Source organism: Oreochromis niloticus, linkage group LG7 (genome assembly GCF_001858045.2).
Source record: "Oreochromis niloticus isolate F11D_XX linkage group LG7, O_niloticus_UMD_NMBU, whole genome shotgun sequence".
Classification (NCBI taxonomy): domain Eukaryota; kingdom Metazoa; phylum Chordata; class Actinopteri; order Cichliformes; family Cichlidae; genus Oreochromis; species Oreochromis niloticus.
In genome coordinates this window covers 31173869-31312087 of record NC_031972.2, presented here as the reverse complement: position 1 = coordinate 31312087, position 138219 = coordinate 31173869, and the positions used below count along the sequence as shown (strand labels likewise).

The 138219-nt window shown below is 39.9% G+C and overlaps 3 protein-coding genes and 2 long non-coding RNA genes across 10 annotated transcripts; 1 reads left to right on the top strand and 4 right to left on the bottom strand.

Moving 5' to 3' along the window:
* Positions 1–23299: 23299 nt before the first annotated feature.
* Positions 23300–23944, bottom strand: pmchl (pro-melanin-concentrating hormone, like). The gene has a single exon (XM_003440085.4). It carries the CDS (start codon positions 23849–23851, stop codon positions 23441–23443), a length of 411 nt encoding a protein of 136 aa, XP_003440133.1. The 5' UTR covers positions 23852–23944; the 3' UTR covers positions 23300–23440.
* A 4327-nt stretch (positions 23945–28271) lies between these two features.
* LOC102076588 (uncharacterized) lies at positions 28272–34070 on the bottom strand. Its single transcript, XR_001223921.3, has 2 exons — positions 28491–34070; positions 28272–28415 (listed from the first exon to the last, which is right to left on the bottom strand). It is a non-coding gene; the product is annotated as an uncharacterized LOC102076588 (long non-coding RNA).
* A 3509-nt stretch (positions 34071–37579) lies between these two features.
* LOC112841770 (uncharacterized) lies at positions 37580–39496 on the bottom strand. The gene is made up of 3 exons (XR_003220864.1): positions 39365–39496; positions 38429–38638; positions 37580–37765 (listed from the first exon to the last, which is right to left on the bottom strand). It is a non-coding gene; the product is annotated as an uncharacterized LOC112841770 (long non-coding RNA).
* Positions 39454–49351, top strand: spag8 (sperm associated antigen 8). Of its 6 annotated transcripts, XR_003220863.1 has the most exons (8): positions 39476–39608; positions 40560–40684; positions 40906–40951; positions 42569–42762; positions 42921–43035; positions 43316–43378; positions 43839–44000; positions 48278–49351. XR_003220863.1 is itself a non-coding variant. In XM_013268529.3 (7 exons), exons 2-7 carry the CDS (start codon positions 40618–40620, stop codon positions 43944–43946), a joined length of 474 nt encoding a protein of 157 aa, XP_013123983.1. In that variant the 5' UTR covers positions 39470–39608; positions 40560–40617; the 3' UTR covers positions 43947–49351. The 6 variants fall into 6 exon arrangements, 5 of the variants coding, with proteins under 5 accessions (XP_003440134.1, XP_013123983.1, XP_013123982.1 ...); XM_013268529.3 differs by having other exon boundaries at positions 39470–39608; positions 42688–42762; positions 43839–49351; XM_013268528.3 differs by having other exon boundaries at positions 40609–40684; positions 42688–42762; positions 43839–49351.
* Positions 49352–49547: 196 nt separating this feature from the next.
* npr2 (natriuretic peptide receptor 2) lies at positions 49548–136614 on the bottom strand. Its single transcript, XM_005470440.4, has 22 exons — positions 135562–136614; positions 121253–121428; positions 117757–117870; positions 117401–117536; positions 115719–115813; positions 110579–110714; positions 108234–108318; positions 96439–96559; positions 93412–93486; positions 92434–92511; positions 88833–88937; positions 84077–84148; positions 83175–83334; positions 82925–83080; positions 75067–75235; positions 65369–65515; positions 64558–64681; positions 58349–58417; positions 57930–58104; positions 55023–55121; positions 51847–51938; positions 49548–49990 (listed from the first exon to the last, which is right to left on the bottom strand). Exons 1-22 carry the CDS (start codon positions 136256–136258, stop codon positions 49928–49930), a joined length of 3144 nt encoding a protein of 1047 aa, XP_005470497.1. The 5' UTR covers positions 136259–136614; the 3' UTR covers positions 49548–49927.
* Positions 136615–138219: the final 1605 nt, after the last annotated feature.

Below are 138219 nucleotides of genomic sequence, written 5' to 3'. Positions count from 1 at the left end.
TAAGAGTCTGTTTGTTTGTATTCCTGTGCTTCATATCTCTTTTGCCTTTTTGGTTGTAATTTTTCTTTTTGTCATAGTTAATTTCATAATTTTGCTTCCACATTTGGCTTTGTAAGACTGCAATATAGGTATAATGTGAGCATCATTTACCTGGAAGACCGGGGTACAAACACAGTTTGATGGAAAGACTGTAAAGCTTTACACCATCTCACTCACACTTGTTAGTTTTCTTCAGCCCAGTACTGACAGGCTGTCAGTAAGGTCCAGGAGAATTCAGAGCCTTCTGAATGTCAGCACCACTGTATGAGCTGTGAAAGAGGCTGAAGTGGAGGATGGCCTAAATAATTTCAGTATTTTTCAGAGTATTTTCCATGAGTCGCATTGATGAGCTATCGGCTTGACTTAAAATGCATTCCCACTAATTTCCTACTTGCTATATTCTGAGCTCAAGAAACCCTTGAAAAGAAGAATTTCACTTAAGCAATAAGATCAAAATACACGCAATACCCTGCTGCTAATCAAAATTTTAAAGCACATGCAATAAGCCGTGTGTGCTTTCACTCTAGTGTGAGGTATTTAAGCTCTCCTGCTGGTCTGCCTCTGTCTCATTTCTGGGAAGTTCAGCTTGTAGTGCACGCAGGAAAAACACTAAAACACAGTGGAAAAGCAACACAGCCAGCAACAGAGTCAAGGGAGGCAAAAGGAGATGCCAAAAGTCATCTTTCTTTCTCTCCCCTTCTCTGTCTCCTTGTCACTCTTTTCGTCTCTCACCCTTCATAAGGCCTGGAAAGGTCTTCAAACAGCTGGCACCAGCTAACATCTGGTATGTCACTGCTTGGATGTCTGTGGGATACTTAAGCAGAGGTGTGGGATGGATAGAGTGCCGGTTCACCCCTAATTTTGAGGCCCCTTAAATTTAAAATGTCTCCATGAATTTTGAGTAATACCTAATAAATAACGGAGTCTGTGGCTGCCATACTTAAAGACCTAACTCTTAAATATCTGAACTATTAAAAATGGAAAAGGTCCAAGGGCCTGAATTTCATTTTATTAGAAATTTGGAATAATTTCACTTTTATGTTCATCTTTTTCCTTAGGCCAAATGGTAAAATGCATAACTTCCGCTGCTTCACTACAGAGGCTTTAGGAAACCAAGTTGAACCTGTTTTAGACAGGAATGGAAACTTCTGAAACGAGCACAAGCCAGTTCAGCTCATTGTCTAGACTTATAAGCAACTGCACCACACAGAAGCCCAGACGTCCTTCAGAGGAAGCCCATTTCTGGCGGTTGTACGCACTATTTCAATCTTTTTGTCCACACTTAATCTTTCACTGCTCACAGCTGGTAGCTATAGCTGATGGTAGAACTGAAATCAAAAGCTTTACCTTAACGCTCAGCCTTCTCTATGCCACAACAGACTAGTTCTGTATTGCACCAATGCCAGCCTGCTGTGCCCTTCTTTCCTCACTTGTGAGCAAGCCATATGTAATTGAACCACTGTTCTTAAGGTAGCAACTGGTCCCCAAACTCAAGTGGAAACTCTTTCTTTTCAAGATGAGAACCATGGACTTGGATTTAGAGGGTAATTATCATCCTCATCACATCACCTTTGGCTGCAAACAGGCCCAGTGCAATAAAGAGGCTATCGCTCAATCTTCAATGACAACATCTTGATTTATGCTCAAAAATCCAGGTTAGGAAAATCCTAGAAAGTTGGTTCAGTTCATTTGGACATTGCGATCTTAGTGGAAGAAATGGTTAATTGTTACGCAACGGTGCTAGTGTTGGTCATTATGCAACTCTTCTTTTTATGTGGTTGAGGAAACCTGGAGTTTCAACATTCAAATGAGCAGAATCAACTTTCTGGCTCAATGACCTCCTGCAGGTCCACGAAATACTGAAACCACCAAATGTCCACCTTTGTTGTACCGTTCATGTCACATACTAATTACATCATGGGACACTCAGCCCCATTGCTATGACGATGACTACGCACATTAGGTGGTACTCAAATGTAATGGAAAACAAGTTGATCCAAGTCGAGTTGTGGCGAGCCGTGGCGAGTCAATCCGAGTAGGTACCAATGGAAAAGAGGCTTAACGGCAAAAACAAAACAAAACACTGCCCTTCTCTCTTCAGTGGTCCCCATTAGGGATGGGTACCGGTGTCCGGTGCCATGTTCTGACATAAACGGTAGTAACCAGACTGAAAAGCAGCGCACATTTCGGTGCTTTATTTCGGTGCTTTTTTTTCCTGAGCCAATTCTAGCCAATCATTTTACATTTCCGAGGATAGTAGGCGGGGCCAGGTACGTACGTTCTTTTAGAGCAGAGCTACAGATTAAAAATGCCCAAGGCGAAGCGATCGAAAGTCTGGCTGTACTTCACAGCAAAAGATGCAAACTCAGCAGCCTGCAACAAGTGCTTTAAGCTGATACTGTGATACTGTCAAAGGAGGTAACACCTCAAATCTGATGAAACAGCTGGCGACGCATAGCATTTTTTTTTAAAGCCGAGAAATGCGCCGTGTTTGATAGCTTGCTGCGAGACCTCACACCGTGCACATCTACTGCGGGTGTGGTGCCTGTTATCGGACCCGGAGTTAGCAACATCCCCCAAAACCCCGAAGAGTAGAGTCCTGGCCCCTAGCCCTGCCAGTGTAGCAGAAATGATGACGGATGATGATGGCAGCAGCAGCCGTTCTCCTCTGGGTGAGTAGCTTCATGTTGTTCGTGTGTAATTAACGTTGAGTACGCTAACCACATTATTACATGCCACACCGTTTAAGCACCAGCACCGTTTCAAAAGTACCGGTTTGGCACCGGTATCGGATAAAACCTAAACGATACCCATCCCTAGTCCCCATATTGGGAAAAGATCATCTGCACCATGCTAATCCTTACTGGCTAATTAGCTAGCTATCAGTAAACAATCATGATAAGATGCTGTGATCTTATTTGCTGTTTGTGAGCAATTTGCCATTTTTGATTTCAGGTGTGTATTTGTGACAGAAGTGCACTAACAGAACCGAGACACATCATCAAATAAAAGTGAATCCAAGTGAAATTTACCACTAGTATATGTATGTATATGTACACAGTGAAAAGGTATTATAACATCTGCAATAGCTAACAGAACTTTGTATCAAGGCACCGGCATGTTTGTGAGTTTGTCCTAACTGATAACTGTCACTGGGGGACATGTCACAAACAGCTGGTCTGTGGGCTACTCTTGTACATGTTTGTGCTGTTACTGGTCCTTCACGCTATGTCACCAAACACCGACACAAGTACAGTACTGTGAATTCCACTTAGGAACGTCTCAGGTATTGCAGAGAAAACCTATGGGCATCTATATAAAAGCATAATTCTTTTACCTACCGTTTAACATCCAGCATCTAAGAGCACACAGTACACAGTTTTTTCATGTAGTTCTTCATGTTCTGTCATCTCTTCCTACTGTCTTAGTGAGAATACAACCATGTTTCCCCACTCTAAGATTTTCCAAAACCCTCCTCTTTCCGCGCTCATCTCTTAAGGATGCATTTAAGGAGCTTGAAAAACCTCAATCATTGGAACAATTTCTGTGTAATGGGGGGAGAAAGGAGCCAACACAAACCAAAATTGTTCCTGTAAACATGCTATACAGATCTGTTGTGGTGAAGAGAGAAATGAGCGTGAAAGCGAAGCTGTCGATTTACCAGTTGATCTATGTTCCTACCCTCACCTGTGTCCACGAGCTTCAGGTAGACTAAAAGAATGAGAATGCAGATACAAGTGTTAGAAATGAGCTTCCTCTGAAGGGTGGCCAGGCTCAGCCTTAAAAAAAGTGTGTCCTTTGGGAGGGTCTCAGAGTAGAGTCACTACTCTTCCATATCAAAAGGAGCCAGTTGAAATTGTTCAAGCAACTGACCAGGATGCCTCTTATGAGCCTGCTAGAGAAGGACTTACAGCCATGCCCCACCACTACGATGCTCAAGGGCAGACCCGGTGCATATTGGAGAGATTATATCTCTCAGCTGGCTTGGGAACCTTGGTTTATGGGTGGATGGATGGTGCAGTAGCCAACTGAACAACAATTAACAAGGTGGATAAAAGCTAATCAGATTCAGTTAAGATGTGACGCTCATTATTTAAAGTAAATGACAGGATTTCAGCTGAAACTGTCATCAGAGAGCCCTTTGGCGCCATATGTCATGTAACCAGTGACCAAACTATTACATCTATCCAATCAGGGAACAAAGAATTGAGCAGGAGCAAATTAGATTTCAATATCAGGTTTCATTCACCAAGAACCAGTGACTAGCAGTTATGCATGTTTATGACTTGAGACAGATGGTAGAGCAGATGTGCACTTTAAAATCAAAAGTATGTAATTTTCCAAATAATAAATCATTATGTGAGTTCCTTTTTGTGTCCCATTTTTCTTATATAATATAATATTTTAGTTTATAGGGTTGGAGGTCTGCAGTGTGTGGCCTGAGTCACTTCCTTCTGGCCTCAATTGATTTTGCTGCACTGGTGGGTAATATTCAGACTAATGGGTGACCTTGCCTCACTCTGGAGTCTCCGTGGTCTCACCAGCCATGATCCTTTCTGCTCTCACCCTGCACATGGGGGTGGGGGCACTTCCTCCTCAGGGGTTAATAAAGGGTAGAAGAAGAAAGCTCTTCTACTTTCATCCGCCATTACCTAAGCACCTCATCACACAAAATCATTAAGGAAGTTGTTTTTAATTCATTCTTTGATGTCAGTCAGGACTGAGAGAGAATTAAATTAACTTATTAACTTAATTTGTAATTTTAGGTAGTTATCATACCTAAAAATCCTGCAGAGAAAAGCAGTAATTATATTTCACCATATTTAATTACCAAGTTTTTCAATGTTATGGCTTAAAAAGAAAAAGAAACCCTTATCTCTATCTCTACTTTCAAGATTAAGCTTAAAACTTTCCTTTTTGCTAAAGCATATAGTTAGGGTTGGACCAGGTGACCCTGAATCCTCCCTTAGTTGTGCTGCAATAGACGTAGGCTGCCGGGGATTCCCATGATGCATTGAGTTTTTCCTTTCCAGTCACCTTTCTCACTCACTATGTGTTAATAGACCTCTCTGCATTGAATCATATCTGTTATTAACCTCTGTCTCTCTTCCACAGCATGTCTTTCATCCTGTTTTCCTTCTCTCACCCCAACCGGTCGCCGCAGATGGCCGCCCCTCCCTGAGCCTGGTTCTGCCGGAGGTTTCTTCCTGTTAAAAGGGAGTTTTTCCTTCCCACTGTCGCCAAAGTGCTTTCTCATAGGGGGTCATTTGATTGTTGGGTTTTTCTCTGTACCTATGAAGTGCCTTGAGGTGACTTTTGTTGTGATTTGGCACTATATAAATAAAATTGAATTGAATTGAATTCCGAGGGAGACTGGGGACATTAAGTCCGAATGGACCATGTTCAGCGTCTCCATCGCTGAAGCTGCTGCAGTGAGCTGCGGCCGCAAGGTGGTTGGTGCCTGCCGTGGTGGTAACCCCCGAACCAAATGGTGGACACCAGAGGTGAAGGGAGCCACCAGGCTGAAGAAGGAGTCCTATCGGGCTTGGTTAGCCTGTGGGACTCCGGAGGCAGCCGACAGGTATCGACAGGCCAAGTGGAATGCGGCTCGGGCAGTGGCTGAAGCAAAAACTCGGGTGTGGGAGGAGTTCGGAGAGGCCATGGAAAAAGACTTTCGGACTGCCTCGAAGAGATTCTGGCAAACCGTCAGGCGTCTCAGGAGGGGAAAGCGGTGCTCTACCTGCACTGTGTATAGTGCTGGCGGAGCGCTGCTGACGTCGACTGAGAAAATTGTCAGGCGGTGGAAGGAATACTTCGAGGACCTCCTTAATCCCACTGACACGTCTTCTGAGGAGGAAGCAGAGTCTGGGGATGAGGGGAATGACCCGCCAATTTCCGGGGGCGAGGTCACTGAGGCAGTTAAACAACTCCTTGGTGGCAGAGCCCCTGGTGTTGATGAGGTCTGCCCCGAGTTCCTGAAGGCTCTGGATGTTGTAGGGCTGTCCTGGTTGACACGCCTCTACAATGTTGCGTGGAGATCAGGGGCAGTACCCCTGGACTGGCAGACCGGGGTGGTGGTCCCCATCTTTAAGAAGGGAGACCGGAGGGTGTGTTCCAACTACAGGGGGATCACACTCCTCAGCCTCCCTGGGAAAGTCTATGCCAGGGTGCTGGAAAGGAGAGTTCGTCCGCTAGTCGAACCTCGGATACAGGAGGAACAATGCGGTTTTCGTCCTGGTCGTGGAACACTGGACCAGCTCTTTATCCTCTCAAGGATACTTGAGGGTGCATGGGAGTTTGCCCAACCAGTCTACATGTGTTTTGTGGACCTGGAGAAGGCATTCGACCGTGTCCCTCGGGGTGTCCTGTGGGAGGTGTTGCGGGAGTATGGGGTGTCTGGCCCATTGCTACGGGCCATTCGATCCCTATACAACCTTTGCAAGAGTTTGGTTCGCATTGCCGGCAATAAGTCGGACTCGTTCCCGGTGGGTGATGGGCTCCGCCAGGGCTGCCCTTTGTCACCGGTTCTGTTCATAATTTTTATGGACAGGATTTCTAGGCGCAGCCAAGTGGCGGAGGGCTTTCACTTCGGTGGCCTCAGAATCTCATCTCTGCTTTTTGCGGATGATGTGGTTCTGTTGGCTTCATCAGGTGAGGGCCTCCAGCTCGCACTGGAACGGTTCGCAGCCGAGTGTGAAGCAGCGGGAATGAGGATCAGCACCTCCAAATCTGAGGCCATGGTTCTCAGCCGGAAAAGGGTGGAGTGCCCACTCCGGGTCGGGGATGAGTTCCTGCCCCAAGTGGAGGAGTTCAAGTATCTCGGGGTCTTGTTCGCGAGTGATGGGAGAAGGGAGCCGGAGATTGACAGACGGATTGGTGCTGCGGCTGCAGTGATGCGGACGCTGCACTGGTCCGTCGTGGTGAAGAGGGAGCTGAGTGTAAAAGCGAAGCTCTCAATTTACCGGTCGATCTACGTCCCTACCCTCACCTATGGCCACAAGCTGTGGGTAGTGACCGAAAGAACAAGATCGCGGATACAAGCAGCAGAAATGAGCTTCCTCCGAAGGGTGGCTGGCCTCTCCCTTAGAGATAGGGTGAGAAGTTCGGCCATCCGGGAGGGGCTCAGAGTAGAGCCGCTGCTCCTCCACATCGAAAGGAGCCAGTTGAGGTGGTTCGGGCATCTGACAAGGATGCCTCCTGGGCGCCTCCTGGGTGAGGTGTTCCGGGCATGTCCCACCGGGAGGAGGCCCCGGGGCAGATCCAGGACACGCTGGAGAGATTATATCTCTCGGCTGGCCTGGGAACGCCTTGGTGTTCCCCCGGATAAGCTGGAGGAGGTGGCTGGGGAGAGGGAGGTCTGGGCTTCTCTGCTTAGGCTGCTGCCCCCGCGACCCGGCCTCGCATAAAGCGGATGAAGATGGATGGATGGATGGATGGATGGATGGATGAATTGAATTGAATTTAGAGAAGATGTTGTCTTACTGTCTGTTCGCAATCACTGCGAACAGACAGTGCCCAAATTATTTGTTAATCAAAAACTATTGGATTTAAAATCAAGGACACATAAATTTAATTACTTTGTTGCAATAATCTGATAATTATTCCTTAATTCTGTGTGGGGGAAAACACCAGACAAAATCTACTCTGTGGTGGCCAATCCATGTATGAAAATGATGTCTCATGATTTCTGACAGATTCTTTCCTGGCATTGTCGTCTTGGAATTACGCCTGGGCCATCAGAGAAAATCCACTGATTGGAAAAACCTGGTCATTCAATGTATTCAGGAGTCAGCTGACTTCATTTTTGGGGCACATAACGTTGCTGAACCAAGATCTGACCAACTGAAGAAGCCCCAGATCATAACACAACCCTCAGAGGCTTGTATAGTAGGAACTAGGCATTCAATTCAATTCAATTCAATTCAATTCACTTTTATTTATATAGCGCCAAATCACAACAACAGTCAGCTCAAGGAGGTTTATATTGTAAGGTAGACCCTACAATAATACATACAGAGAAAAACCCAACAATCATATGACCTCCTATGAGCAAGCACTTTGGCGACAGTGGGAAGGAAAAACTCCCTTTTAACAGGAAGAAACCTCCGGCAGAACCAGGCTCAGGGAGGGGCGGCCATCTGCCGCCACCGGTTGGGGTGAGAGAAGGAAAACAGGATAAAGACATGCTGTGGAAGAGAGACAGAGATTAATAACAAGTACGATTCAATGTAGAGAGGTCTATTAACACATAGTGAGTGAGAAAGGTGACTGAAAAGGAAAAACTCAATGCATTATGGGAATCCCCCAGCAGTCTACACCTATTGCAGCATAACTAAGGGAGGATTCAGGGTCACCTGGTCCAGCCCTAACTATATGCTTTAGCAAAAAGGAAAGTTTTAAGCCTAATCTTGAAAGTAGAGATAGTGTCTGTCTCCCGAATCCAAACTGGAAGCTGGTTCCACAGAAGAGGGGCCTGAAAACTGAAGGCTCTCCCTCCCATTGTACTTTTAAATACTCTAGGAACAACAAGTAGGCCTGCAGTGCGAGAGCGAAGTGCTCTAATAGGGTGATATGGTACTACAAGGTCATTAAGATGAGATTGGGCCTGATTATTTAAGACCTTGCATGTGAGGAGCAGGATTTTGAATTCAATTCTGTATTTAACAGGAAGCCAATGAAGGGAAGAGAATACTGGAGAAATATGCTCTCTCTTTCTAGTCCCTGTCAGGACTCTTGTTAAATTACGCATGACGGGTATCTAAGCTTGGTCTTACCCTGATGTCCAGCAGAGTAAATCTGGACTCCTCAGACCAGTCCTGCGGTTACCCACCACAACCTAACGCCTTCTTATAGGTCCTTGTAACCTATCATGTTACAAAATGGTATTTTGGAGATGTGCTATGGAGTAAAGGGTAAACCTGTCTAGTCTGTTTATTTAGATAGCATATTTTAAGATTTAACACTTTTAAGATTATACTTTTCCTTTAGTTAGGTCTGGATCAGGTCAGGTGACACAGGTAGATAAAGATAAAATATGTTATTTGACATTTGTATGCATACAGTGGGTCTGGGGACAAGGGAAATCTTGCTCAGAACTTAGAGTCAAAGTCAAATAAATACAAATATAAATACAGTGATTTGAATTAAAATTAGTTAGAACCTGAAAAAGCTATTTGGGAAAGGTAAGATTTCAGTTGGACTTTATATACTGTTGGTGTGGTAGATGAGGAGGGAGTCAATTCTAGTGTTTGGAATAGAAATTGAGAACACCCATTTGGCAGTACAAGCCAATTTGAAAGTTAGTACTACTAAAACCTGCTGATCACCAGACTTAAAAGAGCAGCATGGGGCATAAGATTGAAGAAGATATGACAAAAAACCTGGAGCACACCACCGTTGCAAGCACTTATATGTGAGCAAAATATTTCCAAATGCATCCTGTACTTCACGGGAAGCCAGTACAACAGTTTTAAGAACTGTGTACCAGTCAGGAGTCTAGTAGCAGCATTTTGAATGAACCTCAATTGTGATATATCTAGTGAATTGCAGTAATAAAGAAATCTGAATGTAACAAAAGCATCAATGACCTTCTCTTGGTCACTGGCAGAAAGAAATGGTTAGTCTTAATTGAAAAAAGCTGGCATTAACAGCTGATTTGTTCTGTGAGCCAAATTTAAGTAAAGAATCACAGAAAAAGTCTGTAAAAATGTGGCGAGAAATAGCCCTAACCAAGCGTCACAAGCTGACGGGTTGGTTTACGAGGTGCAGAAACAGGAATTTATTTGACAAATGTTAGAAAAATATTCTGAAATAGTTTTAAAGACCATTTTGCACCATTACACAAAACCCAAATAACCAAGTAATACTTTCAGTTTAACACTGCATCCCAGTACCCATTTCCAAGGAGGTTATTTTACCATTTAATTTACATTGAATTTCTGCACTATTGCCCTCATGCTTCATCTTTTTACAAGGAGCCAAGATAAACTAATTAACTCCAAGTTCTAGGACTGTTTCTTGCATATCTTGCATGTTTAAGCTGTGGGTTACAGTTTAATCCAGCTTTATAAGAATGCTGGACAAAATATCTTGTGGGCAAACATAAACAAATTAAAAACACTGTAGTGGCAATTTGGTAAAACAATGCAGAGATTTGTATCCTGACAGCCCAGACAGAATAATCACTTTGCCAAAAATGAGTTCCAGATGTTCATTGTTTTTTTCCATGGTACCCCATTGAGGGTGAACGCCATTTGTTGTAAACTGTGCAAAACGAGCACCGTTGAACAAACAAAAATGTGCAGAAACCAAACACAGATGACTTATTTCCTGCTATAATTAGTCTTCATGAGCTCGCCTCCTTTCACTGCCTCAGCTGTTCCAGCCGTCCCTGTCAGTGGCAGGCCTGCCGCAGCTTGAATGGTCTCTCTGTCCAGAACATTAGCACGTTAAAACCATCCCTGCTTTCCTCTGTAAGCTTAAAACGCCACTTATTCTGCTTTGTACATCAGAGAGCCCCAGCAGGACAGGAGCCAGAAGGTGCTGCAGGCATGCAAACTGATTCACTTTAGATTCCAGCGGTTGCAATGGTTTTCAGCATCACTTTAAGTGCTTTGTTTAGTGCTTCATTTTATAATGACTAAAAATATGCTTTTTTTTTATTCAACCTGGTGGAAACAATTTTAAAGGAATGTAAAAATTGTGTTTGTGTGTGGTCTAATCTGCACATTTTTTTCTCAGGAGTCTTAAGCATTCATCTTGCGTTCCTGAATTAACCTGCCAAGAGGACTTTCTCACAAAAACTAGTCATGCAAATATAATATTATGGCATATGTTGCACTCTTTATAAAAGCTAACAGCGGGTGTGATTCCCCCGTAAAGCATAATCAAGAATTTATTTAAATGCACTTCTAACCGAATCTCTCATTTCTGAAAAGTGGTCATTTAGAAATTCAAACTCCCATTTTCTCTGAAACAAAATAGTTTCTCTCTTTTAAACATAACAAATATTATTTGTTGTGTTCTCATCCTGTGTAACAAGATGGACACCAGCAGGCCTCCAGGCTTCGTAGCGGTCGGTGAGGGATTTCCTGTCCACTCCTAGATGCTGATCATTTTTTCCGTCTTCCTCTGCCATGATTTTGTTTTGAAGTTCTGCTGTGAGGGCCCAGGACTCACAGGCATATACAGCTGTGTTCAGAAGTTTAAGACCCAGCAATGCATTTTTGTCCTCCGCCAGGAATACGAGTCTGAAACAGCTATGTCAAACACCATTTATGCAATCTATATCACTCCTGCTGTACTGATGCCACATTTCTGGGCTGGGCTAATGGTGCACATGGACTTTCTTTTCAAAATGACGGAAATTGCAGCTTCCATTAACTTCGATTGAGGATTTCGGGAAATGCACAGTAATTTTACCCCTTGCACAACCAAACTTCTATTCAGTGTCCTAGTCGACAACAGGACTTACTACCTCACATTTTCACTCAGTGCCCATTCTTCAGGAAGCAGAGACGAGGATGAAGCAGAAAGGATTTTATTCAGAACTGTGGACGGGGAGTCGGTGTTCTTAAAGAAGAATTTAATGTAGAGCTCTGACGATTTTAGGCATTATGACATCTAGAAGAGCAAGAAAATCTTCAGTTGAATTCACACACACACACAAACACACAAATTCTTTTTAGGATGAAACATGAAATCAGGAAAGCGCTGCCCACAACCACGCTCAGAAGGCACGCATGATTTAGATAACCTAATATCTGAATCTGCAGTTGTTTAAAAATGGCTCCAAGAGAACATCCTGCAAATCTGCAGTTCTCCTTCTTAGAGCTTCACTGAGTTCTTTGACTTTCCCATCATTCTACCAGTCAATCCAGTGAGTGCTGTTAAACAAATCTTTTTCAGAGAAACTACCAGTTGTAGTCAGTTATAACCATGAACTATATGTTAACTGGCCTCACAAAGTTAAAAGATACTGTAGAATTTTCAGCACCACTTTGTCTGAATGTATACTTTGGACCATGTGTGGACAATCCAAAATAAATTCAAACGTGCACCCAGTTCTTGTTTTTTAAAGTCATTAAAGACGTTTGCTATACAATCATTCCACCCTGGAAAAATAAATAATTATAAGCCCAAAATGACCATGACTTTCATGGGTTTGATGACTGTATGCAAACTTCTAACCACAACTATAAGAGGAGTTTACCAGTGCCATCAGTGCACCTAATAATCTCACCTTTCCATATAACTGTACCAACCCTTTCTCATTTATGGTGGATCCCAGTATCCGATTTCTGGCCCTGAACTGTGATGTCGTTCTGTCCTGCTGGTCTTTATCACCAGATCCATCCTAAAGCTGTTGTCCCTGGCAAATAGCATCTTCCCTTTGCATGGACACTGTGCTTATTGTTTCCACATGGCTCACGTAGATGTGCCCAGATACAGTGTGTTTAATTATCTGGACATTTTTTTTGTGATTAATCAGTGTAAACCAGTGAGGGGGGCAGTTCACAGCATCTATTCTCCATTCACAGTCCCACTACAGTAAACCCAGGAAATGTTCTGGCTTTCATCAAGTCACCACTTTGGTTTTAAGTGTTTGTGGTGCCAGTTCAATTTGATCCTTTATAGTACTTGATATACACTTTATTACTTTCCTGTAGCTGCACCCCCAATAAATGGGGACTCACTCACACTTTAGCTTTCTGTTTAAATCTATCACACTTCTGTCAAAGCAGTCTGTAAAGTCTGTTTTTAAAGGTACTATCTGAATAACATTTTTATAAGTTTATGTAACTTCACAGACATAAGTAGATGTCTGTGAAATTGAATTTATTCTGCCGTGCACCTTCTTTTAATCTCCACCAAGCATAAAAATTGACTCTACATTGTGAGTTCATTCTGTAGATCTTTATTTAAAAGCCCACTCAAGAAGTATCACCCCTCTAACCCCCTTTAAATGTCCAGAAGCGACCTACGAGTCTTGTTTTCCTAAAAAAAAAATGTGGGAAAAATGGGGCAGAGCATCTAGCAGACAGCCAAGCTGTGTGTGCAACACTTTGGTAAGTCCAAGACAGTATAAAACGGATAGCTAACCTTTCTCCTGCTGCTCTTTGGCTATTAATAGGGACATTCTTCCGGAAGAAACGACAAGCAAGGCAGGCAAGCTTTACAATGCCTGCCTGCAGAGGATACAATGTGCCTTTTAATCTCTAAGTTAACCATAGAGCCCAGACTTTATTATGAAGTGCAATACAAAAACTCAGCAGGAAGCTGTCAATAATTAACAGCCTTGATAATCACTCCTGTTGTGTTGTGTTACGCAGTAATTAGACTTTTAATGTCAATTTTGTTTTCTCATTATTGCTATTGTCACTGTACTGTACCCAGACCAGAAACAAAGAGAACATTTTCTCACATCACTTCTTTAAAAAAGAATTTTCTGATACATAAACTACAACTCTGAAGAAAACATGTGCCTTTACATTTTCCGCTTTTTAACTACAACACAGCAACATGTATATTTTCTTTTTTTCCTGGTCACAGTGATTATTTTAAGATATGGTAAGCGGTCTGCTGTACTCCACTGGCAATACTGTAAGCTGTATGCCTTCTCAGTCTCAAAGCAGCTAATCTCTATGGCATGGTACATACATAATATACATAATATATAAGACTTGAAACTAGTAACTGAGTCCATAAATTCATCAGGCCATTGAACAGCTAGGCAGCAAGGCTGTTTTCCTCTAAAAAAAAAACCCCAAACCTTTTTGCAACCAGAATAGTCGCCCCCTGCTGGCTATCTAAAAAAAAGTGCAGCTTTAAAACAAGTAAAGATGTGCAGTTTAACAACCTAATATTGCTAATAAAAATAATCTGCATTCTTTCTAATGGCTAGCAGGATTGCAAAGAGAAGAACAGACATCTTTGAGAAAATGTAATACTCACTTTAATGCTTCATGATGACTTCACCTCTACGGTGCAACACATCTGTCCAGCAGAGAATGATCTGTTATCAGTTTATTTTAACTCTGCACTCACACAACATTTAACACCAACCGAAACACATTATTGCACCGCACTGTTTACTACCTTTCACACTGTTATACTACTGCACTTTAATGTTGTCTAATATGTGCTATTCTGCTTTTAGTGAGACATTTTGTTCTGTTTTTTACTTGTTTTGTTTTCCTAAGTCTCTTTTCAAAAAACTCTTTTAAACCTGCTTTTGGGTAACTTTTTGTTTTAATGCTTTAGCACATTGTTTTTGTAAAATTTTACTTTAATTTACACTTATTTAACTTTATTGTACTTATGTCAATTTCAGATTGCAGGTTTTTACGTTATTGGGATATTTGTTAGATACATACTAGATGTTTGAGATATATGCCGTTCTACCTATTTAAACTATTTGTTATGTTTCTCATATGTTTCTTAATTGTATACGTGTGAAACTCTGCAATTTGTATCTTAATTTTCTATCAGCTTTAGCAGAAAAATTATCAAGTACAGGATAAATGCAGTTTTTTGTATCTTTATCTAATAACAACAAATGCCTACTTCTCACCTGATTTCTGAGGTCAGTAAAAACTGTTTTAGATCTTGCTAAATACAACATGATGTATTCCTAATGGAATACAGCAGCAGCAGACCAGACTGGGTACCACTCCTGACAGGAAGAACAGGAAACTAAGGCTACACCAGAGTCCTGACTTCTGCTGCAGTATTCAGATGGAAGGGTCAGAATTTGACGTAAACAACATGAAAGCATGGATCCATCCTGCCTTGTATCAATGGTTCAGGTTGGCTCCAGCAAGCTCCAGTTCCAGCTAGCACACCTGTCTCCCATCTACTCATTTCCCAGGATTCAAAAGGCCAGATGAAACCTCCACTCTATGCCAGATTGTTGTCACCTTTGTGGCGCTAATCGCTGTGAGCTATTTACTTTAGTATTTCCAGTGATTTGACTTCTCCTTCTCGTCTTCTCTCCTAGTACTCTTTCCACCGTGTTCTCTGGTTAGATCTGGAACAGAATCTGCAAACCAAGAAAGTCCTTGTGTAGTAGAAATAAGGATTCAAAATATGAAAGAATAATCTCAATTTGATACTCACCTGGAAACAGCACTAACCTCCTCTCTCTCTCCAGCAGTCCTCCATCGTTCCCCTGCTTGGTTTCTGTGTTATAATATTCATCAGAGTGAAACTTAGTCCTGAGTACATTTACACACCACAGCCTACCTGAGTATTGTTGTTCTCCATGTGTATCCTTTTATGGCCACAGTGTACCCCTCAGCTGGTTGGCACCAGCAATGAATGAATGAAGAGGCCTGAGAGCAGACCCAGGAGGTGCGGAGATGCTGGAGAGACTGAGTCTTTCAGATGGCTTGGGAACACCCGAGAACACATACACACACACACACACACACACACACACACACACACATAGTAGGTTGAATTAAAACAATTTATGACCAACTACTGTTTTAAAAAACTGCTCAGGCTTTTGTATAACAGTTTCCAGATGTTTCTCCCCACAGTCATGTGTAAAACAAAACACCTTCCCATAAAACATTTATCTGCATTACGTACTCTTAAGGGGTATGAAAATGCCAAAAGTCTACCCTTGTAATTTGTCATAATTTCAAAGGGCATGACTTTTGTTCATTTAAAGCCAAGGACTTGAAATATTATGTCATATATTTTATGGATGCACACTGTGGTCAGTATTTAAAGCTACAGGAAATAGTTTATTTAGTACAGTCTGCTAATCTTCTCCTACTGTGGAGATCTTTACGTCAAGAACTCCTCAAATAATCTAAAACCATTACATAAGTGTAGTCAGTGACCAGATATGGAAGGTTTTACTCCTTTAATGTTTCAAACTGTGCCCTGAATAGCTTATTATAGTTTCTAATGTACCACAGTTTGCTAATTTGTGGCCAGTCACTTCGTCAGAGCTAGCATTGCATTTCTCACGTGCTACATTTCTGCTTATGCCTTCAGCCTAATTGTTTTTCCAACCAGAAGCTTATTCCCAAATACCAAAAAGGTGCAGATATTCCCAGAAACACATCCTTCTTTCTGCTGACTCACTCTCTATTTTGTGAGGAATGCTCTGCTGTTGTGACCCACAACAATCAACCAGCAAAAATTGCTTTTCAGAGCGCTGTAAGTCTGACTCACAAGTTTCCACTTACATGACACTTGCATTTTGAAATAATTCACACTGTGAACATGCATGAACTCCCACACAAACATATTAATGTTCTCCACTGACAATGCTTTAAGCAAGTTATGCTTTACCCTGTGTGGTCTAATGATGGATTTGGTTACATTGCTTACAGTTCCTACAGACCCCTTTCTGATTTCTAATTTTTCTGCATATTTTTCAGACTTAACGTTTCAGATCATGAAATTAATTTAATATTAGTCAAAGATAACCTGAGTAAATACAAAATGCAGTTTGTAAATGATAATCTCATTTAATAAGGGGGAAAAGCAATCCAACCCTATCTGCCCTCTGTGATATACCTATGTAACCCTGTATGACCCATTAATCCATGAAATAACTGTGATTAACCACATTTTTTGGAAAGCTGATAACTGCCAGACCTGTTGAATCAAGAAATCACTTAAATAGAACCTGTCTGATAAAGTGAAGCCTAAAAAAAAAGACCTCAAAAAGGAGCAAAGAAGCAGCCAAGGAACAAAGTCATTGAGCTTTACAAAGCAAAATCTTTGTAAAGCTTTAAGACTCGAGCAAACCAAGGTGTGAGCAATTATCTGGAGAGATGGGCTAAAATGGCATCAATAGAGACTTCCAACGAGAAAGCCACTGCTGACCAAAAAGAACACGAAAGGAGGTCTCACATTTGCCAGTAAACATCTTGATGATCCCAAAAACTTTTGGGAAAACATTCTGTGGACTGACGAGACAAAAGCTGAACTTTTAAGAAGGTTCGAGCCCTGTTACATCCAGTGGCAGTCCTAGCCTGTTTGGCGCCCTGGGCGAACACCCCTTCTGGCGCCCCCCCCCCCCCCACACACACACACACACGAAGAGAGAGTATGCATAGTATGGAAACGGCTACTAAACAGGCATCATAATTCGTCATACAATCAGAACAGGACAAATCAACAATTGACACTGACTAATTAATATTATATTATTGTATATATTGTTTGGAGTTTAGTCTGTTACTGTTACTATTTTTACCATTTCTTCTTGGAGGAACTGTAACCCACGTAATTTCCTTAGGGAATAAGAAAGTATTCTGATTCTTAATGTTTTAGGATGCATGACCTGCCATTATCCAATGACACATCTGCTTACCTGTATCTTTTGCTCGTTTCTCCTTGTAGGAGCCATAATTAAATGTATTGAATTTTAATGATCACTGGGTTTTCATTTGTTTGGTTGCTATGGTGATGTGTAACGGGAGTCACGTGGGTGGTAGGGTGACATTAAGAGGGCGTTGTCAGTCTGTCATTCACTGGTTTGATTTTGACGGAGCAGGGCTGGGTAGCCGTAGTTTTTGTTGACTGCAGCACAACGAGTTTCTCCTTGTTGCATTAGAGCCTGTGATGTTTTAAGAGTTTGAATCGCGAACCGATCACATTGCTCTGTAAACTTTTCAAGCACTTTAATAAACAAGCAAGCAATTCCACCTCTCGCTACACTCCTCCTCTTCTTTTCTCTTTTTTTTAAACTTTAAAAACGGGTTGTGTGTGAGACTTTAAATCAACAAAATATAAAATATACATTTTAAATTGTTATTGATCCCTTTACCCCGAGTCCTAAAGTGTATATTTATTTTTTTTACTCTTAAATATTTATTGTTCGTTTACTTGCACTGCTGTAACTGGAGCCTCGTCGTCTCGTCTCTCTATATACTGAACTGCATGTAGTGGAGATGACAATAAAGTTTACTTTGACTTCAGCAGCGAGCAGGCGCACCGAGGGCTCTCGTGCTCACTTTTCGCGTATAGAAAATTTTGAAAAAACATCGGTGCAAATTATAAGTCTGTATCATGATGTCTGGTGTTTTCGTGTTTGTTGGTTTGTTTTTATTTTGTTTTATTTTGCGAGTTGTTAATTTTTGCTGCTCCAGCCAGCCAGAGAATCCCCCGCCGCCCCGCCCTCTCCTCCCTGTCCCGCAAGCAGCAGGCGCACCTCGCAAACGGAGGGCGCCCTTACTCCCAGCAAATGGGCGATAGAAAACCGATCGGTGCTGACATTCCCAATATGCGCTGGCATGATGTCGGGGCAGCATGAGTACGAGCAATCTTTTTTTTTTGCCGATGCCCGTGATGCCGCCCCCCACCACGATGCCACACCGGGCAACCGCCCGTGTCGCCCGTATCTAAAACCGCTACTGGTTACATCTGACATAACACTAACAGGGTATTTCATAAAAAGAATATCATAATAATAGTCAAACATGGCAGTGGTACTGTTATGGTCTGGCTGTTTTGCCAGTTTAGGACTTAATGTAGTTGATGGAACTATGAATTCTGCTCTCTAACTTATGGTTTGCATTCTACAGTCCTCCAGAAAAATCCGGATTAAATCAGGATTTGTATGTGTAAAAAGAATTTGTGTGTGTGTGTAAAAAAGAATTGTATTTGTAAAAAGAATTTGTGTGTGTGTGTAAAAAAGATTTGTATGTGTAAAAAGAATTTGTGTGTGTGTAAAAAAGATTTGTAAGTGTAAAAAGAATTTGTGTGTGTGTAAAAAAGATTTGTAAGTGTAAAAAGAATTTGTGTGTGTGTACAAAAGATTTGTATGTGTAAAAAGAATTTGTGTGTGCGTAAAAAAGATTTGTGTGTGGACTTAGCCAAAAAATATATGTGAAACTCTGCACTCAAGTTTCAAGTTACAAGTACGAATTTTGACCCTATTTTTCTTCCTTTCATCTGATTGGCCAATGTCATGTCAATCACAAATTTAACTATCCAATCAGAGAATAGATGGGTTTGGCTATTGGGGGGGTGCTTTATGGAGCTTCAGGTCCTTGAAGGGAATAAATGCCCTTTTACACGCCAGCCCAGCGTTTTCCTTCATCACCACGAAGGAAAACAGTGTGTGGTGGTGCGAGTGTTGTGATCTTTGTGTCACAGGTTTACGTGCTTAATACAGGGACCTCCAGAGCCTTTTCAACAGCGCTGAGGACCTCGGGGGGGATATTGTGGAAATGACAGTCTTCACTAGTGGGGATAGTTACAAAGCTTTTTTTGTTATGAATTAGCATACATGTTTTTACTGAACATTTGAAGAACCAGCAAAAAAAACCCAGAAACTCTTGTAGAGGACATAAAGTCAGAGATAGAAACGACAAGGAGCAGATGCATCTAGTACAGGTAGAGCTGCTGCAAAAACCCACAGAGCTCAGCAGCCAGCGCAACAAATTCTGGATCCTTGGCTTTTAGTTAGCATTAGCAGCACATGCTGCGTCCGATGTGAAAGGACCTTTATGCTCCGCACTGTGACTCAGCAATGGTCCCGGGTCAGCCCTGACTTTGTGTTAAACTAATCCTAAAGTAATAATGGTATTTCTAACCACTGATATAACTCAACTTTATCCTTTCAACAGCTACTGAAAGTTAGGGGACCTAGCTTCAATCGGATATTTATATAGAGATCCTCCAGCTTCAAACTGTATTACCCTTCAAGGACCTGCAGTTCAAAAAGCGCCCCTCCGACAGCCAAACCCATCTATTCTCTGATTGGATAGTTAAATTTGTGATTGACATGACATTGGCCAATCAGATGAAAGGAAGAAAAATAGGGTCAAAATTCGTACTTGTAACTTGAAACTTGAGTGCAGAGTTTCACACGTATTTTTTGGCTAAGTCCACACACAAATCTTTTTTACACACACACACAAATTCTTTTTACACATACAAATCTTTTTTTACACACACAAATTCTTTTTACACATACAAATCCTGATTTACAAGTACAAAACTGATTTACAAGTACAAAATATTTATGACCACAATTTGAGCCCATAGATTTCATCCATACCCGGCGAGTAGCATAAGAACGTGGGAGGTCACCTTTCAACGTTCCTCAGGAATGCCTCGGGACTTGACAAATCGTCACTATATTACGCCTCGGGAGTGAGAATGGGCTGACAATACGCACCACGGAAAATCACCAAACAAGCATAGAGATCAGTTGGTGACTCCCTGACAACGACTGGTGATTAGGGGAAAATATGTATTCCCCACATGTTTGGCAGTGGTTTGTCGAGGTTTCTGGCTCTCCTTGGCCGAAATTGTTTACAAAGTAGGTGCTATATCAAAAAACCTCCAAGTGATTGCCAACATGAAATAGTTTTAATTCATGTTGTTTCCCAGCAGCCAGAGCCTGATCTTTAACAGGTAAAAAAGACAGTTATGAGCAGGTAGGCTTGTAAAATTCTAGCCTCCATTTCCACCTGGTTTTAAACTTTGCTATGTGTTGTCACTTTGTGTTCAAACTTAAGCACTAAAAGAAAAGATGCCCTCGTTATTGTAGTCTATGTATCATTTTCCCAGCAACTGCAATTAAGAATTGCAACTGCAATTAATCCAGTAACTACTCTGAACTGGTCAAGGAATACTCCTTTTCCCATGTAGGGAACCAGTGTTTCCCAGATTGGTACAGACTGGTCTTAGACAAGTGTCAGCCAACTCAGACAAGTTAATGTCATTAAACTAATTAAACTGAAGTTCTGGCAAAGCTTTAAAGTTGCATATTGGAGGGGTTTTTTTTTTTATGATTGTTGAATAAATTCCAAAAGTCAATTAAAGTTTTCTCCACTATGACCCTTGAGTAACATTATCAACCCCCAAAGTCAATATTTAATAATAATTAGGTAATATTTTACTATCTCCTTTGTATGTTGAAGAGTTTCTTCTGGATTTTTTTTGTTTTATTTTTGTTCCCAATTTCCAAAACTTCCCACCTCATTAACAAATTATTCCTTCCACAGATTTTCAGCATGATTCAGTTTGAATGGACTTTGTTGCTGCTGATTGACTCAAAAATATATACACTTGGGATTTCTAGTCTAGACACTCCAGTCATTTAAATAATTACATACTGATGACAGCACTTTCTTGAAAATTGTAGGTCAAATAACCCACGTTTGCTGTTTCTGGCAGATGCAGAACTGTTTCACAACAACAGGACTTGCTGCTGACCCATAAGGTTTAATCTGTTTATTGTCTCATGCTGTTTTTCCTGTGATTAAATCTATCTTCTTCTTTAGTATTTTCTCAAACATGGACCACAACTGCTGTATAATCACCCAAACCATCTGCATTGAAAAATTAGGAATCCTGACTCCAACTTATTGCAATTTGTTAGTTGAGGGCAGATGTGCAGAATGTACCTGCAATGCTCTGGCATTATTATGGTGCACACCTTATGCTCCTGTACCCAAGAGCATACATTGATTCTGCAGGCAGCCAGCCAATAACCCACGTAAGGCTGCAGTCATTTACTAGTATCCAGGACGTGAGGTAACAAGCTCTTCTGTGAAAATCTGCATTTAATTTTATAAGGAAGGGTAATTCCCTGGGGATTTGTGACTTGACCAAGCAAGTCACTGGAATTAACAAAGGATTTCCTCCCATTGCAGATGTTTTACTGCAACTCCTTAGTTACTTGAATTTCCTGGAAAGACCTTTGAAGAAAAGAAGGTTACACCATTTCACTGGGTGTGTAAACCAATTTTCACACTCAATGTGACCCGGTGTTTTACTTTATGTGGGACTGAACTTCATTTTCACTTGGTGGAAGAGCTACCTATTAACAGGAAAAGACCTCCAGCAGTACTTTAGCCAAATAGTGCTGCTCCGATTAAAACCCTGGATTCTGAGTTTGAGTGTGTTTAACTTTTAAGTTACATATATGACATATTTCAGACTAAATCTCAGCACCCACACTCAGTTTGTTGTTTTTTTATGTGGTCAGCCTAATTAAATAATACTTTAAGCTGCTTTCTAAGTCCTCTGGATGCCAAACTGAGCCCATGTGAGAATGTCCAAGATATATACCAAGTCAGAAGATGGAGTGTATCCCTCCTCACAGTGAAGCCTTTGCCAAAGCCAAAGACAGTATTTCCAGAGGTGAGAATGTTTCTCACACGGTGCTTTGAAGATGTAGCATTTTGGCAAACTTGAAGGCTAAATTTAAATGGTAAATGGCCTGTATTTGTATAGCGCTTTACTAGTCCCTAAGGACCCCAAAGCGCTTTATATATCTAGTCATCCACACACACATTCACACACTGGTGATGGCAAGCTACATTGTAGCCACAGCCACCCTGGGGTGCACTGACAGAGGCAAGGCTGCCAGACACTGGCGCCACCGGGCCCTCTGACCACCACCAGTAGGCAACGGGTGAAGTGTCTTGCCCAAGGACACAATAACCGAGACTGTCCAAGCCAGGGCTCGAACCAGCAACCTTCCGATTACAAGGCGAGCTCCCAACTCTTGAGCCACGATCGCCCTAAATTTAATAATAAATTTAGCTTATTACAAAAACTGGAAAGTCCCAACGATAAACTTAACTGCAAACATCAACCGGTCATAGCAGATGGCTGCCCCTCTCTGAGTCTGGTTCTGCTCCCACTTAAAGGGAGTTCTTCCTCCTCACTGTGACCAACTGCTTACTCATAGGGCTAAATCACTGGGCTTCTTCTTCTGGTATTGTAAGGCCTTTACCTTATATTATGAAGGTAAAGATCCTACAATTGAGATGGCTCTTGTTGTGAACTGGTGATGACAATTACCTAGCTGAATATCCTCTATCTCTACATACACAGAGTATTATCTGGAATTTTTTTGAAAGAATTTATGTTTATCTGCCTGTATATTCAGTCTTATTTGTTGCATGATGAGCTTAACAACTCTGGACTGTTGCAGTTATCGCCTCTCTATCCTTGATGCATTATAACCTTGTGATACAATCCAGTCTTGCATCCAAAGTTTGAGACTGTTTTAAGTTTGTTCTAGTGGATAAAAGAAGCCTATTTTTTAAAAACAAATTTCTTCTTGCTGGAATCTGATTGTGAGGTTACGCCTCTCACATTATACAACATTTTTTCAAACACGACTAGACATAGAGAAAAGACGGTCAGTCAGCGGTTATTGAAAATTAAAAAGTCTGATAGATATGAATAAATCTGAACAAAAATCTTTAACCTTCACCATCTCAGTTTTTTGTCAAGAACAGTTAACAAACATATAAAAGACATAAGGTAGAATTAAATTGTTTTTATTTTCAGATCTCCAGTGATTTTTCTATAGATACACACATTTTTGGATTAGTTTGCAACTCAGTGTAAGGTGACTTGATAGCTATCCTCTGTTTGGACTCCTTGAGGAGAAGAGCAAACTGTCCTACACCTCCCAGCATGGCCGATACACTCGTCCCACCATGCACCTCATGGTGTCCCTCCTGAGGATGGGGATGGTCAGGTCCTGTCCGACATCTTTGTGCTCGACGACCTGGTTGTTTTCGTCGACTCTCCGCTTGTAGAGGGGTAGCCCGTTGTGCACCACCCGCAGGTCCCTCCACAGGTTTGCATCAGCGGCGATGACGATTACCCTCGGAGCTCTGGATTTGGTCGTGGAGGACAGCTCTGCATCGCCTAGGCTTTTTTCCGTGGCCTCATCGTTCAGCAGGGAGGTAAAAGCATCCTGCTCCAAGGAGCCGTCTTCAGCCTTGGCCATGGGTAATGCCACTGTCAGAGCGTAGCACTTGAAAAAGAGCGCTGCAGCAAAGATGATGGACAGGCGCGACTGCCTCATGGTGAAGATCTTCCAAAAGGTGTACCGTGTTGGCTTGCGTGGATGAGTGTCTTTCCTGAAGCCTTGCCTCGCCGTTCTGGCTTGCAAATCATACCACTGGGCTTTTATACCATTTTGGACACACTAAATTGGCCACGTTGCATAGTTTGCCATCACAACTTCTCCTGTTGGGTTCCGGAAATTAGTCACAAGCATTAAAAGACAGTTGTGTGGAACTCTTGCAGTGTTCGAGTATGTTGTTTTCATTAAAAAATTAATTAAAATCTCCGATGTAGTGGCGTATATTAGACACATAACAATGAAACAGCAGGAATTCTTTGAACAGGTAACACAAAAGAAAAACTAATCCAAAATTACTGCCCTTTAAAACAACAAGGATGGATTACCCACCCGTTAAGCTCTTGTGCTCTCAGATACTCGATGTTCTCTCATGGCATTGTCACAGTGCTGTTCAATAAGAGATTTAACCTTGGATTAGTGCAGATAAGACAACCGAATGATTCTGAAGTGTTTGTGTCTTCGTGGCAGCAGCTCTTTGTTGGCGTGTGAAAGAAGAGAAAAAGTTAGTTTTTTGGAGAATATACAAGACATCTGCTCCAAAGACCCAGAGGTGGAAGCTCAACTGCCATGTGATTATAACCCAGCCTAATTATGGTTTCCAGATGGGTGCTGCAGGAAGGCTGAGCACCTGAACCTGCATAAGATCCATTAATTAATGTAATTTATGCAGGTGGCATTTGAGTGAGATCAAACCTGGTGAGAAATTGACAAAGTTTTAATTTGTTGTGTCATCTACAGTTGTACGATTATCCTTACAGCTAAGGTCCTCAGAGCAAATGCTGTTTATGTATTTATTTGGTTTTTCTATCAAAAATTGGTGAAATTCAATGATTTGTTATGTCGGGACAGCATGTTAACGATATATGATTGCGATTAGAAAATAACTGAAGAACAATAAAGAAAACAATTTGAAAAAAAATTGAATAAAACTAAAAGGTTAAATGACTCCTTGGCTTTAAAATCCAAAGAGCATTTGGTGCGGATCAAATAATCTTGTATTCAGATGGAGATGGGAGATAGATTTTTAAGCTACCAGTTTCCTGCAACACTGTACTGTAGGTAAGATTCTGATTGACATCTAATTACAGGTAGAAAAAGGATGTCTGCTTTTAAATAATCAAAAGGAGGCTTCCAGACACAGGACTGGTTAGCGAACTGTTCAACTCTAGCCTTTACCAGAACACATTTGATATTTTACTGACATCAATTGGCTAGACACATACTTTCATGTCTTTTTTTTAAAAGTATGCTTATTTTAGTATTGGTAATGGGCAGCGGGGCAATTCAGATGGGAAGTGCTGTGAGCCATTTCTTACTGAAAACCATGCCTGTGGTTTTGAAAAAGTCTGACATCTGAGAATTATCTACACCCTGTTTTTATTGCCATGTGAACGGCCTGAACGGAGGTTTACTGGAGACAGACAGTTTACCTTATCTTACATTCCTAGATGACTGATATTCATATATTTAACTGATGGGATGGGTGGAGCTCTTCCTATGCCGTTGGCTTTAACGGTACAAATGGGCCTATCACTATTTTTAAATGAAAACCACATGGATCTGTAAGACAGAGGTGTTTTAAGAATACAGAAAATAATAGCTGTGTTATCCCTAAAGATAATACTTTTCTGCTAACACTTCAAATCCACAAGGTCAACCGGCCAGTAAGAGGAGTATTTAATAATAAAAGTCGTATAATCTCTCACCTTTAACATACTCAGAATAGTTTCCGATTTATGCATTCTCACCTTAGCTGCAGACACATTGTGGATTTATCATGTAGTGGCTACAGAAGTGTTAGAAACTACTGATCTAATTCATCTTCTGGAAAAACGGTATATTGTATGTATGTATGTATGTATAACAAAGGTTTTTGGTGTTTGAGGAACAGTGCCCTGATCCTGGGGTTCTCATGTTGAGTTTTGGATTTTTGTTTATTATTTTTGAGCCTTTTATTCCTGTTTTACATGATTATTGATTTGTTTTGGTTTTATCATTACAGTTCCCCCCCAGCGTTTCCCTGTCTGTGTCATCCCTGAATGCTCATTCTCTCTCTGTTATTACATTTAAAGTCATGCCTTTTGTCTTAGTTATCTTTTATTTTTATTATTTTTTGAGTCTCATTTCCAAATCAATTCCCACTTCATTAGATAAACCTTAGTAACAAGTTGGACCCCTTTTGCCTTAAGAATTACTGTCTTAATTCTTCATGACATAGATTCAGCAGGGTGCTGGACATATTCCTCAGAGATTTTGGTCCATATTGACATGATATCATCACACAGTTGCCACAGATTTGTTTCCAGCTGATCCATCATGTGAATCTCCCATTCCAGCACGTCCCAAAGCTTTATTGGATAGAGAGTTGGTGGTTGGCTCACATTTCCATTAAAAGCAGTTGAACAGGTGTATCTGATAAAGTGTATGGATTCCTTTCTTCTGTTAGCGCTTCATCAGTGTGACTGGTAATGTTCCCTGTTGTGCAATCCTGTTTGTTCCTTTTTTATTGTTGTTTTAATTTATTCCCTGGCTCTTATGTTCCTGGACCTCTGTTTTATTTCACCTTCTGGCCTTTAATGTTTGCTATTTTGTATCAGCCACAGTTAAGACTGACTTTTTTGTTCTTGCATCCTGCATTTGTGTCCTCTCAATGCCACTAAGATGCCCCAGTGGTACCTTCTTTCAAGCCAAGGCAAGTAGCACTACTTGGTTAAGTTCAAGGAAAGACTGTGGCCAAGGCAAACAAATGTTGCTCGTGTTACTGTTTAGGCAGTTATGCATTTAATTAGTGGGTAGCCAAAAAGAACCAAAAGAATCATAAAAAATTTAATTTAAGATGATCAAATTTGGGGTTTTATAAGCAATTAAATCTCTGCAACTGCTAAGTTGGAGAAAGGAAACACTAGCTGCTGGATGGAGATATAACGTTAATCCTGCTCCCTTGTGTTCACATTACACAACCAACTACTCTCACCATCATTTGCTCAGATGGTTTGTCCGCACTGACTATAATGCACATTTAGAGTGACTGCATGCATGCACGTAAAGTGAATGAGAAAGGACACAGGTTTGCTCTGGGCCATGTGGACTGACGCATCATAAATTTGGAAATATAAAAGCAGGGCCTGGAATAAATAAAAAAAGCTCTGCGTGTGTGTGTGTGTGTGTGTGTGTGTGTGTGTGTGTGTGTGTGTGTGTGTGTGTGTGTGTGTGTGTGTGTGTGTGTGTGTGTGTTTTGAGTCATGAATTTTGCTTTGGGTCAGACATTCCCAGGATAATACTGTACCTCCTCTCTCCAGTAAACAACTGTAGATTACACTGGATCATGTGAATGTTGCATCATGTCACACTAACCACCCAAACCACACATCTGCCCGGATCCACGGATAACAGTAATAATACTTGCTGATCGCTAGCAAGATGTCATCAAATGAGCACCTACTTTTTTTCTTCTTTTAGCTAATATGTTCCAACTGAAATGACTTAAAAATAGAACGGTTTTACTTAACACGAAAGTACTTCAATAAATGCCAGTTTTGTGGCTTTTTCAGGCAACTCCGATTTCATGAAAACCTGCACGGACTGCATTTAGCATTTGTGTGGTTAATTATCATCAGCTGAGTGGCTCCAGTTCAGCGGTGGGCAGCATTTTTCCTCAGAAGGCCAGATTGACTATTATACAGCGAGTAAAGCGCTACACACTGAAAAGCCAAATAGAAACACAAAAAGGTGAAATATAACATGATGGATCACTTTTAAGTAAGTCGGGAACTTTGCATCTGTCAGTCTGCTGTGCAATCAACCTAAATGGTTAATACATTTATATAATTCATGACTGCATCAGTGAACATGACCAGAAGTCATGAACGTAAATTAAATCAGTTTCTGCTCTGCTCTGTGTACCTGAGCTAGACACCCCCGCATCACTTTAGCCTAATATTTACTGACACATGCACATTAAGTATATTTTGTGATTTTATTTTTTTCCTGGGATCAGTTTACCATCAGCCCAATTCCAACACTCTTATTCTGAAAGCTAACCAGTTAGCACAGAGCCTCCCTGCCTCATCTTTCCCCATCAGGAGGCTCATCAGGTTGCTGTTGTTGGACTCATCCATGAGTTTGACAGACTAGTCCGTCCGTGTGCGCATTTCCATTTGGATGGAGAAGGATTTTTACCCACCACAAACATGTTCCCGTGCAGTCGTCCAAAATCTCAACTGGGAATGTTGGAAAAAAACCAAAAAAAAACAAAGACAGGGCACCCAGGTTGCACAGCATACCAAACACCAGGACAGGGCCACAATGTCATGAACCGAGGTTCTCACAAGAGCTGGACCCAAAAGCAGACTCAATTCACTTACTGAGAACTATTGACAAGACTTTATTTACAGAATGAAGGAGATCAAAACAAAGGCAAACAAGAGTGAACAGGAGTCAGTGGAAAGGGGGATGGCCATGGGGAAGGCTGTCCGTTGAGGTCACAATTGGAACCGCAGGTGTGCTGCAACAGAGGGATTACTGGCAGGTAAGGGAGCAGGTGAGCAGGGTGAATATTATGGAGGTGCTGTTGGCTTACGTGCAGGTCCAGACTGAAAAGCTTTGGAGAGGGTTTCTGTGGGAGAATCCAGAGAGAGGAAACCTGCAGTGCGAGAGGGGAGGAATGGCTTACCAAGAGCGTCGGAGGAGGCAGGAGGACAAGCAGGCGAAGCGACAGGATGATGGTTTTCCTAGCAGGAGCAGATCACAGAGGTATAACAAAGGAGCCAGCACTGGAACGAGAGTTACCACAGGCGATGCGTCCAAGATGGGATAGTGTGGAGATCTGTACACAAGGAAACAGAGTTTAGCACGAAGAAAGGGAGCGGTAAGAGTGGAGTGCAGATGTGGCCTAGCTACCACTGTGGGTGGCAGAATGAACTGGAGACAAGTAGCAGGCAGTGCTGGCTTAAGTAGTCCTCCTGTAATTGACAGCAGATGGAGCTCAGGTGTGATGCAGAGACTCCGCCCGGGCAAGTAGCCAGGGACCCATCCTGATAACAAATGAAAACCCCTCAGCTGCTCCCACGGATCATGACACACAAGTTAATTAACACACAAAACACCACACACGCACATGAATCCTGGAAATAATGTCAGCTACTTCTGTAGTTTATCATCATAGGCTCCATGATGAATCTAACCTGGCTCTGAGGCTGTGGCTAGATCCAGCAGTACTGTTGCAAACTGCAGTTTGAGATGAACAAGCAGGAGTTTGTCCAAATGATGAAAAAACTCACTAAAGATGGCTGATATTTGCTTCATTAATTATTGTCCCATTGTTTCCTTCTTTCCACATATTTGATTTGGGACAGATTTTTTACACCAGATACTCGACAGATTATTTTTATTATGAATTAAATAAAGTTAGGAGACCTTCTGAAATGTCTAAAAGTGCACTCCTCCATGTCATTTAACACGTTGTTCCTTGTGTTAATAAAATAAGCCAATCATTTTTATTTAAATTCCTGTAAAAGCCGAGGCAGGGAACATTTTCCGTGTTTGGCTTCATGTGGGACGGAGCAGATGTCTGCTCAAGGTGTTTTTGTTTCACAGACAGCGCTACACCTCAATGAATAGAAAAAGAAGAAGAAGAAAAAGAAAAAAAAAGAGAAAGGGGATTTTTAAAAGATGTGATGACCAGCTGACTATGCTGATGGGTGCCAGCCAAAACATAAGACCTTGGCTCAGGAGTTCGAAGGGAGCACAAAAAAAGGGCAGTGGACATAACGCCATCCCCCTTAGGCACACAGTGGCGCTTTATTATGGGCCCCATGGGCCACACGGCGCAGCCTGTAAGTGTTATTCCAGCTAGATAAACACAGGACACAGATCTGACAGTGCTGAATGTATTAAGAGGGGCAAATTGAATTATGTTGTTGAAATTCCAGGGCGCTTTGCTCTGACAGCTATTTCTGAGGTCTGACCGATTGAAATATCAGTTTTCGTTTGCTCGCAGACAGGTTAAGGACTTCTGCACCGCAACATGCTCAGAGGACTTCCTTAACGGTGCTCGTGAAATTTACAGAAACTGGCGAGGTTGGCTCTCACATCGAGGCAATAGCTGCTTATATAACGAATATTTAATTACTTTACTTGAGTAAGACAGTGGATGATGGGTCCTTCTACATATTTAGCAGTGGATTTTACATAAATATTAGTCTGGATCCATTCCTTTTCCTTGCCCTGTTGTTCCATCTTTTCATTACTTTTCACTTGTTCCCGATTTACCTTTTTATATCAGCACTGTGAGGAAAAATAACCCTTGCAGTGGGGTTGGGGAAATTGTTGAGATAATCCACCTAAAATCATTCTGATTATTTTACTGAACTCAGTGGCTGACCAGCACCAGCAGATGTATTGTAGTCTTGGGTCACTGCACCTCGTTCTATAGTGTATTTTAACTGCTTTATATGCTAATTGGTATGCTAGCCCCTGATTGGAGCACAGGTCCAGTCATATGCCTTAAAATGCAATCCATTATTTATTCTTTTCCTTTTTTTTTATCTAGAGGAGTCATGTGTAGCTGTCATGCTTCTCTTAAAAGTTGCTTTTTCTTTATTTGCTTCGTTATGTTGAGTGCAGGGCACCCCACCCCACCTCCCTGCACTCATTTCTTTTACAGTGTTTTTCATGTGTGCATTTTTAAATGAACCAAACTATAACCAAACCACGTGGACCCAGTTAATTAACACTGCTCATCTTCCCCCTAATGAGCCAAGGTCATAAAATGGTCTATTTCAGTTACAAGCTTATTTAAAAAAATACAAATACATTTTAAAAAAGGTCCTATTCTACACATGTAAAAAGTTTAAATGGCCTTAAATTGTCTAAAGATGAGCGCAGGGTGACTCAGATTCAGAGAAGTCTATGAGATAATTACCCTCTTGCTCACACTTTTCCTGATGGGTTAATGGCCCTAGCTGCAAGTTTCAGGTCTTTTTTAATACAGGATGATGTTGACTTTACACATTTTGGTCCCAAATTCCATAACTTCGGGGACAAGGCGTAAAACTCAAAACAGCGTTATTCCCATTTTCATGATTGGTGTGATTACATGAAAGTCTATGCAGTCCATGAATTAAAATGTCTCAACTTCAGCTGCAAATCCAAACTGTGTCATCAGCTCGGACTCTGTCTATGCCACCGATATTTAGTAATGAGGGACAGGCTGTTTGAGGTTAGCTCGATCTATGTGCTGTAACTTCACTTTTCGATAGAAACAAGAGAAAAGGCCAGTAAAATCATATGACTTTATGGTAAGTTCTGAAAAACCTAAAGGTTGCACTCCAGATCTTGCTTCATGTTTGTTATAAATGCACCATTCGTCACATCCAACACTTATTTGTCACATTCGGTTACAAAACAACAAGATTATGGTGGCAAAACGCTCAACTGAGGCTTTACAACACAGCCTCACAGCAGGTGGTGAAACACAACACAACATCTCATCAACTGACTGCCCGGTCTCGTATATACCGTACATGTCGATGTACGCAAACTTAGTATTTTCCACTTTTAAAAGCTGGAAAAGTAATCCACATCTGGAGGATGGAGGGGTTGGCGGTGGATCCCCAAGTTTAGGTAATTCACGTCACAGATTTTTTACATTTAATTTAATTCACTATCACTAAAATCAGCTTGGTTAGTCGACAAACAGATCATGGTTGGGGTTAAAAGAGAAGGGTTTCCGCTTCATTTAAAGCTCTGATTTCTTGGTTGCTATGGTGATGCATTCCCACTGGAGATTCTCGACATTATACATGCTTGTGACATGAAAGGCATTAGTTACAAAGTCTGACGTGACGATTCCTGTCTGTAAACATGCACATGTAGCTTTTTCTGAGACCAGGCTGTCAGTCACAGACGTCACAGTTTGCGCTGTTGTTTCAATAAAAAACTAGACTTTTTTTTTTTTCATCAGCTTCCATAAAACAGCATTAATGTTTTAATTATTACACTGGGTGTCTGATTATATCTGGGCATAGGCTCCTTTAACTTGAAGTTCTACTCTCCGATGGATCTCTGAAGGAGATATTTTATTGAACGGGAGGAAGACGATGTCCCTGTGAGTCACCACACCACTGCTGATTGATCCTCTTTAGGGTCGTGAAATAATTGCCCATCTCAGACTGGATTGTATGTGGTTATGTGCAAGGCTTTTGAAACCGTAAAACTATTGTTGCATTTTTCAGATTGTTTAGCTAAATGGTTCATTCTTTTTTTTAAAATGTTTAAAAAAAGAACAGCTTTGGCATCGCATGAAGGTATACTAAGGATGATAACGATGTCACGCAACATGACTCCATCCTTGAGGAGCCTGAAGATGAAAGCCAACGACCGCTGTTAGTTATTTGAGGCTCATATTGGGAGGGTGTGGGTCGGTCTGGGGGTCAGGATGTGACTGCAGGGGAAGATGAAAGTAACGAGATGAAAGCTGATGTGGTGCCAGGTCTTAGAGTGATTTGGCTAAAGAGAAAAACAGACCATCACTCTCATGCCTCATCAATATATCTGCAGAGATGCTGGTAGCCATGGAGATGGTCAGTCAACATGTAATCACAATGTGGTACAAAAATAGCAAGCGCTCTGCTTGCTAGTTAGAGACACAGAGAGAGAAAGCCTTGGAAGAACTTCCTTCTGCAACATGTGTTTTGGAATCATGAACTACATGAATTGGATTTGGGGAATCTGATCCGAGTCCAGCTCACACTCCCGCCGGCGTGACCACACATGCTGTAAGCCACAACGTTAATGACGGGAGGAGGGAGAGTCCTGCTCCAGGCTCCAAGAGTTTTCTTCTTCTCACATGCTTTACTTGAAAAGGTCTGAATGCCTCTGCCGTGGGAATAAATACATTTAGTTTGCTTTTGGAGGAATGACGTTCCTGTAGAAGCACAGAAACGAAGGATTTCTACTACAAACACGTCACACCAGCAGTAGTTTTGTCATTTTGTATGTGTACTGTATGTGAGATTTATAACCTGTCTATACAGACCATAGACATTTATAAAATGTGACATAATTATGCCACAGAGAGCAAACAAAAAACTTCTGAGTCTGAATTATTTTCTTAGTTTTCAAAGATTTTAAAAATCCAAATAAGGCCAGATCCCCTTCAAATGATACTCGGTGGATCAGAAAACTCACATCATTTGTAGAGTACATAGCATCACCTCCTGGCCTTCTCTTCTCTTGTGGGAGAAAAAGGATGTTACAACATTGACTGATAGTCTCCACCTAGAGAGGATTCGATATATCCTCAGTGTCAGACTGGAGGACTTTGTCCATTACTCTGTTAAAAGGAGGAAAAGAACAAATTGCTATGTAAACTTGATAGGTTTTGGTCTTTGCGTGGTTATTTCCAGCATCGTTCACTGACTGTCTGGTTAAAGACCGAAGCATTAATTTCAACCTAAAGTTTAGAATCTGTATTTTGTGTGCTTCTTAATTAAGATATTTGAAACTAGACAAAAACTTCAGGACATATTATGTTACATGACCACCAAACCACCACAAGGATTACAACATTCATGCACTCACAAACAATACTTCTGTGGTTGTGGGTACGTGCAAAGGCATCAGTGAGTTTGCTGCAGTGTAATTGTCAGGATCCTGGGTCTGTCTGAATTTTTGAGGTCAGATTCTGTGTTTCGTGTTCATAGTTTTGTTTATTAATCTTTATGTTTTCGTGAGCATTTCTGGAGTCTTCAGCTCTTGTTATAACTTAGTTTTAGAGGTGAATTTGTTGCCTCAGTGTTTGCTTTCCCATCCTCTGTGTCATCCCTCCAAATGCGTGTTTGCCCGTTTAATTAGAGCTCTCACTTCCTGTTTTATTTTGATAGTTACTTGTCCATAGTATCAAAGAAAAATGGGATACGGAGGTAGATAAAGAAAGCAGAAAGGGCTAGTGGGAAGCTAGGCGTATGGCAAAGAGAGAGGGGCAAAGTCACAGGAAAAGGCTTACAGCAGGGGTGTCAAACATAAGGCCTGTGGCCAGAATGAGACCGGTAAAGACTCTACTCCAGCCCACTTGATGGCTTTGGTAAATATGATGGAGGGCATACATTTTGGGACTGTATTGACTGTATTTTTAAGTTTTACCGCTTGTACTGCTGATAAAGACCTCAATCCATCCAGAGCCATCCATACTATATCTAAGTAGTTAAGTAATAAATAAGTAAATAACAGAAAATTTCCTGTTTTTCAGTGTCTACTGTAGAAATTTCCGTTTAAAAAAAAAAATTTCATTGAGCAACCAAAATATTGCAGGACAGTCTGTGGCCATTTAAGATCAAAGCAGGCTCTATGTGGCCCTTTATGTAGAAATGAGTTTGACATCCCTGACTGTTGTTGTTGTATTTACAGTCTAGTAAGGAAGGAAAAAAAGGACCCGTATCAATTGAAACAGAGAGGCTGAGCTAAAAAGGAAGTGCAGAAGGTCAGGGTGACCTGGGTGACCAGACCTCCCCAAAAGGTCAGAGTTCACATGATGGAGGCTTTGGCTACTTTAAGCTATACCTCATTCTCCTCCAGTCTACTGTTGTCTAATTGGCTCTTTACTTTTATATGGTGATATTAATCCACTCTCTTTCTTTAAATTCTGTTTAAAGTACATATTCCACTTTTCCTTATCCTTGGTCATTCATTGCATCACCACCAGTAGGTCCTGCATTAATTATTTTGGTTAACACCGTGACATTTTAACAATCACAAAAGTATATTTTATGCAAGAGCATCAACAAAAAGCAAATTAAAATAGTCATAGAGTGGTAAAGACTGTGTGTTGATTCAGTTGAAAAGGCACAAAATTATCATTAAATACCTTAAATCTCTGTATTTGATCTTATACCAACTATCCTCTACAGCTTGAGAGGTTATTCCTTCTTGATAAGCCCAATTACTCCCATTTTATTTTTGTATCCTTTCCTGCTCTGTTAAAGTTACTGCAGTTACATTCTTAGAGCTCAACATTTTCTTTAACTGCTTCAAATTAAATCCCCTTCAGAATTTCAGTAGACAAAAAACATTCATTTGTATACGAGGATTTTATTGTGAGGTACTTGCAGCACTTCACAAGACTGTCTGTGGATATGGCATTAAAATTAATGAGTTATTCCACAACACCTGAGAATATGTGAGGGAGAGACAGATGGAGGCAGTGGGGCATCTACCATATTGGTAAAGAAGAGGAAAACAACACATCCAGGTAGAGAAGACAGATGTGAGGAAGATTCAGCAGCTGATGAAGAGAGCCCCAAGAGCACCAAGACACATCCCTATAGCACTGCATCTTTGACTATCATATACTTGATTCTTATTTTTATGCATATGAATGTTCCAGAAAGCAGCAGAGAGTGGGTAACCCTATGTTTTTGCTATCTTTCCTTTGTCTTTTGCCTTAGCGGAAAAAAAAAATAAACGGAAAAAACTGAAAAGCAATAAATTCTTTAAAGTATGTCTTTCTATAAAAGTACACTCTTTGATGACTTCATCGCTCCACTGCTGCTTTTCTTCCAGTGCAGCACATGTGGAATATGCAGCCATCATATAGTTGAATAGATGTAACCTAATGGGTGGAGGACACCTATTAGTTTGCATGCCATGACGAGGCATAGTTTGACAGTCGAGCATCCATAAAACATTGATTTGCTTTCTGACTGTGCTTCATGCCGAGGGGGTAGACTGCTGCAGACACTCTGGCTGTCTAACAGTGAAAACTCCTCTCGCTGTTTCTCAGCAACACTCTCAGTGGTTTGTTTTTGTGGTTCATATCCACGGTAACAAGCACTGAGCGTTAAATTTGGCAGAGTTTGCATGAATAAATGGTCCATGATTTGATTGCTGACCAAATAACAAAAAATCAAATTGAGGTTTGAGAAGGGCTTTTTTGTTCCAGTGATGGAGTTTCTTGATTTAGAAGCAAATTGCATTCACCTTCAGATCAAAAGGGCTGCAGCATCACGTGAAAATGGGAAACAGTGTTCTGCTGTAGGTGGTGGGGAAACAGAGGCCATGCACTTACAAATCAGTGATAGGAATGTGTTAAAGAATGCCAGAAAAGTAATTCAATAGTTTTTGGGAGTCTGTGGAGCCTTAAGTGGCCATTTCAGGAGCTGCCAGGGCAACTGTAGGTACGTGCACTGCACCAGGGCCTGCCCAAGGTGTTATGGGGCCCTGAGCAGAATTCGCATTACGGCCCCCACCTCTAACTATATACATCACCAATCACCCAACTCAGCATCTCCACCATTACCTCGTTATTGCCCTTGCTTGATTAATTGTGGACTGTATGTCTTAGACACCCTTACCATGTATTTTTACAGTGCTGGAAATTGATAAAATATACCAGCAGAGCACGACTTAAAACAACAAATTAACTATTTTAATTGATTTTGAAATGTGCAAACCTATTACCCATTAAATAACAAAAATACAAACTATTCATTATAGCAAAGGTTCTTCACTTGACATCTGTAATCTGATCAGCTGTAGAGGCACTTTGGGACAGAAAAATTGTTCCTAAATATTTGAGAAACACTCCAGGGAAATAGCTGATAGAATGAGATGAATCTATTTAACAACTTATAGCAAACATGAAATAATAAGCCAAACAACACCCAAAGCAGATCTTATTACATAAAACAAGCAGCTAACTGAGGTGTAACATGAAGGGGTGCATAAAGTAAAGCTCTTAAAGGAGAATACTATACAGAAATTCTGGTTGGTAATGCTAATGACATAATGAATGGGATATAACTCAACCTGGCAGTAGGATAAGTCGAATGCCACACATTTGATAATACCTGTGGTTTCCATATGACATAACCCAACCTCACCAAACAGCTGAAGGCTCATCTGATGCTTCTGTTTAAATAATGTCATTGTCATTTTCTTCTTTCTCTGTTTTCTTTCTTTCACTTTTCTCCCCAGAGGGATAAATATTCAGAAATGTTAAAACCAGCAGTGTTAAACTGTCTGATTGTTAACATATTTATTAAAGAAATGTTGCTCTCTCATGTATGACTACCTCTGTGACAGCCTAGCAGACCGCATGTTTTCTCCTGATTTCAGCTGCCACCCATTTCAGTGAGCAGACTCCTCAGTCTGCCTGCTTTATGTTCTGGGGGACATAAAGCAGGCATGTAGGAAATCCAGGCCCCAGACATCCAGAGACCTCCACAGTGCGAGAGCCCAGGGAGGACCACTGGAGGAGCACCCAGAAGCCACGGAGCAGAAGCCAGAGGGGGCTGCAGTGACGTGCCCGTGGGCTCTGCTGGCAGCCAGCTGTGCCAGAGTGGACCGAGCCACAGGCGCCAGGCCCCGTCAAGCAGCCACTGGGAGTGAGTCGGTACATACCTGAGCGCCCAGCCCCGGACACCAAGAACCGACGTCACAGGGAACTCAGCCACCGACAGGGAGAGTGGTGATAAGCCTCCATACCTTGGAGGGCCTGAGATGTTCCCAGAGTGGTGGAGTCTAAGACCTGACCTGACATATAGACACAGACAAAAAGACACACACAGACACAAACGTGCATTCCTACCCTCATGCACACATATACAAATACTCGGCACTCACCCAACGTGAAGACAGACACAAATAGACCCTGTACACACGATCACACTCCCCAAACATACTCTATGCCCCAGGTCCAGGTACCCTGGACCTGGAACCACACCTAGACCCAGGAGATGTTACCCTTTTCCCTGGGGTGGAGACAAGCAGACCACCCCCGGCTCCGCAGTAACAGGGAAGCACCCCAGAACCCAATTGGACGGCCAACTCCTCCTTCCAGCCCCTCCGCCTCAGTGACTAACAGAGAACGAGAGTGTGAGAAGACCCCAACGTCTTCACTCACACATTCACTCACACCGGTAATAGCACTGGCTACACACTTTGTGGTTAGTTTAACTTCTTTATTTGTTTATTAAATTTCAAATGAAGAGGTTTTTAATTGTCATTTGCTGTGCACCTCCCTTCCTGTCATGGTTGTGTAGCCCAGTTTGTGACACATAGCATATGCATTGTGAAACTGTCTGCTGGGCTTTGTTTATTAAATCTAGAAGTATATTGCTCTGGATGTGTGGATCAACAGGTTGTAAATGTTCCGAAAAATCAGTCGCTTGTACAAATGCAGAAATCATTATATTTTCCAAAAATGCACAACATGCTATGTACAGTTTGAAGCACCTTACTGACAATGAAAGTAAGTGCTTTCTAGTGTACTACATGACAATGTATCTGAACTGAGACACATTGAAGTATTAAGGGCTGCATTTGGAGTCTGTCAGTCTAAAAAAGATATAGATTCTTTATAAAAATCTGCCAGTATCGATCATATTAATACAACTATACTTTCTCATGTTCACTTGATGATTTATAGTTGCTGTTTCACTGTTCACAGCTGAACCAATCTCTGCCTTATGTAATGGAAGAATAAGAGAGTTCAATAGAGGGGGAGAAAAAAATTCTGACCTGAAATGTTCCTCCAATGGCAGCACAACCCTTGCTCAGCAGGATGGCTGTACCCGTAGATGGATCAATCAGCGAATGGCTGTAAAGCCATTTTACCAGGTGATCAGATGGCAGGGGTGTCGTCTTCGTTCACTTTAATTGCACCCCACGGGACAGCACTTTCTTGCTCAGCTGTCTCCTGGAGACTAGAAGCTCTGCCTCTGTGCTCACCTGAAAGAATGTGAAGAAGACTGTCTTATTCACCTTTCATTCTGAAGAAAGCTTTTTAGCTCCTCTGTAACTGTGGATGATATTTGACAGACTATATATAACTTGAATAATAATAACTTTATTTATACATGGCACCTTTCAAAACAAAGTTACAAAGTGCTTCACAGGACAAGATGGGAAACGGAATGAAACAACATAAGGAATACTGGCAACAAATGGAGATAAGAGCAAGGAATAAAGAAAATTAGAAATGGAAAAATAGGTAAATTAAAAGCAAATATTAAAAAATGAATTAAAAAGGATAATTAGGAGAAGGTGATAAAACAATTATTAAGGAGAACATAAATGTAAATTAAAGTGGAGGCACAGAAAACAGCTGCGTATGTCTTTAAGATGGATTTAAAAGACGACAGGGAGCCTTCTTAGGAAGCTTGTTTAAGAGAGTGGGTCCACCGACGGAAAAAGCTGGATCAGCCTTGGTTCTCAGCTGAGATTGTGTGGGATGACCTTGGCTGAGGACCTCAGGTTAGGACCTGGAACGTATAGTCCCACAGTTCGACAGCCATCTTAAATCTTAGCTGTTTTGAAGCATTGTCTAAATTTAATTTAATTTCAGTTGCTACTGGGCTATAAAGTAGAATCACCAGCCAAGTCTGATTAAAAATGTGGGTTTGCTAATGTTGGCCCCAAATAAGGTTTTAAAATGCATACCACCCGGAAGTTTACCTTTTCTTAGAACGTGCTACGTTGTGCATTATTGTTGTTGTCATGGCGACGCTTCCGTCGAGCTAACGCTGTTGCTAAGCGATGCTCGTAAACATTAACTTAGAAAGACGATCCCGAAGCTACCCGCAGCTCCATTCACGTGCGTTCAGTCCAATTTCATAGTTTTGTTCCCGTTATGACCGAGCAGACAGCCGCTGCGGGACATAAAGTTGGAAAACCGATGTCGCATAACTGGGTCGAAGAGGTGAGTGCCGTGAACCATTTACGAGTTTTAGCTAATGTTAAAAGTTCACGCGAGACTTCTTAATGACATTTGCCAATTTAATTTAATAATTAATATACCTGGAGCTAATATCGGGTGTCTAGTTAACCATATTTGAAAGACAGAGTCCCTGACACAGCACGTATATGTTATAACAGAGATTTCAAAGTCATCGTCACTCAGGGCCACACAATTAGGTACACCTTGCTAGCACTAAGTTGGATCCAATTCTACCTTCAGAATTGCCTTAATTCTTCGTATGGTCTGCTCCTGCTGTAGCCCATCTGCTTTAAGGTTTGCTATTTTGTGGAGTATTGAGAGATGTCCTTCTGCATACCTTGCTTATGACAAGTGGTTGTTTGAGTTTCTGTTGCCTTCAGCTCAAACCAGTCGGGCCATTCTCTGACCTCTGGCATCAACAAGTCATTTTACCCGTGAGAACTGCTGCTCACTGGACTTTTTTTTTCTTTTTCTTTTTTGGACCATTCTCTGTAAACCCTAGAGACGGTTCTGTGGGAAAATGTGTAGATGAGCAGTTCCTGAAATACCCAGATCATCCACGTCATGTTCAAAGTCACTTAAACGACCTTTCTCCCCCATTCTTAGGCTTGATTTGAACTTGAGCAGATCATGTTGACCATGTCTGCATGTCTAAATGCAGTGAGTTACTGCAATGTAATTGGCTGATTCGATATTTGCATTAAAAAGAACAGGTGTACCTAAAAAGAACAGGTGTACCTAATGGAGTGGCCAGTAATTGTGTATCAATATAGTTGTAATTCCTCAACAGATAATTCAGTACATTTGTAAAACCATTTGAATTAAAGATGAAAGTCTGCACTTCAGTCATGTCTTGATTGTCTGATTTATAATCCACTGTGGTGGTGTACAGTTGCAAAAGTACAAATATTTTTTACTTCTCCAAAATTGTAGATTTTTATGGTTTTCCAACGATTAAAAAATCCTGTGATTGATCACTCAGAGAGCCAAGATGGAGTCTGTGACTACGCTGAAAGCAGCTTATGTTGTTCCAAAGAGTCCAGTGGTGAGGTTACAGGGTATGTGTCTTTATCTTTCACCAGCCAGAATGTAAAAAATTGTTGAAACCCATACCATTAAGAGCTATGTAAAGAATAGAGAAGCATTTACAAAGAGCTGAAAGATTTTATTATTTGCTGTGACCTCTTCTTATTTCAATTCCAAAAAAGTTATTTATTTTGGGGGGTGGTTTTCTATGCATGCCCTGTTCATCCTCTCTTTTATATTTTCCTCGGTTCAGGCATCAGAGGCGAGCTGCTGAAAAAACACACTGCCCAGATGATAAGGTAAATGAACTATGAACAAGTCTTTTGATGTTAAACGAATTATTTCTGGAAGTGGTTTGTTTATGGAGACGAGGAGCACTGACTGACCATGTCTTGAGGGGAAGGTGATGTAATATTTACATGTCGGGGTTTGTTTTACTGTTCAGTCGCAGCTGTGATAGCTTTTAAATCAGACTTTATGGTGTTATTTTACACAGGGGCCAGTCACCCTTATGGGGTTTATAAAGTCCATCCCCGCAGAGGTGGTTGTTAACATCCCACACACGTTAACAACTCATAAAAGCCTGCAAAGCATAATGTCTTCAATGAAAACTTTTTGACTAGTAGTAGACAGTGTGTCATCATTTGATTTTAAATCATACACTAAATTTCCTGGGTTTATAAGCAAACACCAACGGTGTGTCCAATAGCCTTGTATGATTTGGCTGATTGGCTGTTATGTAAAGCACAACACTGTGTATAAATAATCCTAGCCAGATGGGAGATTGGCGTAGTATCAAGCTTTGGGTTTCATTTCAGTCCAGTATGACATATTTTATATACTATATGTAATACCACAGAGCCACTGAGTGTCGTGAAACGATACAAATAAATGATGCTTACACCAGGACCCTTAAACGCCCTGCATACCATCAGCTCACCCACACATGTTTGCATTTATTAGAGCTCTTCGCTGGACTGTGTGGGCATGAGCAGACTGCGCCTGGCTAATAGTGCTTCTTGCTCCTGCTAGGGCGAGACGACTTTACTATTTCCAGTGAATGCAACGCTTCAGCTTGTGTGCTACGTTCAGTCAAAAGATTTGGAAGAAAGCAAAAACCATCCTTGTATGGTCAGACATCATTCCAGGATGGCTAATCTTAATAGCAAATGAGGCAGATGGATAATTGCATATAATATTTTTTTTTTAAAATCACTCCTTTCAGAAGCAGTTGATTTTATTTTCATTTTATGATACTAACTTCAGCATTATGAATGAATTCTGAATATTTTCTGAGTTGCAGGCCCTACACACAGGAGTTAAAGGCAAATTTGCTTCTTAAGTACATGAAGCAGCCATGTGAAAATTTCAGGAACAGAAAAACAAATTTAAGAAAATGGAGAAAACTTGAAAAGGTGTAAACTGGGTAATTGGATGATTAAAACAAGTTCTGCTTCTTACATACATTTTGTTTCCAAAATACTTTTCTAACGTGCAGCTTATGGCTGTGAAATAGTGTTCTTTGCATGTTCTATATGATAACTTGGACATGTTACTCAGACTTCTGTCTTTGTTCAGACTGCAAGCTTTGTGTATAAAACATAAAAATATATTGCAGGTCTGCTGGATATATCTTGTACTTGAAATGCAATGGTCTTCAGAACTTCTGGGAAACAAGAGAGAGCACAGATCTTCAACCCACATCTATGTGCTTTGCAGGCCTTTACCTTAGAAAATATTTGTAGGTTGAAGGTAAAATTTTTGTGTGGCTTATTTCAATATATTCACTCACTATAGGAAAAAAATCATCTGTTTCTGAGGAGTTCAGATGGAAAGCACTGATTGATTTTTGATGGAAAGACCTAGAACCATCCATTTTCTGCTGTTTATCTGGGTCTCGGTTATGTGGGCAGCAGAGATGTCCAGACCTCCCTCTAGCACCTCCACCTCCTCTAGCTAATCTGGGGGAAGCCAAGGCATTTCCAAGCCAGCCAAGAGACATAGTCTCTCCTCAGCATGTACTGGTTCTGCCCAGGGGCTTCACAAACCTCTCTGAGGAGACGCCCAGGAAGCATAGATGCCCAAACCACTTCAGCTGGCTCCTTTCAAGGTGCAGCAACTTTCAGTAGATTTTATAGTAAATAGGTTGTTTACAAAATCATTTAATTACATCATGCTACACTTAAAAAAAAACAAAAAACTGTATATGCTGGATCACAGACAAGTGCTGCTGCTTGGTACTTAGATTCTGTCTTCTTGTTTTCACAGTGAGAAGATTCGTGCTGATCTGAACCCACAGACTCCCAAAACGGAGTACTGCTCCACAACCCAGAAGGATTTCTGTGTGGAGGGATTTGTGCCTTTTAAACCTGAAACAACACGTGTATGTAGAGTTATAAACTTTGTGTGCGTGCGTGTGTGTGTGTGTGTGTGTGTGTGTGTGTGTGTGTTTAATCTCCCCAAACAGCAACAATCTGATTTCAAAACTACAAAATAAATTTCCATACTTTTATTTCCTCCTCTTTGAGTTGTTTGTATTTTGGTTATGGGAAATACACAGTTGCTATGAGAAGCAGAATATCTAAAATAATAAGTAGATCATCAGCCTCTCCTATAAAAGCCTGAAAATCTTTCTGACATTTTACTGGTCTCATTTTTTTCAGATTCATGACTACAAAACCGACCAGGCCATCACATTTTGGAGTGAAAACTGCCAGCGGATACAGGTGAGTCAGACTGCTTTATCTCTGGTAGTGGTTTCTTTTTCTCTCCTTAAAAAAATCCGTATTTAAATTCTATTTAAGTGATTTATTTATTGGCTAAAAGTTATATGTGATCGACAGCACAGCAATTTTCCCCGTCTGATGATGAACACTTGTGTTTGCGGTCTGTCCTTAGTGCCTGAGCAGCTGTTTTCTTCTCTTAAAAAATACCGTTTAGCCTCTAATAGCACCATGAAATATGTCAGGGAACACACAACAGCAGCAGGAGAGTCACACTTATCCACCAAGGTCAAGAGGATGATGACTACAAACTGTGTTTGTACTCATTAATCACCTCTCTCTGCTCTGTGGATTTGCATGCTTGTTATTTTCTGTCAGATCCTTTAGTCGTCACTCTGATGAATTTAATTGACTTCTAATCAAGAAGTGATTAGTCATAGTGTATTTTTGTGTCACGTCACAGGGTGTGACTGCCGCCCGGAGCTTGAAGGGACCCTTCAGGAAGTCGGCTCTGTTCAGCACGCCCATCACCGAGCGGCTGGATGAAATTGATCTCCCACCTGACAACTGAGACAGTACACCAGTGTGCTGTTCTGCCACCTTGTTAATGATTTTTATTAAAATGGTAATCCATTTTAAAGGTTAAGTTTAGTTCTTCATGATAGTGGCACCTCAAAGGATTTGTCTTTTCTTTAAGGCTATTTTTTTTTTTATTATTCTTATTATTATTATTATTGGCACTCATGTTGGTTACGTGAACTGCCATCGCCAAAACAGCAGTTAGAGCTGCACGACACTCACTGTGTGTACTAGACATTATAAATCCTATGCAACAGCTAGGAGACCAGCATATATTCTGTGTACCCGACTGTCAGTGTATTGACAACAAAGCTGACTTGGATGAGATGAGTCAGCAGTCAGTGTTTGAAAAGATGCTATCTAGATGCTGAGTACCATGACCGCAGCTGTATTTACATCTGCACCATGAACACGTCACAGGATTGGGAGGAAAGAAGGATGTTTTGAGTGTGTAAGTGGACCCGTGGGATGTCATTATTTTCTTATTACTGAGCAAGTATCTCCATGCCGTCAGTGGAAGAAACTCCAAGCTGCCGGGCATGACAGATTAACTCATTCTCAGTAATCTGCCAATCAGATTTAATCATTTCAGATTGTCCCTGCCCACTTTTTTCCCAGGTAACAACAACAAATTGACTAGAGGGTTTTTGAGATGCTAAAGATGGCCCCTGGCTGCGAGGAGTGAATTACTTCTAATCAGCCAATCGTATTGCGTCACTCAGCATATGAACAGGTTCATAACTGTCTGAGAAGCCAGTGTTTTCAAAGTGTGGACACTTTGTTGTGTACACCTAGCGCTGCGTTGGACCCTTTTTGACTCCAGAACTGCCTTAGAGTAATTCTTCTTCATGAAGATTTTGGTCCACGTTGATGTGATTTGTTGGCTCCCACATCCCAAAGGTGCTCTGATGGATTGAGATCTGGCGAGAAACCAGAAGCCTCTCAAGTAAAGTCTAAGAATATCTGTAATAAGTAAACCTTTCACCCTGTCTCTCTCAGACTGTTAGCTGTGGTCCCTCCATGCGGAGGATGAAGCAGGTTTCACTGATTGATGGGTGTGACAGCAACTTTAGTACTTTCTGCACCTGACTGTTGTGTTGCTGTGTGCACCTAGCCGGGGGTTTGTTTACATCCTCTGTTCATCTTCTTTCTGTAATATGTCTGTGCAGCCTTTTTGCAACCTGTAATTATTGCATTCAGTTAGTGCTGAGTGGCAAAAAGACACTCTTTTCTCTGACACCGGGTAAATATGTCACCCTTAAAGAGGAACAACAGCTTCTTCACACACATGTGCTGCTACAGCATGCTGATTTAAAACAATACATCGCTGGGAGTCACACAGTGTATGCTACAGATTCATGTACGTCTTGTGTCAATCAAAGGACAATGCCGGGCTCTGCTGATCCTTTCCGGGCTTTCAGCAGGGATTAGTAGGTGGTAGCTATGGCGACAAGTAATTTTTAGCGTATATCGCTGCAGCTTTTCTCTCCAAACATTTCATTATCTCACAGCATCATACAGGAAAACCAATTTGCCTCTGAAAGACAAGGGCTTGCAGCAGATTTGTACTCAACATTTGAAATGAAATGTGATACAGCAACTGTCATTTTGTTTCAGCTGTGCTATTTATGCATGCCGAGCTATGCTGTACAATAGAAATCTACAGACAATCCAGACAGTGAAGTCATTTTTAGGTCAGAAGGTAATGTTCTGTTCCCACAAGTGTGTAACTGCTGTTTTAGCATAACTTAAGTGACTGTATCCTAGTGCTGACCAGGTCCTAACCATAGACTATGTATACTATGACATCATTTTGAGTCAGTGGCCATATTTGGACAAGAAGGCAGAGCGCTTAGTTATCAACCGAATGGCAGCAAGCTTGGTTAGAATCCATAAACTGTAAGGGTGCAACTCACAGACACATGTCTCCTAATTAGTGCAGTGATGTCTCATGATATTAATCAGCTAATTTATTTTTATAGAAGGCTTAAACTCAAACCAGTTAGCAGGGGTCAGTCCTAGGAGACACAGCAGGCTGTAGCTTTAATTAGTCCAAGCGCTGAAGCCCTGAAGCCTCAATAAAAATTGAAGGATGAGTTCCCAGACAAAAATCTAACCTGGAACAATCATTTTGAAGAGGTAAATTATATAAAGGGACCAAAACGAGTTTTTATACCACTCTGTAAACCAAGTGTTGACCTGCAGGGTTAAAAAATGAAGTCAAAGTGGAAGTGAAAACTGCAGTTTTTCTACTGGCTGCTGGAGGCACAGTCTCCATAGACTCCCATGGTAAAAGTACAGTACTAACAAATAAAAATAGTGTATAATTAGCAAGTTTATTATCATTAGCGAAAACTAAACCAAAACAATGATGTTACATCCACTTCAAAGAAAGTATCACTAATGCTAGGGAACAGCAGCTAACAACAGCTAACAAGGGTTAACAGCAGCTAACAGTAGCAAAATCAGCAGCACTACAGACAGTTCAGCTTTCATCGGTCAGATTAGCTTCTCTGAATTACTGACCCGTATCAGACTCCTCCTCACAAAGTTTTATAGCGTCTTCTGGAGTAAGTAAAAGTGCATGCTTTTCACCCATGTTGACAGCTGAGGTGAACAGTAGACTGGCAGCATTCCACAGATGGGGAAAAAACTCAAGGGCCGATCCAGTCCAGACAGTTATAGAAACACACCGGCCATAGCCAATACAGTCTAAATTTAATGTTTTTGATCTCTCTTGGCTGACTAAAACATGTTTGTCTTATAGCAGGTGCCATAGCTAGGATTATGCACTTGAATGGTGATAGGTAAGAAAACAGAACTTGGTTCACTGCAACTGGCAAACTACTGAAATCTAGTGGTGAAAACATTTAGGCATTGTAACTTTAAAAATGACCAACATGTTTACAGCCTGGAACAAACAGAAAATTATATAAGTAGTTTATGTTGGCATCCGCTTGGCTTCATCTCCATAATATTCTAGTCACTGAACTGGATGTCTCAACTGTGTTTGTGTTGTTGGTGCTGTGATATCTCTGAGTGGTGGATCAGCCAAGAAGTCTCGGCTTCAGTTTGGGTCATAGACAGTATAAAACATGGATGTAGCTTCGAGGTCAGAAAATGAGACCAACGTGAAAGTGCCTTAAACCTGCAATTTGTCTGAAGGCCATCAGATGGCAATAGTTGTGGCTGCACAAACACTTGAACCCATAAAGGTTATATGGAAAACGATTTTCTGATTTGGCAATAACAGCAGCAAAAGGAGCTTTAGTGTATGGGTGGGGATTTGACTCACTTTTGGATAAAGTCCCAAGTGGCCATCAGAGGAACTGCAGCTTTTTGCTTTTCAGCCTCAAGTTTTTCCCTTGGTAGTGGCTAGAATTGATTTTTGCTCTTTATTTTAATCTGCAGAATTTTGGCTTTTACTGTTTCTCTGAAACTATCTGTAAAATCCTCAAAAGCTTTAAACCACTGAGATCAAAGAAATTCTGTGTTCAACACAACAAAACACGCCGTCATTCTTACAGAGACTGCGGCCAGAAATAGCAATCAGAAAGAGTCCCTACGAAGCTAAAAAGCTGATATTGCTCCTATTTATAGTTATATCGTTTTTTAATATGCATATATCTTGCATCTGGAAATCACCAAAGCTGTTTTCCAGCGCTTAAAGAGACACAAAGTTACACTGTGTAAACTCGGAGCAGTTCGTGTAACAAAAGGTCTGATCTATATGTGGCAAAAGCAGAAAGTAACAGATGATAGGATGACAGCCAGGTCAGCTGAGAGAAGCTCGGCGTTGGGTTCAGTGGAGACCCTCAATTCCCTCTGTGTGGCTCTAACTGGCGTCAGGATGCGGCATGTCGCCGCAAGAAAGTGGGCGGTAATTACAGCCGTGCAGGAGGGGAAGATGCTATCCTGCAGAGATGACAACGCACGAGCGCTCGCGCACACACACACACCCGTGCACCTGCTCCAAACCTGATGAGCCTCTAATGAGCGGTGATGTCATTACAACCAAAACACAGCTGTCTGCTGCCAACTCATGTTTCCTCCTCGCTGTCTGTCCACAGGCTGCAGATACACGATGCTCTGCTTTACTGAAGCGCACTCTATATTTTAGGGAAATGTAAAGTGATAGACTGGATGTAAAAAATGGATGCACCCATTACACCCATTATTTAGTGAAACTCAGCAATACTGCTCATTCATAGGGTAACAACCTGTCAATCATAAGGTAGTCCCATCCTAAAGCATGCACTAATTGGGACCGCAGTTTACAAAATTAATATCAGATGTGTCCTCTCTCATCACCATCTCTTCCAGGCCATCTAGGGGAACAACAAAGCATTCCCAGGGCAGCCAAGAGATGTAATCCCACCTGTCCTGGGGGTATCCCAGGGTCACCTCCTCCTGGTGGGACATGCCCAGAACATCTCACCCTAATCAGATGCTTGAACCACCTCAGCTGGTTTATTTGAATGTGGAGGAGTAGTGGCTCTAGTCTGAGTCTGTTGCAAATGGACTGGACTCCTCACCCTACCTCTAAACGAGAGCTCATGACCATAGGTCAAGGTGGGACGTAGAATAGAGGAGGAAAAGAGAACCACGGAGAAGATTCGTGGATGTAGTGAAGGACCTGCAGACGGTTGGTGTGACAGAGTAGCATGCTACAGTAGAGACAGGGTGAGGTGGAGGCAGACGATCTGCTGTGCTGACCCCTCAAGGAAAAACATGAGGTACTGCTCACCTTGGCAGGGTGGATGTATAAACATTTTCTTTGCTAAAGGGTCTGGGTATCACTGAATAATGTTGGTTTCCTAGTACAAATAAACATATATTAATAAATGAAATATGAAGAAATGTTCTTGGTCTTGGAAACAAAACTGAAAAGCTGGCCTGAGACATCTGCACACGGTCAATTACTCCGTTAGTTCCTCTGAAACTGAAACAGGAAGTCAGCTGTTTGTTTGTTACTAAACCAAATCAATAAAAAAAGTCATGTGACTGATTTCAATTTTGTTTCCAAACGACAAATTTGGAAACGAAAAAAGAAAACTCACTAGTTTGGTTGGTCTTGGGTAGACAGGAAGCAGAAGTTAAGAGAAATAAATATGAAAATAAAAGCAGATAACAGAATAACCTGCTTTGGAACAGCTTCGGTTCAACCTATCTCGTTAACCCATTAATCTTCCAAGGTTGACAGCGAAGGTTAGAGTGCCTCTCTAGTAAATTGGTTGCTGCACTTAATTTTTTTTAAAAGATGCAATGTTTTAGAGGGACACTCGATATTTTGGGAACAGTAGAAGGTCACCTATGAATTGCTCCTGAGTTGAAAGTGGGTGTTTGTCAGGAAGATGTTGTGTAATGCTGAAAATAAAGGGCTCTTTTCTCACATTACACCCTTTGTGAAAGCAAATATCAATAACACCACAAAAGAAATCCAATAATGTAAAAATAGTCCCTGATCCATAAAGAAAAAAAAGTGTGTTTTACTGAGTTTATTGAACAAAATATTTTACAGTATCTTGGATATACATATATACATATTATCTCATACTGTGTAACACGGCTGAACCTCCTGCAGTGACATCGATTGCAGCACCGTGCCTCCACACTTCAATGGAAATAGGAATACATCATTGACTTTCAAACACATTATACAAATTTTAATATAGAAAGCACAAAAAATAAGAATTTATCAGTGAAAAGTACCCACTCTCAGGACAGAAATTCTTCATACAAAAACAACTTTACAGTTTTAATCTCTCTCTCTTTTTTTGCAGTTTCAGTATGCAGGTAATAAATATACCTGGAATTCCCTCTTTGTTGTTGTTGTAGGGTGTCGTTCACCTTTCCTCTGCAGGGAAATCACCATTAAAGACTTATTCTAGAACAAATAAAAGAAGTGGCTCGGCCACTGGAGCTTCTGCTGGCGTCTCCACCACTGCTGCTCTCACATTATCAGCAGGCCTCTCAGATAACATACACATCAGTCTTCTCCCCAAGAAGCCAGTACGTTCTCATTTTGCCTTTGCCCTGGAAAAACACAGAAATCAATAGGTTCATCAATGGAGATGAAGAGTGGATGGGTTGGTATCCTCTGCTGACCTTTGCTTAAAGGTGACACTATAAAGCTTTTGAGTCACCCTTTACTCACATATGACACTATAAATTATATATTCTGACTATGAATAAATGTGAAAGGATGTTTAATCCTAAATGGTTTATCTCTCAAAATTATTAAACCACTTTTGATTGCTGCTTTTACCTTCAAGTGTTCAAGTTAGCCTTACTACGAGGTAACCAGTTCATCTACATTTTATTAGGTACACGTAGGTAGTAATGGGTTAGAACAACTTTTGCACTCAGAGCTGCTTTAATTCTTCATGTCATAGATTCAACAACGACCTGGAAACATTCCTCAGAGATTTTCATCTATTCTCCATCAACTGCTGCAACCATCAAGCAGTTGCTGCAGTTTTTGCCAGCTGCGCATCCAGGATACAAAACCTGTTCTACCTCATCCCAAAGGCAGAAGAGATCTGTTGACTGTGAAGGCCATTTGAGTACAGTGAGCTTATTGTGATTTAAAAAAAAAACAGTTGGAGATGATTTGAGCTTTGGCATGGCACGTTACCCTGACAGAAGCAGCCATCATAAGATGGGTACGCTCTGTTCATAAATATAAGGACATGGTCAGCAACATTACTCAGGTAGGCTGCGGTGTTTAAAAAAGACTCAGTTGGTACTAAGGGGCCCAAGTGTGCCAAGAAAGTATCCCCCACACCATTACACCACCATCAGCAGCCTGAACTGTTGATAAAAGACAGGATGGATCCATGCTTTTATGTAATGTATGCCAAATTCTGACCCAACCACCTAAATGTGGCAGCAAAATCGAGACTCATCAGACCAGGCAATATTTTCGAATCTACTGTCGTCCCAATTTCTGTGAATGCCAGCCTCAGTTTCCTTAGCATATAGGAGTGGCATCTGGTGTGGTCTTCTGCTGCTGTAGCCCATCTACCCTAAAGTTCGATGTCATGTGCATTCAGAGATGGTCTTCTGCATACCCTGGTTGTAACAAGTGGTTATTTGAGTTACAGTTGCCTTCCTATCAGCTCGAAGCAGTCTGGAAATTCTCATCTGACATCAATAAGGCATCTTCACCTGGAGAACTGCTGCTCACTGAATATTTTCTCTTTTTAAGGCCAATCTCTGCAAACCTTAGAGATGGTTCTGTGAGAAAATGTCATAAGATCAGCAGTTTCTAAAATACCCACACCAACCCTTCTGGTACCACCAACCATGCCACGTTCAAACTCACTTAAATCACCATTTTTCTCTGATCCTCGGTTCAAGCTTTAGCATCTTGTATTCGCCATGTCTACATACTTAAATGCGTTGAGTTGCTGCCATGTGACTCCAGAAAATCATGATGACATTTGAACATTTAACAATACGAGTCATAGATAAAAGAAATGATATGAATATTATAAACACAAATACGCTGTTGAAAAAAGTATTCTAGTTGCTAATAAAACAGTTTTGTTGCTCGAGGGTTAAAAACACAGGGAATCTGCTGTGTTTCATTTATTTACCTAAGAACTTGTCACATTTAAAGATATTGATCTCTCCTCCTCGGGATGTTAAAATCAATCCCAGCATCCTCATTAATAGTTACAGCCTTGAGTTTACAGGCTGACATATTAATCAGTTAATTAAACCAATAATCCTCAGGCTGATCTATAATGAAAATCATTTGTTGTAGGTTTATCAGTGACGTATCATGCATTGCTCTTCATTTATTTTTATTAACATTCACAATACATATGAACTCACTTTGAAGGCAAATGGTTTAATTTGGTTTCATTCAGATGACGGGTTCCTACCTTCATTTCTACGTCTCCTCGTAATTGGAGATCAAAGTAACCAAACTCATCGAGCACTTCTTTGGTGGCCGAGGACACGTGGATCTTTAAGGCTGGAAGAGACATCAAACACAGCGTGAATGACAAATAACAGCTCACATATCTGCTTTCATCTCCAACCTCAAGATAACAGCTCACAGGAAAACTGTGGAGATGAGCCAATGCATCAAAATGCTAACGGTGATGAAAATCTGTATTGTTTTGTCCTAATAATGCACACAGTGCAGGGATGTGAGATGCGATTCTTGCCCATGAAGCTTCGTGCTGCACTGTTAATCGCTGGCTAAGGGCCCTTAGCTGTAAGTGCCATCAATTATTTAGCAGAGGAGGCACAAAACAGGAAGGACCTCAGCAGTTAATCGATACATCTGAAGATTCACTCGCAAAATATCCAGTCGTAGATTCATAACACTGTACTGCTGTCACTGCCAGTTAAGAAAAGAAATGTCAGCACGAACAGCATCAGACGCAGCAGGTCACCATGGCTTATAATTAGCTCACAAATCTGATTTTTTCCTCAGGAGTGCTTCCATCAAAACTCATTAAGAAATGAGTCAGAGACAGAGATGAACAGGTCCTGCGTACGGTGATAAAGGGTCTATTATTTACTGCTGTTAATTCTGGTAGTCTGGTTCTTGTTTGTTCAATGGGATATGTCCAAAATGTCAACCTTAGTGTTGTTTCTCTATTTGCCAGCCTACAGCTACAGCTAAAGCATACATCTTTAATTAATAAAAAAAATCAGTGCATAATTTAATTTCGGATTTTCTCTAAAGTAATTAAAGATGTATGCTGTACAATCATTCCACCCTGGAAAAAGAACAGTTCAAAGAAATCATTACAAATGGTAAATGGTAAATGGCCTGTATCTATATAGCGCCTTAACAGTCCCTAAGGACCCCAAAGCGCTTTACATATCCAGTCATCCACCCATTCACACACACATTCACACACTGGTGATGGCAAGCTACACTGTAGCCACAGCCACCCTGGGGCACACTGACAGAGGTGAGGCTGCCGAACACTGGCGCCACCGGGCCCTCTGACCACCACCAGTAGGCAACGGGTGAAGTGTCTTGCCCAAGGACACAACGACCGAGACTGTCCAAGCCAGGGCTCGAACCGGCAACCTTCCGATTACAAGGCGAACTCCCAACTCTTGAGCCACGATCGCCCTTACATTACAAGCCCAAAATCATTATGAAATTCATGCGCATGATGGTTATGAGTAAATGTTTGATTATAACTGTGTCTCACATGGTGATATGACCCTTTACAGTTTACCCAAAAGGCATGTTTTGAAGTTTGGGGAGAGTCCTCTATCTCAGAAAAAAAAAATATTCTAAAGGGGTGAGGTGGGAAGCACTGACTACTTTTTCATTACTTATAATTTAAACATCAACGGGCCCAGGATAGATCCTTGTGGGATCCCTGTGGATTTGAAATTGAGATCTATTTCGAAATATACGGTTATATCAGTTTAAGCATTAAAAAACATAAGCTAGATGTGGAAAAAAATAAAGTGAATACAAAGCCGCCAAATTTCAACCCACTACTATATACTAGGAAGGTCTATAACTTGGAAAACGTTAAAGTTATTTTACTTTTAAAAAATCAGCCTATTCTGAAGTTGTATACTTCATCATATACTTATAAAAGTTCTCATTTCAGTTTCCCATTAAAAAAGCTTTTCAAATATTCAACTAAACCAAATGCAGTACCAAGTTTGGGATTTTCTCTATGTACAGATGGGTGGCAAATTAAAGGGAAAGCCAACCGTAAGAGTCAAAGACAAAAACAACTGGATCGCAATAATTCATCCTTAAGAGACTAATGTTGCATTCAGACCAAACACAAAGCAAAGTTTTTCTGCAGCTTAGTTCATTTTAAGAATTTATGCAATTTTCCCCTGGCTGATGTCAACAGAAGCAAACCTCTGTTTGTGTAAATATTTCAATTTTAAATTTGCCTCACACTACAGTGTGGATTTGCCCGACACATCTGACAATCTGCTTTGTTAAGCCTGGTGTGATTTCCAAAAGCCAAGAAGCACATCAAGCTAGATGTTGGCCAGTTTGTTCCTGCATTTATTTTGTGTTTCTTATTCTGTTCTTTTTCTTCTATCCAATAGTAGCTTATTTTTTTCCTGCCATCATACTGTAGCATGTTTGCACTGGTTGTCTTGGTTTTCAGTTACTTCTAGTCTTGTTTTTGCTCATCTTTTGTCTTTCTACTGTCTCTGTGGCCATGTTTAGTATTAGTAATATACCAAAACTTTCGTCTTTTTGTTATTTCCTATTTTAATTTGAAGATAAGCTTTCTTTTATTTCCTGTTTCTGTTTCCCTCCTTTGTGAATGTCCGCCCCACCTTCATTGTTTTTACTTGTGTTTAATCTTGTGTTTCACGTGTTTATGGCATCTTTTTAAATTCAAGAGTACTTTTAATTAAATTGATAACATGGCTTGATGCTTTCGTCACACACCAACAAACAGGTAAAGAAAGTTTGCTCATCTACAATGAGTTGTTGCTATGGTTAATTTATTCCAGCTGTCTGCCACACCTCTACATTAAAGGTAAAAGGATATGCATCTGTGTCTTGCTCCTCTCTTCTCTGTCCTCATGATCCATTTAAGACATCCTTCATCCCGGAGTACTGAGATTAACTTACACAGGCACAGGGAGAAGGACGGAGGAGATGAGGAGGCACAGATTAGAGAAATGGGGAAGAAGCCTTTAGTCCTGTCTCCGGTTTTCTTTTTGTCAGAGAGTCGCCTTTCCTCCCTGCTAGCCTCCTGTTTTTAGCTTCTGTCTTCCGTGCTTTCATGTTTCCTAGTTTTTGTTTTCTCCGTTTGTTGTTTACTGTTGGACTTTGGCTTATCGGCTTTGTTTCTGTTTGAGTTTTTCTTTATGGACCTCATCACCAGCAGTGCACAGTGTTTAAAAGAAGTGAAAAGTTAATTAAATACAGAGCAGCTGCAATACAAGAATAAGAATAAGCTGCAAGTCCTTTTTAACTTCAACACTGAAAAGATTTGTACGAAGCGTGTTCCTCCTTCTGTTGAAAACCCAGATTTATGTAATGACGCCGGCTTTACATCCAACAGACAGCAGAGAGGAAAAACCCAGTGACACTCACCCTCTCCATTCGACTCCATCCGGGATGCCGTGTTGACAGTATCTCCAAACAAACAGTATCTGGGCATTTTCAGCCCCACCACGCCGGCACACACCGGGCCTGTAAAACAAACACTAAATATAGTCAGATTTTACCAAGGAAAAACAATCATCATACCTGAGGAGCTGGAAGCTCTGTCATTACCACACCTCAGGGGAAATGTTAAATATGAAGACAGAGGTGTGAGTGAAAGGAAACTGCTCTAAATTACAGTGACGACGCTGAGTGCCAGCCTATGCATGCTGGATCGTTTCAGCGGCTGAACTAGAACATAAACAGTGCCTCTATGAGCTGACGCAGTCTAAATACTGTGCAAGAAGCTTCTTATAAGTTACGTCAAATTAAAAAGAACAAAACAAGGGGGGCTCTTGTGCTCATTTCCAGCTCCTAATTTCTACTCTTGGACTGACATGTTAGACATTCATCTTCTGTCTGAAATAAGACATTTTAGCTCCTCTCCTTTTAAGCCAACTTTTTTCATCAGCCACTTCGGAGCACAGAGTTCCTGAGATGACCATATTAGCAGTGTCCTTTTTCATTGACATCATACGGAGCTAAGAGTAGAAAAAATACTCTAAACAAAGCATTTAGAGCTGTTCAGCTCACAGAATCTATTTGTAAATATTTCATTGTCATGTTTAAGATGAGCCTCCACCACCCTGGCAATGCATATATGACAGAAAATGAGTAAAAGAATAACGTCCCCCCCCTTTAAACTCCATCTGTTTGGGTATTCGAAGAATGGAATTTACAAAGGCTCTGGATACTGTCAGCTAATCTCATGCCCTGGATAACACATGTTCCTTTAATAGTCCAAAACCTATTAATTTATTTTTTATGTTTTTGCCAGGATACACATGAAGAATCACTCAACAGTTATTAAAAAGCATTTAAGTGGGGGCGTTCAGAAATCAGAACCCGGAGACTTAAAGAGACACACGAGGCTGACTAATTTTATTGCATGAGAAGCAGTTACAATAATTCAGCCTTTCTACAAGCGCCTCGCTCATCTAGTTTTAGAGGAGTGAGTGTGTGGAGACAGAGAAATGTGCCTTGCTTAGTTCCCAATAATGTCTGAACAAGCTGCCATAATTGCAAGATTCAGGTAGCCTGATTCAGCTTTTTGAAGCTTTGATTTGTTCAAAAAGGTCGGGGTTGTGCTTGTTACCGGGGAGCTTCCCATCTGGGGACAATTAACTTTCGATAGACTCAAAGAGCATTTAATAATGAGATTGTGATCTTCTGCCACGGTGGGAAAAGTAGCCACATCAATGGAATAACAGCAACAGAAAAACGGTCTCAAAAAAGCGGGCGAGCATGGAAGAGATCAATGCAACTGTACCTAGCGCTTGTTTTTATTCAGTTGTCCCATATGTGATCTGATCGGGTATTGTCGACTTATTTAACCTTTCAAGGCAAACATTTTAGGGTTTCCGATAATCACTCTGATCATCGATGACCCTCAAAGTGATCGTTAACTATTTGCTGGTTTTCTATCCATGGATTTAATCTTATTATAATTGAACTATCATTTATTATTAGCTTAGCATTAAATTTAATCTGCCAGTCTGTAGTTTCATGTTGGTGTCTACTGACTGTGATTGCCCGTTCAGTACCATTGTTTCCTCCTACGCCTTTCTTCTGCCACCAGTTGAATCGACTGGGAGAGAATGGATCATCTCAAAGACCAGCAGGTGTTTTGTAGCAGTGAAACTGACAAGCAGTGCAGACACACCAGCACAAGTACAAAATGCTGGCACTGGTGGTGGTCACTTGCATGGCCTATATCACCGAAGTCATTTTATATCATAGGCCACATAAAACCCTGGACTAAAGAGACTCCCCTTTCTGTCAGCCTACGGAAGTTTAACTACGTATTAGCTACCTATTATAAAAAAACAAGTTTCTAGATCTTTGGAAAATGTGAAGGAGAACATGCATTTTGGACTTTTAACTATATTTTCATAAATTTTACAGCTTGTCCTGTTGATGAAGGCCTCAACCGTAGGTTTCCATACTAGACAAAAGTAATAGACAAACAAACATTACAGAGAAGTTCATGTTTTTTTTATTAGCTACAGTAGAAATTTAAGTTTTCATTTAAATTAAATAAATAAATAAAATATAATTTTTTGTGAATTAAAAAAACCTTTCTGTTTTATAATTAAAGGACAGTATGGGCAATGAGAACCTTTAATTTAACACATTTATTTCTTTAAATTTAAGCCCAAAGAGTCATGCTGTAACATTTCTTCCATTAAGCAGAGCAGCATTTCTTCATATAGTATCACAATATCATATAGTAAAACTGAGACGTGCTGTTGATATTGCACTTCTTTATATTGAGATATCGCAGGGATTAAATGCGCAGCTAAACGGATTTGGACGGATGGCCCTCTAATGTAAAATGAATTTGACTTCCCACTCTTAAATTGCAGGAAAAACATAGAAGAAACAGTAATGCTGGCACAAATAATACTTTGATACCCCTGTGACCTCCCTGCTGCTGATAGTATTGGATATTGACTGGATATTGACTATACAGAAGCTCTCCCAACTCTAATATCGAGGATAAGGCTTCCTGTTCCATCTAGCTAACGGTCTCTGTTTAGAAAAGTACATCTAATTAAAGCAAAACTATTGCGATGACTGTTGATGGCATTTCATTGCAGATGCAGTCACTCATTTGCTCTTCATATGTTTTATGTGTACCTGCATGTCACTAAATCTTGCTGCAAATGCAAACCTTGAAGCTTCTGATACTAAAACTGGACCAAAACATGTTTTTGTGGTAAAGTAAACAAGAAAACTGGAACCCTGCAGGTTTTACATTTTCCATTGGCCACCACCTTGTGAGTTAAGACTCACCTGTGTGTATGCCTATCCTGAGTCTCAGCTGGTCGTTGGGTCTGTGTCGGATCTTGAACGTTTTGACCTGCTCTAACAGGGCCAGCGACATCCCGGCGATCTCTCTGGCGTGGAGTTTGCCGTTCCGCACCGGCAGCCCGGACACCACCATGTAGGCGTCGCCGATGGTCTCAACCTGAGGGACCAATCACAAGAAGATAAGTTTTAACCTTCAAGTAAATAAGTCAACTAATTATTTCTATGAGCTGCTGTGATGTTTTTACTTTTAACATTATCTGCTTTGATTTTTGCCTATCAAAGTTGGCTGAAAGGGAGATAAAACTGCTTATTTCAGACAGACGATGAAGGGAGGGGCTACACACATGTCCTTCTTATGCAAAGCTACTATAGTAGACTCCTCACTGATTATCCCGACGTACCTTGTATACATCAAAGTTGTCGATGATTGCATCAAAACACGTGTACAGATCGTTGAGCAGCGTGACAACCTGTAGAGAGAGAAGTTTTCATGATTATGTGTTTTCAGTGCAGCAAGAAAAGATAAGAGGTGGAAGTTTTTAGCTCATATCCTGTTTCTCAACCCATAGCATTATGAGTTAATGAAAAATGTAGAAGTGCACGCTGTAAATCCAGCACTGGGCGCCCTGTTTTCTTTTGTTGAAAGGCTGACAGACTGGGAGACGAGCGCGTCTGTAAAAACCTCAGAGCCGCTCGCATTATTTCTGTCCCTGGATGATTTCCAGGCTTTGAGGCTTACTGAAAAACACAAATACGAGACGATAAATCAAATCCGCAGATGGAATATTACAAACGCACAATCTGTCTTAAATTTAGGAAATTGAATTGGCTCATAATAGTCGAAATGTAGCGGTAATGTCACCGGCTGGCTGTTTATTCAGAGGCCATTATTATTATTTGTGCTTCATATTAGATGTTCGTTTTTTATTCCTTTTTTTTTTACAGCTGCTTTCTGAACCTAAAAATAAAAACCCATTTGAAGCAGGGACATTTGGTCCTGAGTGAACTGTGATGAACCAAGATATAATTTCCGACCTATTTGTTGTCAAGTTCTTGAGTTTTATAAGTATTACGTTTTGCTTGGGAAGTGGCCTGGAAGTATCTGCGTGGCAGCTGGATTAGGAGCTCGTTGAATTCTCTAAATATTAAGAAAAGGTGCTTCAGTGCTTTGTTTATCACCTCCTTTAGCAGAGGATGCATTAAACCACCCTTTATGAAAGGAAAGCTCATGCAGTTGCATAATTCAAAGACACATGAAATTAAATGACCAGTATAACCGACATCATGTAAATTACGGCTGTATTTTCCATCTTATGGTAAAACCTGATAATATGAAGATGTGCTCTCTATATAAAAACATCTTTTATACAGATTTTCTATTTGAATATTTTTTTAAAATTACATCTTATAAAGCTCCGGGTCATGGGAGCAGCAGTCTAATGGTGAATTTATGTCACAGCGCTTGTGTCCACTGAGTAGGTCTACACAGGGAGATTTGAAAACGTGCTTATGTGCAGTTTCCAAAAATCAGCAACACATAGCTCGACATTGGATGAGTGTAGGTCAGTTGCTAATTGGCTGATAAGCTAAAGAGAACTGAGAAGGGAGCGACAGTGGAAGTTACCATGAAGAGAAGAAATCTCAAAGATTTTTAAAAAAGCACCTCGAGAAGCACAAATGTATGGAGGGCCACGAGTGTCAAAGTGAATTAAACTAATACATCAATAAATAGTAAATAAAATGTCTAATTAAATAATTAAAATTGGAAATTTATTAAACGTTTTAAATCAAATGAGTTTATAGTTATTTATACATGTAATTATTATTCCCAATTTTAATTAACCCTCTGGGGTCCCGGGTATAATTGGCCGTTTTTGACTACTTTTGATTTTACCTCTATATTTCACCTTTAAAATATGTTTTTCTTGCCTTGTTTGGTATCATTATTTTCAGCACAACCTCAAATATCTTAAATTTGAGTTATTTTTTCATTTTGGTATACTATATTAGCACAGTTGATCTAAATTCAGACAAAAAATTCAAAATCCGAGTAGAAAAAGTTATATTTTTTACTGTAAAACCCACAAACATGTTTAACGAATCATTTTCATAACTTGAAATGCAAATAGAAATTGTACATTTCTAAAAATTATGCACAAGTTTTGCAAACAACAAAGTTATATGGTACTATTTACCTAAAAATGCAGCCAAGGCCTCAGGCGTTTTTTATATAACCATTTAAATCTATTTACAGAACAATCAGGTGTGCTGCATCAAATAAGAAGGCACACAAATTATTTGTGCCAGTCCAAAAAATTTATTTTGTGTTCAGTATAAGACAGAGGAGAACACCACAGGCCTAAACCCTGCAGGTCTGACAGCAGGAGGTGCATCAGTCCACTTTTCCATGTGGGAACAGCGTTTACACTGGAATCTGCCTTTGACAGCTTTTTTGGAGAAAATATGAAATTCAGCAGTCTAACTGACACACAATACAAAACAATAACTACACAACAAACTAACTATAGCCTCCAAACACGCTAAACGTCACTAATGTCTCACATATGAAAACTCGCTCTCTCTCTTTCTTTCGCTCGCCCGCTTTCCGTTGCGGATGTCACTCCTAAAAACTTCCCCTTCTCCCTAAACAACCAAGTGTCACATGTTGCCATATCATTTTTTTGGTTGGCTGACATGGTAAACTCTACCACCAATAGGGAAGGGGTGTTTTTTCTTTTTTCACTCACAAGTGGAGAGTTTTTGCTAGCGCTGTCTGTAGTAAACGCCGTTTTTACCGTTCTTCCCGCTGTAAACGCCACTGTTTTGTTCAGAAAAAAACATTGTGTGTATTTTTTATCATAACTCTGGTTTTACGTGGCCCATCGACACAATTCAAAAACTGGTATATAGTTTGAAGTCCGCACTTTCGACCCAAGTTGAATTGGAGACTCTGACTTGCTGCATCTTGTAGCTGTGTCGTCTTAAATTGGTCATGTGATTTTGACGCGCTGGCGCGTCCGGCGACCCCAGAGGGTTAATTCAGGACATTTAATTTATTATTTAATTATGTATTAGTTTAATTCACTTTGGCACTTGTGGCCCTCCATACCATGATGATGATCTGCAGTGACATCAACAACAACAACAACAACAACAACAACAACAGCACAATTAAGAATCGCCCAGAGATAGCCCAGAGACTACAAACAAGTAGTCTTTGGGCTACTCTTGCTCATGCTGTTTGACCTTTAGCCAGCTGTGGAGAAGACAGAAGATACAACATCTAAAAAGACCTTCCTTGTAGTAAAGTGAAGCTGAGTGTTACAGAAACCATGATACTAATACCTGACTGCATACTGATTTTGCTGTGGTCGTGGAAGTACAAGCGCAATGTGTGAAATATTGTGGAAAAACCTGAAAACACCCTTTGATTTATGTGTATACATGTCACTGAGTGTGCTTGTGGAGCATCAGAAACAAAACAATGACCCACTCATCACAGCGTTGCTCTTTGCTGAGCTGCTGGTCAAAGCTCTGATAATTACAACTTTTACACTAGGAGTGAAATATTTCTTTTAACATAGTACTCCCGGGTTAATTACTGCTTTGTTTTGTCTGGAAATGTGTTTGTACACTACTATTGTACCCATATGTAATTAATTTTATTTCATATTTTACTGTTGAGAAGCACTTTGGTGTACCTCTGGTCTTTAAATGTACTATATAAATAAAGTATTGATTACATGATTTAAATTACTGCTTATCTGTGGCATTTACACTGTAGGAAAAAAAAACAGCTGCCACTTAAACACCAGATTAATGATTTCTGTGGCCCAACACATATATCTGTAATCCACACACCTTTCAGCTGCATACAGTATATTTATACCATATATAGCTTCATTATAGAGAAAATCTTGTGGTAGGCAAGACAGCTGACTCCTTCATTTTACTGCAGAATCCGCACTGGCTGACTCTGGATGCAGGTGACATCCATCACATGTCCAAAAAAAGCACTTTGGGTGAATGATGATCCTCAGGAATAATCTACAGCATTCTGAAAATGGCTGTTTGGGTGCACAGAGAGCCGCTATAATTACAGGTCAAGACGAGGTGAAGAGTTTGATTGACAGGGGGATTTTGGCGTTGTGTGTGTATGACCTGACAGGATTGGCTCCAGAGCTTATCCAGGGCTGGGGAAAGAAAAAAGTTCCTTCACCTCCGATGTACATTTTTTCATTAGAAGGAATATAGATGTAATATCTGAAACTACTTCTTCTTTAACCCATGTTGTCTCCTAAGCAATGTATTTTTTCTTTATATAGAAATTAGGTGTTTGTAAGCAGTTCTAAATATTTATTGTGTAACAGGGAACAGTTTTTCCTGTGGGTGTCAAGCAACAGCCGAAGGGAATGTGTATCTGCAGTTCCTCTAGTGGCCACTTGGGGCTGGCTCCCCCCAAAAATTGAATTCCCATAGAGTCTTGTGTTGAAATGCCCAACTTTACTATTGCTTAGCGAGTAGTTGGAGCGTGTTTGCAGGAACGTCGGCATCTTTCATGCAAACTACATACGACCACGGCAGTCTACTATTGACTAAAGCAATCACAGGAATGTTTTTCCATTCAGGACCTTATAAATATACATCTTCCCCAACTGGTAACCACTTTCCAACTAGTTGGGGAATACTCATTTTTCCCTAGTGACTGGTGGTTGCCAGTAGGTTGCCAAGCAGTCTCTAGCACAGGGGTCTGCAACCTTTTACACCCAAAGAGTCATTTGGACCCGGTTTCCACGCAAAAGAAAACACTGGGAGCCGCAAATACCTTTTGACATCTAAAATGAAGATAACACTGTATATATTGTTTTTTATCTTTATGCTTTGTGTGAACAATTAAGGTGTGCTGCTTATGACATCCATGAAGTGCTACAGAGAAAATTAAATTATATTTATGTAATCAACACATTTTGAACTCTTAAAGAAATATAACAAAAGGAAAGACACCCAGCTGAACTAAAATGATCCATGTAGCAAACAAAAACTGTTGTGAGCCGCCACCCTTATATCGCCTTTGGGCTTCTGGAGCCTTGACCTGACTTTTAAAAAGTAATTGGAAAAAAGCACTATGCTGCTGAAAAATGAAAAATAGATATTTGCAAAATTCTGCCTAAATATGTATTTTACCTGATTAATGCGTGCGGCGGGGCGTGGTTTGCAGCGCCGTTGCAGGGGAGGCGGACGCACCTGAGCGACACCCGCAATCACGCCTCGCTGCCTTTACGTCTGCGCTGTTGTGTTGTCGGGCTGTGAGTTGAAAAGCTACAGCCGGCTGTTTGCGTACAGCAACCGTGTGTGAAAAGTGCTCAATAAAGAGATTCTCAAAAGCATGCTCATGGAAACATCGTCGTGAGCTGTGAGCTGAAAAGCCATGCGTACAGCAACCGTGTGTGAAAAGTGGTCAATAAAGACCACGGTCTGCCGTGACTTGTTTACAATGGGACTTCTGCTCCTGAACCTCTGCACACAGAGTCCGCAAATCGGGGCTATACAAAGTCAGTTTACACGGGACTGTAAGCTGTCATCTGTCAGGCGTGAACGGTGTTTGTCTTTAACGTAGTTCACGGTGGAGAACAGCTGCTGACATAATGTGGATCCGAAGATCCATAACTGGCCTACCTGGGGTTGAAAGTCTCGATAAATGCACGGCGTTTCGGCGGGTATACCGGCTTCCGCGAGTGTGACTCTTATTTTGAGTGATGAAAAAATAATAGAATATAATTTTATTTTTATATTTCAATATCACAATAATCTTCCAATTTAGAACTACGAGTTAAAAACAACTAACATAAATAAAATACACTTCAGCTAAATACTTCGAATTTATTTGCCCAAACCACGCGGAGCCGCAGTATAAGGTCTAAAGAGCCGCATGCGGCTCCGGAGCCGCGGGTTGCCGACCCCTGCTCTAGCATGACGCTAACACAGCAGGGGTAAATCCATCATCTACGAGATCCTGTAAAGGGGATGCGGCCACAATTAAAACATCTGTGCTTTCTCTGCTTTCCCTGTGAAAAGTCAAGATGTCTGCTTTGGAAAAAGGTCTACAAGGCCTTTTTTATTCTTTCTTTTTTAGCTTTGTCAAATAGCATAACCTTTTCTTCCGCACACTGGAAGAGAAACACATTTCTGTTTTTTCTCAGGGTGATTCCAGTTCATCTTAGAGTGTGAGATTGTCCATTAGCAGCAGAGACATATCTTCCAGATGAAGTCTAGAAACCACTTTGGTATTTAAGTGAGAGGGAAATATGTGGTGGCATAACGTGACTCAACTCTGAGTCAACGTACTCTACCATCTAACAACTGTACTATTTTCAGTTGCGGCCTATGTGTGGGAACACACACTATGAGACACACTGTAGATGGAGACCCGGTGAGCACTTTTCATGCATGAGTAGAGAAGGGAGAATTCACTGCAACTGCGATCACGACCACTGATTTCTTAAAAGCTTTAAGATTAGCTTGAAAGTCAGAAAAAGGAGAAGTTGACACTTAAATGCTGTCTGAAGCAGACAAAACTGAGGTTTGCGATGAGGCATTGATCGGCGCGTACCTGTAGCGGCGTGCTCTCTGCAGACATGGATGTGAAGCCCACGATGTCGCTGAAGTAAATCGTGACGCTGTCGAATGCCTCTGCCTGCACGGTCTCCCCTCTTTTCAGCTGTTCTGCTACAGAGCTGCATAAACAATGACAGAGAGAAAGAGAAAGCAAGAATCAGAAAGGCAAAAACAAGATGTATATATTTTAATTATGTTAAGTGTTTGAATTAAAATATAATCAAAGATATGTTTCTTTGAATCACAATTACATCAATGCCCCGGAGGCTCAATTATAACCAGATGTCAGTTTTTCTTTGCTAATTCTGCTGACGCTAATTTCCTGTTAATCGAATGATACCAAACGCAAAAAAGAAAAAAAAACACAGTTTACTCAATTGACACGTGTGGTGAGAAATGAAATGTGTCCTTTCTCTCAGGCCTTTCTCTGACTGTCTGGCTTTGATGGAGGGGAGGCAAGAAAAAGCAGATAAGTGGGTGAGAAAGATGGGATTTGTTCCTGTGGTGTTATCCAAATGCCTAAACTCGCTATCACGTCTGATCTGCCGGCTCACTTTAATGAGCGGTTCGCCTGTCAGTTCTCTGTGTTCCCTTTCATCTACAGTGAGATGGCACCGCGGGGAAATGTGTATTCGTTAATAAAATGCAGCACTGGGAGGAATTCGGAGTCTTTAATTAATACAGGGATTTAACACAAATGACAAAGTGTCATTGAGACACCCAATTTGCTGTGTTCGAGTTCACTGGGAGTTTTAAGCTTTTGGCTGTGAGGACAAAAATGTGAACGCTGTTTTTTTCTTTCTTACTGTGGTAAAATTTGATAGAGGAGGTTTTCAGCTTTCCGTTTCTCCTCAAGGTAGGCCTGTGTTCGCTCCTCCACCAGGTTCTCCAGGTTGTTGGCGTACTGCTCCATCCTGGACAGCAGGTTGTTCAGAATACTGGTGCTGCCCTCTCTGTTGAGCACACAAACAAACACACATAACATGAACATAGCATTTAATATAGGGCCATCCATTTACTTCCCAATGCTCGTCTGGGTTTGAGTAAGCAGTCCCTTGCCCCTGTCACCATTTCCAGCTCTTCTGGTGGAACATGGAGGTATTCCCAGGATAGCCCAGAGACAAAATCTCTTGAGGATGTCCTGGGTGAGCCGCAACATCTCCTCCCAGCTGGACATGTGCAAAACACCTCACCTATGAGGCGTCAGATGTCCAAACCACCTCATCTGACATCTTCCAATGACTATGTCTCCTAAGCCCAGTCCACTTACAAAGCGATTCCTTCATCATGCATCATGTTTTGTAGCTAATGACTAGTTAGGAGTGGATATTTCAGCCAGAGGTTGTCTAGGGAAACCTCTAATGTATTTACTACCTCCTCATTTGTCAATTAAGAGTATCAATCACTCTCACTGGTAATTGCTTCAATCACTTCAGTCAACATGGACTTTGCATCACAAGCATTTTTTTCACCCATCATGCTTATTGTCACTGGCAATCTACGCCCTGTGGCTGCCCCTTTGCTGCTGGTCCCTTCTTGTGTTGATGCCCTTCAGAGAAGGGAAGAAGAAACTGAAGAAGAAGACAGTTTCAGCTGTTGTTGTCCGCTTGTAACCCTGCCAATGAGTCACGACCTTCAGCCTGATTTAGACTTCTGCGGTCTCTTTGAAGAGCCTATGACATAACCTACACAAGTGGCTGACATCGTTGGTGGCATTTATGCTTGTGCTGGTGCATTATGCATATTGCGTATGCAATTACCTTGTTGGGTGTGTGGTTTAATGTAGCTACAACCTAGATCTTCTGCTGAAGGATAAATCCTCATTTACTGTGGTGGAGGGGTTTGCATGCTCTGATCTCAGGAGTTACACTATATGGAAACAGTGTTGGGGGACACTCCTTAATCTTTGTATTTATGTGTTTTTAGTCTAGTTGCTGCAGCTCTATCAAATCAAGCTCCTAGTATTGAAGTCTGTCTTTACAAACATCTATTAATGAACTAGTTGTTCCATACAGCTCACTGAGCATAGTACTATAACAGCATGCCAACTTTGCAACAAGTCAGTTCTTGGAATTTCTTCCTTCAATGATATTCAACAATCAGCTATAAATTACATTATTGCAAAGTTGAAGTGGTTAGCAGCCATAACAACTCAACCACAAAGTCTCAGGGGGGTAAAGTCTAGGGTAAGGTCTCAAGGGAATAACCTTTGGGGTTGCAGAGTAAATACAAGTAAACAATTCTCTGCTAAAACAGTGACTGCAGCGATCCAAATCTGTTCATTAACATCAGCACAGAAAGTGTGAGCCAGGAGCTTCATGGCATGGGTTTCCATGGCAGGCCAGCTACTTCTGGTAAGGTCTTCCAAGGTAATCTGGTCCTAAGTGAGGAGCCAGACCTCTACAATGACTACAGCATGGAATTCAGAAACCTCGCCTGGATCTGATGAGATACCAGTGCTTCACCCTGGAGCCAGACCTGAGGGGCTGGCCACCTGAACATGTCCCTAGTGCTCTATTTTCTAGACTTTGTTTTTTCTTTTGGACTTTTCAATCAGAGGTTAAACTCACACCACAGTGCAGTGAATACAAGTGGAAAATACAAGAAAATCAAAGCCTGTAATGTTAAAAAATAAATAATCATACACAACTTTCCATTATCCTTGTCACACAAGTAGACCACCTCCTATAAGAAGTATGAAAAGCTGTAATAGAAATAGAGGGCAGAAACATTTTTAGCACTCGCATATATAAACATATGACTGGGGTCTTAATTTACTAAAGGAATTACTGATCTACTTTTAGCAGTTTCGCACTGTTTATGCTGAGACTTCACAGATTAAATGGCACTAAATGTAAACAACAGAGGTAAAATCTATAATTCAGAGGTCTTATTTGGAGTATTTGAGTAGCTCTCCCTCCTCAAACATGACCACCACTGTTAAACAGGTAAGACACAATAAAAGCACTGCAGCAGCCATCATTTTATGTTATTTTCAGCATATAGCACACATACAGAGCAGCTGTTGTTCCCTTCTAAAGGTTTGACAGCAGGTCTCCATTTCCTTGTTACCGCTGCAATCATGGCCCTTCACATTTATTTTATAATTATAGAAATCATGTATTGTATAATGTGTTTTTTTTTTCTTTTTTCTCTTGAGATTTTTACATTCATATGCTTACGCAAACGCACACACACACACACACACACACACACACACACACACACACACACGCACCTACACACAAGCATGCTGGTACACGCATTTACTCCGACGGAGCAAGAAGGTGAGTCAGCCACACCATCATGGCGGCTAAAAGCATCAATGTCTGGCATCCTGCCACATGTCTTCTGGGTCAAGGATCCTACACACACCCACATGTTTAAGTTTAAAGTACAAAACATCAGAGGGAGACATGAAAGACTGATGAGTATCAATGCACTGAATGCAATCACACAGGCCAAGCACTGTTTACTGCAGCGCGCATCACAGACATCCATATTTTTCCCACCATTCATCCAAAACTAACAGTAATGCTGGAAGCTGAGAAGAGCCTGGATGGCGAAGAGACAATTCAGTTTGGTTTTTTATTTTTTTATTTTTTTTTTGATGAATGTATCAAATGTTTGGCACGAGCAGGGAGCAAAATTAAATTTCACTTTAGTAAGAAGACGTCTGTTTCCATCTGCAGTCATTTACATTTGATGGCGTAGTAGAGTCTTTTCTGGCAAGTCCCGCTCAATCGCATGGAAACCCCAAGATACTGAGTTCTTGTGACATTATCAAGTTTTAGTTCCTGTTTTGATTTTAGTGTTCCCTGGTAGAAGCTTTTCTTTTTGTATCACCTGCACCTTAACTTCCTGCCTTTGTCTTCACAATCATTCCGGGACTCCATCACAGGCCACTTAACTCTGTCTGGTATGCACTACTTCTGAAGCTCCATAAAGTGCCCGTGCTCCACACACCACATGTTTGTCTTTAATCTTTTTTCATTTATTTTGTTATTTTATATCATTAGCGGAAACAGAGTTGGTGGAATATCATTACAGCATTAGAAAACTCATTTTCTCTATTTTTTTCCTTTGGTTGTCTAAATTCCACCCACAGTGACCCCACAGACTGAGAACCACTGCGTTTGTTTGTTTTATAGGTTAACTTTTTGGCTTAACTTCTTTTTTTTAACAAAGCCCTCGGTTATTAAGGTATCTGCCATCTGGTAGTCTAGCCTTGATGAGCTCTGTGCAGCAGCTACACGTGCTCCCTCAAAAACTTGCTGGTAATGATAAAACAATTAGCCTGCATCTTTTATACAAAAGATGAGAGATGTCTCTGCTTCCTGCTTGTGATTTTTTTTTATTCCCTTTTTCAGACCTCCACCTTTCCTTTGACTGTCCAGTGATGCTGGGGAATTGTCTTCCATTTCGTGCAGATAAGCAGTTACATACTACGTGCCTTACTGAGATAGAGAGAGGCAGGCTCCATCTGTGTGCGTCTCGTGAGAGTTTAAGGACGCTGTGGTAAGAGCAGACAGTCTAGTCAAAGAGTCGCACCTGATGCATGGATCTGGAGATTTGTCAGCTCGATCCTGCTGCTGAAACTAACACCAGGCCAAAATGTCCCTTGAGACCGCCGCAAAACATCCATATCCACTGCCTGTGTCTTCTCCTCTCTGAGTTCCCTCCTTTGAGATTTTCCGCACGTGACCTCCCCAACTATTTCTACATGATTTTTTGATTAAATATCCTGTTCTTGTTGTAAAAACCAAAATTTTAATAATTTAGAGGTCTGGCATGTTTGATATATAATCTTTTCCCTTGCTTTGTGACCTTTTTAAATATACAATGAAAACAAATCGCAGCAGAACTGATCCAGTGTAGCGCCAGCCTTTCAGCAATTACAGTCTCTGGGTGTTGGAGACCCTTAACTGACCATTGTCTACACCTGATTGGATAAAGGGATGCCTGAGGTTGGCTTGGTGGAGATGCCACTTCTCGCCTTCATTCTCTCTGGGCTGTCATTTTAAGCTGAGATTCTTGAGCGGTTTAAAGTGGAAGCAATGTTTCTTAAAGTCTCGTATCCGTCTCCACTTTATGTTTGAGCCGAGTTGTAACAATAAAAATTCAATGCAGAAATAAATGTCACGTCACTTTGCTTCCTGTTTTACTACTTCTCCTGTCATTCAGGAGGAGATTGCAGTGACTCCTCCTTAAGCACTGGTATAAATAGTGAGAGAGCTGTGATGATGACAGATTTAGTGCATGTGATAACCATAAACAAGGCTTGAAACTTGCCGTTCGGCGTCTGGCGCAATCAGCTCCAGCATCAGTGTCAGAACCGCCGTATTCCCGGGGTCTGGTTTGTCTGTTTGTGCTCTGCATGTTTACTTCTCAGTCCTTATGCTCCTTGTGGATTCCTTTTGTCTCATGGACTTCCTGGATCTTGTATTTGGTATCACCACGTTTTTTAAATGCACATGGAGATTAAATACAACAAGCATTTCTTTTCTTAAAACAAATGTCAATAGTTGCACAATCTTGGCTCTAGCACGCTGTCTCTGAGTGCTTTTTTGTTTGCAAAGAGGCTAAACATTCTTCGGGAAGTAACATTTTGGCTGAAAATGTGTGGCTACATTAGGGTTTGTGTGTGTGAGCAGTGTCAACAAAAGACACAGACGTGGTGGGAAACAGCGAGAGACTCGACGTGCACGGTATCGGGAATCAATGAAGAGCAGAGTGAAAAGTGGGATAAACTGAACAATTTACTGCTGAACGCCCTTCTTGTTACTACACCGTTCGAGCCCCTGGCTCTCCCCCAAACACACACACACACACACAGACCAAATATACCAGCTCATCCATCATGTCAACAACATACATTTACCTAATGAAAATAACCGGCAAACAGTGCATTAGCGTACGAGCCTCAGAGGTGAAGGGCTTCATACACGTGAGGAGGGACTGACTTTCAGCTGTCAAGAGCATCGCTGAGTGCTTCTGAGGTTATCAGTCATACAGACCTCTCTACTTCAGGCCACTTCAAATGGAAAGCTATACATCACCGGGCTCATCCTGTGCTGAATTACACTGCTAACGGAGGAAAGGTCAAACTGAGAGGAAAAACACACAACAGCCATACAGATGTTTGTGGAATCAGACCCTAAACAGCTGATTTTAGAGCATACAGATTCCATACTCATTCCATAATCCATGCTTATTTATGGCTCCATATTTTTATTCTTCGACTCAAAAATCCATATTTATCTTATGCTGGACAGTAGTGCAGCTAATGTCATCTTTAAATAAACTTTCTTCTAATTAGATGCCCCAGCATGTAGGTGGAGCTTCTGTGATCGCAGAGCACCTGGGGAGACCTTTTAAGGATACCGCCTCTTTCTGACATCACACAAAGCCAGAAATAGAAAAACCTGTTTGAAATTATTTTAAAATTCGGCAAAGTGAGCAAGACTGCAGTGATACCTAATCGAGAACTGGTTCCACATATTTCCACTGAAAAAGTAGAGAGGTGAAACTGCTGAGCTTGTAAGACAATTAGGTCCTAATTTTGTCCATTTTGGAAAATTAACTGCCCTACTCTGACTGGTCACCTTTGTGTTTTCTCCAAGTTTTCCTCTGCCAGCAGTTACTGATGTTGAAGAAAAACCCAGACAAAGGAAAGGAGAGCTTAATGATTTTTCTTTTCCATAAAGAGAATTCAACTGCACGCCCACTGCATGCTGTGACTGACGCCCTCCATTAAAGCGAATGAAAGGCTGTGAAAATGATTACTTTGGCTATTGATTACAGAGCAGCAGTCCCCCTATCGAGCAGTAAACCTTCCCACCATCACTCAATATCACAAAGTGAATTAAAGAAAGTAAAAACAGTAACCGTGAAGTCTACCGTTAAGTACACATCTGTCAAAGGGGTAACCACAGGTGAAAATCAGCACTCGCTTGTAAATCAGTTTCTTTCCTGCTGCATGGAGCGACGCCAGCTACCACACACCATGAGCTGCAGAAAGCAACGAGCTGCCTCTCAGAGTAATGAACCATGACCCGTGTTTTGATCTTTATGCCACAAGTTACAGGACGGGAGGATCGAGTGCAGTTGGCAGGCAAAACATTACAACCCCCTGACAGCTCTGCAGTCACGCAGGAGCTGTGTTTAATCTGCTGAAGCCTGATTTTTTTTACTCCTTTAACACAGCACACTTTCTTACTGTATGAAATATTATCCTCACAGTGTTGCTTTGTTCACATTTTTTGAGTTAGTGAAATATTAATATGCCCAGCCGAGCAGCCTGTTAGGCCTAAGTTGACACTAACATCAGTAACTCTTTATTTTTTTATACCAGCCATTCCTATTTCTTTTCATTTTTGATTCTATAATTCAACTGAAATATCTTGTTAAGCTTGTTTCTGTTAACCATTTACCACACCCAGAAAGAGTTGGAAAACACTATAACCAAGTAAAAAAAAATGGAATAACAAATCAGGGAAAAATTATGAATGACTAGTTTTACCTGATTAGCTGCACTCATGTCCACTAATTAAGGCAGGCTACATCATTCATCAGTGAGAACAAGCTTAAATTTGATTCAGTGAATTCTTGAAGGTAAATGGTGTGTGTAAAAACTCCCAAATCCCAAATATTGTTTTTCTATCTATAGTGTTTTATGGTTTCATGTGATTGAACAAGCCACATTTTCATTTCAGTACCGTGTGTGTTTGGTGTTGTCACCTCACAGCGAGGACCCAAAGTGTGCCAGGAAAATAATCTTCAAACAATTACACCACAACCACCTCCCTTTCCAGTTCTTAGCTGACAGGAGTGACACTCAGTGTGGTCTTCTGCTGCTACATTCTGTGTTCATAGATGCTCTTCTGCAAACTTTGGTAGCAACAAGCAGTTATTTGAGTTACTGTTGCAGATGGCAGCAGTCTGGCCATTGCCCTCTGACCTCTGACCTCAACAAGGGAGTTTCACCCAGAGAAATGCTGCTTTTCTCTTTTCTCATTCCTGTGCTTTAATGGCTTGCGCAGTCACATCTTAATCCAACAGTGCAGCTTTGGGATGTGGTGAAACGGGAGATTGTTGAATCTATTGCCATGGAGCAGGGTGTGTTGAACTCCAGGCCTCGAGGGCCGGTGTCCTGCAGGTTTTAGATATAACCCTGGGTCAACACACCTGAATGAAATGATTAGTTCATTCCCAGGCCTCTGGAAAACTTCAAGACATGTTGAGGAGGTAATTTAGCCATTTAAATCAGCTGTGTTGGATCAAGGACACATCTAAAACCTGCAGGACACCGGCCCTCGAGGAGTTGGAGGGCCTGGAGTTCGACACCTGTGCCATAGAGAATTAAGGTGATTTCACACCATTTAAAACTCCCAAAGGTTTCCAAAAACACCAAATAAGGTGCAAAACTGTTAGAAAATATGTTTAAATCTTCTGGCTGTTAAATCACATGAATGGGCCCAATATTTGCTTCCGCCTTCCCAAAGTTAAAATAAATCTACTTCTTTCTCATATTTCTCCTTTTAATCTCTGTGCTCATTTTAAGCAACAACAGGTGTTGGATCCTTTTCATTCATTCATATATCGAGAATAAATGGACACACTCAGTCACTCAAATACTAAAAAAATAACTCATGATAAATGCAGTGCAATTAGGGAGCGATTATGAACCGTTAGTGGGTCGTTCAGTCACTGTCAGACAAATCTGATCAAATCACTCCCACACAGTCCAGACGAGGTTCATTTGTCACTTATATTGTTGCTTTTTTGCAACTTTTTTGGTCAAATATGCTGATTTTCATCCTAGATGTATTGCACCCACCTCATTGCAAGCTGGCTGTGATGGATTGATGCCATCGGATGCGCTTTAGTGTCACTTCACTTGATATAATCTCACAGAGCTGCCCTGCTCAAGAGAAAACATACGCTTCCTGTTTCAATATGAAACTCAGACCCCAAATAAGCATGTGAATGATTCACTGGAATATCGAAAACAATACCAGAAACATGGATTCACTCCCTCCCCCTTTCTTACACGAACACACACTCTCACCGATACATAAGCACTTCCTGTCGAGTGCAGTGTGTGTCATGAATTACAAACAGCTTTTTATCTGAAATTGTCTCAGCCATTTCCAGAACATGATTCTTTTTCCTGTTTGCCTTTTTGAATCTCTTAAACCTATCAGCTCTCCTGGCAGGGACTCTCAGCACAGAGCTCGCTTGTTGGGCAGGGAAGACGCTGATAGCCTGGGAAGACACGACCAGCGTCACATTCAATTTGTCCAATTATACCGGCTTCGATAAACAGGTCGGACGTGTAGAAAAGGTTGAATTTGTGAAGAGGGCTTCCAGCTTCTACTGTTTCGGTGTAATTTTATTATCCTGCGAAAGGTCAGTTTTCCCAATTACTGAAAAATATTTTCTCATTTTCCCCTTGTAGTTTGAAGCAATGCAGACAGCTTTGGCTTTGTTCACTCAAATATCTGACTTTTGAGTTTTTCTGCAATGGGTATGAACTGACCCTGTAAGCATTGTTTTCTATGCTGTATCTGGTCAGACATTAATATCCTTGAAAATGAAAACAGCTAAAAAGACTTAAATTCACATTTATCCACAGTGTTACAGTCTGATTGAAATAGTTTTTATTATTATTATTTTGTTTTTGTTATTTCCCATGTCATAGTTCTGGAGTTGTTTAAAAAACAGAAAAAGAAAAAAGAAAATTAATTAAAATTCAGAGAAAAAGTTTTGAATTTTCTAAACTAAAATAAAAAAAAAAATGCACAAGAAAAACAATGACCAAAAACTTTATGAAGTTTTTTTTTGCATAAATTTGACAGTTTTTATTTTCAGAAACTTACAGAAGTATACATTTTACTATTTTTTCTTCATAATTTTGAGGGTTTTTTCTTGTTAATTTGCCCTTCTCCCTGTAATTCTTTTTTTTCCTCATAAATTAGCCATTTTATTTGTTGTAAATTTGCTTTTTCTTTTTAATTTTTCCTTGTAAATGTATTTTTTTCTCCATTCTTTTCTCATAAATTTGGTATTTTATTGCTTGTACATTAGTGATTTTTACTTGTAAATTAGACAATTTTTTCTTATGTTTTACTTTAATTTTTTGTTTTTCTTTTTTTCCTGTGTCTTGTTTTGCCTTATGTTTTCATTCCTTTCTGTCCTGTTAGCTTCACCTGTTTTTGTTTTTTCTTCTACCTGTGTCTCGTCCCCAGTCACTCCTGTGTGCACTCTGTGTTTCACTCTTGAGTTCCTCATACTTCTTATCCCCCTGGTTTTGGATTCTTGTTTAGTTTTTCTGCTCTGTGCCTTTGTGTCCTAACTCCTGCCACATTACATTTGGCTTAAAAGAAAAGGGTTAGTAGACATCTACATCACACCTAGCTGTTTCAAATATGCAAAGGTATGTATCTGCAATTGAGCTGGCTGTGAAATAGGTGTGAACAGACTGCCATAGGGTGGGACTCACTTGTTGAGTTTCGCCATGTAGATCTTGATGTGGCTGAAGTCCGGCCTCTCTGCAGGGTCCTCGGCCCAGCAGCCCTCCATCAGGATGGTCAGCTCCTCTGAATGGTATCTCATGTCTGTGGTTGGCCGAAAGTATGGCTTCTGACCGTTCCTCACCTTCTGAACGATTTCTGGAGATGAGAAGAAAAAGTGTGAAACTCAGCAGGTTATTATAATAGTCAGGACACAATTGAACAGCTGAAAACCAACAGAGACAGATACAGTGATCAAATATTTGCCTCCTGATTTGATAGTTTTTTGCATAGTAGTCACATTCATATGATCATCAATTAACTGTGATTAACCACATTTTTTGGAGAGCTGAGTTCAATTTCAGCTACACCCGCTAAATCAAGAAATCAGTTGAATAGAACCTGACTGACAAAGTGAAGTAGAGTAAAAGATCTCAAAAAGCAACACATCATCCCACAATCCAAGAAAACAAATGAGATGAGATGAGAAACAAAATGACATCTATCAGTCTGGACAGGGTTACAAAGCAGTTTCTTTGGGACTTTAGTGATCCTTATCCATGAAAGGAGAAAACCTGGAACAGTGGGGAACCTTGCCAAGAGGTACTAAAATTACTACAAGATTATGACAAGAGGCCACTGATGACTCATCCAAGAGGTCACAAAAGAACCCAGAACAACATCTAAAGAACTACAGACCTCACTTGCCTCAGTTAAGGTCTGAGTTCATGATTCAATAATAAGAAAGTAACTGGGCAAAAATCACATCCATGGGAGATGCAGAAACTAACACAGCATTTCATACAAAGAACATCACACCAAGTGTCAAACATGATTGTGGTAGTGTGACAGTCTGGGGCTGCTTTGTTGCTTCAGGATGACTTGCTGTAATTGATGGAACCATGAATTCTGCTCTCTACCACAGAATTCTGAAGATGAATATCCGGCCATTAGTTCATGCCCTGCACTGATGGCCAGAGACAGAAGCACTTTGGTTATGCAGCAGGACAATGATCTGAAACGCAGCTGCAAGTCCACTGCTGAATGGCTCAAAAAGAAATAAAGGTTTCGGAGTGGCCTAATCAAAGTCTGGACTTAAATCAGATTGGGATGCTTTGGCATGGTTTTAAACAAGATAGAAAACCTCCAAGTGTGGCCGAATTAAAACAATTCTGCAAAGAAGAGTGGGACAAAATTCCTCCACAGGAATTTGAAAGACTGACTGTCAGTTATCACAAACGGTTGACTGGAGTTCTTGCTGCAAATGGTGGACCAACCAGTTGTCAGTTAAGTGGAAAAATGTTTCTCTTGTTAAAGAAAATCATCTGCATTCATTTTCATTTCATTTTCATTTTCATTCATTTGCATGCATTTTCAACTGCATTTTGTATTTACTCGGGTTATCTTTGTCTAATTATTTTTATTTTATCTTAAACATTTAAATGTGAGAAACATACAAAAATACTGGTGGCTCCCAGTGCTACCCCTCAGCCTCCTGGTAGACACACCAATAGTCTCAATTTCAAAATCTTACGTTGCCTTGTTGTCAAGTTATCACATTCACAAGTTTTCAGAAAATGTAGTTACTTGAGGTCGAAGTCACTGAGATTGACACTCATCCAAGTAGATACACCAATGGTGTCAGTTTAAAGCTCCTATGTCACCTTATTCTTGACTTATCGCATACATATGCCTTCACGTCGCCCACCCAGCGGGGTGGCAACATTACCCAAAAAACTAAGAAATCAGGAAGGAGGCAAACACTTTTTCATAGCACTGTACACCATCTCAACAAGGAGCATAAAGTGCAGCCTTTGTCAGTGCGCCCCAGGGTGGCTGTGGCTACAATGTAGCTTGCCATCACCAGTGTGTGAATGTGTGTGTGAATGGGTGGATGACTGGATGTGTAAAGCGCTTTGGGGTCCTTAGGGACTAGTAAAGCACTATACAAATACAGGCCATTTACCATTTTTTGGGGAGCAAGTGAAATTTAATAGGCGTTTCTCGAGGTCTTATTATAATATCAGCAGAAAAATCCCCAAAAGTCCAAATTTGGTAATCGGTATTAAATGTTATTATAAGCTGTAAGATCTAAGTCATCGTCAATAATGAGAAGTAGACTCTTTTCTGAGAAACGTGGGTTGTCATCATCTGTTCTCAGAGACATAACTGGTGTGTTGGATGTTGTTATCTTTGGGCAGACCCAGGATATTTCTTCCTCTTTCCAGTTTCTCTGCAGTATTTCTCAAATTTATCTTACTTCCTAAGCTTGTGAAAGTCTATAGGTCATCTCAGAAATGTGTTATTAAAGCTTAAAACAACAACTGATGTGATGTCACTTTAAGGACATCAGTTAGTAATGGTAGGATATACTCAAATGATTAAATGATTGAGAAGGAATTCATGACATAAAAAAACCCAACATTACTTCATTTCACTGCTGCTCACCCAGGAGGGTTCTCTCATGTTCTTTTAATAAAATAATTTGTCACACTGCCAGTCTGGTAACTCTGGACTGTATGGACCCCAACACTGTGCTCTTTATTTATTAATTTCATTAATAAATAAAGCAGCTAGATCTTTGGAAACAATGCTGGGCGCAGTGCAAAGAAACATCATTTATTAAAACAGTGGACTGGCCAAAAAAGAATTTATTACTTTGTAAAAGCTAAACTAAACTGCCTCGCTAGCTTCACACCATAAAAACACCCTGACTGATGACTTCGTGTTCAAAGGAGTATTTTTCATATTCTTGGTAATATTTTGTCCGCCACATGTAAACTCTACTTAAAGCTCAATGCATTGTATATTGATAACAGTTTTCTACAGTTTTAACTGAACTTGATGCTACTCTCATAATGTTTCAGATTTATCCGGAGCGGAAAATGAGGAGGACTCATTTTTTCTCCTTTCCAGTTCTAAAATTTTAATTCTTGGATCCTACTAGAGTAGCTTCACATCATTCAAACTTTATGTTTACATTGGGTCTTAATGCATGCCCTAAGTCTGCTGTCTGAAACCAGCAGTTTTAGCTGCTTTCCCTTTAAGCCATCCTTTTTCTCTGATTGGCTGCCCCTCACAAACATCAGGTTTGAACACCTTTGCTGAGGATGGCTTCACTACTCACAATATCCTCTCCCTATGACATGATACAGAGCCATAAGTAGGAAAAAGAGTGTTAGAAAGCGAGTGCTTGGAGCAGGTTAAAGTCTTTTAGCTCACAGGGATATGAAAAAGTTCTGAAAACAGGAGTTGGCGAATCCAATTCAAGATCATCTTCTTGCGCACCTCTGGATCGTTTTCAGCACAGCTGCTATTTTCAGATTTCTCATTGGCCGTCCTGTTGTTTTCCCTAAAGCCTTTATTATACTTTCCACATCAGCGAGTCTACTTGGGTCCACTTGGGTTCAAGTGTGGACAGACTCGTCTGCAGAGAATTTATGCATGTGCCTAAGGTGACAGACTCCATGTGGACTTAATTAAAACAGGAATGATTACTCAGCTGCCGGGTCTACAACTGTTCATGTCTGCAACACGAGTGTAATCAAGCCTGCTGCTGGATCTCCTCCAGTGTGTCCGAAGTGCGATCCTTTAACTCAATTTTTATTTTCAAGAAGTGGACGGAGTCGTAGGGAAGCAAACCTCATCTCATTGTGCTACGGCACACACAAACACAGTTTATATTGTTCCTGCTAAAATGTCTCCACCAGAAGTTCCCTGTTCAAACCAGGTCATGGCAGATGGCTGTCCCTCCCTGAGCCTGGTTCTGCTGGAGGTTTCTTCCTGTTGGAGTTTTTCCTTTCCACTGTCGCCAAGTGCTTACTCATAGGAGGTCATCTGATTGTTGAGTTTTCTCTGTATTATTGTAGGGTCTTTACCTTACGACAAAAAGTATCTCGAGGCAGCTGTTGTATAAATAAAATTGAACTGAATTGAATCGAAGATTCTCGACATAAAATTCAGGTTAATTCGAAGCATAAAGTTGATGTGAGTGGTCAGAAGGTCACTTCCAGAAAGCGATCTAAAAATATCAGTCATGTTGGAGGCAATCTGAAAATGCCCAAGAGCACAACCTCGAATTTAAATCAGGTAAGGCTTTAAAAACTTTGTTCATGTTTAATATGAGCATTCACCATTGTAGCAAATGGAAAATATTCCCATTAAGACAGGATGCTATACTCAGTGAGCTAAAACAGAGTACATTTTTATTAATATTTTTAGTACACCGCTTCTTTTATTGTGTTATCCTTATGCTAATGTGCTATTTCTGTTGTATAGCATTAATTTATTCAGCAGTGCTGATTGACTCTTTATAGTTGCTGATATTTTTTCCCTCTTTTATCCATTATTCATGTCATTATAAAAGTCTGTAAGAGACATCCTTCCCCAAACGATTCTTCCACATCCGCTCTTTTGTGTTAGTATTATCATCACGAAAGAGCCATAAGAGTAATTTGAAGACTCCACTGTTATTTTAAAACCACAAAATCACAATTTCACAACTGGCTCCAACAGATCTGAACACTAGAGAGCAGGTGCTGGCTTTCACTGCTCACAGCCTGTTACAGATGAGCGTGAGCCACTTGTACGATCAGTGTAGAGCGTGACTGTGAATAAAAGGTTAATGAAAGCCATCGCACAGAGGAGGCACTCCAGGAGGGTTTCATGCATCCACTTTGGATGCGCAGAAGTTGATCTGGAGTTGCTCTAGATGTTGTTCCTGATGTCACTAAAGCAGAAGCAGCAGAGGTGCAGGCAAAAGAGGGAAACCAGGGAAACTGGTCAAACCGCAATAGGCAGTATGTGTGCAGGAAGAGCCAACGGGTCAGCTGTGAGTAGTTCACTTCAAACCATAATAATGAAGATTTAAGATCAGTCTGAAATGGTGTCATCTAAATATATAATTTTCTGCCTGTCTTGGAGCTCAACCTGCCAATCAAGCACACAAATATATAATTTTCACACAAGCATATGAAAGTTTTCACACGGTCAGTAGTCTGGGTTTTTCCTTTTTTTTTTTTTTTACTTTGCTGCTGCTAAAAAGTAGGGTCACCTTTTTTCTAAAAAACCTGTCCTGAGGTAACACTTGTACATGTGTTTTCCTTCATCCTGATTGGAGTATAGCATTAAGTCATGTGACACAAGTTTAGGATTTTATTGAGACCTATGGAGGAAACAGGTTTCCTGCAAAGTTTACAGAGACATACTTAGAGAGGAGACATCTTCATCACTCATCAAATCTATCAGATATTTATGTGACATGAAGGCTGTGTCCACAATGGAAGCGAGTCACTCGTCATGCATCGCTTTGAAGCTGACGGCCTTTCGCTTAAGGACAATCCAGGCTCTGGTTGCCTAGGCAACCCTCTAATGTATTTACTACCAGGCCGGATGTCAATCATGGGCATTCATGACTCTTACCGGTCATTCAGTCATGCCCACTTCACGTCGACAGCAATTATTTTCCTTGTAGTCGCTCAAAATCATCAAATATTATTTCACCTTCTTTGGCCTCATGTCTCTGCGATTCACTTCCAGTGTGTACGCAGCTTAATGTTTGGGAAAACAGTGGTTGGAGACCACAGCATGACCAAAAAGCAAAGCAACTGTCGTGTGCCAAAATGGCCATAATATGGCAATAAGATGGAGTCTGTAACTGAAAGGGGTGAAGGTGGCAAATTATATGTAGTCTGTTTGTGATAATACGGCAATTAACTCAGATAAATCAGAAAACAAATCACAGCTTGTTTAAAATCTATTGTATTATATAACTCCTTTCATTCAAACTCCAGCCAGAACCTCACAGATTTAAAACAAAAATACATGAATTCTTCTTCTGTAGAAGAATTCCACGGGAAGCAGAGTTTTCAGCTGCTCTGCTCCCAGGCTGTGGAACTCTCTACCCCCGGACATAAGAGACATTGGTTCTCTCCCCCAGTTTAAATCCCAACTCAAAACCCATCTGTTCAAATCTGCATATTCATTGTGAACCCATTGTTTGTTTATTTTATCTTGTGCTTCTTTTGTTTTTATTGTTTTTCATTTTGTCATTTTTCTATAATGTGTTTTATTCTATTGTTAAGTGTCCTTGGGTGTCTTGAAAGGTGCTTTTAAATAATATTTATTACTATTATTATTGTTGTTATCATTATAAAGTTGCTGCAGGGTTACAACTGAACTGCAAAATTACATAGATACTTGGCAACCTTGCATTTATGTAAACAGAACACAACCAGTTGAGTTGAGTTGAGTCCCTTACTGCAAAGAGTCACCTCGCAGACGAGTTGCACTCATTCAGATTGATTGCAACATGTTGAGAGCAATGCAGTCAGTCCAACCAAAATAAAATTGTTTAGCCTCACCTCAAAACAGGTAACCTGTGCAATCACCTTCCAATCACAAGTGGTCTCCCTTGCACGCTCAGACTGTCTGGGGGCTCAGTGCCTTGTCCAAGGATACTTGGGAAATTGTTTCCCACCAACCTTCCAATTGGTGGAGGACCAAAGAGATAGCCATCCTATTTTTTTTTTTTGCTTTGGTGTGACTGAACAATTATAATGACAGCTGCTCCTAAAGAGCCAATCAACAGTCAAAACAGGGGACGAATAAGCAAATCACAACCATTTAATGGGTGTGATGGGAGACAATTGTACCATTTCACAAAGCCTTGTTTTCTGTAAAATTAATGTTGTCTTGTTTTCAAGTGCACATTAATGAAGCTGTGATAGAAGTAACAGGAAGACGTGTTTCCACCCTTATGTTGAGAAAGTCACCAAATTTTGTAAACTGATTTAAGTGGTGATTTTACACATGCAGTTCAAAATTACTGAAGTAACCCACTGGTCCATCGGTGATAGTGAAAAGTTGCATGGAATTATATTTTAAGCATCATAGGCTTTGGCTGTTTTGTTATTTTCCACTTCTATCTTTATCACTGTGATGTTTTACATCGTGGCTAAGAAATCTAAAAAGTGATTCAGAGACATTCTGAATACAGCAGACATGCAGACCACTGACAAACAGGGATGTTTCAGGGATCTTTGGACACTGTTTGCGGCCCAGTTAACCAAATCCTCTCTCTCTGGTCTCTGTGTTGATGATGGCAGCTTTCAGAAGCAGGTGCTTCTAAACCAGCCAAGTCTGGCACAAAGATCTGTTAGAACCGTGACGCTAAAACACCTTTTGGCTGAAAAAACACCGACAATCATAATTAATGATATTACAGCACAATATCTGCGCTGCGATAATTAATATTGAACAGATGGGCTTTTGGATGTAGCGCTGTTTTTCTTCATACATTTAACTGTTTATTATGTTTTATTTGTTTATACTTGTGGCTCTGGCTCTGGTTATCTGTTAGTGGTGCTACCCTGTAAGAGTTGGGCATATTATTTTAATAATGACACAATAATAATAAAATAAACTCTGAAAATCATGTCGTTGCATATTGTTGACTTAAGGGAGACGTATCACAGCTAAAGCTGCTTCGAGACATAACACACATGACCGCTTGCCTTCAGTTTCCATTTCTGCACGATCTCTGGATCGCATCTTCATTTAGAGTTGACTATTTTTTTCATATCTTGGACTGATTTAACATCACATTGTGTTTTTTTTCTGCCTTGACATCTGGTCAGCACATGTTCTTTGTGTACATGGCTGCACGAAAGGGTGCTCTGACCTTTCAAAGACATTGCAAATGTATTTTAATTTTATTTTTTTAATCTTTCTCAAAGAAAATGAGCTGAATTAAACTACAAGAACAAATGTTTTAGTTTAGTGGACATTTGTTGCTGCAGGGGTCAGCTGACCTGTTTAAGACCCATTAAAAAAAACTGTTGTGTTTACCTTTGGGGCTGAGGTCCATGCCCTCCACATAGAAAGGTCCATTCCTCAGAGCTATTTCCTGCAGTATGATGCCAAAACTATACACATCACCCTTCTGAGTCCCCTGAGGAGGATGGTGGTCGTATATGAGCAGCTCAGGAGCCGTCCAGAGCTTCTCTAGATAAAAACAGAACAACCAAAACTTTTAGCAGAAAGCTGATGTTCTTCTTCTCAACTATGTGACTGGATAAGCATTGCTGCATTAACTTACTTGCATAGAGTGAGTGCGAATCGTCATTTTCACTGGACGTGCGGAAGCTGACCAAGCCGAAATCTGTTATTTTCAAAACGAATCGACTGTCCACCACGCAATTAGATGACTTCAGATTTCCATGGCAGCCAAAGTAGCTGTTGTGCAGATAGTTCATACCCTGGTGCAGAGAAGTGCAAGGACAAGCATTACCGGGTGTTTTCTGTCTGTTTCTGCTACTTTCCCCGTGTTTACAGTAAATCTTATGTTCAGACATGTGGAAATAATATGATCTGACAGACAAACGTATGCTGAAGAGAACATTTTTCAAGGACAGGCGCTTTCGTGGGGGTTATTTCTGTAAAATTACTGTTAAACAGAAAGGCACGGTGGGTACTGAAGTACTCGCGTTGAATATTTTGTGGAAACGGTGAGTCAATCATGCCTCAGAGCTTCACCAGCGCCTCTTCTCCTGCAAAACGATGCTATCTGCGTGGAGCAATTTAGCCGAAGGGCTTCGTCGTGCATGTCGTTCGGTATCGCCCTGACAAAAAGCCTCTTTGTTGGGACAGATTAAAAAGGAGTCCTCTAAATCATGTCCATGATTAGTTTTGATTAAGCTGGAAGGAAAACTTCTGCAGAGTTTCTCTCCTGCTTTACATTATAGGATGGAAACATTTACTCCAGTTTCGTGCACTGCACTGTGCCAAAAATACATTTTTGTGCACATTTCTCTCTCCCTCTCTCCGTCTAGACTCTGAAAAACTGCCCATGAGAAACCATGGTAACCCAGACATTTTCTGTGTGCATCTCCAAAGTGCACAAAGCCTCTTTTTTCAACACTAAGAAAAAGGGACAATCTTTCAAAAACATGTGTGACTTTTTAAATCAATGCCTGTTCACCCGGTCTGACAGCGACGTACCTTCACGATGTCATTGATCAGAGAGTAGCGGAACATCCAGTCCAGGTTGATGCTCTCATTCTCTAAAATGTCCTTAAATAAAGAAAGAATAAAAAGCAAGAACAACTCAAAGACCTTTACAGACATAAGAAATGCCTTATATATAATCTTCTGTCTGTCTTGAGGTGAGAACCTACCAATCAAACATGCAAATCTATAATTTTCACACAAAAGTACAAAATGCTCCAGAAAGACTTTTTCTTTTTCTATCATTGCTGCTAAAGTATGTCTGGAAACACTCATGTGTTTGGTATGAGTTAAGAGTCATTTGTCGTTGTTGTTATTAATTAATCTGTGCCTAAATTAGATTACAGGTAAACCAAAGCTAGTCCAAGTTTGAGTTATGGTTCTAGACTTTTAGGTTTTTTTGAGCTTTTTAAACCTGGTTTTGATTTTATTATTGTTTTAGTGACTTTTATGATATTGCTGAGCTTTTAGCTTCTGTTTTAATTCACCGTATAGTATTCCCGTGTCTCTGTATCATGTTAAGTGTGAGTTTTCCTGCCTTAGTAGGTGTGTTCTGGTTGGTTAGTTGTCTGATTGTTTTCACCTGTGATTACATGCATCTGTGTCTTATCCCTAATCACGCCCCAGTGTATATATATAGTCCTGATTAACCCTTAATCTGTGTAAAGTGTTCCTGGGACCCTGCAGTTGCTTTTACAACTTTACGCTTCATCTTTAAAGCATAAAGTCAATAAAAGTTCCAATAAAACAGACCCTGAATGCACCAAAAGTACAATTCAAAAATAATTATATATTTATAAAATAAAAAATGGATATTTTTATTCATTCATTGCCGTGTTTGCTTTTTGATTAATCCATTTTATTTTCATTTTGAATTTCTCATGTTTATTTTTAACTGTACAGGGCATGTTTATTTCATGTTTTTTTTTCTTTTTTGAATAAAAAGACACATCAACATTTACGTGTCACCCTTTAGCTTTACTTTAAGAGTGTAAACTGTGAATTTTTTTTAAAAAAGTATTCATCCCTATTCTCATTTATGAGAGATGAATTTATTTATCTACTTTTCATTTGCATTTTACCCAAACCCATCTATCTGTGAATTATTTTTTATTTTTAATTATTTATCTACTTTAATCATCTTATTTTATTCATTATTTTTTTACTGTTTTGTATTTATCTGTATTAATTACCCTAATTTTCTACATATTGTCTACTTATTTGTCACATTTATTTATTGCTATATTTTTTATGTATTTATTATATGTAATGGTTCCATAGTACAGTGGTTCACACAATCACATGGTAAGCCAAAGGTCTTGGTTTCTTTGTCTCACCCCCAACCGGTTGCACCAGATGGCCACCCCTCCCCAAGCCTGGTTCTGTTGGAGGTTTCTTCCTCTTAAAAGGGAGTTTTTCCTTCCCACTGTCACCAAAAAACTTAATCATAGGGAGTTGTCTGATTGTTGGGGTTTTCTATGCTTTCTCTGTATCACTGCAGGGTCTTTACCTTACAACATAAAGTGCCTTGAGTTAACTGGGATTTGGCGTTATATTAATAAAACTGAATTCAACTGAACTGGTTCGATTCCAGACAAAGACTCAAATCCCTCTGGGGTTGGATCAGGAAGGGCATCCGGTGTGAAACGCTGCCAAAATTCAAAACATGTGGAGCTACTCTGTGTCAGCGCCTTGTGACAAAGTAGCAGCCGAAAGTAGCTTTTCATTATTTATCACATTTAGTTATTATTGCTATGACTTCATGGAACACTAATTTCTTTTTTCTTTGTTTTTTACTGATATTTACTGAAATCTGGTCATCCATAATCAGCAGCCAAGATGGTCTTAAAGTTTATTTAAAGACTAAATGCAGAAACAATTCCAGAGCTGACAGTTTGTCCTTCCCGGCCTCTGTTTCAACATCCAGCAGCATCACATCAGTCACACATATCTGCCTTTTACGCAGAAGACTTTCTTTAAAGTGTGACTGATAAAAGTCCATGGCTCCGTTTTTCGTCATTTCCCAGCCGTCCGTTTTAAGGAAGCTTCTGGCGTGCCAGCATCTCGGGCCAAGATCAAGTTTGTTTAAAGCATCATGTATTTCTTATTGGAACAAAAAAGACAAATCGCAAATATTGAACCTGGGACAAGGACAAAAGAATGTGTGGACTTTTAATGGTTAGCTTGGTAAGTATTGTAATCTTGCTGCAGACTAAATAAGGTGATTTAAGTTGGTCTTGCAGAGCTCAACAGACACAAACACTGCCAAGAATACAGCTTAATCTAACAGTACTTCACGGAAAAATCCATCAGCTGGCTTTTGTTAGATTTGTTGTTTGAGTCCTCATTGTCTGTCTGTCTGTTGTCATGTGAAAAAAACAAAAATAAAAAATCTCAGAAGGTTTTCATCTTCGTGGCGTTCAACTTTTAGAAAACACTTTTAGGCTTTGAAAGGTCCCAACCGTCTGTTCAGTTATTTTTATCATTGCTTGTTAAATTGTATGGGATGAATTGTTTAGTCTGTAAAACATCAGCTGACAGGACAGCTTTCAGTGCTCCTTGGCACATGATTATCCAGGTTGCTTGAACTCTACTGGAGGGATGAACACCACTATTCCAGAAGACATTTCCTTCTTTGGTGTCTTCGTGATAGTGGTGGAAAGCTCTGTGTAACACATGAGGGCCCGCTGGGTTTGCGTCTGCAAATGCAGATTGTCTATAAACTGCAGTCTAGACACACGAGCCACACACTAAATACAGCTTCTGTCTATCTGTCAGTGCAATCTGGCAACACACAACCTGATTCAAACGGTGTGTGCAATGGACCTCTGCACAGACACACCAGATATTTGCTGTCTCAGCTGTTGTTTGTCCATTTCACCTTCTGACCATTTTACTAAAGCTGTAAAAACACAAATGACACATCTTTTCAAGTGTAGGCTGTGAGTTAGGGCTATTATTATCACAAAAAGCAGAGTTATTACAGTTTTGTAATTAGCTTGTAATTACATTTTGACTTTTTGTTTTTAATTCAGTTTAGTTTCAATTAGTTTCAAGAGTGAGTTTCACGTTTCAGTTTAGTTTTTATTAGTTTTAGTATTAGGTTTAGTGTTTTTGAATTATTCTAGTATGGGTGGGATATGTCAGAGGCAAGATTTACGAAAAATCAGTACAGGTATTACAGTAAAAAGCGTTTTGAAAACAGTTGACTCACAGTGTTGTAGACATCCAAATTCACAATAACAATGTCTCATCAATTAAGTTGTAATAACATTTTTTACCAAACAAACAAATACAAAAAAATGATGATACTTTATTCATCATATTAATGATGATATTTTATTTACATTAGCTTTCAAAGTTCACAAAATTTCACTTGTTTTTTTTAAAAAAAAGACTATTTTTAGTTTAGTAAAGTAAAATATTTTTTTTTTCAAATCTAGATTTAGTTTTAGTTAACTATAGTAACCTTGAAAAGAAGCAGACACAGACGTGCCAAATGTTTAGTGCAGAAAAATTTAAAATGCTGACATGAAGGCTGAAATATACATTATGAAAATTATTTGTATAGCTACATTTGATGTTAATTATGCAAATCGAGTACACAAATAAAGTACACTGTCTTTTGATTCTAGGGATTTGCGTACTAGGACGTAAGAAAACCTTAAATGAACAACAATACAGAACTAAACTGCTTTCATAGGAATTAAGAGGATAAGATGCAGCCAGGTGCTTTTAATCAAATGTATGTGATAAACTGATCATCAGCATCTGTAAAAAAGCAGATGTTTTGGCAGCTTACTGGTCTGGAGCATTCAGGTGTGTGCTAACACACCAAGAGGAAAGACAGCATCAGCAGCTTTAGAGAAGCAGTTGCTGCTGCCCATCATTCTACGAAGGCTTATAAGGTGATTTCCAAACAATTTGAAGTCCATCATACTACAGTGAGAAAGATTATTCACAAGTGGAAAATATTCAAGACAGCTGCCAGTCTTCCCGGGAATGGACGTCCCAGCAAATTCAACCCAAGGACAGACTGTGCAGTGCTCAGAGAAACTGCAAGGAGTGAAATCTAGAGGCCTCAGTATGTTAAATGTTAACGTTCATGACAGTACAGTTAGAAAAAGACTAAATAAGCATGAGTTGTTTGGAAGGGTTTCCAGGAGAAAGCCCCTTTGCTCTAAAGAGAACATGGCACAGTTTAGGCTTGCAAAGCTGCATCCGAACAAACTCCAAGACTTCTTGAACAATGACCTTTGGACAGATAAGCGGTGATGATTTGGGCTTGTCTTGCAGCCATGAACTCTGAATAGTAAAGTAAACTGGGTCATAGAACAGGGCAATGACCCCAAGCACAGCAGCAAATCTACAACAGAATGGCTGAAAAAGTGAAAAAAATATAGGTCTTACAATGGCCCAATTAAAGTCCAGACCTCAACCTGATTGAAACAGGCCAAAAAGGTATTGTAAGAGAGCTTTGCATAAACAAATGCCTGCAAATCTCAATGAAGTGCAGATTACTTCAAGTTACTGGTGGTAGAGGTGGTTCCACAAGCTAATGAATCGTAAAGTCTACTGATTACTTTTTTATATACACTTGTCTTCAGTTTGGCTTAGTTTTTGTGAAATAAATAATAAAAGTGTAATATGCCATACGTTCTTCATTTGAGGTTGTATTTAAAATTTGAAGGTTAAAATAGCCTGTGATGACCCTCTTCAGCTTTAGAGGGGTTGATAAATCATTGGTTACCTGCAGGCTCCCTCGGGGACAGTACTCCGTTACGATGCAGACGTTAGGAGGGTCGATGCAGGCCCCGATGAAGCGAGTCAGATGGTTGAACTGAACGTCTCTCATCTGAAAATAACCACACACAAACACACAGCAACTGTGAGTGCAGCTCTTTCCAAACATCACATTCCCGAACCCCATGGAAACAGAGGACGAAGGAGGGAGGACTGACGGCTCGTTTATGTACAAAGTTTTGAGAATAACGCTGCCAGCAGTTCATCAAAATAATCTATTTGCAGTGGGCTAGCTGGCACCGTGTCTTTTCCTACGTGTTGAGACGCATTCCTGCTCGGGGCACCCAGGTGAAACATGTGCGTGTGCATAAATTGCCCTTGGAGGTTATGAATGAGCCAGTGTGCTCAGGGCGATGAAAAAACTAACATAAGGTTGAGGTGTTGAGAGGACGTACGAGCAGGAATATCACACTGGAACAGGCTGAATGTGTAAAACTGCTTTACATGGAAAATAATCACTCACTGGTTTTAACGACACAAAGCGTCTTCCAAAGCATGAATCACTCTGTATGTTCGAAAAAAGGAATGAAAACAGAAACCTTTGGTGGCGATTAAGCGGGAACGTTTCATTTTATGAGAATGTGCGAAGTGGAAATAAAAAAGGAAGAAGAAAATAGTAATTTTCTTTTCTAGAAACACAAACGGCTACGAGTGCTAACAAAGACAGCGTATCTTTCTGCAGCCGGTCCAAAACTTCGAAAATTCATCCTCGGTGAGTGACAGAAGCTCTCACATCAAAACCAGGGTGTTAGTTGCTCGTGTTTCACGGCTCGGGGGATGTTAGGCTACCCTTTGGCCTATATAATTTCCCCCGCTGCACACAAGCGAGGGGGGAGGAGAGAGCGCTGGAAGACAAGTGGTTAAGTTTCCACTGGCAGGCCTGTCTCTTCCCCCCATCTGGTCGGCTTTTTCACGAGCTGAGGTTTGACAGTCGATCAGGCCCCCGGGGCGTCTGAGAAGCTGCCAGCTCAGACAGAAGCCTCACTCCCCCGTGTGCCTGCCGACTGACCGAGGCCACAGAGGCGTCCAGGAAGCCTGAACTCTCCTCTCCTCTGAAGGACAGCAACAGAAAAAAGGCCAAAAAGCACCAAAAGAATCCGAGCTGGAGAAAAGAGAAAAAATGGCCACAAGTTTTCTCCACAACTTTTCATTACCACCGGTGCAATTTCCGAGTTACGGGTTTCCCTTTGCCACACAGTGTTTCCATCACCAAACCACATAAATTGCAAGATTTTCTGTTTTCCCCCCTTCACCCAGCTTCCTTATCGCTCACTCGTAAACATCACCCAGCCGAGGAGACCTTTTCCATCAGCAGCTGCACTCAAATACATGTTTAAAGGATCTGAACTCTTTGCCGTAACATCCTGCAGTGGGTCTTTGTAAACACTAACACAAACCTATCTTTCACGAGATAAGCTACAGAGCCAGAGAAAAATACCCCAAACTAATATGCTGAAATCGTTCCACTTTAAAAAAAAAACTCCTTTCATAAAGCAGGTGGAGTTTATGAAGGTCTTTCATCTAAACAGTTGCTTCATTTTGGTGAGCAAATAAATTACCTGTTGAATACAACTAGCTGAGATGAAGGGTTTTTTTTTCTGTCCTCCAAGGTCTCACTCAGTGTAAAGCTCTCTTCAAACAGATGCCACTGGAAGCACTCAGAGATGCATTTTACCTCAAAATACAATTTTGTTTTCCCCTTTTAAAGAAAGAAGAAAAACTCAAGAGTGACGAGAATCTGTTTCACCCGCAGACCGTGTATAAAAGATCGAGGTAGAGTCTGAAAAGTGAAGGCAATGCATTTCGTCTAGTGGTCAGCCAGCAGGGGGCGACTTCTCTGGTTTCAAAAGAAGTCCAGTTGTACAGAAGTCAATAGGAAAAGACCCTACCTTTCATTTGATCTATGACCTTCGTAAACACCTTCCTTATGAGCTTTTGGGGTCAATATGAATATATATGAATATAATAAAGTTCATTTTTATAATTTACAGTTGATGTTAGAGTGAAACAGAAGGATAAAGTGGGATGTGCTTTAGGTCAGGCCTACCCCATCAATACCCAATCCAGTGCATTCCTTTCCTTTACTTAGCAACTCTAAGCTCGCTCACTCCCTTGCTGTTTAGTTCAGCTTGAACCAAGAAAGCTAAAAGACAGCGATGAAGAAATCAAAAGGAAGTAAATTTCATTTCTTTTAATTTGCACCTGAATTTTATACATCACAACGTCAGAGAAAAATCTGAACTTACTCAGAAGGTGGCTCATTACACCGAACTCAATTAGTTCAATAGTTCAATTAGTTCAATTCAATTCCATTTTATTCAATCACGTCTCCATGTTTGTTGACCTTTTTGTCTATGTTGAATTTGTGTGTCTTAGTCCAGTTTTCAGTGATTGTTACGTCCTGTTTTTTGTATTTACTTTAGTCCCTCGTCTCATGTGCATTATGTTCAGTTTTGCCTCCAATGTCTCAATAGTTAGACCCAGTCTGTCCAGTCTGCCCTTATCTCCTCCTGTGTGTACATTGTCTGCATATCCCTCATGGTGTGTGAGCTTCCATCAGTCTGTTGTCTGCAGTCAGTTTGTCCACGTCCTGCTTTGTTATTGTTTTTATTTTTGTTTTCTTTGCCAGCTGTGATTGTGAGTTTAATTCCATCTGCCAAATCCTGCATCCGGGTCCACTCTCTGGCAGCAACACGCCCATCTTATCATTTACTGTTTTACTTATAAATACCAAGTTAGAAAATTTGAATCTTTGAATGTATTAAAGTATTTTATTTTATTTTCAGAAAGTTATGAAAGCAAAAACCTTAAAAGTACAGCAATGATTCTCAGTTTCTTCCTCGGAGTGATAAAGCGCGCTCATTTATAAGCCTTTTATGAAGAATGGCATTCACTAGATTGAGTGCCAAAGAATATTGATCCTTCCACATAAAAGAAGGCAAATGAAACATCCCTCTAGATTCTGATGTTACTTACATGTAAAACTGAGTCAGATGGGTTGTACTAATAATAATATAACATATTTTTAGATTTTTTTTTTTTTCATATTTTATATTCACTGAACACAGAAAACAAATAAAATGAGATGGAAAAAAAAGAACCAGGCCAGGAAATATAAAATTGTGCGAGTCAATTAAAAGTCACCTTTTTAGAAAGAAAACAGAGCTGCAGCGATACAGATTGTGAACAGTAACAATCCTGTCGCACTTGTACAACACAGGCTTAGTAGGTCAGAAGTGTTGCCCCAAGCCAATCCAGTTACTGCCATGCTTACTTATGAGTGATTAATAGGATTTTAAACTTTATTCATTAAGGAATTAGAAACCCATGAAAGCATCCCCCTTTCTCTTTGCAGTTTATTAATTATTGCCTTTGCTGTCTGTGCTCAATAATTAGAGAACGGACACACAGATGGCTTCTCCATTTTTGTCTCTTTTTTTTTTATATAAAAATAACAATTGAGAGTCACATGCTGCACTTTCTGTAATTCCCTTTGACACACAATAATAAAACATCTCCTGCAAAGGAATACGTTTTGGGACACTTACATGCTTGAGCTCCATTAAAACTTGTCTTGTCAGCTCTATCCTCTTCTTGTTGACGTGCTTGATGGCCACCAGGTTCCCCTGTGTGCAACACAAGATGAGCGGTGAAGCCAGATTTACACACAAGCTTTCATCATATGAAGAAAAAAAAATCTGAATCTCTGCACAAACAAAACACATGAAATTAAAGGGAATCAGTATTAAGCACAGAGAGAGAGAACAGCAGTGTAGCCTACAGGTACGTGTGGGGTCGATTGCAGCTGTGCTGCAGAGGAAGACTTGCGTCTGTTGTTTCCAATGTGATGACCAGCACATGAAGGAAACGGAGTGAATTCCTCAGAGCCACAGATGTGACAGACTGGAGAAAAATGCTGCTGTAGCAACTACGAAGCAAGGCCGGCAGTTTGTGTGGGAGTTTTAACTTTTATTCAAATGAAATGCACAGTTAAGAGCTGAAAAATGCTGAATAGAAAGGTTCTCTTTGTCCAGCAATTATTGGCTGTTTCTGGTGTCAGATTTTATCACCTTTGATCTGTACTGACTTTCAAGAGGCATATCAATAACCCTGATTATAAACAAGATGTTCGATCTGTATCCTGACATCAGCATTTATATAAAAACCCTGCATCATTCACCCAAAAAAGAGCACAGCCCGCCATCTCGTTATTCAGCAGCCTCTTTTTGTCACATTTCCTCACACCTCTTCAATCTGAAACGGACAAATTAACAGCAGCAACAAGTTGATGTCCAGACTGCAGGCGGGAGTGTAGAAACAAAGACACACACACACACAAAAAGGCAGAGAGAGAGAGAGAAAGAAAATTGACGCATTCTGCAGCTCACATTAAAACCAACTACCTAAATTCGCCCACACTCTCGCTTTCTCTCTCCTCTCTTCAGTTTTTCTCTGCGAGTGTGCACATGTGTGGGCGGGAAAGGAGTGCGCAGGAGTTGAAAATGTCAGAACTCACTAAGCCTTACCTTAAAATAGCCCGTTTTTGCAAATAGCTGATATTTTCCATGGGCAGTTATCAAGGAGCCGTAGCTGGAGCCTCTCTGAGAAGGTGGAAAGGGATAGTGAGAAGAAAAAAATGTCAGTTAGTGTGCGTAGATTAAAGCAAAGAGGATTAAATCATGTTCACTTTAAGACTGTGCTTCTACTTCACTGCAATGTAGATTTCTAAAATGGTTCAACTACCCAAAAACATGCCCCACTTCTCTGCGTAACATGAAACCGCCTTTCACTTATATTTGAGAAAATAAAGTGCTTTCAGATTCCAGCTCGAGTCCTTGGGCAAATGTCTGCAGAGCACACAGAGTGAATAAAAATCAAGTGGGCGCTCTGCATGCATACAGCCAGCACAGTCAACTACACATTTGTATAGAATGCAAATATTGGCAACACACGGCACACTGGAAAATACTCTAATTTGGAAAATTTCTGTGTTTTCCACTCACACACACACACACACACACACATCCCAGGAAACGGACAAAAAAGCAGTAATGAAAAAGGTGTGTACATGTGCTTTTCATGAACACTTGCACGTGTGGGATGAAACACAACCCAAAGGAGATGCATTAACCCTCAGACAACAGAACCCGATACTAAGAACGTAATGAGGTATTATGTATATAGGAGTGGGGACCAGGCGAGGGCTTATTTTAACAATCATTTAATATGCCACTGCAAACCCAGCTACCTTCAATAAACCACCAGGAAAGCTTTCAGGAATGTGTAAACTCACAAAGGATTTGGACTCTCTTGGGGCAGCAGCTTTTGCTTTTTCTAACAAAACCCACAAACTGCTTTTTAATACGCAGCACACAGTGTGTAAACAGGAGGGAAGCTCTGAACTTCAAACATGTCCGATTAGCATTTTGAATCCTGGAGGGTCCAATTTTACCACAGTGACATGTCCAGACTGATAATCAGGCCTGTATGAATGAAAAATACCAACCAAGCATGCAAAAATAACCTGCCAGATGAGCAACTTGTTTACCCATTAACATCCACCAGGTTACAATTAACGAGGGGCAGGGTTGGGTTTTGTTTTAGCCACGTGCTAAATAGGCAGATTTTCAAAACTACAAGTCTCACCCATTTTCACATTAACCAAACTCAAATCATAGACAAGTGCAGAGGTTGATAAATGGTGTGACAAGATAAGTCCAGGCATGCTTTGGGGTTTTTATGGTAAGCAAATATTATTATTGCAGCATACGACTGCATAAAAAACTGTAACTGTTAGGGTTCCCTAAAACTGTTTGAGGGACGATGTTGAATTATGAAAGTGTGACGCATCAAAATATCTGGCATCATGTTAATGCAAGTGCAAAGAACATAGCACCTAAAAAAAGTAACCAAAAGAAGAAACAAAAACTGTCAATAACACCACTTTTCTCATGGGTTCAGCTGGACTGGGGATGTCAGCAGGCCTCACTCTGACAGCTCATCAGTCAGGAGATGCTAACTGAGAAATACTTATTGACCTAATTGACTCGAGTGTTGGATCTAAACCACAGACATTAAGACTGTTTTTTTTAACTGTGTGAAGCTGTTTGATAGCAGGATAGACAGAAGGTGTAAGTGGAAGGGTATATTGGGGTGCTAGTTACAGATGTTGCAAATGGGCTATCAAAAGTACCCCCATCCGACATTACAGTCAAAAGAAGCATTTTTTTGCAGAATGAATACATCAGTGTTCAAAATTTTGGCTGACCCCTTGATAAGTTTTTGGTAAAAAAAACAAAAAAACACTGAAAGCCACTGTCCTGGTGGATGCTAAGAGGAAACTGTGATGGGATAAAATAAAAGACTGTATATAAAAAGCTTGCCGAATCTACTGTGATTGGTGGTTTGATGACTGAAGTGACCACATTTGGATGGTATGGTGGAGTGCTAAGTTATTAGCCACATTAGCAATCTTCATTACCAAGACCCATCAACAGTCTAGGGATGTTACTTAGTGATAACATATCAAATAAAAGAGCATCATTACACTCAAAACTTCTGTTAGTACAATTAAAAACACAGTAACCTATGCTATTTGTTAGAAAAACTTGATAAAAACCTGCAAAAGTTTCCAACATGGTCAACATTTCCAGTTTAGTTTGCTGCCACAACCCTAACTTTAATTTTTATTTAACTTTGCAAGATTAAGATAGAAAAAGGTAAAATTCTTTTACTCTAGTCATAAAGGGGAAAATTGGCTGAATAGACCAAACTCAAAGCTGTAAACATGATTATTTCTGCTGTAAAGTTGGATATTCTAAGATGAGCGTCTATAAGGATTGGCTCTCTTTTGGAGCTGCCCTCAAGTGGCCATTTGAGGAACTGTAGTTTTTGGTTCTTTCATATTGGCTTCAATAAACATATTCCTACAAAGCTTCTTGACAAAGTAGCAGAGAGAATACAAAGGTGGGTAAATGCTTGCTATGATCAAGACTAAGAAGCAGGAGAGGACTATTTATATACATGAGGGTAATTAAGAAGAGTAGAAACAGATGAGTAACAAGACACTGCTGATTTCAATCAAAACAATAAGACAGCAGGAGGAAGTAAAACCAGGCACAAAACTCAGCAGACATTTAATGGCCAGACTAAAACAGAGAGTAAGCAAGACTAACTAGGCAAATAAATAAACTTAGTGGAAAAGACACAGGAGAATGAGACAGGAAGCACTGAGGGAACAAATAAACTAACACAAACTGGAACCAGGAACCCAAGACTGTAAAGACTAAGAAAATATATGAAAAACTAATAAAAAAAACAAGAGTTAATTAGAATAAAACTCCAAAATACACAGAAACCGTGAGAACAGAATAGGGACCGTGGCACAGAAAACAATTTTCTAGGCCTCACAGATTGCAGCCTGATATAAAGTGATAAAAAGCTCAGAATTATGAAGATTGTAAAGTTTAATGGCTGCTAGCTCTCATATGAGATCGCGTGGGTGTCATTTCAACATTTTGCATCATTTTCTGCACATAAATCTGGTGATCTACCTGTGAGAGGGTGAGCCGACTGCCAGCACGCTTGTGGTATTTATTTGGGCTCTCGAACTGAAGGTCCTCCCACCGAATCCTCCACAGCATTCCCGCCAGTTCCTTCTCCAGCTTCAGTTTCCTGCAGAAAGTAAAAAAGCAGGTGGTGAAATCGACAAGGTCACGGCAGCACAAACAACAGGAGAACTAGACCGGTTTGGGGTTGATGCAAAGGCCATGAGGTGATGTTTTCACCACAAAGCTACACCAGCTGGAACTAAAGCAATGATTAAAAGTCCTTCGGAGCCAAGGTGGTCTGCAGGAGAATTATAAGTTATTAAGCAAGCTGGATTTAATCTAGCAAGTCACCTTAAAACAAAATGCAAATTAACTCCATTTGTTACCTTTGATCTCTGTCTTTCCTGTTGGTATTTCCTGAGATAGCGGTCTCAGATGTGATTACAGAATGCCTCACATACAGCATTTACGTGAAGTTATGTACATTTGGTGATGCATTTAGGCCTGTGTTTATTTTTATTAGATTTTAACTTTACTGGCTCATATGCTCTACTTATTGACGCTTGGCAGTGAGGCACTATTTTAGGGGGAGTATCTTGACTCTCCTGAACAAAGGGCTCTTTCTTCCAGGCAAAATACAGAAACATGGAACATTTGACAGTAAACACCCAAACTGCTATTTAGTGAAATCAACTGAGCATGAAGTTAGTGTAAATATAAGTTCATAAAATGATTTCTTTAAAAGGATTGTCACAGTGCACATTGTCCTTAGTTTTCCTTTGGGTCACTTTTTACGGTGCCTTCTGTCTCATGGGCCTTTCAGTTACTTCCTGTTCTATTTTGAAAGTTATTCCCTTGTCTAGCTTACTTTTTTCTTAACTTCCTGTCTTTGTTCTTTTCCCACCATTGTTTTTGTCTGATTTAGCTTACTTTCGCATTTTATTTCCCTCAACTGTGTTTGTTCTTGTAGTGCATTCATTAGGTAAAACAAATTTTCGAGTGGGAAAATTCACACAAACCAGAGTTAAAGCAAGAGGAAACCTTGGGTTGCTGAGTTGTTCTCTCAACAACATGAGAGATAAATGTACATATTTGCATAATCATAAGAAATTTTAGAATAATGGTGAAAATTCATGTATTGCATAGAAATGTTTTGCTTATGTTTGATAATAAGAGTACAATAGAACAAAAGAGTACATGAATGCAGGGTTTGCACCGTTCCTCTTTTTTTGTCATTTGGTCAAGTTGTCAACTTTTTGTCTTATGTATTTCTCACATTTGCATTTCCTAGTAACCTTGTTGAACTTTTATTATATTTCCTTGTTACAGCCACCTTCCTACTGCACCTTTCATTAATCATGGCAACATTTATGTTACTTTAAATTTTGGAAAGTCCCCTTTCCCTCTCTTTCTTACAACCCTCAAGCTTAACCAGGTTATTTTAGCAACTAAAATCACCGCATTGCATTTAAAACAGGAATGCTTCAGTTGATAACAAATAAAAAATAAAATAATTTATTTGTGTCTGTCATTCCTTAAACAGTTTAAATTATGTTTAAGTAAAAAGGAGTTAACCCAATATGTCTGAGTTTGTTGAGCTATTTTCATAGTTACTTTGGTCATTAAGTATCTGCCTCGAGGCGTCAGCCACAAAACCTTTTGCTGCTCTAGGTGTGTTAACCATTGTTCACTGCAAAACTACATAAAAAATATTTCCAGGTTCAGAAAAGATCCCAGATAACTTGCGGTTATCCTTGCCACACTGATGGCAAACTATGAAAAGTTTGGTAGGGAAATAACAAATTCATGGTGAGAAATATTTTTACAATTAAGGCCTAGAAACCTGTCTGTACTTCCTGATGACCAACAGTCACTAGGCAAAAATTTATATTCCCCAACCAGTTGCCAAGTGGTTGCTGAAGGTCGGTTGCAGTCCTTGCAATTAGTTTTATAGCTAGCAGATTATCTTGCCCTGTTCGACTGATAGTGTTGAGAGTGTCACAACAGTACATATATATATACACAGCAGTCACTTGAAGGTTAATCATCAATCAATGTCCACTATATCCTCTACTTCAAGTAATGGTACAGTGCTTTGCAAATTTCTTGGACCACCTTTAGAAATCTGTCAAAAGGTTGCTTAAAACAAAAAAATACTTAATTTGCTGAACAGAATTTGTTGAATTTTTATACCCAAATTTGATCCGGCACACTTGACTTCTCCAACAAGTCAGAAAATAAACAAGCATAACATTAAACCACTAAAACTACGTTTTCTGTTCAGGAATGCAAGTAAATACTTGTGATTTGGCATCTTAATCAAAAGTTAATAATGTGCTTTACTAATTTATTTCTGATTTTTTTTGTGAACCAGTAAAGTTTAAAATCATTGATAAAAACAATAATTATATTTCAGAATTAAAAATATTTCGATTAAACAGCTCGTACATACTGGTGGATTAACCATTACAGAAAAAAAAGAATAATAATTTCTTTAGGTACCAATACTGTTAATTTATGGCATAAACTAACCATTATATTTGTTGGTAGAATCCACTTCACTACTACTCTTTTATTTTTTTACTCCCTGAATTTCAAGCCATAACTGTACTTTAGTACTACAACTGTTTCCAACTATGTTTTTTAAAAGAACTATAAAAGTTATGGTCTCCTAATGTTACTCTTCAGACCAGTTAAACAAGCTAGGGTTAAGAGCTTTAGACTAAATGCAATTTACAGTATTTTACAGTTGTTTTGGCTCAGCGTGAAAAATGTTTTAATTAATTTATGCCTTTTTCAACTGAGTTAATGGCAATGTTTAACCGAGCATCGTAACGTTGCAGTTCACTGAAGGGGGTTATCATAGAGTACACTGAAATCATGACTTCTGGCAACAGTAAAAGCCTGACACAGTAAGCCACGATGTATACCACAGAGCTCAGTGTGACATTATGAAGTGGAAACAGCATTTGTGGTGATTACCAATCATCTTAAATTGTTGCTCACCTGGGTAAAGTTAAAATAATGGCATGGTCTGGCCAGGCTTCCCAGTAATAATCATTTAAAGTGCATTAGCCACTAAATAATACCGACCAAGCTTTAGTGTCCTGCCTTTTGTGGTTCATAATAGGAGTGTGGCAAATCAGCCTGTCTCTTTGAATTGCCAGTTTTGGATACTGAATTGCTGTGATAAAGCTAAAGCAACTGAAAAACAGGGTTAAGCGCTTGTTCAGTGAAGAAGATAAAATCACTGAACATCATCCAGAAAGGTATTTTATGTATGCAATATATGTGGTGATTTCTTCTGCCCTCGTGTCCTTTAGTCTTGGCTATCTGCTAAAACAGAGCTTGATCCAATTCTTTTATTTATTTAAACACTGATTAAAGATGTATTTGACACAAATAAGAGCTGCAGCCTACTTAACTGACACTGCTTATTTCTTGCAAATGACTTGATCCAAATACTGAAATCCTGCAGGGTTTTTCCCGGCTGAGAATAGGCGAGCGCCCCTGGAAGCACAATCAATCTGTGTACAGTAAAGGCAATGAGTTTGTGTCATCTTAAAATGGCTCAAATCTATGTTTTCAGGTTATTTTTAAAAAAGCGTGTCCAGTCTGTTTGACTACATGAAATTCCAATTAATATTCAAAAGAATTCCTCTCTCAGATTGCCATAAACATCTCTATGCATGTAGAAAAAGACTCTGTCCTGGTGCAGAAATGTTAGCTTTTGAGCTTCAGTTATTAATAGACTATAAATTAAAGCTTAAATAGAGAAATAATTCCTAAAATTACTTGTCTGTTGTTCTGTCTCTGATTTGTCAAAGCACTATAAATTATGTATTGATCTATTAATAACAATATTGATACAATATTTTGATATACTTCTACTACTAGTATACAAAGGCAGAGAGGCAAACAGATTACTAAAAGAGTCGATTTAAACAGAAAGCCAAACATAAAAGTCACATGAGAAACATACAATTAAAAAATCAGACGCACAGGACTGTATGATTTAATTTTAAAACAGTGAAACAAGTTTCTTTGCTGAACTAAAATTAGACAAAACAGCTGCAAGCTGATAACCATATAATCAGATGTAAAGTCATCACATACAAGCAGGTCTATAAAAATTAGTTTTAAGAAGGGATTTAAAGGAAGCCAGTGAATTTGCTAGCCTTATCTCCACAGCCAGGTTGTTCCAAAGCCGAGGGGCCCTGATAGCAAAAACACGGGCACCTTTAGATTTAAGCCAACTCAGGATCTAAGGGCTGCGAACTAGTTCATAGGCAGGTCATCACATGCTCTGCAGCTTGAGGCCAGACCCATACGTGCTCTAAAAGTGATCAGTAAAATCATAAAATCAGTTCTAAAACGAAGCGGAGACCCTGGAGAGAAGCAATGATTGAGATGATGTCATTTCAAATGTTAGAACCAGTAAGAAGCTGATCTGCTGCTTTCTGAACCAGCTGGAGGTGAGACAGCGACTCTTCGTTTACGTCAGATAGGAGGGAGTTGAAACAGTCAAGCCTATTATTAAATTACTCCTGGATTAATAAGCAACAGATGGCCTGTTGTTGAAGTCTGTTGTCTTTCCCCCTTGGTTCACCTAAATTCTTGACTCCAGCCAGTCTTCTTTTATGGTGCCTAACATGACTCAAGTTTGTTCTACACATAACCAGAAAGCCTTCTTTTCATATATACTCAAGGAAAGATCATGCATTGGTTTAAGATACATCTTTCCAACCACATTGTTGCTTTTTGCTCTCAGAGTAGAAAAGTGCCATAAACAAGTCCATTTACTGTGTTGCATTTTATAAAGCCAGTCAGGCCAGCTTTAAAGACGAGTTTCTTTTATTTGAATAACACCCTCAATTATGAGAGTAGAGCACTTTAGGAAAGACTATCTAAAGGGACAGAAAAGCGACATGATTGCTATCCAAAAGACAGATTTAATGACCAAACCAAATGAAGGCTTTGTGCTGCACTGGTCATCTTTGTACACTGTAAAATTTAATAAGTGGCTTTCCTTAAAAAAAATAATGAAAATTCATTCACTTAAGAAATTCAAATTGTCCTGGCAACCACCTGTCACTGGGGAAAAATGATTAAATACCAACCAGCTGTAATTTGTTGCTGGTGATTTCTGGCAGTCAATTACTGGTGTAATTGGTTGCTGTACCAAAAACCACCTTGCGATTGCTTTGGTCGCTAGCAGATAGCTATGGCTGCCAGTAGTTTGTTTTGAAGACAGTGACTGCAAACACTTGTCAGCTGCTCGCTGAGTGGTAAAGAAGCAGTGAAAAGTGTGATGCAAACCAGAAACAGAGCCGATTCTCACCTTCAAAGTAAAAGTTGCGCCTTTTAAAACATCTTGTGAGACGAAACCTTTACTTGAAGGTAAATCTTCTCCATTTCCAGGTTTCACTTCTGCTTGGTGGTTAATCAGCAAGTGTTTGCAGACAAGTCGGCATCTTCAAAACAAACTATCACCGACCAAAGCAATCAAGGAGGTTTTTGAACATAGCGACAGTTTGAGGGGCGAAACGCAGACGTTAAGATTAGCGATTGTCCAATCTGCCCCAACAGCCACGGCCACGCAAGTGATCAAGAGAGAAACTACAAAAGCATACAAATTTATCAATTAATCAGTCTATTCTGCCCACAAGCTGTGGGTCATGGCCGAAAAATCAAGCGTGGTATTGAAAGGAGCCAGATAGTTTGGGCATCTGTCTAAGATTTGTCCTGGAAGCCTCCCAGGTGAGGTGTTCAACCTGAAGGAGATTCCAGGACAGAGACACACTGGAGAGATCTCAGCTGGCAGGTGAGAAGGAGGTCAAAGCATCTCTGATTAGCTTTTAGAAGATGGATGGAGGGATGGAAACCTTGGTAAATGCAGAGCTTTTTAGCTCTAACGAAGGAGCCTTTAAGATACATTGAACAGACTCCTGATAGACTGGGAGTGTCTAAAAGCTTTCCAGATGATGTTAGATTAGGATAAGAGTTTCGTTAGTTTAGGTTTTGTTATCCTTATTTCACACACATGTCAGCAGGTTGTTAAATGAAACGTTTTTCGCTAATGATTGTGGTGTTTAATTTGGCGCAGAGAGGAATTTCCCAGATTGAGTTTCCCATGATTTACTTCTGTCTCCTATTTCGTCCATTAAAGGTGGATGAATAAAAGCAGATATGTGAAGCAACTTCTCCACAATGGTAAACAACCACCAAATGTCTGCAAAGCCCAACCAGAGTATCGAATCTCCTAATTTTCTACTCAGTGAACTTTGTGACAAGTTTCTGAGTGTTGCTTTTTTCAGCATCACTCTGATAAACATGGCACCATGGAGAGGAAGAGGCACTCTAGCGAATCAGCACATCTGGGGGAAATCTCAGAGGAGCTGATGCTTCTTGACAATTCACGATTTACGACAACAATAAATTTTAAAAACGCAGGAACTTTTGTGCTTTTTTTTTTTTTTTTTTTGCAAGGTGGCAGTGGATTCATTGGCAGACTGAAACACTTAGAAATGAAAAATGAGCAGAGCCCCACACATTCCAGCCCAATCTAAAAAGGTGTAAAACGTTTCCAGATGGCTTCAGGGAAATTATTGTAGCGTGTGCATATCATCATCTTTTAGTCTTTTCCCCCAGAATATCCCAGTTGGCTCCTAAAGTGGCTCATTATCATTTTTTTTTCCTTTGTCACTTTTTCACCAGAACAAATTGTGTCGCTGGAGAGTCCAAAAAGTAAATTCTGATGTTTGCTAGTATTTGGAGGACAGGAAATGCCATTAAAGTACCTCAGCCTTGTCCACTACTAAAAAAGTACTTTTCTATTTAAAGAGCCTCGTTTAGAGACCTCTGGCAGCCAGAGGGGCAAAGTGTGAGTCTCCACACTGGGCCTATTGTTTGGTAAGTCCCATTTGTGAATATCTCCACAGGACCAGCCCCTCCATTAAAAACAACAGAGCCACTGCTGCTCTGCTCAACATCCCCTCACGCTCGCTGCTGCTGCTGCTGCACAGCAGCCTCCAAAATCAACGGCGAGCAGCTGACAGCACAGCTGTTTAAATCTAAAGCACTGCGGGGTGAAGTTTGAGAGAAAAATGTGGCAAAGTTATATATCTACATCTGAGCCATTAACAAGTAAGCTGGTCTGTTTTCTGAGCCTAAGATGTTATAGATCATGTTTTACTGTCTTGTGAGAGGACAAAATTAAATTGAAGGCTGAATTTGGTTTGATGCATGCATTTCATCAGAAAGCAATACAAAGAAACATATCACTCAATATACAAGTTTCTTCTTTATTAAACTGCATAGCCATCAGTTTACGTCTGTGTACATTCTCTGGCATGTCAGAAGAGAGATCTGTTGTCAAAAGATTTCTTAAAACAAATTCATTTTATTCAACATTTTCTGCCCTGTGAACTAGATTTAGATCCACCCCCAAATTAGGATATTAAAAAATTAGTTAAATGTATTAAAAATAAACATGTAAGCAGCAGTAAATATATATCATCTTTTAAAATTATATTTTTTCTATTTATATATATCTTCTTATTAAAAATATAAAAAATTAAATAGTAATTTCTCCTTGGGTAAATCACTTCTCAATAGCTACTGATAGTGGCATAAACTCCAAAATGTTTTTAACATTTTAGTGGTGTTTCTGTAGGTCAAGCACTAAAAGCAAAATGGAGGCCGCTCTGCAGGTGGTTGGTCTTTAAAATGGCCACAAACAACTCTGCTGTCCGCCTCTCTGTCCATCAGCAAAGCCCCAGTAGTGTCTGCAAAAACAGGAAGTCATCTGTTAGCTTTATATGAGACAGAGCCAACGATGAATAAGCTCCAAGTCATGGTGTGCTTTAATAAAGGAGAACCTATTAAGCAGGGCTCCAGATATAACACTGTCATTTATGTACAGAGATTGAGTCTAAATATAGTTTGAGAGCACAAAGTTCGAAACTGTAGGTCAGGAACAAAAATACATCACAGAGTTTCCCATCACAGAAATAGATATTTGTTGTTCCTAAATCCAAGAAAAGAAACTTACCATCCAAGAATCCAGGAAAACTAGTTAGCTAGTTGGGAAACCACAGTGTGTTTGTGGATTTGGGCGCTGGAAAAAACAGAGACGATCAAGTTAATTCTTTTCAGAAATGAGCGCAGGCTCTGCATCTAATTATCTGCAAGTTAATAATTAATGGGCATGATCAACTCAGATTCAGGTTTAGTGGATTTACCTCAGGCGGACAGCCGCTCCTCCGTCTTTCTTCCACCATTCGTCTGATCAAAATCCATTCTGATTGGCTGGTGATTAACACTTGTTTGTGTTAATGGTCAGTATTAGAAAAGGGATCAGATTACCGGTGTGAATTATTAGTTTGATTTGTTAATCCTTCTTAAAATCAGTGCATTTATCAGGGAGAATATCCTTAACTGCCTAAGTAAAGACACCTCTGAAGACGTGAGCAAAGAGGGAAGAAGAATTTTCTTTCACTACATGCAGATAACACCCATGATATTAACCAGCCTATGGAAATCTTTCCAGTCACTTTATTTCCCGGGGCATGCATGATTTACTTCTTGAGTAATTAAATGAGGCTTAATGTTACAACATAAACCATGTACACTGTGCCACTTGGGACAGAGCAACAATTTCATTTGAATTGTTTATACAGCTGAATGCCGAGCACAAAGTTAGAACCATCAGAAAAGCAGCAGGCAATTACTTTTTCCCTTAAATATACAACTAAAAGAAAGTGCTCAGGGGCAGCAGTAACAATTAAACACTGACGCTTATTTAAACAACTAATCGCATAATGTTCAGTTCTGTTTATTTTTAACTTCAAACTGCAGGAGCATATATAGGGTGTGACAGTCTCTAGGATTTCTTTTTGTCTTTTGCTTCTAAAAACATTTAGTGAATATGCTTTCTATAGCATCTGAATGGACCATGTTCAGCGTCTCCATCGCCGAAGCTGCTGCATTGAGCTGCGGCCGCAAGGTGGTTGGTGCCTGCCGTGGTGGTAATCCCCGAACCAAATGGTGGACACCAGAGGTGAAGGGAGCTACCAGGCTGAAGAAGGAGTCCTATCGGGCTTGGTTAGCCTGTGGGACTCCAGAGGCAGCTGACAGGTATCGACAGGCCAAGCGGAATGCGGCTCGGGCAGTGGCTGAAGCAAAAACTCGGGTGTGGGAGGAGTTCGGATAGGCCATGGAAAAAGACTTTCGGACTGCCTCGAAGAGATTCTGGCAAACCGTCAGGCATCTCAGGAGGGGAAAGCAGTGCTCTACCTGCACTGTGTATAGTGCTGGCGGAGCGCTGCTGACGTCGACTGAGAAAATTGTCAGGCGGTGGAAGGAATACTTCGAGGACCTCCTTAATCCCACTGACACGTCTTCCGAGGAGGAAGCAGAGTCTGGGGATGAGGGGAATGACCCACCAGTTTCCGGGGGCGAGGTCACTGAGGCAGTTAAACAACTCCTTGGTGGCAGAGCCCCTGGTGTTGATGAGGTCCGCCCCGAGTTCCTGAAGGCTCTGGACGTTGTAGGGCTGTCCTGGTTGACACGCCAATACAATGTTGCGTGGAGATCAGGGGCAGTACCCCTGGACTGGCAGACCGGGGTGGTGGTCCCCATCTTTAAGAAGGGAGACCGGAGGGTGTGTTCCAACTACAGGGGGATCACACTCCTCAGCCTCCCTGGGAAAGTCTATGCCAGGGTGCTGGAAAGGAGAGTTCGTCCGCTAGTCGAACCTCGGATACAGGAGGAACAATGCGGTTTTCGTCCTGGTCGTGGAACACTGGACCAGCTCTTTATCCTCTCAAGGATACTTGAGGGTGCATGGGAGTTTGCCCAACCAGTCTACATGTGTTTTGTGGACTTGGAGAAGGCATTCGACCGTGTCCCTCGGGGTGTCCTGTGGGAGGTGTTGCGGGAGTATGGGGTGTCTGGCCCATTGCTACGGGCCATTCAATCCCTATACAACCGTTGCAAGAGTTTGGTTCGCATTGCCGGCAATAAGTCGGACTCGTTCCCGGTGGGTGATGGGCTCCGCCAGGGCTGCCCTTTGTCACCGGTTCTGTTCATAATTTTGGCTGGGGAGAGGGATGTCTGGGCTTCTCTGCTTAGGCTGCTGCCCCCGCGACCCGGCCTCGGATAAAGCGGATGAAGATGGATGGATGGATGGATGCTTTCTATACCAGTGCTTCTTATAATTTTTTTCATCTACCCCACAGATGTACTCAAAACATTTTTCTCTTCCCCCGGACAGCTTTCATGTTCAGATGACAAACTGTGTAAAATTACCACATTAACAGTTCATCAACTACTTTTAGCTACTTCTCCATTTAGCAACTATTAATTCCTATTAGAGTTTATGTTTATTTAACAATATAACTTGTGCTGTCAGAGATAAATGTTTACATTTTTAGCTATCTTTCAAGTGCTAATCTATATTTTTAGTTAACAGTTTGACCTTTCTTTTAGCAAAAATAACTTTAGCTAGCTACTATTTCAATCCTAAATTCATTAGGTTTGCTAATAATTTATTTTGAACAGTAATCTGAGAATTTCAATTTAAACTATATCTATTTTATTAAGCTAGCTATTTAATTGGTTTAGCCATACTATTAGCTAATAATTCTATCTCTTAGCCATGTTTTTAGCTACCTACTGTAATTATCAGTCACTACAAAAATAGCTATAGTTTTACTCAAATGTGAGGTTCTACTTCTGTTAAATTCAACAGTATTTTCATATAATTTCTTAACAAAGTTAACCGTTTATCTGTATTTCATATCAATCCATAAAGTTCTATAACAATTTAATTCATTTATCCATAGCCCAGTATTAGTTAATAACTTTAAAAATATTATCACTTTATACTAACAGTTCCAACATTTAGTCACAATTTTAAATAGCGTTCAACCATTTATTTATTTGTATTTTTTTCAGCACTAATCTGTTTTCTTTATTTATGTATTTCTTTTGGCTTCTGTTCTGCTCGTCTGTTTCTTTCAGTCAACTGTTGATTTTTCTTCTCAAACTTGTTCAGGTTGATTCAGATCTTTAAATAATTCTAATAATTGTGCCAGTCTGTCCTTGTACACCTTGGCAGTGTTCTGCTATGGAGGTACTGTTTAAAGGCAGTAGTCAGGATTTTTTTTAAATATCGAGGTCCCTGAGGGGATTGAAAAAACATAAAACATTTCTCAGTATCAGTCCTGACAATTTTATTTACTTATATTGTAAACAACATGAAATTTTAATTTAGGCTTTCATGGTGCTGTACATAAAAGAATTCTGGCTTATTTTTGCTTCTTTTGAATATTATTTTGCAGGGCTTTTATAATCCACTTGTAATCCTTTGAGAGAGGCGCAATAATCAGCTCAAGTGATGTTTTCCACTTGACATCACCGGTGTGTGAATTATTCAAATAAGCGGCATTTTTCCTGACTTCAGCGCAAAGAAAATAAATTTAACAAACACACTAATGATCATTAAGTGAGAGTGGCAGTAAGCGTTGTTTGGAGCCAGTATATGAGCTCACTTGGCAGCTTAAACACACTTCACCACCGCTTTAATGCCGTCACCTGCTGAGCGGTTGCTGTAGCAACAGTGCGTAAATACCAAACTACCACCTAAAGCAGCACAATCCATAAATCCTGCTTCAAACACGAGCCTGCCTCTCGCTCTTTCTCTCAATCTTTTTTTTTCTTTTTGTCCACATTTGTGCTGTTTGAGCTAAAAGCACCACAGAGAGGAAGCGTCAGCTTGATGCGATCAAACTCACCTGTAAATGAGGAAACTGGAGATCCCAAAAATGATGAGTGCTAAGCCAGAACCCACAGCTACAATACCCAGAACTGGCAGATGACCTGAAAACAGGAGGAAAAACAAGGAATTCACACTCTCATTTGTTCAGCAGATGTCCACAATCATATCTTTGAAAATAAAGGAAAAACGCACAGATGTGACTTCCTGAAGTACAGCTGTAGTGCTTTAGAAATGTCACCCCACAAACACACAGCCACACTCCCAACGCACAATTAAAACCCTAACAACGATTAATAATAACACCTGCTGGAAAACGTAGTCGGTCGGTAAAGTAGCAGAGGGGGTTTTAATCAGTTTCAGCTTCTCTGGTGTTACTGAAATTAACAACAGGTGCACTACAGGAGCAACAATGAGACAACCCCCAAAACAATAATCTTCATCTTTTCGGACTGTTTTTTCACTAGTTTTGCATATGGCTAGGGTCAGTGCCACTATGGGTAGCATGAGGAGATACTTGGACTCTTCAGGAGTTGCACAGGCAGTCCAACTCCTCTAGGTTCGCACATTAATACGTGCCATTACCAGAAGTTTTGCTGTGTCTTCCAGCACAGTCTGAAGAGCATGGAGGAGATTCCAGGAGATGGGCAGTTACTTTATTAGAGCTGGATGGGTAGTTAACCCATCAGCAGGACTGATATCTGCTCATTTGTGCAACAGGAACAAGATGAGCACTGCTGAGCTACAAGTGCTGCATGACCGGTTTGGCACTGGGTCAGTGATGGTCTGGGGAGGCTTATCCATGGAGGGACGCACAGACAAAAGCCAGGGTTCAGCATATCAGGAGGAAATCCTCAGACTCATTGTCAGCCCCTACGTTGGTGCACGGTTCCTGGGCTCATGGTCAGGCATGCATACCACATGCCATACCATTTTTTTCCCTTTTACTTGGGTGTTTTTTTAAATTCAGCCCTCTGTAGGTTGATCATTTTCATTTCCATCAAACAATGTGGCATCCTTTCATTCCTAACACATTACCCCCGTATGTAATGCAATTTCTAAATTAAAAACTAATAATAAATTCATTTTAAAAGGCCTCTGTTTTTTCTCTTTTGAATAACTACTATTGCTCATTAATGAGACTGAATTACTTCTATTATCCGATTACTCAATTATTTAATAAAATTGAATACTTGATTACTAATATAATTTATAGCTGCAGCCCTGATCCTAGCAGGAGTAGTAGAGATGACATTGCTCTTCTAAGGAGCTTTGCTCTTTCTTCTTGTAAAATGTGCACTGGTCACCCATTGCGCCAACCAACCACCACATGTAAATTCTCAGCTTTATCCAAAAAAAGCAAACAATCTATCCTTCAGTATCCCAGGCAAGACTTGCTTATGAGGGCAGTGGGAACGGGTTCCAAATCTGGCAATTTGTCCATGATAACAACACCAAGCCATGAAGCACCGCTTGTAATGTCACTGTTGTTCTCGCTTTGCATTTTTTAAACTTAATTAAAGTCCACCCCAACAGTTAAACACAGAAAAAACAAAACCCACGAGCAGTCTGGTGACTTTTTATTTCTTTTGTTTTCTGATGTGTGTCAGAATGCTGCAATTATCAAACTTGTGATTGTACACTGTTTTCTCTGGCCAATTAATTACAGGTTTCAAACACTTATAATCATCTCAATTATCTAATTCACTCCAAGCTGAAATTGTGAAACTCTTAAGTGTTGATGTGCTTCTCCAAATTCCTCAGCATTCATCATCCTTGGTGTTGAAAGTGAGCACTAAAAAAAGGCGACATCCAGGCACTCAGTTCTGCAAATTATTTGCGGTTGCCTTCAGATTTGGGAACACAGACAGATTTATTGCGCCTCCATTCATTATCCTGTCTTCACACCACAATACATTTTAATTGCAGTGTGGTTTTCCTTCTCTGTTTATCATCCCTGATAGAAAAAAACCCCCCAAAAAGTGTCACTGTTCAACAAAGACAACTTCCTGTGCTCATATTTCACTGCCTGTCACTCAAGTAAATACTCCACTTCACCCATTTACTTTATAGACACAAAGAGCTGGGAAGGAACTGAAGAAAAACAAGGCATTTATCACGGTAGCTTTATTTAAAATAGGAACAGTGCATTAGTGCCCTGTAATATCCACCTGATTACTAATTCCATCCTAACCAAGGTCATGAAAAAATATGCTATTAAGTGCTGTGTGTGAACTTTTTATAATTCTTGTCATGAAATCAGTGTCCATTAGAAAACCTTGTGCTGCTCGTTTGTGACAGGTATAATCACCTGTAGGCAGGTGGAAAGGGGTAAGTGTCTTATTACATTATGACGGGTCATACCATCATTACAGGAGGGGTCATCAGTGGAAAAGACGCAGGGGGGGTTGTCCAGTGGTGGGCCACCACTGGGCCAGTGGATCTTCTCTGTCTGGGACCAAATGATGTCTTTGGTGGTTCCATTGTAATATGCAACAACCTGCAAATACAGAGGAAAAAAGTCTTAATGTAAAGACGCTCAGATACACCACCAAATGTTTCTTCTCTTTAGTCTCAAAGTGGTGGATTTAAATTTTAATTAGTCCAATACTTTTTAACCAAATACAAAAAAAAAGTGATAATCATAGTGACAATGATGAGTCAGGTGAATAAAGGCCAAAGACTGGTCTACAACCATCTGGCAATCACCAGTTCTGAGGGAAAAGTATGTCTTCCCCAAACTGGCAAGTGGTTCCTGGAGGGCGATGGAAAATTGATTACTAAAGGTACAATCACATAGGCCTAGAGGTCAGTCAGTGACCTCTGGCAACCACCAATCACTAGAGAAAAATGTGTTTTCCCTAACCAGCTGGCAAAACCTTCCTGAGATTGCTCTGGTCTCTAGCAGATTGTCACAATTGCTCATAGTTTGGCAAAATCGAGCTAGAAACACAAGTGTCGGCCAGGAAACTGGAGTTCAGCTCACGATTGGGACTATTTTTAAGTTTGTCTTATACTTAGTGTTCACTTTTGTTTAGTTTAGGAAAAAAAATTGAAGAGAATTGTTATCACACCAACAGTTTGTGCATGGATGGATATGTTGATAGTTAGATATGATTGAAAACATAATAACCATGGCTGCAAAATAGTATCAACCCTCCACAGGCTGCATGTTACCACCATGCCTGAGGAGCTGGTAATGTTTAACCTCGCAAGCATACTTGCTAAATATAAGTATTTAAAGAGGATAAATATAGTGAGATCTGAAGCTACAAAGCTCGTAGGCGACTAGCCTTGAAAAGCATAAAGACAGGGAACCAGGTACCTTTGTTCTTCTCTAGTGGTGCTTCTAAAATTTGTCAAGCTGACAATGCTGTTATTTTATTTTATACCAGAAATGAACAAGAAAGGTAAAAATGAAAAGACCCAACTGAGTTGATATTACAAGAAGCGCTGCTTGCATGTTTTCCCTCAAGTCATATAACAGATAAGGTTTTCAAAGAGTCTTTATTACCCCAGTTTTAACTTAATTATCGTATTACCTTCTTTTAAATTACTTTCCTGCAGTCACAATTGTACAAAGGTATTTATTTACCCCAAGATTATGTGACTGTCCTTTCTCTGAATCAAAATATCAGCAAACCTATCAACATAATCAACATATGTTTTGCGTTACTAACCCCCTAACCCGGTATAACATAGGTGATCATTGCATGCCATGGAATGTAATGATTAAAGGAATTTATAAATTAAACGTTCAAGAGAAAATACAGAACTGTAGCATCAACATCCACACAAGCAGCAACCATCCTGAAAGGCTTGTGCGCGAGGGAGAGAGCTTTATTTTTGACAGCTCCATGAGCAGCATCTGTTGTCCTGCTGTGAAACATGACTCCTGTGTTTCTAACGAGCCGGAGGAAGTTTTATGCTTTCCACCCCCTGATCCCAACATGTTGTGTCCTCTCTGCTAAAGGCTTCAAGGCCGTCACCCCTACACAGGGTCATCAAAACAATGCAGAATGCGTTCAGTGAAGAGCCAGAAGCTGCACACGCTGAAATAGCTCCAGTATTTTGGTGCAGGGGCTGCGTTTACGTCACTCCACAGCCAACAGAATCTTTGGTGCGCTCTCTTAAAACTTAATATCATAAAGTTCATAAAATATCATTAAATTGTAAATACCTAAACATTACACCCATATATTGCAATGATTGGTTTTGCTGAAGAAGGCTGTATGTAAAGCTGTAACAAAACTTGGTCCCTTGGTAATATATATAGCAATGCTGAAAGAAAACTAATTAATTAAAATGTACCAAATTAAAACATTTCTTTCTAGTGGCCAGCAGGGGGTGACTCCTCTGGATTCAAAATAAGTTTTGAAATCCATCCATCTTCTTCCGCCATCCATCTTTTAAGTTTATGAGAAAATTACCGTACTTCTCACTTGATTTATAAACTCCAACTCTTCTCTGATAAGTTTCAATTGCTGATAAGTTTGGGTATATTTTGGCTACCTCGTGATTGGCAAGTTGCATGCCATATGAGCAGGGTGATGGGCAAAAGTCTCAATTCGTAGCTCAAACCTGAAGTCCACAAACCAGTGGGTAACAATGCTATCTGTTACATGATATACTGTCTACCATACATATGCATTTGGAGTACCTTAATAAAATGGAAATACTTCATTTAATTATACCAAAGTCATGCTAATGTTACATTTTTTTAATCAAATCTAACACAAATCCACTTATTAACAGTATAGTTTGTGTTTATATGTTAATATTACATATCTTCAAACATTAAGCTGAGGTAAGCGACAGGATGTTACAAGAACACTTCCACAAACAAATTTTGTTTATACGAGAGGTTCTGTTCAGTGGAAAGTAAATATTAGTTAATATTCTGTTTCCCAAAGTCCTCTGATATAATATATAGACAAAATCATTGGGCCACCTACACATACACCTACAGAAGTTGCTAACCCTTGGAAACCGATACTGAGAAACTCCAAACGCGCAGCTTTTGTGCTGATGTTGCAATTATTGAGTTAGCGTGTTGATGGCTTTTACACAATATTCTCTTTAACGCTTGACATGGCTAAGTGTTTAATTTTATACACCTGTGACAATGCAACTGAAAGAAACTGAATGAAAGATGAGGAGAATACCTTTTGTTCATATATGTATCAACAAAAAACTTCTAGCTATGTTCAGTTCAGTTACAAAAATCTGCTTCTTATTTTCTTAAATGGATTTTTTCCCCTTGTGCAAAGATGAACAAAGATTTTTATATTGTTTTATATTGTTAAGGTTGAAACCTAAAACTGCTCATGTGATGTTTTCATCAGCCTGCTGGTCAATATGAATCCACCAATTAAAACCCAGGGATAAATGAGACCAGGAAGTCACACTGACAGCCTCTCAGGACCACTGTCAAATTCTAATTGAAGTCATGTGTAGCTAACCCACTTCTTCTGCCCTCAGGGAGGAAAAAAACACACTGGAACCGTTCACAGCGGTGTTTGCAGAGCACAACATACAACAATATTTTCATCGGACTGTTTGGGGGAACTGAGGTTTTATGCATCTTATCATTAGAGAGGTCAAGACCCCAGAATATCTAACAAACAGACCACTTTCCATGCATGATTTCGAACATTTTATTTCACTGCGTCTACAGCCAAACATGAGGAAAGGCTGTGGTTTAAAACTGCACATAATGCTGAGAAGAATTTTGTGAAAAATGTACAGTAATTAGGGACACATTCAGTAAATTAGTCTCTCGCTGTCTGCAATTTGCTTATAATTTGGTGTCAACATCTCATTTTGTATGGAAATCTCAGAAGTGTAAATCAAAAGTGTTCAGTAATGGGACTATTTTGTAGGAGGCAAACGTATAAACTTGGAATATTAAATAAAATGTGAATTTGTTTTGCATTCACTGCAGTATTTCTGCACTAAACTGCTTGTGACTCTTCTCCCAGGCAGTTTATTTAAGAGATAAACCAATAAAAATTAATTATTAACCACAGTGAAGCTTGCTGTATGCAAAAACACTGCAGTAGAAAGAACGACAAGGTTTATTTAAAAGAATCTGAAAACACTCTGTTTGGTATCATTAGTTCAGTCCCAGTCATAATATGTATATTCAGCAAATGTATCTATCCATCTGTCTAGAGAAGGGGATGGTAAACTTTAGTATATCAACAAGAACATTTTTGAATTAAAAAGTTCAAATGAAAAATACAATTAAGAACTTTTGTCATGTGATGACTCCAAATGACACTTTTTATAATGATTCAGTACTAAAGCTGTATTTTCATTACAATAATATCATCTTTTATGAAATTATACAACTAAAATGATGATGTAAAGGACTAAAAATAGCCATCAGTTTGTTTAGGCCTACTTTGAAGAAGCTATAACGCTTTGCCTCCTGTGTTTTTTTTTTATCTAATAAAAGTAAACCACTTTGATAATAAATTAAATATAGAAGCCTTAAAATAATTAGGACAGTTTAAGTTTAATCTTGACTTTTTCAGCACCAGAAGAAGACAAATCTGTGCACACCCTATTAAATCCTCTATTTTCCCTACCTTTTACTTTTTTCCATTTGCTAGAAAGTAAACATGGCTAGGGCACCAGCTGATGACACAAGTTTTAAATAGATGAACAATGCTACAAATTTTTACAAGTAAACAATCTACAGAATTGCTAACAATGATAAATACAATTCAAACGCTAAGGAAACTTTTATGTCGTTGTTCATATTCATTTGGTATTTTGTCAAAGTCACAAGAAACTTCTAGAGATGTGCAACAGAGGTGCATGAATCTCCTGAGCTCCAGGTTCATGACTGCAGATGCACAGCTGGAGATCAAAACTCAGCCTCTTTTGGACCAAATTAAATTTCAAATAAATCCTCATTTTAACACTTGGAAAGGCTTGTTTGGAGTTTCCAAGTTTGGAGTGTGTTTTATGCCTTCACTAGAAAGCCAGCTGCGTAGAGATATGAAGAAATGAGGGTAGCGGGAGCTGGGGAACAACATGCAACAAATGTCTCCGCACACCAGTAGGTATGCATCATAAGTCTTTGCTCACTACACTGTGCCAAAAACTGGTTTAACAGAGAAATGAAAGTTTATATTTCTGAAATAGGTTTGTGAGAAAATGATTGTTTGGTAGTGAAACGTATTAGACACTCGTGGTCAGCCCAGTTAATAAAACTGTGCCAAATCCCACTGATAACTGTGGCAGCTCTGTGATACTCTGCGTGCCTCTAGGTGTTTCTGTCATAGACGTGCCATATGTTAGAAAGCACTTCCTATATCTTTAAATCTTTAAATCTCCCTACTGTGCAAAATGCACAAATTTAGTCCGAGTCTTCATGGAGCCTTGCGGGCTTATCACAGTAAAATCCAATAAGGTGTTATCACAGATTAACATCTTCATGAGCAGCTAAAATAACTTTCAAAACCCTCAATGAAACTATAAAACCATGCCTTACCCCGTACTCCCCTGTCTCCTGGTTGGTCATCGCCCACAGGTCAACGTCAATATTTCTGGCATTTTTTTCATCTGTGGAAACAAGTCCGGTCACACCTGAAAACAGGAAGAACGGCCACATTAAAGATTTGACAGTGGATCACGATCTGTGGTGCTTTAAAACAAGCCAACCATGCACACAGGAGTTTTCATATTTTTCTTTCAAATGCTCATAGGCAGCATTTTCTCTAAATTGTTTATAACTAGGAAATGTCATGAGCAACAGTCAGACTAACAGCAATAAATCCTTTGCTGATAAGTGAACAACAAGTGTGAAAATCCTAACCGTAACCGTGACTTGTGTTTAATATAATAATTGCATGACGGGAACTCCATTTGCAGCTTTTACGCTGAGTATTCTCCTGACCAAAAGCCTTTTGTGTAACCTCTAAACAAAAGAAGTGTTGAACCACAGAGGCACTGCTGATAGCTTAAAATGGTCCAAATTCAAAATGTTTTAAATCAATGATGTATGAAATAAAAATAAAAATGAAACTGTGACATCTAGGATTCAAAGCTGGGTCTCTGGTACATCAACTAGCCCCACAACATCACAATGTGGACTTTTTCCCAGCTAATCATCTTGTTTCTTTTAAACGACTGTTGAAAACTCATTTCTATAGGTTAGCATTTCCTTAATCTTTAATGTTCTTTAACCTTTTAACTTATCTTTAATATGGGACTTTTTTTGTATAGCACTTTTATAAAGTGCTTCACTGTTTGGATAAAGTTATTATTATGGTTATTATAAGAATAATTTTTTCATAAGGGTTCAAATATCTGGAAACGAGGACACTGAGTTTATAAAAATTTTGCTGGAAAAACTATTACACATGAATAGTCCTAATAAAAAATGGAGAATTGCAACACAACTGAAGCACCTTTTGAGTGCCTGCACATAAACTAAAACAAAAAAAACCAACAAGAGGAGAAAGCATTGCTGCATTTTCAAAAGATGAGAGCTTTCATCGAATGTTTGGACCCAAAAATCGCTGTTATGTCATCACTTAACAGGCAGACAGGATATTTGAAAAGCTTTTGTGTCCATCAAATTAGATTAAGTTAAAGGAAAATTCGCTATAACGCCAGGAAAGTTTCTATTACATCCTCATCGTGCCCCCTATTTTCTTGCTTTTTTCTCATCATGCTGAGAAAAAGAAGCTGTTGAACTCTTTCAAGCCAAAACAACTAAATCCTATTGCTCTGCTTATTTCCATTTGATATGAGTGCAGATCTGGCAGCTGATAAAGTAAACAAGGAAGTGTGTGAGCGGGCACATCAAGCATCAAATGGCTATTAGCAGGAGTGTTGTGTGATAACGGTTCAATTATGCTGTAATTATTATGTTGAAAGGGCACATTTTAATCGCATTCTGGGTTCAACAGAGCTTTCCAATATGTGCAGCTGGTCACTTGGCCTCACAGCGAATACTGTTCCCTGTTATCTGAAGTGCGGTAATGGCTTTAGGGTGAAATGAATGGCAGTGTTCAAAGTGGTGGTTGAGACCTAAATCCATACTTTAAATTAGGTCTCATGCATGAATATTGAGCGATAGATGCAAGATCAAACAGTGACAGAAAAGCTCACTGTCACTGTCTCTTAGTTTCTGAAACCGTTGTTACAAATTTACAGAAATGAACTCACCCCAGAACTGGCGGTTCTGTGTCCTCATTGTGATGTTAATGCCGTCATTCTGGGCTCCCCCCTCCGCCAGCGTCTCCTGTAAGGCCATTGCATATAGTATAAAACCATCATAGAAGCTGCCAGCGATGTAGTCCATCTGCAAGAAGAGACCAAACAGCAGCATGAGGATATTCTGCATTACACTGGGCCCTTCTAAACATTCAATAATACATAATACAATAAACATCATCTATCATTAGGTGCTGACAATGACACAGAGCAACTAGATTTTTTTCTGCACAGAATATCTGAAAAAAAGATTAAGTAGGTTACAATTCTAATCAGAACTCAGATATATGTTAAAGGTGATAACTTACCAACGACGGCTCCAAGTGCACACCAAAATCCCTCTGAGCTCTGGCATGGAGTTTCTTCTGAAAGTCTTTGTATTCTGGATTATCAGGAGGCCGGTACGTTATGACGAAAACAGACTAGAGGAAGCACAAAGACGGAAATGTTAACAAAGAGTGAAGATAGATATGAGAGATGCATTCTTAAAAATACTCTACATTTCCCTGGTGGTATACACAAGTTTCCATAATTAAAATATCAAGAGGTGTGCTTAGAAAGGTCAAAATGTTTTAGATGTGTTTTGCTGTTGTTTCAAGTCATCTTCACTGTGGAAAAATGTAGTATTACATATGCGCTGGGTTACAAGAAGTTAAATAAAGGTTTGCAAAAAAAAAATAGCTAGCACAGTGACCGTAACACTTATGATCAAATGCTTCAATCATCACTTCTGCACAATTTGATGTGCTTAATCTGAGACAACATCATCCTTCCATAATGAATGCAGTAACCAAGTAGGTCCATAGAATACATCTGAAATGAGACACGAAGACCCTCTTTTAGAACACTTAAAGTCCTAGTTGACTCAAACTAGCTCAATATTCAGCTGTTCATTCACTGGCTGTTGCAATTCTATCATAGTAAAGTAGAAAGAAACACATACTAAATGTAAATGACAACAGCTTGGCTGTGTAATACCCTGAGTTACCTAATGTGTAACCACCTAAACATGCAGTCTGTGATAATTCAAAAAAAAAATGTTGTTAAAGTTGTTGAGAGAAATATTAGTGAAACACTGAACAAATCCAGCTTGTTTGGAAGGGTTTTCTAGGACATGGAAGCACAGCTTAGGTTTACAAAGTTGCATCTTAACAAACAACACGAGTTCTTGAATAGTGATGAGACCAAAGTGGAGATGTTTGGCCATAATGCACAGCACCAGATTTGGTGACAGTTAACACAGTGGTGGTTGTTTGGGCTTGTTTTGTGGCCACAGGACCTGATCCTCTCACAGTCATTGAGTCGACTATGAATTCTTCTGTATACCAAAGGATTCTAGAGTCAAGTATGAGGACATCTGTCTGACAGCTAAAGCTTGGCACAGACTGAGATATGCAACATGACAATAATCTCAAGCACATCAGCAGTAGGTTCACAACAGAATAGCTGAATGACTGAAGGTGTTGCAATGACCCAGTTGAAGTTCAGACCAACATGGCTGAAATGGTTTGATGGGATCTGAAGATCTTAGAATATCTCCCCCACAATCTAAGCAAGAAAATAAGTCAACAAGATAAGTGTTTGGTGGTGTGTACTTAGTTACAGTTAGCATTCATAGAGTCCTGTGAAAACAGTATATTCATGGTATTAAATGAAGCCCAAAGTGAGTGTCACAAAGACACACTTAGCTTGTGTTTCAATGATGCAAATAACAAAATAAACTGTTTGAGTGTTACCGCTATCATTGTGTTCACTGTTAAGTAATTTACTGATTTCAGGTATGTGCCATATCATATCATATCATCCGCAATAATACTGGCATAAATTTCTCCGTGATAGAAAAACGTTATACAACAACATCAACGACATAGAAATGCCATCACCTTACTCTCCCTAGCACACACAGACAACAGCTTGAGAAGCCCAGTCATATCTGACAGCGAGAGCTACGAGTCAGCCAACAACTAAACAAGAAGGGAGCTACTTTAACAACCTCCAACAAAACACAAAGACTTGCAAAATATTCAAGAAACGGTTATCGCTGTTTTAAAACAAGGTACCAACTTAAACATCAAATATAATGAAATACATGTATGCTTATTATACATAGATATTTATTTGTATTAATCAACTAACAAAGATTTAAAAGGCCTGTTTTTCATCCATCCACCCATTTTCTACCTAGACTCCAACATAACTGAACTACTCTCCTCACACCTCTGTCAGCAACTCATCCCTCACTCTGGTGACTAATTCACATTTTATTCAGTAAAAAACAGGTCCTAAAATAAAGCAGCTGCTTAGACAAAACCCTCTCCAGTGTGGAATATGTGTTTCGAAAAAACATAAAAACACTATTGGTCTTAGAATTCGTCGTGCAATTACAAATACAGCCTGACAGAGTGTGTTGTTACTTCTTTAATGACTTCGAAAATTGGTTCAATACAAACTGCTCTGCAGGCACAAGTGCTGACAGAGATCTGTAGTCTAGCAATCAAATTTTGACCCAGATGTTTCAGTGCAAATGTTTACCTTTGCTGACCTTTGATTCTGTCGATACACTCTTAGTCACAAAAACCAGTTTTTGGCAAAAAAACAAGTTGGGTTTTTTTGCTCTTATCTGGAAATTCTACAGCTTGGTTTTCATGTTACAACAGTTACTGGAGACCTACCACAAACTTCCACAAGCAATTATTGCTGTGAAGGAAGCATATTGCGATAATGAGACCTGTTACGGCATGCAGACAAATTAACACCTTTCATGATGAAAAATATCAGATCCAAAAATGTGGCTTTACAGCTCAGAAGGTTAGAAGAAGTTCAGATTCAGATGAACAGATAGAGACACAGAGTGTTTCCCAGTTCATGCTTTCAACATTGCAAAACAAGCAATTCCTTTCATTATTAAATCTTCTCTGCGATCTTAAAATTGCTTCCTTCTTGAAATAAATCCAACCCTTGTGGACAGGTATACAGATTAAATACCTTATTATTTGTTAAGATTAAATCTACACTTTTGCAGTACTAATTATTTTTGTTAAACCCCTTGAATTAAAAAAAAAAAAACAGCGAAAAACTGTCTAAAAACCGTGCTGTAACATAAGTCTTACAAGACTGTACAAGAAGATTTTCCAGCTATTCAAAGTTAATGTTTTATCTTATTATTGGCAATTTAGGCAAATATATGCTGTACATTATGTCTTAATCCACTAATTATTATGCAAGATTTATTTTACAAAGGCTACTCTGCTTCAAAACTACTGAAAATACTTCATTAAGAGAATTAGGGGGAGCCAGTGTGACATTTAGGGGGATAAATTAGTGGACTGACACATTTGTGCCTACATTCTTATTTCTCAGTGCACCAATTCATAGGGCTAAAAGGCTTCCTGTAAAAACACATCACCCGATTCATTAATGTCATGCAAGAATTTCCCTCTTTAAAGTGGTCAAAGTGTCTGAGAAGAGGGACAATTTGTGTCATCTGAGACTGAAGAGACCAAATTGGTTCAACTTTGTAAGCTGAACTAATCTTACCAGCTTGTAAGAGTATATGCAAGTCTTTCATCTACATGTCTGTCATTACCATAAAAGCTTCACATGTTTTTAATTTCCACAGCCATGCTGAGTTTACTCAGCCCAATGGACACCGTAATTGAAACATGGTAATGCCACTCAATTAAGCGAGATTACCATTTCCCATGCCAAATGGCGGTCTTGTGTGATTTCCAATAGCAAAGCAAGTGAAACAGTGATGGCAGCATCTAATAAATCCAAGCATAAACAGGTATGTGTTCATTTTACCTTAAAAACCTTGATGGGATCAGCCCAGTCAGCTTTCTGCCACGGTTTGCGATCCGCCAAGATCTCAGCAAACACATCTAGATAGAAGATAGCATAGTTTTCTGGGTCCTGGATATCATTCTGAAACTGTTCCATGATGGTCATAAACGTGTCCAAGGGCCCACAGATGTACACGACTGTGAATAGAAAAGCACCAATCAATCACTTTTTAATTTTCTTCAAAACATACCAAAAAAAGTCCATCTTGTGCTGGGTTCAGACTATATCATATTTTGGCAGATGCATGTCTGGTGTTAGATAAATGATCACTCATATCATGTAATTTTTAACACCACTTAGATTACTTAGATCAGGGGTGTCCAACTCCAGGCCTCGAGGGCCGATGTCCTGCAGGTTTTAGATGTGTCCTTGAGCCAACGCAGCTGATTTAAATGGCTAAATTACCTCCTTAACATGTCTTTAAGTTCTCCAGAGCCCTGGTAATGAACTAATCATTGGATTCAGGTGTGATATCCCAGGTGATCACCCAGGGTGATATCTAAAACCTGCAGGACACCGGCCCTTGAGGCCTGGAGTTGGACACCCCTGACTTAGATTGTCTGTTAGCATATCTCTCAATTCCCTAGTGCTCTATGCACTATGGAAATAAATGTTCTAACATGCTAATGTTTTTTGTTGGCATTGCAGAAGGTACATTTTGTCTTCAACTACGGTACCATGCAAAAGTCTTGAGCCACCCCTCACTTCTTTACATTTTAAACGGTGAAATAATTGCACCAATTTACTGAAAAATGTGCAAACATAAGTGGAAATACAGTTTAAAGGAACTGGACTGCCACTGATGCCAGTCCAGTTCTTTGGTTTGTTGTACACCTAAACCTTTTTTCCCTGTTTCCCATTCTTAAGAAGCAGCAGCTCTTACACTGAGATTATTCAGATGAGGTTTCAGTGAACAGTAGAGGATCAGCTAAAGAGCCAGTCATCTCAGGTCATGTATCAGGTCTTTGCTGGCTTTTTTGTGTGTTTTTTAACCACATGACTTCCAGATAAGGTTCATCTTGTGTCCTCCACTGGTCCAGTTTTTTCAAATCTCTTAAGGACATGTTAGATGGCATTCTGAGATACCCTAAGTATTCAGCTAACAGCTTTCTAAAATTGATTTGTTGGTGCAAAAAATAATATCTTATTTCTGTAAAACTGCTATCTTTGGATTTTTTTAAGTAGATTCAACTAAACAAAATTTTTGTACAGGCTGTTAGTGCCTAAATATACAATTTACAATGGGTTCTTTGTAAAGTTGTTATACAGTATGTAGACACAACGCTGGATCATCCCTTGAGTTAGGTGCTTTTTATGCTTAAATGAACAGTGTTAAGTGGCTTAACAAACAAAAAAAGGTTCCTCTAAAACTCGTCAGGACTGGATAGGACAATGAGTGAAAAAACAGCCAGTGACCAATGACAGACTTGGAAAGACCTTCAGAAGCGAGGGGGAACTACTGCTCAACACCACTTTAGGGTGGGACGTCAGCTCACAGTAATATTGGGGGAAACACACTGACATTTACTTTACTTGCATTTTTTTAACACTTACTTAATGTTCATGCTTTCAGATGCTGCTAGACATTCATATCAGCACATTTCCTGTGGCTTTGATTAAACATGTATACGGTTCCTTGAAATCTAATTGATCTCTGTTTGCTATCATTGTGACAACACCAATAATCTCTATTAAAACCAGAGCAGTGTGACACATTTTCCAGTTTCTTGTGGTTTCACATATTGAAATGAACAGCACAGTCTAAGTAGTGGGTAATACACTTCGACAGCTGGCGTTTATTTCAACTTTTGCAATGCCTGATTCTAATAAATGTCAGGCTTCAACAAAATGGTCTGTAGCAGAAAAGAATAAAAAATCACGAGCAAGCCAAGATGGAGAGAAAAGCTGTACAAAGATTGGGGTGGATATTAGTTCAGAGGACCTCAAACAGTGGAAACAAGTGAAGAAAGAAGAATACTGGACTAAACATTATAAATATTTCAAGGGTACTGGAGATAAAAAGTATATTTGGCAATACACAAACTATAATCCAAGAGCTTTACATAAATAAAACTGTCAAAATATTTAATAGAATCAGAAATGGTTTTAAAAAAGAAAAAGCAAACAAAATTACGACTCATCCATTCAGTCCCAAGTTTTAGATCAAGATTCAACAAAGGGAACATTTCCCTTGGTTTTGTGGTTAAACCTGATGTTTTCAGACATTTCCAGGTCTCTGAGGTAACTGAGAGTTAAAAATGGTCCAAATCCATTAAACTCCAATAAAATGATTGGTGCAGCTAATCTCCAGGTGTGACAATTAAGTTTAACATCTGGGAGTCAATGAAAAAAGGGATTTTACAAGATTGAGATTAGTCAGCAGTTAGCAGTTATTTATATAGGTAAAGATATTCTGGCTGTAGATTTGATTATTGCAAAAAGAAAAAACAAAACAAAACAGAATTACATAAAACGCATAACACTAGGGTAATCAGACACTGCACCAGGGACACAGACATAATAAAGATAATAATAAAATGTCTAAAACCAAAAATGAATAGATTAGGGCTCCTGACTTTTTCGTGAACATGAATAAAGTGTATAAAGTCCTTTCTTCCCATTTGTCTTTATCAGATTGTCTTTTTGCCCTTTCATGTATTTTTGCTGTTACTTTGGTCAAACCTACTTATCAGCTTTTGCGTTATTGGGGGGTTTTTTTTTACTTTTTGTTAGTTTTGATAAAACATACATTTTGCTTTTACATTGTTGCATTTTCTGTCCATGTGTCCAGTCCTGATAGAACTCTCAGGTTACCTTTAAACTATTCAGTTGATCAGAGACTCCAACTTGAAACCTTTTTTTAGGTTGTGGCAGTGTCTCTACCTACTACCTTCACCCTGGAACCTACACCCTCCTGCTGTTGACTCATTTATTTAAAATAAAAAAAAAACAAAAAACAAAAAGTTGCATTTTTTTTCCATTAGTAAGCTCCCAACTAACAGACATTTCCTCATGTTTTAGAGCTGCTGCTGCTTCAACCCCAACCCTCAGCTCTTCCAGCTTGGGTCACCATGCCAGGTAGCTCTGTTGTCTGCTGGACCGATCCCAAAATAAACACGTTACACAGCCAGGGGGAAAATGTCCGCTTGTGTTGCAGAAGTCACTGTGTTTACAGAGGGTTATATAAAAGTACCTAAAAGTGACTCTAAAGATTGTTTTTAAACCAAAATCTTGTTTTTAAATTCTGTTTTGTTTTTTAAAGATGGCTTCATGATTTACATAATGACGTTTCAGTTTTACCTCTAACAGAAAGGTTGTGTTTTCAGTGCTCTGTGTTTTCTTTTTTTGAAGCATTACTAAACATTGCAAAATAGAACATTTGCTATTGTGTCAGGATCTTCTGTGTTTTTACAAATTGGCATGCGCCGCCTATCCTGCAGCATTCTGTTTTGTTCATGCACATATTTTGACACTGACCCAGATCTAAACACAAACAATTCTCAGTATTTTCTCCTACTGAAATAACACATACAGTAACGCGTGTATTTGTGGCGGGTGTTCGTACGAGCTCCTTCCTATTCACTTTACCCTCCAAACAATGCGTTTCAAGATAATGATGCTCATTTTAAAAATAGGCTTAAACCAAAAAACTTCTCTTTAGGAAAACACAGAAAATGTGATGTTTATGGTGTTTCAGTCTTAAGAATAAATATGCAGAAACTGGGCATAATACCACAATTATCGAGAGCACAGTTAAAACTTGTTAATGATACATTATGTAATGATTTGTATGACTGTAATTAATTTAGGTAACTTTTAGATTTAGCTATTAAATATACTTGTGCTGCAGGGTCCACTTGACTTTCATAAGATTCACATCACATAGCAAAGTTTTCACAGGAAACAACAAATGTAGTATTATACAAAAAACATGGGATATTTCATCATTTAGTCTTTTTCTACTTTTCTTTATTAAAACATGATGTGATGGATCCTTAACGACTAGAAATATTAGTGCTTTTATGAGAGCAGCTGCTGTGTCTGCTACCCAATGTTAATATACGTTGTTTTAAATTTCACTCGGAGCTTTAAAAAAGAGAACCAACATCTCTATTCTATATATATCTTTTAATGTTACAATAATGAGTGTGTTAATTTATAAGTCAGTAGGTGAAGGTTACTAACTAAAGTATAAACTACAACTACATTTGGGGAAACATTTTAGTTAACTGAAATACAATTTTAAAAAGTAGGGTTTAGCAAAGAAAAATAACTGAACAAACTAACTAGAAAAAAATGAAAACGCGGGGAAAATGTCCTTAATTTTAGTCTTTTTATGGTCAAATTTGGGAACGCAATCTGCTTAATAAAGTTGTGAAAACTATCAACTTTAAAATGAAACTTAAATCAGAATAAAATGCAGAAAATTATTTTTTTATTATTTTATTTTGTGATCTTTATTTGACCAAATCACCTCTGCAAGGTGAATATAAGCAAAATGGTGTAAATGCATAGTTTGTCCAGCAGAGCAGCTCCACCTGCAACACGTGCTGCAAGAGCAACATCGCATTTAACAACTACGTCTTTATGTTATTTTTAAAACTATATTGCTGGAAGATCAATAATTAGTGATATTCTCTTTTTAGGTATAATTCTAACATAACCACAGTGTAAGGCATAAATTTCAACCTCAGAAGCCGATGTCTGGGAGTCAATGGGGAAGTGGACTTCAGCTTAGCGTGTGCAGCTTGTTATCAACCAGTGTTTTGTTAGTTGAGTGCTGACTTCATCTTCATCAAAAAACATCCCCCATTTTTTTCTACCCTTATTACAGCTGTTCTGCGATCCATTTTATCTCATTAAATTACCGTATCCGGTTTTCCTACCTAAATTATGAAGTCTGTAATGTTTGGTTTATGTTTCAATCTAAATAATACAAAACAACAGATAAGGCACTACAAACTGAAATCCCAACAATTATTGTGTGTTTTAATTTGACTGCATTAGTTTAGGTGTATTTCATAAACAGGCAACGGGTTGCTGATTAAGGCTTCAGTGAGTGGTAATTTGAGAAGTTGTTCTGTTATTTTCTTTGCTCACTGAACGGTGTAATGTCATACAGCTGTTATTTCTGGATCCATAACGAACCGTTTTATGTCGAGGATTTGTAACAGACAGCACAAGACTGCTGTGCATACTATTATATTTTTATGTATTTTAAATTCTTATATTTTACTGCAGGTTTATCGTAGCTCTGTAGTGTGTATATGTCTCTAAAAAGGCGTTTAAAAAGTTCAAATATGAAAGATCCACCACTATGCCAGTTATAGAAGTCCCTTGCATTTTTATACCTCTTGCAACAAAATAAGACAAATTATAACATATGACTTTATTGACTTAGATTCTAAATCGCACTATGTTTTGTTTCACTCTGTTTCGGGGCTATTTCACTGTTTTGGTTGCTTCATAGGTAATCACATGCAAATGCACAAACAGAAAGGAAGCCAAGAATTGCACTCAGTGTTTCTGTTGCCTGGATTATGCAGGATTTTCTAACATGTGCCATGTTTGTCTTACAGATGAATCTTTTTAAGGTGGGATTACCCTCTCCAGCTCTTTGTTTGTTCATCTTCTGATCTTTATGAAAGGCTCTTGTCAAATAAATGACTTGTAGCACAGCCTCTAGCCTTTCTTTACACAGAAAACTGTAAAGCAACATGCAGCTCACGAAACCTACAATGGTTGAGGATGTTTCACGGGAAACAGGATTTCTGTAATTACACTGAGGCACTACCTGAGCTTCATTGTGAAGAGACACTCTTTTCATCCCTCGATCAGAGCTGAAAATCACTTGCATATGTACTTGAAAAAGAAAAAAAAAACACATCAGGGCCTGATGTGATTGCTGAAAATTTCCCTCTTGTGTGCCATTAACAGAGTAAAAGCATCAAGACGAGTGGGAAATGTGATGGGAGCTGGAATATATTCAGTGTTTAGACACTGTGCTAGATCTAAAAAAGTGGTCCAAAACCTTCCAAATCACAGAGGAATAGCAGAAGCTAGTCATGGAGGTCATTTTTTGACAGTTTGTGTAACATCTTATGGGTGAAATTTCAATGATGGTGCATGGAGCATTGAAAATTTACATGAAAAAATAAATAAAGCGCAGTATTTATCTCAAGAAAATGTATGTTTGGGCTTTGTTTTGTTTTTTACTATTTCTATTTTATTTTTAACACGGCAGTTTGTGAAACTGCCACAGCTTTTAATTTACTGATTTGTGTTTTCTTTCAATCTTTCTTCTATTGGTGATTTGGTTGAACAATCCCTTTAACTAAAAACACCCCCTGACAAGCCTGAATGCACTGAAGTTAAATGTTTTTCAGTTTACCAATAGCCAGATAAACAGGGTAACAAGCCACTACTCCCACTATGCTAATGGTTCTTATCAAAGGTCGTCAAATATTGCTGGCAATCTGCGCAAACCAAAAGACAGCTATCCTGTTGTAAAGAGCTATTCACTTCAATTCAGTTTTATTGATACAGCACCAAATCGCAACAACAGTCACCTCAAGGCGCTTTATATTATAATGTAGACCCTACAATAATACATACAGTGAAAAACTCAACAATCATATGAACCCCTATGAGCAAGCGCTTTGGCGACAGTGAGAAGGAAAAACTCCCTTTTAACAGGAAGAAACCTCCGGCAGAACCAGACTCAGGGATCCATCTGCCACGACAGGTTGTGGTGAGGGAAGGAAGGGTACAAGCGTTATTATATATAAAATGAACCAAATATGAAAAAAACTGTTTCCACCCACTTATAATCAACTTGACCTTCATATGTGAGCACAAAGGTGAAGATTTAAATTTGGCGCTCCTTAATTTGTCTTATTTTTTCCAGCATTCTTGAGCCTCAAACATCTACAAACAGGATATATCGTAGTTTAAAACCCAAACTGCATCAGTTTAATATCTATGACAGAGAATTACAGGAACAAGCACTCATACCCCGGATGTTTTTTTGGAAGGTTGGGGGGTGCATTTTGGGTACATTTTAAAAGGTCCTATAAGTATGTGGAATAGATGGTTAGTAAAGAGAAACTTGTATATCTGGCTCATCTTTTCGCTGTGATTCCTTCTCTGTAAAAATAATTGTGTTTACCCACTGGCACTAAAACCTGCATGGAAAAGATTGTGGTTTGGGTTCAAATATGCTCCTCAACAACATCAAGTCTGCACATTAAAAAACAAAAAACAGGCATTCCACTGTGTGTTTAAATGTTACACGGAGGGCTTATTTACCAGTGTCCGTTCGCAAGACCCATCTCATATTTCCCACAGACACCAAGAGTTACCTTGGGCTTAATTTAAAGACAACAAAGGGGAGCAGAAGCTTTAACAAAATGGCAGTATTTTACTCCTGGGAATTAGACTGGGCTGACTATGCACTGTATATGTTTCCTGTAACCTTAAAAAAAGTCCAAATACTAATCTCATTTATCCATATGTGCACTCACTGAGTGATTGCTTGAATTTAAGTCCAAAGCTGCTGTCATATTTTAGTGTGAAGGCTTCTCCCGTTTCCTCTGTTTCCCCCACAGAACAAACCTTCACTAAAAAGAAAGCCTAATCCTAAAACAAACTAGCAAAGTATTTTATTCTATGCTAATCAGTCATCTAAAAGTGGTCCTCCATATTTCATTTAATTTCCAACTAATCTGCAGGTTTGAGGAAAAGAAATCTCTTAAATCAGTTTTGTGTTTTAAAATATGGCCTGCAGTCAAACAAAAGATTTTCCTTTACAAAAGTTAAAAATATTTTCCTCCTCTAAGATTTGTGGTCAGTTATAGTCTACTGGGTGGTGACGTTACACACCTATAAACTGAAATGGGATTGAAAATGGGATGGCTGTGACTTGTCTGTGTAGGAGTCTGGTCAGTCATATTTTGTTGAGCCTGACCTATATTGAACACTGGCACTCATGACATCATTGTCTTATAAACTTAAATACATGAACTTAGATTTATATACTTAAATAATAAACTTAAATGCATAAAAACCTGGTTTCCGGCTTCTTGAACTAGTCTTTGACCATATACCAGTACAAAAGATGGACGTAGCCACTGTGACACCACTCATCCACGCAGTTTTTTAAGCTCTTCCACAACAAACTGGCACCTTCAGCCTGTTTGTCCAAATAGACAAACTCAAGAGGTGCACATCACCAGATACACACATCAGGGTAAGAAGAGAGGCAAGATGAAGTGATGCACCCATCATGCCGCCTACTGTACAAGCCAGTATGTGCTCCAAGAATGAGGTCAGCTGACTACCTGACTATACTGAATGACCATCAGTGGGTTTTTTTCTTCCCTGATGGCACGGGCATATTCCAAGATGACAATGCCAGAATTCATCGGGCTCAAATTGTGAAAGAGTGGTTCTGGGAGCATGAGACATCATTTTCACACATGGATTGGTCACCACAGAGTCCAGACCTCAACCCCATTGATAATTTTTGGGATATGCTGGAGAAGGCTTTGCGCAGCGGTCAGACTCTATCATCATCAATGTAAGTTCTTGGTGAAAAATTAATGCAACACTGGATGGAAATAAATCTTGTGACATTGCAGAAGCGTATCGAAACAATGCCAAAGATAATGTGTGCTGTAATCAAAGCTAAAGGTGATCCAACAAAATATTAGAGTGTGTGACCTTTGTTTTGGTGGCGACTTTTTTTGGGGGCTAGGCAGTGTATTTTATGTGCTTGTATTTCAGTGATGCAAAATATACTCCAACAAAGAATAAAATGTCCTTCTTAACAGAAACATACCACCACTTCTTGAGTTACTTCCCCCATCTAAATTTTTTGGATATTAAAATCAGGAATTTGGGGAATTAGAGGTCATAGTGGAACAGGTGAAAGGTTTGGTTTTTTTTGTAACTTGAAATAGCATGCAGTAACTTGGTAAGCTATTAAACCTCCAGTGATATAAGGCGTCACATTAAAAGCCTACATTTTCTTTCTCGTCTCAGCCTTTGCTTTTTGAACCCAGTCTGCAGTCAGGTGACTAAACAGAACTGACAGCCCGGAGGATATCTGCCGGGACAAAAGTGAGTGCTGAGCCACAACAAGTCCTGACAAAACCATTAGCTCCTCTGACCTCCAGCTCACTGTGGCAGCTCCACAATTTATTTGGGGTGTGTGCGTGGGGGTTTCAGCTGCCAACACGTTTCTCCTCCTTTCCCTGCTTGAACTACCTTTACACTGTGTTTATCCCACTATTTGTTGATGCTGTTACTGTAACAACAGATTAAGATGTTTAAAGCTTGTTTGCCCGTGCCAGAAACCATAATACTCAAAGGTTTACCGCTTGAAGCAGATTTTGCTCTGACTTGCTGAGTTAATCCAAAAGTGATTCTGTCCAAATGTTCCTGCGATTATAGAGAAATGAATAATTTGCAAATATACACTAGCACTATCAGGATACATTCCTGAAGACCGAATATAAAGACCGGATGCAACGCACTTCGCTCAACGTCAAACCCTTCATATTACAAACTGTGCAACAGTCAAAAAAAAGTCACATATTTGTTTGTGTTCTTGGACATGATTTTTTTTTTTCTTCTTGACAGTGAAAATTACTTTTTAACCAATGTAGGAGGCATATTTTGAGACTGGCAGCCAAGAAAACTGCTTTTAAATGAGCATTAACCAAATCATCAAAACAAATTCTAAACCTAACCAAGTCGGTTTTTTTGTCTACACCTAGCACCGGGTGGTATATTGGACATACCAGTATTGCAGTCTAAATTTCATGTGTGATATGATTTTTAAATATATTCAAAAACAGACAATATGCTCTATTTTATGTTTTGGTTTTTTTTATTGTTTCGACTCTGTGTATGTTTTTTCCTTATTATTGTGGGCATCTAAGTGCTTTATATTTATGTGTACTTGAGAGAAGATTGAGCCGTTGTAAGTCTATGTACAGTAAAGGCCCCATTATGCATTAAAAATACAAATAATAGTAATAGTCATACCAACCAGCACTACTTAAGGCAAACCAGGGAGTCTTCAATGCCTTAAACCAAATTGTACTTTTTACAAAGCAGCTTTTATTTCCTGAAGCCAGTCAAAGAGTCTGAAATGCTTAAACCGAGTGGCTCAACAGAGCAATCATTGGTTGCTCTGTGATGGCATGGAAATGTTTGCTTTCAGCAACCAATTGCAAGTAGTTGCAGCAACTAACTGGTCACCCAGAGGTTAAGCGTGCAACACCCTCAATCACCCTGGGCTACCAATTTCAAAGCAAATGCACAGGTTACCTGGTGGAGTGGACAACATGTCTGTAAACAGACTCAGTCTGACACAGACCGCTGACTGACCACAATTATTTTCAGACACTTTTGCAGAAATATGGAAATAACTGACATCTAGATTCTAAACAGACAGATTTCCAACACTCGGCAGTAAATTTGTGTTTCTTATATGGTAGATAAAAGAGATGTTGTCAAGTACCTATGTCATTATGTAAAATTCTGTTTAATGTGAATTTCTGCAAAAGATTTGTGATTTTTTTGCTGATTTATCACAGTTAATTTCCATATTGTCACAAACACGTAATTGTCATTAGCACACTGACTCCGTCTTACTGCTGTTTTAATGCCGTCGTGGCACACCAAAGTCGCTTTAAAAACAGCAACTGATTGCAAGTTGCTGCAGACCCGTCACTATTCTAGAAACAACCATTTCACAGGCAACGAGATCACAAGTTTGTTGCAAACGGTCACAATAATATCCACTGTTTTCTGTTGTGTGACTGTAGCATAACCAAGTCGTTTTTATTTTCTAGCGACATAGTTTTTATTGAATACAGCCAAATAGTCTTTAATGATAACATATTTTAAATTAATAATGCATACATAACGTATTTAAAATGATACAACTTAAGTGTTTTCTCTGGTGCATGGAGTGAAATGATTACATCCACCACCAAACCCCTCCAACCTCCAAACACTGCGTTCTTTCATCCCTTAAAAAGTGGAAAATACTTATTTCTTGTACACGGATGCGTATCAATACAAATGAGACTGTACAGATGAAGAACTGGGTTGAAGGACTTAAAAATAAGAGTTGGAAATTCTAATATGATTTAATATTTAAATAACATATTAGGATCTAATATGTTATCTAAAGTGAAGAACAAAATGTTGACTGATCCAATGATAACCTTACCATTCAGAAGACATTCAACCACACAAATGCATTTTCACAAGAGCAGTAATCGTCAAGTCTGCCTCATGATATTTCCAGTTCGTAAAGCTTAAGGACAGAAGAGTGGTGAGAGATTTAAAGGCCTCCTTCTGCTACCTTTAAAGAAATAGCGGTATTATGATTTGTTGACGTCTAGATGAATGGGGGGGTTTTTTCAGTGGGACAAAATATTTCAAGGTTGAAGCTTTAAGTCTATCTAATAGTCTGCTGACACCGTGGCATTGTTGGTATCGTCTTGTTCCAGCTCTTCTACTGGCTGCAGTTTGTTTCTGTTTGTTTCCACTGAGGGAAAACTGTGTTTTCATGTTTCATAATGCCCCATAATTTAATCAAACGTGGAGTGGACCCCAACCTTTTCCATCTCCTCTACACCCACAGCCCTGGACTCCAAAATACGTCTCTCTTCAACATTTTTCATTTTCAGCAAACTCATTTAAACCTGTATCTGCACAACTTTCAGCTTTCCATTCCTGTACTATCCATCCATCCATTCGCTTTCGCTTATCCTTTTCAGGGTCGCGGGGGTCCATTCCTGTACTACTAGCAACTATTACTATACTGCTGCTACTTTTGCTGTAAGCTTATTATTTCAACCATTTATGTACGGTTTGTAGCTTTAACAGCTCTTCATATCATCAGCTTAGCTAGAAGTTTCAGTTTTTACTGTTTATTTATAACTTTATGTTGAAAATGTTAGCCAGTTACTTCATTTCAACTATTAATCCAGTAAATTTAGATTACAGTTTTATTTGGACTTTTAGCAAACAGTTTCAGTGGTTTATCTATATTTTATATAAGGTGCTGTGCAAAAGACTCGAGTCATATAGCCAGACTTTTCTGTCAGTTTTTTTTAACCCTATCTTGAGCAGCAGTTCTCCAGGTGTGATAGAGGTCTTTCAAAGTTTTCATTTGGCTGCTTTTTCACTAATTTTCCATCCAGTCCTTCACCTTACCATTTTGAAAAAAAAAAGAAGTTATTATTTGGTGAACCACTTAACATGACCTCCGAATCATTCCAGGACTAAAAAAGGTACCTAGCTAAAGGGATGAAACAGTGTTGTGTCTACACATAACTGACAACTTTGCAAAGAAGTATAAAGAAGTATAATCTTCGTTGGGTACTTTATTACCAGCAACCTGTTGAAAAAACACATAATGTTCTCATTTCTTTAGTTTAAGCAATAAAAAATGTGAATAATAGCACAGTTCAACAGACATAACATAGTATTTTGAGCCCAACAAGTTGGGCTTCTATATGCATACTTAGCATGCTATGCAGTGTGACCTTAAAAGCTTTGAGGACAAGTCTGAAACACTATCTAAAACAGATGAGAGAACAAAGACCGGACACAGAACTTAAGGGACGGATCTCAGGACAGGTGGCTGTCAAGAAGCCATTTATAAGGGTGGGAAAAGACTGAGGGACATCAAATTACACAAGAACTGAAGTGAAAAGTGGCAACAGGTATGAGGAAGTGATGAACCCAAATGTGAAATTTCTGGTTCAGATAAATGTTTGGAAGAGGTAAGGAGACAGGTACAACAGTGGGTGTCTACAGCCATCTGTAAAACACGGTGGGGGCTCTATCGTGGTTTGAGGGATGTTAGAGATTGTGACAAGCTTGATGGCGGGATTAACACAGGACGGTGCTCTCTTCAGGATGGCAATGATGCCAGGCAGATTCTCAATGCAGTAAAAGCATAACTGGATAGAAAATCACACAAGGGAACACTATCAGTCATGGATCGGCCTCACCAAGAGCCCGGATCTCAAAATTACTGAAGCAGTGTGAGATTATCTTGATGGAGAATGGAGCAAAAGGCAGCCAACATCCAAACAAGAGCTTTGACCGTCCTTCGTGAAGCCAGGAGAACAAGACTGCTTAAAGAAATTAAAAGAAAACTTTCCTAAGAGAGTTCAGGCGTGCTAAAAAACAAATGTGGTCACTCCAAATATTGATTTTTCAAGCTTGTTAGACTCATACAAACTCTTTTTTGATTTATATACTGTATTTATATGTAAGTTTGCACAAGTTTCAATAAATGTGTGCACCAATTTCCTATTGTCCTAGCTAAATATGAATAAATGGGGGGTGGCTTTAGACTTTTGCACAGTAATGTAGTAGTTTAAACTGCATGAACTGGGAGTCGCTGTTTTCGGGTCCCTGTGCAAACCCCCCGAACAGCTTTGCTATTTTTTTTTCTCTTTGGAAACTTTATCTCCACGTGATTTTTAAATAATTGATATAAACCTAACTTAACTGGCTGCACAGCAAATATTGACCAGGCTGAATTGATTGTAAGCCTCCTTTATATTCTCATTACAAAGCAAGCAGCACTGTTTGGCTGCAAGGACACACGCTTACTCACAACTTTTCTCCCTCTCTCTGTGTGTCTTTAAAAAACACAGGTGGTGGTCCTCCACAAGGCAATAAACCCAAAGCAGCAGACTGCCCACAGCCTAAACATTCCTGTGTAATAACTCCCGAGTAAACAGGCTTTCCCTGCACCTATTCCAGTCCACCTCTGTTTGTATCTTCTTAGGAAAAAACTTCACTGTGACCTCATTCTGGGAGAAAAAGCAAAATGCCTGTTGTGGACATCTAGTTATTTCCACAACGGTCTGATGCACTTAAATCATTTCGAATATAGATTTTTCCCCCCCTCAAACAATTGGGAAATAAATCTGCATGCAGGCAAACTTAACCAAATTGTTTCCCATGCAGATCATCCAGTATGATGGAAATTTCGCTTTCCATCCACTGACATTATCTTTATAATATCCAGCTGGAGATCTGCTTTACTTCAAGATAAAAACGCACAGAAAAAAAGATACACACACACACACACACACACACACACAAAATGTTTTGGGGTTTTTAATCATACTCTTTTAGAGCTGGTGTTTCTGTTGGTTTGTAAGATACCCATTTTTAACTTCCTAGATTTCAAACTTTTAATCACACCTCCCTCAGCATGAACTTACTTCTCCCGCTCTCCTTGATAAAAGTAATGACATCCTTGTGGTACTTGTAGTCCTCCTGGTACGGGTGGGCCCCCACTGTAATGTTCATCTGCTCCTTCAGGTTCAGGTAAATCCCCTCAGAGAGGAAGTAGTGCGGCCGATCGTCCTGCCGCCGGTCGTAAAATATCACCACTGCCCGGGACGTCCAGTTAAAGTGCGTGTGCAGGACGTTGGCGAAGTCCCCCAGCTTTGTGGTGGACGGTCCGCTGCGCACAATGGTCCGGTACTCCTCCCGCTTGTCGAAGCCGTACGCGGGTCCACCAGCGGTGATTAGCGGGATTTTCCAGTGGGATGCGAATCGCCCAACGGAGGCAAGCGGGTACACGCACCCGGGTCCGAAGAAGGCGTCCGGGCGGATGTAAAGCTTGGCGTCCACGGCCACCACTTGCGCCCGGCTCTCGGCGCACGACCCCGCCGCGGGGTCCTCCGTGCTGTAGTTCAGGATGTTGATGGAGCGGTCGAGCAGAAGCTTGTGTTTGACGTGCAGGTCCTCGTGCGCCATGAGGAGTGCCGGGAAGACGCGCGGAAGAGCCCACGGGTACTTCTGGTGGTTGTCCGGGAGCATCACGGCCACGGTTATGTTACCTCTGCAGCCGGGAAGGAGCCAGCAAGACAGTGCGGCGAGCACGCAGCATCCCAGCGCGCCTCTGCATCCCATTTCTCGTCCCAAAGAGAAAGCGCACGGCAACGGAGAGCGCACCGTTTGGAGAGAAGACACGGCCGGATGTGGCAACCTGACACCAAACCGTCTGCCTCACTTTGTCTCCTTCTCTCTCTCTCTCTCTCTCTCCCTCTCTCTCGCTCTCTTTCTCAATCACAAGTGCCACAGAGTCGGTAAATGCGTCATCTTGTCATCGCAGTCCGGTTGTGCCATGCGTCTCCGATGCGTAAAAATCCACCGCTAATGAACTCGTGGTACTTCCAAAGCGACTTTTCTCAGAGCTGCGCAGTCCTTACGCTTACAGTCTCTCGGAGAGTGATAACACACATCCAGATGACTCCAAGTTAAATCAGAGCAGCCCTCTGCTCGGCCCCCACACGTCACACACTGCAAGAAGTGGGCCCTACAGTGTCAATAAATCAGCGTGTCCCAGTTTATTTTCTTTATTCAGGTAATTTTTAATGTTTCAGTGAATTAAGATGATTCCAATACAGATTATAATACATTTTAAATCTAAAAAACCTCATTGTGCCCACTTAAATGAAACACGGCAGACCCTGACTGTCACTTATGTGCTTGGAAAGATGAAGTAAAATGAACTGCATCAGGAAGAAGAAGAAGGTGCCCTGAGTCACGATTATACACGTGAAGTGTTCACAGAAGATGACAAATCCAAACACGTCAAATCGCCTGTTAAAATATTTGGTATTTTTTGCAGTGTATGAAGAAACAGCCCATTAAAAAGCGGAGTTAGCTCGCCCCCTGCCTGCCGTGTCACATGTTACAGAGCAAGCATGTTTAGAAGGAATAAGTTTGGGACTGTTCTTGAGGCTGCTCAAACTGTCAGTTTTAAGGTGCTGGTGTTACTAAACTGATTTAAGGTCTTTCAGGTGAGCTGGTGAAGTCACTTCAGTCTGCAGATGTTACACCTGAACGTTGCTGCTCCTGTTTTGGGCACCAAACTACAACTTTTTCAGGTTTTTTTCATTCTCCTTAGCTTTAAAGGTTATGATTTTTGGTTGTTTTTGCTTTTCACTTTGTATCTCATGTGCATTACTAGTCTGTGTATTTACAGAGACACTCTTGGAAGGGTAAATTGTTCCTGTTTGTAAGTAAAGTAAACATACTCTTTGTCTGTGTTTTGCTTGTTGGGTTCTGGTCACAACAGGGGATCAGCAAAGTCCAGAATTTGATTCACTTGGTAAAATGAGTGTTTGTATAAAATGTCACAGAATTCATTCCGGGCATTAAAAAAGCCCATCTACAAGGGAGGATAAGCTTAGGAGCCTCGTGATGATGAAAATGGAGTAAAAAAGTTCCTTATATGTGTAAAATAATGAATATTTTCATGTTAAGGGAGTTCAAAAACTGAAAATGTGAGGCTATATGGAAAAAAAAAACCTCCCACACTGAAGTAATAGATAAGCAGATAGAGTGTTTACTTTATACTTATTATAGGTATTTTATAGATATATTCATCAAGCATCGTGGACAGGGTCCAAGAAAACCTGTGAAGGAAATTTAATGTTAAAATGAATAAAATGTCCAACACTTTGTTTTGTTTTTTTAAAAGCTACACACATACTGTATTTTCTTCAATTCAATTCAGGCTCTTCATCGCTGCTTTTGTAAATGAATGATTCATTAATGTTTAAGTTAGCGATGTGCGATACCACTGATTTCCTATCCGATACGATACCAAGTAAAATTCAGGGTGGTATCGACGATACTGACCCGAAACCGATACTTAATGTGCTATTGTATTTCAAAATGATTACAGGACATCAGACTACTTGTTCTTATTGTTTAAATATGAAGAATTATCATATAGAAATCAAAAAATTGTGTTAATTGAAGCTACTTGAACACGCATATCTTGTCATTTAACATGTATATACTTGCCTGGACATTTCAACAAAAACATTCAGCATTCACACTTTCCCTCATTCACAGTAGTG

Excerpts from the sequence above, each read along its gene's own strand:
- pmchl (XM_003440085.4), bottom strand. The coding sequence starts at position 23,851 with ATGAGGCAGTCGCGCCTGTCCATCATCTTTGCTGCAGCGCTCTTTTTC.
- npr2 (XM_005470440.4), bottom strand. The coding sequence starts at position 136,258 with ATGGGATGCAGAGGCGCGCTGGGATGCTGCGTGCTCGCCGCACTGTCT. Across the intron at positions 65,516-75,066 it reads TACATGGCGAAACTCAACAA|AGAGGGCAGCACCAGTATTC; the intron begins GTGAGTCCCACC and ends TGTGCTCAACAG. Across the intron at positions 55,122-57,929 it reads CAGGATAGGCATACACACAG|GCCCGGTGTGTGCCGGCGTG; the intron begins GTGAGTCTTAAC and ends TTTGTTTTACAG.
- spag8 (XM_025908898.1), top strand. The coding sequence starts at position 39,540 with ATGACCGAGCAGACAGCCGCTGCGGGACATAAAGTTGGAAAACCGATG. Across the intron at positions 40,952-42,568 it reads CACACTGCCCAGATGATAAG|AGATGTCCAGACCTCCCTCT; the intron begins GTAAATGAACTA and ends TGTGGGCAGCAG. Across the intron at positions 43,036-43,315 it reads TTAAACCTGAAACAACACGT|ATTCATGACTACAAAACCGA; the intron begins GTATGTAGAGTT and ends CATTTTTTTCAG.